At 44.2% G+C, this 110,569-nt stretch overlaps 3 protein-coding genes across 5 annotated transcripts; all 3 read left to right on the top strand.

Annotated features, from left to right (window-relative positions):
* Positions 1–6,705: 6,705 nt before the first annotated feature.
* Positions 6,706–45,597, top strand: pcsk6 (proprotein convertase subtilisin/kexin type 6). 2 transcript variants are annotated; one of them, XM_035418774.1, is made up of 22 exons: positions 6,706–6,935; positions 7,137–7,247; positions 9,344–9,448; positions 11,002–11,112; positions 13,397–13,540; positions 13,910–13,986; positions 15,900–15,988; positions 18,637–18,809; positions 19,298–19,510; positions 20,938–21,038; positions 25,047–25,150; positions 26,165–26,282; positions 31,723–31,911; positions 34,194–34,330; positions 35,420–35,593; positions 35,850–35,952; positions 36,408–36,604; positions 37,346–37,433; positions 38,656–38,759; positions 39,427–39,556; positions 42,948–43,060; positions 44,952–45,597. In XM_035418774.1, the coding sequence occupies exons 3-22, from the start codon at positions 9,437–9,439 to the stop codon at positions 45,047–45,049; spliced, it is 2,475 nt and encodes an 824-aa protein (XP_035274665.1). In that variant the 5' UTR covers positions 6,706–6,935; positions 7,137–7,247; positions 9,344–9,436; the 3' UTR covers positions 45,050–45,597. The 2 variants fall into 2 exon arrangements, with proteins under 2 accessions (XP_035274665.1, XP_035274664.1); XM_035418773.1 differs by having other exon boundaries at positions 6,706–7,247.
* Positions 45,598–54,225: 8,628 nt separating this feature from the next.
* Positions 54,226–58,719, top strand: snrpa1 (small nuclear ribonucleoprotein polypeptide A'). 2 transcript variants are annotated; one of them, XM_035419927.1, is made up of 9 exons: positions 54,228–54,434; positions 54,814–54,961; positions 55,140–55,218; positions 55,779–55,825; positions 56,017–56,119; positions 56,475–56,554; positions 56,895–56,970; positions 57,519–57,612; positions 58,307–58,719. In XM_035419927.1, the coding sequence occupies exons 1-9, from the start codon at positions 54,353–54,355 to the stop codon at positions 58,585–58,587; spliced, it is 990 nt and encodes a 329-aa protein (XP_035275818.1). In that variant the 5' UTR covers positions 54,228–54,352; the 3' UTR covers positions 58,588–58,719. The 2 variants fall into 2 exon arrangements, with proteins under 2 accessions (XP_035275819.1, XP_035275818.1); XM_035419928.1 differs by lacking the exons at positions 56,017–56,119; positions 56,475–56,554 and having other exon boundaries at positions 54,226–54,434.
* Positions 58,720–61,163: 2,444 nt separating this feature from the next.
* Positions 61,164–109,799, top strand: chsy1 (chondroitin sulfate synthase 1). The gene is made up of 3 exons (XM_035419471.1): positions 61,164–61,861; positions 64,457–64,952; positions 106,890–109,799. The coding sequence occupies exons 1-3, from the start codon at positions 61,551–61,553 to the stop codon at positions 108,483–108,485; spliced, it is 2,403 nt and encodes an 800-aa protein (XP_035275362.1). The 5' UTR covers positions 61,164–61,550; the 3' UTR covers positions 108,486–109,799.
* Positions 109,800–110,569: the final 770 nt, after the last annotated feature.

Genomic DNA, 110,569 nt, shown 5'->3' with positions numbered 1-110,569 from the left:
ATTATATTGAAATATGCATTTTTCATTAGCATATTAAATACATGTTTACACTATTTCCTAATTTATCGATTGGACATCCAGTTTTATATTAGCTAAGTAGTGTGAATTACTATCATAAATGTTCATAGACATCAGTGGTTCTGAACGCTGATCCTGGTGAGCTGCATTGTCTGCGGGTATTCATTGATACTCAGCACTTTATTGATTGTTTTGCAAAGCAGCAGGGTATGTCACAAAGCAGGAGTACCGAGTTAGCTGGATAACTGCGCTGAATAAAACCCAGAACAGCTTTTTCAAAAAAATGTTTTACTTCAGACCACATTCCAGACTTATGAGGGTTCCAGGTTTCACTCAGTACAGTTATTTAGTTAACTCTGTAATCCTGCCCCTGGGCTATTTCACAAAGCTGGATTATGTACAGTTAGCTGGATAACTGCAACCCTCCCAAAAAAAGTTAGAACCCTCCCAAAATCTGGAACATGGACCAAAGTAAGAGCTGTTCCAGGTTTTGCTCATTGGAGTTATCCAGCCAACTCAGTAATCCTGCTTCGTGAAATATCCCCCTGGAGACACTACAGTCCTCAAAGATCAGGAATACTAATACCTGCCTTGGGAACAATGGCCTGAATTTAATCAACATTTGATTACAAGTAAAAGCAAACTTTTCCTTCACAAACTCAATTTAGTTAGTGTTAGTGATTGTATTTACAAATGACATATGACACATACCCCTCCCCATTGTCAAGGTAAAAATCCTGCATAATATGCCTTTTTTGTATATTTGGATGCCTAGAACAATTGTTTGCTCCCTGTTATTTTAAAAATCACAGTTACGTATATTGAAGTAAGGGAGGATGGTAAATGGGTTTCTGGGTCATGATTGAAGATAAGGGGAAGCCCCTTTTGACAGAAAAGATCGCAAGTTCATTACTAAAAGCACCTTTTTCATTTTCATTACTGCCTCCAAAGTGTGGGAAAAAACTATAAGATTGCAGATGACAACTGGAATGAGTTGGGTTTGTACTCATTTATATTTCAGCCATTGCCCCAGATAAATGCTGTAGGTTAGAATCCAACATGGCAAGCTGAGGCAATTTTTCATTCCAAACAAGCAGCATACCCTAAGCAACAACCGAGATCAAGTCTTTCATGCTTGATGAAGTTCAGTTAAGAATGTTTCCCCCCAAGATCTTTCACACTTATCCAGTGCCAAGTGGTCTTAAAGCTAGGAGAAAATGTGTGATTATAATTGCTTTATAGTGTACCCACCCAGGTTAAATCTTCAGCTGTGCTATTAGAAGTTTAGCTGTTTTGGCACCATGGCACGTGCCTTGCATATCAAGTGCCTGGAGTGGGCAGGGTGAGGGGTCATTTATGCCTTTCCTAGGAGCCTCTATTTTTCTTTTAAATTACATTATTCCGATACACAAAGATTAATTCCTATGTAACACTAGTGTCTTGGGAATTAATGGCATGTAGCACACATTAACACCCCACATCTGTTATTGAGTTGACCAGGACTGACACATGGGACACATGTGAGAAGATTTTATCTGGTCTCAGACTGTGACAGGGTATGGTGTGACGTTTCTGCAGGTATGAAGGGAGGACGCTGGCCCCAGTGGTCAGGAAGACGCGTGGGTATGGAGGGTGCACGGCAGGACATGTGGACGCCCATCGGCCGCACACTGCGTGGTCTGTTCGTCACTGGGGCCGCAGGTTGCCTGTCCACCCTCTGAGGAGGCAGGAAAACGAAACCACTGTTTCTCCATGAAAGTGCCAATTCTTCCATTCGCTTTGCACGCAATCCATCTTAATCATTAGGCCAGCAGACCAGAGCCCCTAGCATTCACTGAACATTTCCAAATATTCAACAGCTTCCACATGGTTGGACATCACATAAATCCACATTTGCCAGCATGCATTTCCCTGAGGCCAGAGTCATAGCTCTAACGTAGATAAGAATGACCGCTCATAAACCTAAGGGCCATTTCTCCTCCTTATCTTTAAATCACCCATACCTTTCTTCCAAATGGCTATTTCTGTTTTCTATTTTGGGGAAATCGTATCTTTCTCAGTTACAAATCTTCAGACAAGTTCAAATAATTTCTCTGCTCTACAGTTCCATGGCATTATACCTCATTAAAATGATTGTCCTATCTTTTGTCCATCTAAAACTACATCAAGTCCTTATTATCATATTTCCCTATGCAAGACACTAGGGCCTAGGGACACATTTTGACATTTTCAATGTCACTGACTGGCTGCAGTAAATTACCTCTATCTATAGAAAACAAACAATAAGAAGCATGATTAATGTGTGAATCACAGGCTCATTTAAAGAGGTGTGAAAGGAAAGTGTTCAGAGCAATCAATTTCTAGAAGAGAACAGGAGCACAGATGGTATGGGGAAATGTCTATTTTCGGACAGAAAAATCTGTCTTTTACCTCAAGACAAATGCAGCCACAGAAATATAACATATTGTCAAACATGATTCTTTGCTGCCACTTTCTGCATATTAGCTCTGGAGGTGTATAAAATATCAATCCTTTTTCATACCTAAAGGAAAGACTAAATAAACCGAGGCAATTTCATGGCGAACAACTCTCTCACCTTGATGGAAAATGTTTTGAAAGGATGTGTAGGAATTTGCCCTTCAAGTATTGAAGCACAGAGTTTTCTTGAGCACAAACCTTCTGATGGTTTTGTTAAACAGATAATGATGGATGGGCCTATTATCAAAAGAAATCAAGCTATAACAACGCAGAATGCATGAGTGTGCTAGCATAAACTAGATTCTAGAAGTGAAAATGATAAGTGGAGCTTTGGATATGAAATGTTTTCTCTTTTATAAAAAGAAATATTGCTCACTGGAAAGACATACCACATAAAAGTCTCCAGAGATAATGGACAGCGCATGCGTATGAAAAGTCTTGGTATTAATCAATAATCATCACAATCTGACGATGTTTTGTTATTGTTTTTGAGTACATTCTAGATTATAGTTTTCAGATAGAAGGTCTGATTCTACTTTGGCCACAATCATTTTATGTGATGGTTAGTGAGTTCAGTATCTCAGCTGAATACATTGCATGAGAAGAAAAATTACCTTTTTTAAGACAACGCTTGTTGCACCATAACTGTCCTTGATTATACTGTAGCAGGCATAACTTAGAATAAAAATGTATGTATGTTGTTTATGGGTCATTTTAGAGATGCAGGAATTTTTAGTAATGTGTGAGTCTTTAATCATATAGGCTTTCAGGAATGTCATTTTATTAGCTTTAGTCAGAGATTGTAAATTGCATCTAATCTCTAGACAGCCATGACATATTAAAAATGGTTTACCTTGACTTTAGTATAAATATGCATTGTTTGTTACTTTTTCAAAGAAACAATGAAAATTATATATTACATTTTTTACCACTGTTTAGTGTTAACATATCTGTAAACTATATATTGCTTCTAAGCTCTCTCAGTCTGTTGATATTATTGTGTGGAATAATAATGTGTTGGTGAATAGAAATAGCCTGTGAAGTAAAAACAATGATCATGAAAGAGACTTTTAACCCTCCTATTATGTTCAAATTAACTAACAACTTTTATGTTTGGGGTCAATTCGACCCCAGCAATATAAACCTGCAGAAAATAATTGTAAAAGTGTTACCCAAGTTTCTCTCTCAGCTTTAGGCCTACTGACCATCTTAATAGCCCAGTAAATAAAACATGACTCCCCCATCCTCCTCTTATACATCAAGTATTGATTTTATATGATTATTGCAAAATATGAAAATGACTGTACAATCTCATTCATTGACCTAAAATGGAAAACAAAGTATGTTTTGGTGTCTGCAGGGCTTTATGTTGGTATTAAGTGCTCATTAAAAAAGAAAAATAACATTTGGAAAGAAACACACCTTTTATTATCAAGCATAGTAACATTTTATGTTCGGGGTCAATTTGACCCCAGGAAAAAATATTGAAAATGTCAAACATTTCAAATGTTTAGGTTCAGAAAACACTTCAGAACATCAATAAGTAACACATGACAGCTATTCAATAATGAAGAAACACCAATAAAAAGTAAAATAGTCACCATAATTGAGTTTTGATGAAAAATTAACATAACAGCTCAACTAGGTACCCGTGGGTATCAATTCTTCATTCAGATGAGATAGGTGCAAGTTTGTCACGCTCCTGTCGACCCTGCCTTGTTTCCCTGTCATCAAAGTGTATAATGTGGGAGAAAACATGAAATGTCTCCAGAGACATTGTGGCTGGAAAAATTTCCCTACCAGTGTCGGCATTCCAAAGGCTTGCTGTTGCTTCACCTTTTGACTTATACACTCCTGCCAAAATAAGCAACCCAATATAGCATTGCTAGTGGGTCACATCGAGCTCTTTCCAATTGTCACCATACACACGCCTCCCCTCTAAGTTTGTCATCTCAAGAATATCCTTTTGCATTGATGGTGTTATGAAGAGTTCAATGCAGACTTTATGTCTTGTACATGACTTCTAGCATATCTGGTGGGGCCTGGAACCATTTTGATGACATTAGCAGCACTAAGTCTAACCTGTCTTTCAACTGGGGATCCATACCGTAGTAGTTTTCCATTTTTGGAAGTGAACATGTCAGTTCTCAGTGGTTGAGAGATGACAAGGAAGTTTCTTAGGGGTTGAGAGATGACAGGAGTGTTTATTGGTGGTTGAGAGGGGACAGGAAGGTTTCTTGGTGGTTGAGAGATGACAGGGGAGTTTCCTGGGGGTTGAGAGGTGACAGGAAGGTTTATTGGTGGTTGAGAGATGACAGAGGGGTTTCTTGGGGGTTGAGAGATGACAGGAGGGTTTCTTGGTGGTTGAGAAACAACAGGAGGGTCAGAGTGTGGTATCTCAAAGGCTTCATTCTCATCATCAGAGGAGGAAGCCACATAATAAGGGTCCTCCTCAACATTATCCTCAGTCTCAGACATTTCCTCATCTAAATCACTTTCACCCTCCAAGATCTGTGACAGAACCTCAGTGGCAGAAAATATATGCCTCTGTCTGGTGGTCATTTTCAAAATCTTTAGTTGAGGCACAAATGTAAAGAGAAATGGTTTAGAGGGCTGTGTGTGCAGCCCTTATTATAAGTTTGCCCCTGCCCCCATGTTGCGAGAATGATCAGAGATCTTGTGGGAACTATGTTTTCTCCTCACACACACACACACACACATGCTCTCTCTCTCTCTCTCTCTCTCTCTCACACACACACACACAAATTAATGTGAAAGTGCACTCAGCCAACACAACAAAAACAAGATCAAAATGATGGTTTTATATAACAATAGAGCTTGTGGTCAAAATTACCCCAACAACACTGATGCGTACAGGACATCGAAAATAATTTTTTCAATTAATTTCATGTTTGCCATGTTTTCCCCATAAAGTTAGGAAAAGTCATGAAATATCTAGCTGAAAAAGTATGGTAACCATATTTTTAGAGAGAGTAAACATTGAATTGGGTCAAACTGACCCCAAACATAATAGGAGGGTTCAGAGAATATAACAGAAATGCTCTATCCCACCCTCAATTGTCTCAAAATCTAATTGCAGTCGTCTGTAGTGCCATCTTGTGCTAATTACAGGTACTACAGCTACTACCACAGAATTAACAGAAAGAAAATTCCCTTTGGGACCGTGGAACATGTTACAGGCAACACTTGACAATAAACACAATCTTAATTGTGTAAGCAATTGGTAATCCTTTCCATTTAAACATCAAGAACAGAACGGTCATGTTACTCCCATTCTATTCATAATTTCATAACACACTTATGAATGTACTGCAATACTGTTTCTGATGCCAGTCTACAAGCCCTACGCCAGCTGTTCAAATTCTACTAATTCCATGTGTTTAAAAGTGCTGCAACGGGTAAATTCTGTTCACATCATACCTTTTTTGGGCGATATGGGAAAAAGATGCCAGACTATATTAGTCGCCTTTTTGTTAAAATTCTGAGACTGAAACACACTTGAGTTGCACATATGGAATACCACTGTTTTGGGACTGAAACACACAAACGGTCCACTCTGAAGTTCAACATCACACAAAAGCCAAACGTGAACAAGTTGTTACAGTTAACAAACGTTTTTCGTAAGGTTTTCATAATGTGTTCTTCTTATATATGTGACGGCAATAAAGTAGTAGCCTAAATTCATTTGAACTGTGTTTACTGGAGTCCAACCAGTCAGCCAACAAAAGCTTTCAAGGTTATGGAGATTATGAAGCCTGTCTACGGGATATTTCGGCGAACAATAAATGTGACAATTTTATCCTATCACCGCCTCCCTGCAGATTCATTCAGATTTGCATTTCGCATGCGCTGAATGCTTAACAAAATACACCAGGCTCGATGCTTATTTGAACAGGAGAATTTTAAATCAGTGTCAGGTGCATAATGTAGGCTACAGTAAATTATATTCACCGTTAATAAATAAGCACATGCTTACCCTATCTTTATCAAACAGTGTATCAATAAATCGTTATGTAGCCTAGGCAATATCAAACGTGCCTCTGGTGCCGAGCAATCGTTTCAATCCGTATCGAGTTTTCACATCTGACTGTAGCCTGAGAGAACCGCACGTTCTGGATCGTACAGGGAGCTCCAAGATGTGCGACTGGCTTAGGATCAGTCTCTTTGATCATCGGCTTCTCTGTGAGCCTGACGCCAGCTACAGTTCTACCTTCTGCGTTCGGCTGCTATAGGCTGAGTTGTACTGCGGCTTGCGATTGGTTGCTGTAGTGACATATAGTGGAGCGTTAGCACGACTCTCATAGGCACTCTCCGTTGCAACTTTTTCTATACGTGCAAATGTATATCTATTCATCTGTGTACTTCGGTCGGATACTAGGAATGAATGATGCAATGTGATACAATAAGGAACGACCTAGGTCTGACATTGTTGTTTTAATGTAGATTCAAGTAGACTACACCATCTCGCACTTTATTATTACTATTTTTTTGAACTTTTTTTGTTGGCATTTTCAAAGTGTCATATCTTCATTAACTCTTGATATTACAGGACCATGAAACTCAGTGAAAACATGGATTTGTTTTTTATTTTTTTATCTTTAACTTTTGTTCTTTGCCAGACATTACCTTCTCAAAACGTTTATACAAATCACTGGGCTGTGCGAATTTCTGGGGGACGCGAGGAAGCTGACAAACTTGCTTCAAAATATGGCTATATTAATTTGGGGCAGGTAAGAGTAAATTTATTTCCAGAGGACTCATTCGCATTAGTATTTTGGACCGTCTGCTTGGATTCCCAAAATGATTTTGGGTATTGTAATGCATGTTTTGCGAATCCCGTATTTGATCGGCTTGTCGAGGAGATTAGGCTACTAGATGTTTGTTTGTTAGAAAGTAGCCCGCGCCCGTTATACTAACATAACTTAGATAAGATTAATTTTATCAACAAGGTGTTTAAAGTAACAACAGCAGTAGGTATGTTATAAATCCGAGAATGGATGTATTAATTAGTGAATTTATACACCTACGTCAGCAACTGTGAGTGCCCGTTGTATTCCATACAAGTGTACAAATTTAGCCCGAGTATCCAGTCTGAGTGCGCGTTGATTATGCGTTTACTTACACTTACGAATCTAACACGCTATTTAAGAAAATCTGTTCATAATTATTTATCAATGTTTGTGTTGCGATAGGTCGGAACAGTAGGTTACTCGTTTACGGTAGGAGCGTGCCCGCGTATTATTATATCGTGGGAAGATGGCTATGTTCTTTGTTTGCTTTGAACCTTGTGTTTGCTTGAAACCTTTTCGTTGCTAGTTAATAATTCAGACTTTGTTTTTAAGCTCAGAACAGTGATAGAAGTGTTCTTAAAACAGCCATTCCTGGCTGGATGACGTTGTGTTGACAAGCAGCCCTTGTTTGATGTTATTAATCAGATGAATCGTATTATCATTTGCTGACATGTTGACAATATTGTTAGGCTATATTTTGTAATTGCATGAATATGCCGGTTTTTATCACGACGTGAGAGATCGTGGGAAGACAAAAAAGTTTACTGTCGTCTGCGGACATAGGACTAGAATATTCAGGATTGGACAACCTCAGATATTATTAGGGTAATAGAACATATTTGGTCTGATTCAAGTGCGTTGTCAGGAGGATTTTCATGTGTCCACAGAGTTGTGTGTGGAGTTCATAAAAAAGTTCTGTCTGTGCGTGAGAATGAGTAAGAAAGCTGGAGAAAGATATTCTACAGATTATTCTACTAGATTTGTAGTTTTATTAATTAATTTTAGAAATACATTTATTTTTATCTCACAAATAAAGAACTCTTTGTTTTGGGGTAGGCAATTTTCTATAGAAATTACAAAAATGTGTAGATAAATTTGTCATGAAATTGTTATGGGCTTACATTTACATTTTATAAAAATGTTAATAATGAATGAAATACATACAGTATTTTGTATCCATGCACCTCTAAAGCTAATCCACTTATGTCTCTGGGAGCTCTGGGACTCTTGTCATGACAGATGTATGGCCCATTTTTGATGACTTCAAATGCAGTCTGTTGGTTTTTTGCATCTGAATTTAAACTGTTTATTTCCCTGTGATGGTATCAACAAATGAACCTTGAAGTTCTTTATGCATTCACTGACAAGCAATGAGGGATTAGGCAGGATAATGCAATTGTCTTCCTGGTAATGTTCATGTATGCCCACACACACACTAGTACACGTGTATGCAGACTGGCAGACATATGGACGCATGCACACACACACACACACACACACACATTCAAAAGCTGTTTTGGCTTCTAAAAGTCTCTGGAAGTGAGAAAAAGAGGGATTTGGAGACAGTAAATCTTTGTCCTGTGCCAAAACCACCTGTTCTCAGATCGTAGTGTACATTTGTCAAGGAAAATTTACAGGAGCATATTTATTAGTACACATTCTTTCACAATATGCATGCTATTTTGCAAGTCAGTTGTGGATTCTCAAACGGTTACCATTGAGCTTACCGAGGATGTACGTTTAAGTGTAGTTCACTCCCTCCTCACAAGATATGGAGGGGTGCTCACATAACACTTCCTGGAGAATCAATAGTCTTGGTTTTGGATCCATAATAGCTAATGTCTATGTTGCCATCAGTCGTTTTTGATTTCAGGCTTTTCACAGAAGAAAAGGCTGCTTATTCCATTTTGCTTCCTCGTAGCTGGTTAACATCCCTGTTCAAAGAACCATTACACCAGTTTTCACTTTTTAATTGTCCAAATGCTGCCCTAGTGGGTCTTTTTGTGTGACTTATGGTCTGTTTTTTTGTTACTCAGATTGGAAGCTTGGAGGATCACTACCATTTTCATCACAGCAAAGTTGTGAGAAGATCTGCCTTCTCTACGAGGGGAACTCACAGCTTCATCCACATGGATCCAAAGGTATTAGTCTGGCGCTCTGATTAGTTTACCACATGTAAATAATCATTTTATTCCTGCTTCATTGAGTGAAATACTTTGTTTGTCTGTCTGGTGAGGTATACCACATTGTGCAGGTTGCAAAATCACAATGAACTTCCATTGAATATTTTCAGCCCTCAGTTGGATGTTCTGCAATAAAACGATCAGATGAATCATCATTACTGGAAATATCTTGCGTGCATTTGGAAATTTATTCGAAAAGCAAGAGTGAGATTACAGATTTCTCCTTATCTCTCATGCATGTTGTGTGGTAGTGAGGACCAGTCTAGGTTCTAAAGGCAGAGCTTTGGTGCATTAATATTGCATGGGCTATTTCCATATAGTCTGAAGAAAGCAGCATGTTTAAGACCGTAAAGCTGCTTCCTTGGCCAGTAGCCTGGCCTTTTTATTAAGATTATCTGTGTCAGACAGCTTGGATATCAGTCCAAATAAAAAACAGGACCTGACCCCTCAGAGGGTTAGCCACACTGATTTTTATCGTGTCCCAAGGCGTGTACAAATGGTGGAGTGGGAAAATCCCTCAATAACATCCTTTATCGGTGTCATGACACTGTTGATTCACCTGCTGTGCTCGGCGTTATTTTCTGCTTTTGCCACAAAACTGATCAGCGCGGCACCAGCCTCTGTTTGGTTCCATACAATATGAGGAGCTTCCTTTTGTCCAAGCTTGACCATTCGTCACGTAGACAGAGTGTATGTGCTTTGGAACCATGCAATAGATTTTCAGAGGGTTTTGTCCCAAGTGCCTTGATACCTGTATGGCCTGTACGTGGAAGCCCAAATAAGAAAGGAAACCTACTGAAGAGAAATTAGGTTTATTTTGGGGTTTGGGGGAAAAAAACTTAAAAGACTGTAAAGAGGCTTTGAAAGCTAATGGCAGAGGAATTCATGTTGTCAATTATTAATCTGCTCTGGTACATCCACATCCCTTGAGCAATGCAAGATGAGTGTGGAACTGCACTCTGAGCACCTCCAGAATATATAGAAGGCTTCAGAATAGTAATTTGTAGTGATCTACAATTAAATTCTCTCCCTGGGCATTTTTTTACTTCCTTTTTATGCCTGGATAACTTTTACAGATAGGAAAATGAGCATTGTTCTTTATTTACAGGCACTGATAAATCCGTTTAATAGGACTTTTCAAATTGTATCTAACAAGGCAAGTGGGACATGGGGAATATGCGAATATATCAAATGGTGTCTGTTAAATGAGATGTCTTAGGCTGTTTTGTTCAATGTGCACCGTAAGATAAACCCCGTCTACTCACATAGTGTGTTATCTCTAAAGAATGGTGTAGGCATTGTTAAATGTCTGTTATCAAAGACATTTATGGTAATTTGAAGTAACGTCACATTACGTTTCTAACCAGTATCGCATCCATGCTTCTGGACTCCCACTTTCCAATTAAATAATTAAACCTTAAAGTAACTGACCTCTGCCAGCAGCGTGGTAAAAAGACCAGAAGGTAAGGGGGAATGTTTTGGGTCACCAGTTTTTTGTGAAAACCCTACAGGTTGACTGGGTTCAGCAGCAGGTGGTGAAAGCACGGGTGAAGAGACATACCAGGAATGACCTCAACTTTGTGCATTTCAATGATCCGAAGTGGTCGGGCATGTGGTACATTGTAAGTGAACGACTCTCTCTCTCTTTCTCAGGATTTGATTTATCTTTGCCATTTGGTCTCAGTCCGCCTTCACGAGTGCAGTTTCACTATGACATGCATTTAGATGCTGATTTGAAGTCCTTAATCGAAAATTGAAAATGCACAGGTGTTTAGCCCACTATCCAGACCCCCCCCCCCCCCCCCCCCCCCCCCCCCTCCGTTACAAGGATGGTTTGCCCCCAGAAATGCTGGAAAATGTGGTGCTGGTGCAGTGCAGTTACTGTAAGATGGACAAACAACTGTCTCTTCTTCTTTGCGATATGGACTCTATCTTTATCTGTCAGCTGAGTAAACGGAAGGTGTATGTGCAAAAGTCATGACTGCGTTGGCGGTCTGTTTGAAGCGCCTCAGCTGTCAGTGCGCACGTATTTAATAAAAGTTGCTCCTTTGCGAATATACCTGCTGACAGATTTTTAAATGAGTGTGTGATAAGATATTTTTTGAAAATATAATAACTCATGTGTGAAATTGTTCTCTCTGCATTGGTCTTTATGTGAGCGGTAAAAGCCCTAGAAATCCATGGCTGGGTGTATTAACATGCTAAGCCCCCTCCCCAAACACACACACACGCACACATGCGTGCACACACACAGACACACACACCACCCTTTGGGGGAGAAATTATTTACTAAAATAAAATGACAAATGACTTACTGGCTAAGGATTTATAGAAGGAATTGTGTGTTTTCCATTCTGGAGGAAACAGTTGTGTGTCACAATAATATGTACTTTATTAACATATATATTGTATTTTATGTATTATATATTTTATTCAGACCTTTATTCTTGCCCTGTTAATATAGTTATGTATACAGGTTGGGTTCTGGCAAGCTGCACTGTGTTGCAGAGACAGAAAATGGAGGAATGTGAGTGGTGAATGGGGGGGGAAAAAGTACTCCCGCAAGCATTTGAGAAATCTGGAGAAGTCTGCAAGTTTATTCAGTGCTATGGCGTGAATGAATTTCACCTGAGCAAGGCCTTATACTGCACTTAGAAAAGTAGTTCCTGGTTCAGAAGACCAGGATGTTTCCTGGATGCATGCTGCAGTGATGTAGATCAATGTCTCCTTGAGCTGTAAATCTCATCCTTAAATGTCTAAACTCATGAAGGGATGTAGATAACCACTTGTGCCAACATGCTGTTTAGTCACAGTTGTTGTTTTTGTTCAGAGATGGAAAGCAAGCCTCAAACTGTGGCCAGCAGCTGTAATCTTCTCTGTGTTTCCCCAGTGAGCATGTATCCCTAGTGACTGACACATACGTCCCCCTCCCCCTACCTAACATGTTCATAGTGCTTCATCCTCCAATCCCTGGCCTGCTTACTAACACCAACTGTGATCTTTGGCTGTGCAGCCATGTGCCTTCCAAGAAAATGAACTGAATTTTCATATTTTCTGTCAGTTCATTTGGCATTCCTAAAATTGGAGAAAGAAGCAGCGGAATACCTACGATTTCTCCAGTGGTTTTGGGAAGCTGCATATTTTATATTACATTACATTACAAACATTTAGCAGATGCTCTTATCCAGGGAGGCTTACACAGCTTTTACATTTTTACATAGTATTTATTTATTCGGCTGGATATGAACTGAATTAGTTCAGGTTAAGTACCTTGTTCAAGGGTACAATGTTCTACTCGGCAACTGAACCTGCAAACTGTTAGTCATAAGCCCAGTTCCCTAACCATTATAGCACACTTCATGTAACCCTGTTTATATAAGCAATTTTTACTGTTAGGAAAAAATGTATTTCCAGGAAGTTGACTCACATGGCTTTGTGCTGGTGACAACAAAAACAGAAGGCATGTGGTACTTCCTACCGGCTGTAGGCCACATGGAGTTTCTTAACTGTTTTAATGGGGGATGGGTAAATCATTTAATCCAAAGAGGGACTCCATCTATACACCCAAAACCTCCCAAAGCAATTCCACCTTCCTTTCACAGGTGAAAACAATTTAATTTCTTGGCAATCCAGTGAGAGCATTGGTTAGTTCGCAGCTGGCTTAGCTTTCCAAGATGCAGAAATGAGACACCCAAGGACATTCAGAGCACATAGCCACATGCCTTTGAATAAATAAGTTTTTTTTTTTTTTTTGTAAATGCACTTATCTTGTTTGACATGGTTTGGTTCACCAGTTCTGATTATGCTGTCTGGTTGCAGGGGCATGAACGAAAATATTCTGGAATATGCTTTGTGTATTTTTTATTTTTTTCCATGACACGGCTGCCCTTCTCCGTTATCCCCCAGCACTGTGGAGATAGAAGCAGCCGCTGCCGCTCAGAGATGAACATCCTGGCAGCCTGGCAGAGGGGTTACACGGGCAAGAACGTGGTGGTCACCATCCTGGATGACGGCATCGAGCGGAACCACCCTGACCTCGCACAGAACTACGTGAGTTTATTAAAGCCGCCTATTCAGGTTCCCCCGATGGCCTGAACTGACGATCACTGTCAGTGTAAAGCCAAACCAAGCCCCTGCTATGAGAGCTGACTCTGACAGCAAATATCGTAGGACACAACCTTGCAGTAAATAAATGTAATTTCTCCACGAGACAGTTTGGATTACAGGCTTAAGTTATGGCCAGGGGCAGCTTCTAATTTATTGCTTGTTTCCTAATAACACACAGCGGATGAGATATGACTGAAAGGTGAAGAAAGTTGAGGTCTGACTGTCTTTTTCAATTTACGGTGATGAATTGTTTTCTTTCTTCTTCTTCTTCTTCTTTTTTTTGCTATTTCTTTTTTTTTTTTCCATTCCTAGGATCAGCTTGCAAGCTATGATGTCAACGGGAATGACCACGATCCCACTCCACGATATGACTCCAGCAATGAAAACAAGTAAGGCTCCCCAAGATGGCGTTTAGCAGTTCACTTTTGTCACATCTTCAGCCCAAGCACCAAATGCTTCAGTGATTGGACAGGATGCTCTTGTTTTATACATTGCTTTAATTAAAGATCTGGGCTGCTTGCGTGTGGGGATAAGGGTGTGTGATCGTCTGGTCTCTGTGCTCCATTCCATATCCTTCCTTCCTCTCCAGGCCCATAAGCTTGTTTAATGAGAACTCTGAGGAACAGTGGAGGCTATGCAGTCCTTTTGTTGTGGATATTTAAGTTGTAACAAGAAAAAGACATCCATCTTTTACCACTCTATTCATTTGCTGCATTTTCTTAAAAGTGTGAGTGTAGCCTATTTAAATTTAGATTTTTTTTTTGTTTTTAATGTGAAATAAGCTTTCCTGTGGCTATTGTATTGTATTAAAACACTAAGTATGCTGGTTTACTTGCTTAACAAGTAAAATAAAATAAAAAAATGTGAATTGGTAGTCGTGTACATTACCTCAGATTGGAATACAAAGAGCCAATACAGAGCTTGTGTTTTATAGCACTACTTTACTGAAGAATGAAAACAGTTTCAAAGGCTGCAAGTGAGTTCGTATGGAGAAGTCTGTTCTGATGAATCACAGTAATCTTCAGTCACATTTACTGCATTGGATTCCTCCAATGTATTCAGGTTATGCCTACGGAGCACAATATTCAAAGCAGTATTTTTCTATTTCCCGTTTTGATTGTTTGAGCCGAACAATTATGCAAAAGGATCTAATTAATTTTTTTGAAGGTTGAAGTTGAAGCAGCATAATTTCCCTTTGGTGGAAAGGACAGGGCAGGAACTAGAGGGGAAAAAACCAAATCCATTAAAAAGGAAGTGCTCAATTTGAGTTTGTTAAACCAGCCCGGGGAGATGCACGGTGGCGAAGGGTTCCTTCTCATTCACCTGGCCTGGGGTTAGCAGAGTGAGCTTGATATTCAGTCCCATTCCCTGTCCCAATTCTGTTCATTAGCACAATGTTAATGGGACAGTTCTGCTGGAATGCTTTGTATTCTGTGGTGTGATTCGCATTTGGGGGCACATTCATTTTGAAAGGGATATGTTGTTGGTCCCTGTGTGGAGCTAGCTCTGAGGAGGGGGGTAGGAGGTGGTCTGGGGCCTTCTTGAAAACTGAGGCATGTTCACTGTAATCATCTTCGTCTACTGTTCATGCTTTCCTTCCACTTTTTTCCACTTAAAGCCCGTTTTACTTCTTTACAGTTGGCTTTCTATTTCTGTATTTCATATATTCATTGACCTTTCTGTGCTTGTTTTTCACTGATATGTTTAAAAATGCATTAGATTCATTACATAGTTGGATGAGCAGACCATTTAATGTGGCAGGTCCTGTGATTTATTGAATGGGGGGGTTGGGGGGTGTAATTCCTATTTTGTGTTATCCTCCAGTGCTGTCTCACCTCGTACCAAAACCCTTATCAGGTGAACTGCATATTGTGATAAAGGGAGACTCTTAAAACCTCCAAATACGGGTTCTGCATAATTATTGACTAATAGTGCCTCAGAGTAATGGAGAGCCTCTGCCTTTCGCCTAAGGAGATATTTGTTTCATTCTGTGGGGAGCAAAGGAATATGTCTCTGTCTATTGATATTAGCAGATACCAAATGCGATTGCCGTTATCTCGCGGCTTTGCCTGTACGGATGTTCTGCCTGTAAGTGTATCAGAGCCGTACAATCAAAGGCTACTGTTTTTTGTGACATTGTGAGTCAGGTGAGAGAATGAGCTTCATTCTTATGTGTGGATGCATTGGCGCTGACGGAGGAAGTGGCATCTGAGGTGGAGGGCTGCAGTGTGTGTTGTGTGTGTGTGTGTGTGTAAGAGAGATAGGGGGAGAGTGTGATGCTCCTTTCTTCCTCTCTCTGCAGACATGGGACCCGGTGTGCTGGTGAAGTCGCAGCTGTGGCCAATAATTCTCACTGCATCGTTGGCATTGCGTACAACGCCCGGATCGGAGGTAGGGTCTTCAGTTGGAGTTATTCTGCATGGATGCCCGGGATTAACCCTGTGGTGTGTTGGTGCTGTGGAAGGGCTCGCTTTTTTTCCCCTCGCTTATTAATCTAGTAGGCCATGAGTGGGTGTACATTCATGCGTTCACAAAACTATTAATTCCCTGGTAGGGTCTGCTATGTGTGTCAGGGCTCTTTTAATCAAAAAGGAGAATCCAAGCATATACTGCCTACCCTGTGTTTTTTCTCTCCGCCGTCTGCAGCTGTGCTTATTGAAACTCGGATGTGAAGTTCTTTTCCCCCCCCCCCCCCTTTCTCCATCCGAAAAATGGCGTCGGCTCCTCTGCCAAGGCTCTGCTTTACAGCACTAATGAAGTGCAGCATATATTATTCCTGAGGTGTGATGCAATCATAGGTAAATAATGATGGCCAGCTTTTTAAAAAATAAAAGGCTTGTTTCAGAAGGGCTTGGCGGCTTATTAGCATCCCAGGCGCGCCTGCATTGATCTGACTGAGAAGGGAGTTCTCTCTCCTTCCATTCCCTGACCTTCACCAACTCCCAGAATTCATAAGGTCACCCGTCACGCCAAGTTTTTACTAGCGGCTTTCTTTATTGCTAGCTGCTCTTGGCTCTCATAAATGTTACAGATGTATAGATGACACTCCTGTAACATGGCTTTTAAATGGCGATGAAACTTTGCTCTAGCTGGCCTTTGCAAAGCTGTTTTGGTTCCAATTATGGCTGTTAGGGTCCTGGGACACATAGTTGTCCTGTGAACCTGTAAGCTCAATCATTTTACTGTTTTTCAAATGGGAAATTAGCCTCACAAGGGAGGCAATTGATTCACAATTTGCACAGGCCCCTCGGAGCTATATATAGCTGTTTTTGGTCATATTTCCAGATACAAGTGTTTGTATTTCCATAAGAATTTCCAGACATGGTCAACTGTTTATGTGTATCTGCTAATCTGTCTGTATCTGTCTGTTTAATATCAGCATTAGTCACGTTGTTTCTTCAATGTTACATATCGTACATTAATTTTGAGCATAATAGAACTAAGGTAGAAATCCGCAGTCAATACCATCTGTTTAATCAGCTTATAGTATTAAATACTTCCAGCACAATCGTATTTAATCCACAGGCTCGAGGCTCTCAGTGACACGGGATGGTTAAATTGAACATTCATGCGTTTTAGCTATCTGTATTCCCAATAGTCTGTGTATCTGTTGCGTGACTTCTTTAATCCAGAGGCTGCCTCCTCTGTTGAAACAACATTTTCAAGGCATGAATCTGACTGGTTAAGCCTTGAATGTGCTCTTGCATAAAAAACCTGAATTCCTCATGGTCTCATTAGGTGCCTATGAAGTGCTTTGCAAATATTCGCATTTGTTTTTACACAATCTGCTATCGTTGATGGTATCAACTTTATTTGCACTGACGTGCACGTGGTGCGAAACTGATATTAGTGCGTATGGCTTGGAGTGTCAAATTCATAAGAATAATGAAAATCTGTTTTGTGGCCTGAAGTGGATGATTGAAGTGTCTGGGATGAGGGCCAAAGTAAACGTTGTTGAGGTCGATCCCCCCTGGTGACATCATTTACCATGCAGCGTCGAAACTTCTCTAAACAGACCTGGTTCAAAGCCACAAGTGGTTGGCAAGCTGAAACAGGGGAATGAGCATGTTTTTGTCGTACACTTCTTATGCTGAGATTTGGTGTTTGTTGTATGCATGCCACACTATTTTTGAGCCTGAAAGTCTATTTATAGTGAACCGAGGTTAGTCCGGCAAATATAGCCTGTAAAAACATGGTCCCTGTCCAAGGAGTCATACAAATGTCACATAAAATCAATTATGTTTGTAAGTTTTTGCTGTCAACACTATAGTAAAAGGTCAGATTAAACCCAACATGGGAGAAACAGAGTGTTTGGCTTTCCTTATTTTTCCAGTGTGAGAGATTAAAGCTGCTGTCTCAAAGATCACGTTAATGCAGTATGACTGCCATTGTCCCAAGCTGTGAGGCTGCAGGTGTGTATATCAATTTTTTTTTGGTAGCCTTGTCTCTCATTACCAGAAAAGCTTTTCGCTGTATGAAGAGATCAGATTAACAAGCAGATGGTATTTGCCAAAAATAGATTGGGAAGACTAAGCCACCTGCACAGTCCAAAATAAGTAATCAAATTCATTTGAACAGATTTTCAAGCCTGTAGCTGACTGTTGTGCAAAACGCATTGTGAGAGGAGATTTCAATTAGGCCGATACTGAGAACTTCATCCAGAATTTTTTGCCCCTCTATTCAGGGAACAGGCTCGTTAATTTTGAAACGAGCAGCAGAGGGTGATGAAAGGAAGAGAGGCTTTGTAGGGCCGTGTACTGCTCTGGTGCAGCAGCGGAGATCAGCCATTGGTCCATTTATCCTGTGTCGTCTGGTGGTGTTAAAATGTTTTAAACCATAACAAAAATGGCACCAAAAAACAGCAGTGGTCCTCTGTTCCCGGTGGTTTGTTAAACAAGTGCTTTTTTTTTTACGGTTTACAGCAAAGACTTATTTGCTCTCAGCAGTCGCTGTGGAACAAAGATCTTTGATTGCAATTAGAGTACATTTACAAGCACGGGGCAATGCACTCGCCGCTTTCAATATTTCTGTGCTCCCAGGCATTCGGATGTTGGACGGAGATGTAACAGATGTGGTGGAGGCAAAGTCTCTTGGCATACGGCCGGACTACATTGACATCTACAGTGCCAGCTGGGGACCGGACGACGACGGGAAGACCGTGGACGGGCCTGGCCCACTTGCCAAGCAGGCCTTTGAACAGGGCATTAAAAAGGTCCGGTAATTGGCGCGGAAAAGAACTTTTTTTTTTTTTTTTTTTTTGTTCTGAAAGCTGCCGCGGATGTTCCAGTAGCGCCTCTGATTGTTTGTCCGTACAGTAGTCCAACTGGAGAGCTGCGCTACGCTCAAACCGCAGTAATGGCACCAGAAGTTTTTCTGTCTGTGGCGTGCTCTCGGTGGGAGGTTTTAGGGAGGGGAAAAGACGTGGCAGGGAACGGACAGGGGAAGGGGAAACGTCACCGCTGCTGGATTAGCCGCCCGGGTGCGGTGACCCAAAGATGCAGGAAAGTAGGTTACAACGGGCGGGCGCAGCAGTGCAGAAAGGCACAAAGGACACGATTATGTCCCTCGCTTGGGCATCCGAGAGGTCGCCAGTCAGAAACAATGGGGGGTCTTGGAGGTCTGGCTGGAGCCTGGCCTCCTGCCTGGTTTCTAATGTGCCACTGCTGCCGTTGGCTGTCCTTTTCTCCCATGGAAATGCAGGGTCGAAAGGGCCTGGGCTCCATCTTCGTGTGGGCCTCGGGGAACGGCGGCCGGGAAGGCGACCACTGCTCCTGCGACGGCTACACCAACAGCATCTACACCATCTCCGTCAGCAGCACCACGGAGAACGGAAACAAGCCCTGGTACTTGGAGGTCTGCTCCTCCACCCTGGCCACCACCTACAGCAGCGGGGAGTTTTACGACAGGAAAATAGTTGAGTACTGATGTCAGTTCCCCTGAGGTTGTGTGAAGATCAACAGCGTACACGAATGTGCGCAGGCAGACACATGCTCTCTCACACAAACACACACTCACACACACAAAAGGAAGCCAGGAATGATCTGGTCGTGCCAAGGCACGTGCCTTTCCCATCCATCAATTCCAAGCATTGCTTTTGCTGGGAAATTTCCTTTCTTTTCTTCAATGCAATATTAATAACATGCATATGGGACAGATGATTAGTCTTTGTTTATATTAAGGAATGTTTATTTGAGAAATTGTGATTTTTAAAAAAGCATTTTGACTGGCTTACATTCTTGTAAACAAGTGATTGAATACAAGAGAATGAAGAGAAATGATTGGAGCATTTAGAGTAGAATAAAATGATTAAGACACCCTGGAACATGACACACAAGAAAATCAGTAGAGAATGATTTCTTTGCCTGGTTTACAGTGTCTCTCACTCTCTTGCTCTCTGGAGATCCTCTGGGGGTTAGTAGTGCTGGGCTGTGAAAGTACAACATTCATTGTATTCAAGATTATTTTTTAATAATCAATGAAAATTGACCAAATATTTTTTGCATACCTTTGTATGAAAGCGTATGAATATGACGTACTGTATATGTGTGTGTAAATAAAGAAGTAGCCCTCTTATAATATGCATAGCTATTACGTAGTATTCACCTGTGGATTGAATGTGACAAAGTACAAATGACTACATAGTCATAAATTTTGAAGAATCTGTTTTCTTTTCGTAGATTAAAGAGCAGAGAATGAATGTGGTGGGCTGCATTTGGCCGTAGGGTTGAAGAGCCCTGGGTCAGATGTAGCTCTAAAGGGTTTCCTCCTGTCTGTCTCCTGACAGCAGTATATAAGGGAGTGACGCAATGAGAAGCGTGTTCAGTTCACTTTCATGAATTCCGTGTTGCTGGGGTGTGTGTAGCGCCAGGGAAAAGGCCAGGGATCACACAGCGGTTTCTCCAGCCTCGCTTGCCCGTCTATCTCTCATTTCCAGGCGGGCCCAAATGCAGGGGCTCTCACACGCCACAGCGAATCCCATCTGTGTCTGATTTAAGGGGGCTGTTTAATTATTTACAGGCGGTGATCTTGCCTGCGCCGTCTGTGGATTCGTCCGACTCTGTGGGTGTCCTGTCTTGTTTGAGAGGGGCAAAAAGAAAATATTTACCGAGCGTTGTACAATACCAGAACTCTGCTTCACATTTCAGCGGGATGGGGGTTAACACGAGGGGGGTGAGCTTGTCCTAGCGAGTGTCCTTATTCTGCAGAACAACAAGTCCAGGACGTTCAGCTGTGTAATCAGTTCATCTGGACACTCTCGCGCTGTCATTGAGACCTCCGTCTGTTGATCGTGTCGTGTTGGTTGTGTCACGTCGATCCCTCTTCCTCTCTCCCCCGCTCAGGTCACCACGGACCTCCGGCAGCGCTGCACTGACGGTCACACGGGCACCTCTGTCTCCGCCCCCATGGTGGCTGGGGTCATCGCACTGGCCCTGGAGGCCAAGTGAGTTGTCCTCTGTCACTGCCTTGATTTAAAATAGCAGAAATGGTCTGCTTTCTAAGGAAGACTCTACTCTGTGATTGGTCTAAACTGGGAAGGGGAAAAGTATCAAAACATGAACATCAAAGGCAGTTTTTTTTTTTGTTGCATTTTATAGGCAACATTCTGTGTCACAGGGTGAGGTTCATTCCCAAAGGACTGATTAGCACTGGACAGAGTCACTTAGGCTAGTCATTGTTCCAGGCCTGCTGAGTTGTATGATGCCCAAGTTTTCATTTGTATCCAAACACTGGGGTCAATGACTTGTGATTTAATAACACGAAATGTGCCTGGAACATAAACGCAGGCACATGGAGCAATTCCTTTGATGTTCCAAATAAGAGTGAACGCTGCTTTCACATGCTGTCCCCATTGCCAGTTCAAAGATGTTAACTGTGGTTACACACATAGCTAAGCCATTGTTGTGTCATCTTTGAGAGAAACAACTGAGCAGGATCTGATATGGGAAAAAATCTAGAATGATGATTCAACCAATATTTTTTTATACTGATATCGATAATATTTTAATGCATTTACACAAAATTTACCGGACAATTTACTGGAGTCCTAATCGTGATAATATGAAACGTTGCATTTAATATGCATTTCAATTTCAACTTAATTTAGCCTGAAGTAAATTGCTGTAAAATGTCCCAGATGAAAACCAGTTATGTAGCAACTAGACTCAACCAGCAAAATGATAAAATGAGATGGCATTCATTTCAATTTAACTTCAATTTAATTTATAATAAAGAAATAAAATTTAATTAACTCTGTAATAGCCAATTTAAATAACCAATTTAGGCTATTTATTCAGTTTCATTCAAAAGGGGTCAGTGCTGTATTACATTGCGGAGTAGTACAGATCATATGCTGATCATAATCTTCCTTCAAAGACCCTTCATATGATACACAACAGTGGCGAAAACCTGCAATATCAGGGTCCTGAATTTCTCAGTGGATAAGATCCCAGTTGGTGACCAGTGGGCTCCGGTGTTTGCTCTGAATATAGAGTAGATTAAGGGCTGTGGCCTGGACAAGGCCTATTGCCCTTGAGTTTGGGCTGTGTCGTGTAGTACGGCTGCAGCAGCAGGACAAATCTAACCTTGTTCTATCTGAGCAGATTAGTGTGACGTCAGCAAGGGCTCCATGGATCGCTACTATGCTAGTGCTTATTAATAATGCTTTATTTATATAGCATCTTTCATACATAAAATGCAGCTCAAGGTGCTTCATGTAAAATGAAGTGACTCTATGATAGCTTGCATGTTTCTGCTGTAATTATTGACAATAAATGATCTCCTGTGGTATGTGGTTTAACTTGTACTCTGAAAAGTACCTGTTTTATCATGCATGGGTTTATTGGTGTAGCATATGTATAGGTAAAAATCTCCCTGCCCCAAGAAACCTCCGGTATCCACAGCTGGAAAGCCAGTAGCGAGAGTTGCAAAGAGTAAAATGGGAAAACATTTCACAAAATGTGAAAAAATACAAAAGGTGTGATGCTCTGTTCTTGGGTTAACTCAATCGCATGGGGGAAGATAAAATGGTGGGCAGTCTTTATTTTCATACACAGCAAGGTATACACATCGGTCACTTTCTTGCCTGTTTTATGATTCTGATAAGCTATGAGCCCATGTTTTCTTTAAGAAATGTGAGGATCTTTTCGTATTGTGTATTGAAACCATACCACTATATAGCTAGGCAGCGCTGGATATACTTTGATATAATTTTGGTGGGCCAGTAGGGGGACAGTGTTCTCTTTATACTCATTGCAATGTGTTATGATTTTGGCGGTGCATTCCAATTGCTTATTTATTTATTCATTTATTTATTTTACCTCCTTACGTCCTTTCCTTGTGTCCTTTCCTGGTATCCTAGTATTGCTCTTTCAAGTGTTGGACGTGGCAGGTGGGGAGAGGTGGACCCACAGGTCGATCATTTATACGACCCACGTTCTGAAACAGTACTTCCGCAAAGGATGCACTCATGTTTTCTTGCTCAAGAATCCTTTGGATGCCTCCTAGTTCCTAGCTCCTAGCTCCTTGAAGGAGCATTTAATGGGTGGATATGTCCTGAAAGATGGCGGACCTCAGTCGACTGCTGGGTCAGTCAAGGATCTAGGAGGCAAGGAGGAATAAAATGAGCATTTTGAATGAGCCCCAGATGTTAATTTCTGGTATTTTTGACTCATTTGACCTTCCATACTAGGAAAGGACACAATGAAAGGAGGCAAGGAGGTGGAAAAAAATAAGCAATTGGAATGCACCCCTGGTATGCTGGCTAAATTCCAATGTTGGTTTTCTTGGTCTTGCCTTCCAATCATCTGCCATTTTAATTGCCTAAAGAATGCATGCCTCTCTTTCCACATCAGCTGATGTGTAGCCAGCATTCTGCTTCAAAAACACTGCCATACATGACATAAGTGTTTCAAATTGGTAATAGTTCACCCCACCCCACCCATTCTCCCTTTGTGTTCAGTGTTTTGAGATCCTGTCATGAAAGGTGCAATCTGTCATTCAAAAAATAACCGTATACAAATAGCATTTGAATTCATTTCAATTTTTTCTCTTGGGCTTCATTGATTTTCTTACCATAATCATGTAGTTGGTGATTTTGTGCATCGGCATTCTGTCTGAAAGGGGCATAACTTTCCTGGAGGACAAAACCACAAAGGCAATCTGCTCCGGTGCAATGTCCAGATCGGGCTACAGCTGGCATTCGGATCAGCAGTCTAATTTATCTGCTGGTCCCTTGAAATTTAACAGAGAATTCAAGGTTTCTAGACTGTGATGTTTTACAATGCAACAGTTTAAGCCCATAGGAGCAGGTGAGCGATGATGCTTCTGCTGGCGTAGGGAAAATCTTGGGTCAAGCAGCCGAACGAGCAACAAGCTGAGCTGTCTGATGCCAACAATGTAGCCCATGGCAATCATGGTGCTGGCCAGCGAAAGACAGAAGGAGAGCAAGAACTGCCCCTGGCTGAGGGTGCATAGGCTGAAATTCTGTAGCAGAAAATATTCTTACATTTTTTGTGATATATATATTTAACAATCTACCGTGCTTTGGCGCATACAGTATTTGAATAATGTTGCATATTCCTTTTGAATCAATACTTTGATGTAAAATTTTGATGCAACTTTTTCCTCATGTATTATTCAAGACCTTTCACATGGAAATGGCTAAATCAATTGACGTTTCTGACTGCGGCTGACTCCGGTAGCCAGTTATGAATGAGCGGTTATTGACTGAGCAGTTATTGCAGCAATAATGATTTACCACAGGAGGCCCAGAGAGGCAGCCAGTGGAGTAATTGTGGTCAATATTACTAGTGTCTGTTCAGTTGTTTTTTTTGTCTTGAGTGTAATTTAATTAAAGCTTTCATATGTCTGATGTAAACAGTTCACCCTCCTGAGTAATGGAATTCATTAATAACAACACTGAATTGGACACAGTGTTCCTACAGTAGAGTGCCCTGACTGACCCGTGCTCCATGGCATGTAGGTCTGCGACACTAAGAACATTTTGCGTCATTGATAACCCAAATTTACTTGTTGTTTTTGAATTCTTTAGCTGTAGCCCTTTCCTGGTGGGACTTGGTGAAAGAAAATCTGAATAATTAGTTCAACAGATAACCAGTTCCTTCACAAAATATTTCAGCTTTGCAGTCACAGAACAAAAACATCACTATCTAATAAGGTCAATCCTCCCTCCCTCCCCCTTCCTCCACTTCCGTCGCCATCCCTGACTTCACATTCTTTAATGATGCCATTTTTTCATTCATTTTGAAATTGACTTTTTAAAGTCCATTCAAAAGGAAAATATCACAAATATGATTAAAAATTCTATAGAAATGGATGTCGGCAGTTTATCACCAAACCGTTGTCAGAGTATTATGGAATGGAGAGAGCTCTGTTGGGATCAGAGTTTTGGCGATAAGCAAATTCGTTTTTTTCTTTAATTTTTTCGCAGCCCACTGATAACCTGGAGAGACGTGCAGCACCTCTTGGTGAAGACTTCAAGGCCCGCCCATTTGAAGGCCAACGACTGGAAGACCAACGCCGCAGGACACAAAGGTCAGTGTGATTTGGTAGGTAGTGGCCTCTGATTTGTAGAGTGCTGCCCTGTCCGTGTGCTTCAGATGGATTTTCCATGGGACTGCAATACCATAAGTTGCATTATCACACATGTTCAGTGGCATGGCTCTCTCTCAAATTCAGGCTTGTGCATGTGTATTTTGTACATGATAAGAGCAGCTTACTGGTTTCATTATGTATGTTAATGCATAGCCTAATTTTTGCGTCTTGTTCCTGGGCAGATTTGAACAACACTGCATAAATTGCTATATTTCAAAAAACTATAACAACATCTTTTCACGCAACACAGCACAACAAATGCATCTTCATAAAACATTCATATGATACTCATATGTTGGATTATGTACATATAGTGCTATAGTATATGTGTACATATGGATCTATTATTGCATGCGCAACAGCTCATATGATGGAGTACATTGTTAAATATCTCTAAACTTCATATGGTTTAAGTAATGCACTGATGTTCTCATGCACTAAATTGAAATGAAGGCTGTAACATTCATTTCAGCAGGTCCATTGGAGGTCACACATTTTAATGTGGTGCCAGAGCACCATATTGGAAGTTGTGACCTCCTCAACTGAGCGCCACGTACAATACGTCGCTTCATATTTTGCCATCATTATTTTTGACATGCTCTGTGAACTGTGAAATAAAGCTTGATGAACACTTTGGCAATGATTCGATCAACATTTATCCTTCACTAACAACTAGTAAGAATGATTATATTTTCTTTACATACACTGTTTGGTGAGTTCAGCAGTCACGAAAAAAAGTGTCTATAGCTTGTAGGTTAAAGTTAACCAGTTGTCCTTGACCGATGTTCTAAACGATGGTCATGGGACTTCATTGATCGTAATTCGGGGGTGTACCTGGGTGCAGTGCAAGTGAAGGAAACAGTGCAACATTTAAGGGGAGCAATTGATTGTAGAGGTAAGGTTGAGCTGTGTGGCTCCTCGCTTTAGAGCTTGCCTGTGCTGGTGTCTCCTCAGTCAGCCACCTGTATGGGTTCGGCCTGGTGGATGCAGAGGCCATGGTGGTGGAGGCCAAGAAGTGGAGAAGCGTTCCTTCCCAGCACACCTGCACCAGGATCTCTGATCGCAGGACCAGGTGAGGACTTCCTGCTCCTCCATGCAGGGGGTGTGGGGGGTGGTGTGCGGTGGGGTGGCGGGGAGTGCCTTCACACTGCTGTTCAGGAGAATATCACAGCTGCTGTCGTAATCTTGGAAGCCTCAGTTTCTTAATGTGCCACTTTGCATCAGCCATTTCTATTTGAACACATAGATTTATTGTCTCCATGTGCCAAAGTACTTTAGTATTTCCAGAGTGTAATGTGGTACAAATTAAATTCTTCTTCGTAGTCTATGCCATCCTCTCATCTAAAACAAACAGCCTCCGAAAATGGCATAATGAAACATAATGAAGTATTCTGGAGTACTGTGATCAATCACTGGGTTAATTAATTCTCTTTGCTTCTACTGCATGGTGGCAACAGACATATTTGTGCTTCTAAGACACATATTACTTTATGCTGCCGTAGTTGTAATAAATCCTTTACTGTGTTTTGAAAGAGGTATCTGATGATAATGGTCTGTAATTAGACCCATCTATTTTCATCAGGAGAACATTGCGAATAATTGGAGCATATCTGAACACTATGAGTGCGTACCACCTGCTTAGCAGAACATCCATTTCCCCTCGGGCAGATGAATGAATAGCAGTGGAAGGTGGGGGTGTTCAGGTGCCCGTGGTGTGTGGAAGGGCACATTGCCTTCGGAGCCCCTGGGCTCGCAACAGTTGCAAGATTATTTTTACCTGCATCGCAAAGGACACAACTCCTCCCTTAGGTCTCAGCTTTATTGATGGACAGATCTGATTCACCAGTTCAATGACTTGGCCAGTGCTTTCTAAGCTTGTGAAAAATGTAGCTGGGTCATATGTGCCTATGTGACAATATGTGCGCTGTTTGTTCTCAGCTGTGAAAAATAAAATGTTATTTAAAAGTAAAATACCCAGAGAACTGGGGAAAAAGTGAAGGAAACTGTTCATGCTTGCCATATTGAATTCCTCATTTTGTCCATTTGTATTATCATTGTATTGTTTTTCCCCCCTCAGTGCTGACAGAAAGCATAATCATAAAATGTACCTTCTTGGCCCTGCATGGCTCTATTTAAATGCTGTGCTGCGGTTTGTGATGGTCTAACTGCGATCGTGTTGTCGCCGGGCGCTTTGTGATTGAGACGGACTCGCCGGCCCCCTCGCGAGCGCTGCGGGACGGCGTGTGAATCATCGTCCCCGCGCGGTGGGGGCCGAGGCGACGTCGGGCTGTGATTGCATTACAAAGGAGGCCAGTAAAACTCCTCCGCCGTGGCGGGACGGGGCCTTCTGAGGGACGGGAGATAACGGCAGAGCGGCGATTCGGTCTGGAGAAACGGGAGACGGGGAGGAGGGGCGTGTTCTCCCATGGCGAGCTCCGGCCCCCGGCCGGGACAGGGAGGAACGTCAGAGGTGCTTATCGCCGGTTTCCGCAGAAACGGGTGATGCAGGAGCAAGAGATGGCACGAGCGGCGTCTTTTTTTTTGGTGGTGATTTGTTTTGGAGCTTGGGGACCTCTGAAGGTGCTCGCATTGCAAACCGGCGAAACAAATTGAGTTGGGCATCGGGGGGGGAAACTACAGACACGGGAGCTTCTTTCTCCTCTCTGCGTCAGGAAGTTGAGTGCAGTGGCCTAGAATGGCAGAGCGTGGCGATGCATCAATTTAAAGGGGTCAACTGGGGATAACATCTTCTGCCGTTTTTATTTCAAACTATCTGAAAAACCACATGCACTAGTGCACCTATACACACGCTCATATTGAGAACACTGTGATGTGCTCTGTGTCGCTTATACCACTTGACTGGGGGTGGGGTGTTCTGCTGGATGTCCTAGTTTATGACATTGTCTTTGCTTTGTGGAAGTTTTGACAGGCACTGGCTTTTCCCTCTCGTGACCATTAAATTAAATTTAATGGGCAATTGTGAGCTGGATAATTGCCATTGCATAATGTTTTGGTATCGGGTAATGTGCCACCTTTATTTTTCATATTAATATTAATAAATGGTCAGCCTGCAGAGCTTTGGATCAATTAGTTAGAGTGCCCTGAGGGAACCCTATTATGAGGGTGATGGTGATAAACTGAGGGTTTGATAATTACCTGTTATAAACGCCCTTAATGAATCAGAAGCTACTCTATTGATCGCCAATATCTGACATTCATATTAAATGCATGCATCGTCTTGTCTCTTTTATTGTTCTGGCAAGTCTTTATGCAATCTGTAATTCAGTGTAATAATTCAAAGAAATAGCCATTTAACTGGCTTGTTGACCAAAATAATGTTGCCCTCCTATACATTTTCAGAAAAAGAAAAAAAAGTGTAGTTTGATGAATTTAAAATTTTAGGTTCTTAATTTCCCACTGGGTCCCTGGTCTTGACTGGCTAGAAAAAAAATCTTAAGATTCATTTAATGAATTGTGTGCACATATAAAGAAAGATGGGCCATCCCCTGGAAGGATTTACATGTTACCTCTCATTGATTAGCCCATAAATATTTAGCTATGCGTTTGTGAGGTGTTCCGTGGTAATAAAAAAAAGATTTAAAATGTCTCAAAGAAAGCTTGGCTCCGTTTCAGTACCTTGCTTTGCATAAGAAGCTGTGAATTCAGGTCAAGGGTGGGCAGTTCCAGTCGTCATATATTAGCATCATATCTGTTGGGTTTCGTTCTGCCTTGGGTTTTTATTGTTTAATTGACAGAAGGACGTCTCGCCCGTTGCTCCGTCTGTAAATCATTTGCTAATTGAATCGCGGCCCTTGCAAATCTGAATGACTCCTGCCTCCTCCTCGTTTCCGAGATTTAGGGAAGAACCTCTGGTGCTTGAAGTAGGCTTGTGATCTGCAGTGTGTATACATATTCGGCTCAGTCCCTCACTCCAAATTCTCAGCCTGCCATCCTAAAAGGTACCGAAACTCACATTCATGTGGCAGTAGAGGATACGAAGAAAGAAGGTCCGTGCCTTCCTGCTGTGAGTCAACCTTTCTTTTTCATCTGAGGTCCACAGATTTTCTCCTGCTGTCATTCAGAGTTCCTCGCTTTGCAAGCTTTAAAAGTAAATCCTTTTTCATCATGGAGCAGAGAAGAAGCAAAAAGATGAGGTTTGGGGGGGGGGGGGGCATTGCTAGGAGATGGTACTTTGAATCCTCTGCTTATTCCTGATGGCTGGAGAAAAAAAAAAAACATTGAACCCTTCTACATGGTGCAATGTTCAAAGTGGCTTTAAAATTCACCTCTGGTGCTTTCTGTTTTGAAGTATATGATCAATCGCACAAATGATGCAGTGAGAAGGATGAGTTTGGGAAAACCTTCCTGTCATTTATCCTGCGCTGTGGTTGCATTGTGTCAGAGGCGTTCAGGATGTGTGCAGTGGGTGATGTGTTGTGCGCTGGGCTCCGCGGGGAGTCGTTGCTCATTTACCTGGGGTAATGGTGTTTTGAATTGGCTCAGAGCCAGATGGGGCATTTACCTTCCTGTGAAAGAAACGCTGAGGGATTTTTTTCTGAAGTGTGCAGAAATGAAGTGTTGGGGGGTGGAGGGGACATGCCAAGTGGATTGAGCGTAACTTTGGGAACCCCAGAGGGAATTGGATTGCCTGCCCGCAGACACAATCAGATAAGCGCCCCGGCAAAATGGATGCCACTTGTATTTTGTGAACATTCGAAATGCCACGTTCGTGGTCAAACTTCACCTCATTCAAAAATGTTCTTAGAAAATAGAGAAACTAAGTTAATCACCATCCACAGCTTGTAGTGTAATCACAAATAGAGTAAATATTAAAATCTAAAAGCAAAAGCAGTAATGGAACTTCATAGCAAAGAGAAATCTTTCCCAGCTCCGCCTAATGCTTTGAGCCAAGCAATAAATACAGTATGAAATGACCATATTTTCACGCTGTGCACTTTGAACTCTTCTAAGTGCTTTGCTTCTTCTTTGAAAAGGTAATATGAGCTTCTGAGTGTTGCTGAATTTTTCTGTTCGTTTTTCAGTTTGTCGTCGGAGATGGCCTGATTGGTCCATCTTCTCTGAGGAGCCCTGGATGGCCAGCCTTCTTTAACCGATGCCTTAACAGGCTCTGTCAGCGCTGTTTGCAAAGTGACAGTCAAAATTTTGACTGACATCTGTGTGTCCCCCGGTGGAGCGGCGCGAGGGTTGAATTAGGCCAGCGAGACGATTCCAGCCCACAGTTTGGTTTTCATTAGCGAGGAGCCGACCAGGATGAATTGATTAACAATCTCAATCTCCTCCCCCTCAATATTGCATTGGGAAATGTAACGTCAAAATGTCAACCAAGAGAAGAAATGTTGTCATACCCACCCATCCCCGACCTAGTCCTCCTGAATGCATGCGCTTTGAGCTTATAACAGACATGTCTCCTGGGGTCGGCTCCACAGGCTAACATTGATCAGTGTTACACCACTGTTGATTGGATGTGAAGTCCATTGTTAGATGTTGTTTAGTACTTTTTTGCACTAGCTCTGACCACCTCTTGTCATTGCTGTGAAATGTGACATGAAGTAACATTTTGATTATAGAATCCAATTCCAGCCGAGGATGCCTGGCTGCACAAACTGAATCATTCATTGCCGTGGTGATCCTGGGTGCTCCTGTGTTTTAAAATGCAGCCCTGCACTTTCCATTCATGATCTTGCTGCTCTCCATTGCACATGTGCCTTTGCCAGTTAAGAGAATTTTACCACCAGTTTTTTTTGACACGCTGTCCTTTATTCTTTGTGATACAAATGCAATGGGGTGCCTATTTATTTGCAGACATAAAAATTATTCAAGCTAAAACAAATGAACAGAATGATATTTTCTCGTTCATCTCCTTTATTCTTTGTGATACAAATGCAATGGTATGCATATTTATTTGCAGACATAAAATTATTCATGCTAAAACAAATGAAAAGAATGATATTTTCTCAAAACTTCCTGTTCAGCCTACTGAACCTGTCTCCCATAATGCGATTTTTCATATCTTACCTGTAACAGTGCAAAACCCACGGATTGCAGTCTGGAAAATTGAGACAGTGGAGAAAGGGATGAATTGAATTTACTTTGTTGTATGAGATGATATTGTCCTCATTGGAATTTGGAGGTCTTAATACATCACAGGCAATCATGCACCCATATCACATGACCCCACATTGCAACTAATTCACTACCCTGACCGCTAACAACAAATAACTTTCCCAAATGACATAATTTGCAAGAAGCATGCTTTGTGGAACAAGATCTCTGTTGCCTTGGTAATGTGTGTAGTTTCTTTGTCATGTACAGACAAACAAAAGCTAGAATTTAGATTTTTTGAGTACAATTGGCATAGAGTACAGTGCCTGTGGGACTCTATTTTCTTGGCAGTTGTGTTTGTCACATAGCTGTGGCCATGGCTTTCGCTGTCTGGTTACTGAAGAAGCTCAAAATACCCTCTGCCCTCACGCTCTCTGTTGCCTTGACAGGTACATTCGTCCGGACCAGTACCTGAATGCCAGCATCAGTTCCTCGGGCTGTGCTGAGCAAGCCGACCAGAGTGTGGTGTACCTGGAGCATGTGGTGGTGAGGGTGCTTATTGTGCACCCCCGCCGTGGAGACCTGCAGATCAACCTCATCTCACCTTCTGGGACACGCTCCCAGCTCCTGGCCAAGAGGTGAGGATGCCACACCCACCAAGGGAACCCACTCCCTCCTCTTCCCCCATCCCCGCTCTAGCCCCCCCACAGCCCTGCTCCTCTTCCCCCTGCCCAATCCCACTCAACCCATCCCTGCTCTACCTCCCCCCAGCCCGGCTCCTCTCCCCCCAGTTCCAGTACAGAGGACGCTGAATAGATCCCCACACCATTAGACAGGAGTCTGCCATCTACAAGTTCTTTGCTCCAGCATGCGTCCTCATCTCAGAGGTCCCTGTGCTTTCCACGCTTGTATGCTAGCCTTGGATATCCCGTCTTTGGCAGAAAATCTCATTACCTCTAGTTTCAACAGTGGCAAAAACAGGAAATGAGTGGAGTATCTTTCCTGTAAATATAACATCTGTGATGGAGCATCATGCGAATTGGCTCCACATGAGCCCTGATGTGACTTCAGTTGTCTCTGTCAGTGTCAGGAGAGCTCTTTCATCACAATGAAAGGCATTCTATCATCCATTGAGGACAAAACTAATATTTGTATTCTCTTCTATCTTTGGTTAGCTATTCTAGTTTTCTCCCCTGTACACACACAGATACACACTGGTGCGTGCACATGACTTCTCATTGCTGACATCCTTCCAGTGCTATCTGGACTGCTGATATCGGCATCGTAGGGATAAATGATTATTATTCTCGGATCCTCATGAATAAAACAAGAAAGGGTTTATAGATAAACCTTCATTTGATTTTTATCATGGGAGATCTCTGTCCCTGACATCAAATGTAAATTTTAAAAAAGATAGCTGGCTATGCTCTTTTCATGTCAGTGTGCCCTTAATGATGTTAGTCAGTGCTGAGTAGCAGTTTCAACTGCTGTGCTCTCATGTTTCCTTTTTCCTCTGCATTCTTTATGGCATTTTTGGGCAAGGCTTTGGTCTATGTTTTTAGCATTGAAACGGCAGCCTCGTTTAAAAATTCCCTTTTTTCTTGACTTTGTTTAAATGCTTTCTGTTCCTGCTGAGTGTATGTTGCCTGACATATGAGACTCCCCATATTAAGACCATATTGTTGCTTTTTTTGTATATTGCTTTGAACTGGGTGGATTGCTATGCTATGTCTTAAAATTCCAGTCTCTCTCTGAACAGGAAGAACATTTGAGCTGATACAATGCCATTGTCATAATGTGATAGATGTTGCCAGAGAAGACATTTGCTTTGAATTAGTGTTGAGGGGAGGCTATGGCCCGAACCCCATAGCCACATCCATTAAACCGTTTAACCACTACTGCAATGGACAGCTAGATTTACAACTTAATTTTCTCCCAATGACCAGGAATGGTTCAATTTTTCGAAGTAAAAATATACAGAGCGTATTTACTGTTATACATATGATGTAATGAGGAGTTCACTGAGCTAATTTGCAGCAGGGTCTAGTGGTGAAATTAGCACAGGAGCTGATTATCCTTTGTGGCACTGGGGAAGAGAAGTTCCCTCTAATCAAGCTCAGGAGTTCATAGGAAATCCTCAATCACTCACACTGGAGTACAGAAGGAAACCCTGCTTTCTCTACTAATGTAGCACACATTACTGAAGACTGAAAAACTACAAAAACTACTGTTTTCTAAATACAGTACTGGGTCAGCTACTGGATGGCTTTTTATCCTGGGTAGTATGGTTTGTACAATGATGACGCCGTGCTTTTAGAAGGACTTTGCCTTTTTGGCTTTTTACCAATTTTCTGGCATTGCAGAAACTATACACTATAGGATGTTTGTGGCTGTCAATTGACCTTACATCCTGATCCATTTACACTGACATCTGAAGAGGAGTATTAATTAATATGTGAATATTTAGCCATCTCTAACTAATTGATGTTGCTGTTCCTTTCAGACATTTTAACTGAGAGGATGAGGATTGAGATAAACAAACAACAGTTTTAGAATTGAATTGATTGCCCTCTGCATTATAATGCAGTGGTTTATTTTTTCAGTTTGATGACTGGAATTTTATCTTATCAAATCTCTTATATTGATAAATTCAAGCTGGTTTGTTATTTGGAAGACATCACAAAAACAAATAACATTGAACATTTCTAAATAAGTTTTTCTTTTGCAGACACTTGAAGTTCAATGTAGATGGAGTTTGTGTTGGTTTGCAGAACTGGGTAATTGCTTCAGCATTGGAACACCAGTTGATAGAAGATGGAACTGTTCCCAGAGAATGTCTTCAAATGAACTCTCCCTGCTTTTCTGTTTTATAAGCATTTTTTGTTTTTTTTTTCAATCTCTGAATCGCACTGTCTTGCAGATTGCTTGATAACTCAAATGAGGGCTTCAGGAATTGGGAGTTCATGACCGTACACTGTTGGGGGGAGAAGGCTGAGGGACAGTGGACTCTGGAGATCTTTGACTCGCCCTCACAACACCGTAACCCTGAGGTACTCGGTAAGGGATTGTTGCCTTGGCCCTTTCAGGAGTCCCCTCCTCCTGCTCCACATGGGCCTGTCCAAATGTCATCTCTCCTGGGCTGTGTGAAGTTTTCAAAGTAGTGATGTGCCAAAATACCAGGTACCAGGATGCTGGTCTCAGATTCTGACAGTACCAGATCTAACTTTTGCCAGTAGCCCTGCAGAATAAAAATACCAGTACCCCTCCATCACAACAATCATGGAAAACAATAGATAGCTGGCAGCATGTGGCAGTGATGAGATGAAATATGAGGAATAATAATTTTAAAAAACCTTTTTTAAAAGTCACCTGGAGTTGTAAGATAAATACTTGCTGTTTGCTTTGGTACACCTAATTAAATACTTTGCCTAGGGTTTGTTTTTAAATGGTCATGGACCTTGTTCATAAAGGATAACGTTCATTTCAGTTTCCAAATGGATGTAAATGTCTAATTATAATTTTAGGTATTTAGGATTTTCGATAAATTTAAAAATCATAACAAACTAATCGTTTTTGGGTAAACATCCCCTGCTGCTTGTTGAGATGGTGGGTTCGTCTTCGTGAGGCCAGTTATCACAACTGATACCCTTTCATGGTTTTGTAATGCGCTTATGAAATGTTTTGAAATGGTGCAATGGCGTGTTCTGGGTCCAGATATATCCGGAGCGTGCCAGAGCTGAGTCCCATGAGGCACGTCGTAATCAAGCACAGAGTCACCCAGGGGTGGGGGGAGCGGGGGCGTCCGCCCATCACCTCATCGCTCATCAGTCATTTCTGTTCAGTCCCGTGCCTGTAGCCCAAATACACCAGCTGTAGCTGCAGCAGCTCAGCTGGCAGATTGGGGAAGAAAGAAAAAAAACCCGCAATTGTTATCAGGGTGAAAAACTGAAGTAAAAAATGGCTTTGTCAGTTATTTTTAATAGCATTATTGATGAATGCAATGCGGTGCCCCTGAAATCCTGCAGTGAGAACATGAGAAGTGCGCATTCTTGTTCTTGAGCTGTTGGAATGCAGCCTACTGTATGTGCATCATACATTTTTACTGAGTATGATGCGGCACTGAAAGTGCATCCTCTCGCCCTCCAGGTAAGCTGAAGGAGTGGACCCTCATCCTGCACGGCACCGCGGTGCACCCCTACCACTCCCACACCTCTCACCATTCGCGCTCCAGGATGCTGGAGATCCCCAGTCCGAGCCGCGATCCCAAGGCCCACGAGCCGCAACAGGAGATCACAGAGGAAGAGGAGGAAGAGTATGACGGTAAGAGGTTGTGAAAGGAGCGCCTTTGTGCATTTGTGATGTACCCACTGAGAGGCATATGTCTACATTTTTGCTGCACTTTTAGTGTAACGTGCACTTTTTGCATAACCCTGTATCTGTTGGTTGGATTTGGCAGTTGTTTCTGGGGCCTATATTTTTGCTATTTAGTAAACATTTGCTTGATCTGTGGGTCAGATTCCTTTTTGGAAGGATGTTTAACTGGAATCTGAATGTGACCTGTCCAAATAACTCGCAGGGCCGTGCCGCACTGAATGTGGAGACCAGGGCTGTGATGGTCCTAATGCTGACCATTGTCTGAATTGCGTCCACTTCAGCCTGCGCAGCGCCAAGACAGGCAGGTAAAGGAGTTTATGGGCTGGCTGCGATATAGTACTGGTGCCATTATGATGCCTACCCACTTAACATAGTGCCAGTTACTGTTTGCTGCCTCTCTCCTCAGACCTCCCTGCCTTTATCCTTTTATCCTTTTTATTGTCATATTGTATTATGTTATCTTGAATACTAATTATGCTCCATAAATCCACTCTGTAGAAAGATGCAGTGGATAAAAACAAGCCTTTGAACTGCAGCCCAATGTCCCTCTTGAGATCTGTGGACAGTTATTTTTTATTTTTTTGGTTCCTCATTATTTTAGGGGATGCTTTTGTGAAAACAGTCTGAACGCTCTTAGGTAAAGGGACCCGAATTATTTGACAAACTTGCTTTAGGATTTTTTCAGTATTCACAAGTCATTTGAAGAAATGTCGATCAGAACCTTTTGAACCCATCTGACGTGCCCTCCCTCCCCCTGCAGGACCTGTGTCAGCCAGTGCCCCTTGGGCTACTATGGGGATGTGGAGGCCCGGCGTTGTAGGCGATGCTTCAGAGGCTGTGAAACCTGCGTGGGCCGGGCATCCAATCAGTGCCTGTCCTGCCGCAGAGGGCTCTACCTCCATGCCGACCACAGCTCCTGTGTGAACGAGTGTGCCACGGGCTACTTCGCTGACGACGGTAAGGGAAGGCAGAGCCACAACGTGGATCCGTCTCTGTAAGCCAGACAAACGTGAGGAGGGTTTCATTGTCTTAATCATCCTCTCCACTGGGAAAAATGCAGGAATTTGAAGGCTGCTGAAAGCATGCTGCTTCCCTGGATAGGAATTCATTTATTGGGGTGCTTCGGGAGGTTGTATTTCTGTTCTGGCCAGATAGTGATTAAAATACGGATGTTTGAAATGTGCACAAGGTTGCTATTAACTGAAATGGCTGCTGGAGAGTAAAATCTGCAAGAACATCTGGCTCATTTAAATTTCTTTCTTTTTTTTATTATAAAATAACTTATTAGTGATTGTGCCTAAGAATGTGTGAAATGGAAAGTGTTGATGGCACTAGAAAGCCATTAAGCTGTTTTCTGCAGGCGGACAGAATACTATAGTGCCATCAGTCAGCACATGCTATATATCCTCCCATCTCTTTGTCCATATTGCCATTAGATGGAACCTTGCTCTGTTGCCTTCATAGAAAAAAATATGAAAGTGTGGAAAGCTATTAACATTTAATTTGTTGTTTCATCTTTGTGTGTTTTGGCTCCTTGGATAGGGGGAAGGGGTGCGGCTTGCTATTCCTAGGAGTAGGAATGGGGGGGAGGGGGTGCTAGCTATTCCTAGGTGTAGGAGGGTGGTCTTTGAGGTCCACTGCTTGTACCTGAACAGGCTTCACACTTGGCTGATGGTGTTTTTTCCCCACCTCCAACAGTTCAGAGGCAGTGTGCGAAATGCCATGAGAACTGTCTGAAGTGTGTGCGCGATTCTGACCGATGCACCGCCTGCAACGACGGCTACAGGTAAATGGTTCCCATTATCTATAAACAACATAATTCAAATGAGGCAGTCAGACAAGTTGTTGTAAAGAGGATTGGACAGCATTGTGGGGTCAGGGTTCAAAATTGGATTTAAATGTCTGGTGGGGCTCTTCTATTATATTGAGCCGTAGACCTTTCTTCAATGTTCTGCTGTCCTCGGGTAATGAAATTTGCTAGCTAAATGAAAAACAAATAAATAGTAAGCATATTTGTCTGTATTTGTTTGTCATGTATAGGCATACACTGTGTAGCTATATAGTATATATATATATTTGTTTTTTTTTTTTTTTTTTTTGCTCCTATGTGAGTATGTGTACAGATGTGTATGTACCATGCCTAAATTAACATATGCGATTCACAAATGCATGACTACAATCATCATGTGACATTATTTTACGATATTGTGACCTTAACATCCATGAGGCAGTCTGCCAGGGAGAAGCATTTGAGTTCGGGTTTGTTTTTACGGTTGTGTGGGTCTTGGTGTAGCCACTATAATTTGTTTATCCCTGGATGCAACTTTCAGGGCCAACAGCTCTTTGGAGCTGAATTAATTGATAAGCTAAACACGAAAGGAGGGATCTGAGGTTTTTTGGCCCTTTTCCCATTGTCAGATTGAGATTTGGGAGTTCTCTGGCCCCTTCTGTGCATTCAGAGCACACGCCTGTCTTTTCAATGGTATTTGGCATTGCTGTCCTTTCTTTTTAGCCACTCTATAAAGAGAAAATTATAAAGAAAGACCTAAAACAGATTGAGGGGTACATTCACTACTCCACATGGGGCAGAGGGACAGATATGTTGTTCAGTGAGTCTTCTTTTTCAAATCTGGCTTTGAGTGTTTGACCACCCCCTTGAACAACTTCAGATATATGGCGCTTTCTAAAATACACACTGCTGTGACTATCGAAATGCCTAGAACCTTACGTGCCTCATTTGCGTGTACCATTGTATTTTTTTCAAAGGTTAGCATAGCTGTGTGGGAGCTGCTTTGATAATATAATGGATTACAGTGACACATGGGCTTAATTTGTATGTGGTTGCTAATAGTTCATTTTTCTGTCGATTTGAGGTAGAGATTTTACGAGTCACGAGTTTACTTCTGTTTAATGCTTGAATGTCTGTGCGTGTCTGTGCGTGTCTGTGCGTGTCCTTGCGTGTCTGTGCGTGTCTGTGCGTGTCTGTGTCTGTGTGTGTGTGTGTTTAGTTTGGCAGGTATGACCTGTGTGCCGGAGTGTGCTGATGGAACATTTTTTAACCTGGAAGAAATGAAATGCATCATCTGCCATCACTCCTGTGCCACCTGTACAGGTCAGTACTGGGGTCTCTTTCCCACAATGCATTCCTAATCTGGTCAGCACAGCCACAGATGATCTATAAGGAAACAGATAGTCAGCTTCTGAGTGGTAACAGTAGGCTTTGTTTCTCCTGCCATGTACTTGCGCTGAGCTGTGTCAACTCAGCTGTGGATAAAAGACTACTGTTGAATGATGAGATATCCAATTCTGTATGAACTAGCGCACTCCTATTTAGGAAACGTCTGACGATATTGCTGACATTTGATCCTCATATTAATACAAACCTTTGGAGAAATTGCACTGGCTTATTATACAATCACTGTTAGCCTGGTATCATAAGACAAGATAACCAAATTATTTGCAGAGGATCTTAGGCTTGTGATTTGCATGAAATCATGTGCAGTTGACATTTACTGGAAAGTCTCCTGTTTGAGATTTTGTGGGGGTTATTACACAGATCAGCCCACTTGAGTGCTTGAGGGCTTGGGAGGAATGATACAAAACCATGCCTGAAAAGGGTCATGCACAATATCAGCACTCTTGAGATGGCTGTTTATAACTATGGCTTAATTAGTCCGTGTACTGCAGGGGTCTGCGTCAGATTTAATGAGAGGCCTGGTTATTGGCAGGGCAGGCATCTGACTCTGTAAGTAGTCTTGATGGTGCTGTCCCTTGCTCAGGCCCAGGGAAGGAGGAATGTATCCAGTGTGCCAAGGACTTTCTGCAGCAGGAGTGGAAATGTGTCCCAGCATGCACCGAGGGTTATTACCCAGGGGAGGCCGCTGGGCTCCCGCAGAAGATGTGTCGCAAGTGAGTACCCGCTGCGTCTCTGTGCACCACTGCTTTACATGCCGTAGTTCCCGCCTTGTTGATTCCTTTTATCTGCAGTACTGGTGAAGTCACTGTATTACCTGTGCAGCTGTTCAGCATGGATTCTGATGTGCTGCCAGTATGTGCTCTTTGGATTATGCCATCGAGTTTAGCAAAGCCTTATAAAGCCACTACAGGTAATGAACATGAACAAAATGAACAAATCCTGGGTTTATGTATTTAAAGGTAGGAACCAGAACACTGTAGTTGTGTTTCAGCATTCTCATCGCTTGCCGGTGTAGTGTTTCTGCTGAAGAAGGTTTTTGTATGGTGGTGGGTGTGGAGCAGACTTCTAGGGACAGATTGGCTCTGATGTGATAATCCCCTCTATCGCCATGTTGAGGCTGATCTCATGCCACCTTCTGCTGTCCTCCCCTGTTTTCACAGCACATCTCACCCTCTCTTTCCCTCCTCTTCTGTCTCCCTCGCTCCTGTCCTTCTGATAAGTCAGTCCGCATCTCATAAGCATTCGGTATCTGCTGGATGTATGTAGTGATGAGCTTGTGAAGATGTCGTTCACCTGGGACAGTTGTGGCAGCCCCGCCTATTACTGAATGCAAGGCCTTCTGAAGAGCCACTCTGCAGAGTTTCCTAAGCTCTATGGCATTAGACAGGGGCTGCGGTATTAAGTCATGGCGGCTCACAGAATTCATGTGTACACTGATGAGTCGGGGTGCCTTGGTAACCTTTTCACATGGGAGTGCCTGGTGTCTTTTTTTTTTTTTTTTTTACTCCTCGTTTTATTCTTCTTTTGTTTATTTAGTCTGTTTTTTTTTCCATGTCCATAATTGGCTATAAATCACAGCCGCCCCGCAATTTAAGAGGAACCGCGGGGATGACGGTGGCATAAATCTCTCACCTGCGCCACAACTGAAAATTTACGGTCACATCAGAGCACTTTAGATCACTGTAATGGGCGCAACTGAGGCCTGTGCAGAATGGAAGGGTTGCTCTTTTTTTCCCCCCCATGTTTGCGTTTTTATAAATTGGCCTGTTGGTTTATGGAGGCCCTCAGCACAAAACAGAAGCTTTTTTTAAAGGAGGTCGTGGTTTCCCGACTGTGGTCTGAATGAGTCTAGGACTCGCTTGGGAAGCGATGGGAGGGGATTTCTGGGAGGTTACATGTGCTTTTTGGTGGCTGGAGGCAAGATCCTCAATTAAAGGGCAGGGAAGGCCATGACCTCTCTGGCGATGGCGTCGATGACGGTAGCAAAGCAGGAAGCAGAAATTCATCAGTTACAGGAAAACCTTGTTCCTCTCACACCATCCTCCATTTGGCCCTCTGTTTGACTCTGAGGTTCAGTGGGTTGTCTCTAATGAGCATCTTACGTAATCCTTCCGCTAACTCTGTCAGTCTGTGGAGCAACTGATACTTCTTTTTTTTTTGCAGTATCCTAGTTTAGATGACATTCAGAGTCCGTGAACAGAAGAGGAAATGAGTTGTACCTTTGGAGTGCACTCGCATAATCACTCTGACACCTTGTCCTAAACTTTGCATAATGACTTTAAGCAGGATGTCTTACTCATTCCAGTTCTTAAATGGTTTTCCATTAATAACAGCGACTGCCAAATTTGAGATGAGGGGTAATAACCGGAGAAGAAATGTCATGCCTTAATTTGTTGCTCGTACGTACTGTAGCACCACCTTGAATAGATCGCATGCCCCCTCCTACTTGTGAGAGTTAATTGGGTATTTGAACCATGCTCCTGTGCCCCTTCAGGGTTTATAAACTGAGAGGCAGTGGTGGGGGGGGGGGGTAGTGTGTTCTGCGGGCAGGAACCACCTCCATATATAGAGGCGGTGATTAATGGAATGTGGGGATAGTGTGTGCGTGTGTGTGTGGGCAGAGACAGACTGAGATCTGGAGTTGCTGCAGCTGTCACTCTTTCCTTCCAGCTAAGGTGACAAGCATTTAATCATTTAGTCTTTTATTTTGGCTCTTAATGAATCAATTGCATCTTAATGGGTTTGGGGGAGGGGGGTCGTTAGAGATGGAAGAAATGCCGCCATGTTTTTGCTTTCTTTTGTTTGCGTGTGATCTTTGTTTAAGAGGAGAGTTTAGCTGATCACTCGGTGTCACATCGATTTCCCCAATTCCCTGTATGGCACAGATGGCCACTTTATTGCCGCAGTTAATTATGCTCTGGAAGATGATATTTGGTTCCACGTCTCAATATGCATTTCCTAGTCTGTCCATTTAAAAACCCATGAATACAGACTGTTCATTTCAGGACCAGCTCCACTAGTTCTCCATCAACTCGAGCTCTAATGCGGGAGTAAGCACATCGCTTGCTGAAGCCAGTTGGCAGCGTCTGAGGACAATTAACAGAACGTCAATGAATCCTTTTGTAAATGCTGACAGTCAAGGTGAAGTCAGCACGTTCATGCAGCCTCCTTATTCGGTTTATGTCGACAAATGAGAAGGCATGAGTGGAGGTGCACCGAGACAAGTCTGATGTGTTGACATGCAGTTAGAAACTATCCTGTGGCTTGACAGTGGTTGTCCGTCAGATTAGAAGCCAGTATCTTTGAGGCCCGTCACTCCAAATGAAGATTTGCTCTGATTTTATTATCATTTCATTAGCAAGGTATTCATTCTGCTTGAAATCCTGGAGTTGCAGGTGAAGATGTTGTATTTTCATCTTCAGAGACAAAACAAAAAACATTTTTGAACACAGGGCTGTTGATTTAGGACATTGTAGACTCATGCCATAGTTTCCTGCTGTTGTATTTCTGTCACATCTAGGGTGTGAAATGTTCATAGCCAAAAGCGTTGAATGATTTATGTGCCTTTGATCTGTGTTCGTCTGAACTCCCTGTTCTAATTGTTTATGGCATCATTTTACCCCCGTGCCACTTGTATGAGTAAATCACAATGTTTATTGATTGGCATTGCTTAATCTAACTGTAACTGAATTTGTTTTCATTTCAATACTCACAGTAAAATGAACAGATTTGTTTTCTACTGAAACAACTTTTACTTTTGGAAGTGGAATACATTTTGCACCTGTATTCCATCTGCATTTAATTCAAGCTTAACTCTGTATTTTTATGTTTTTGGAGATTTTCCTGTAGCTCTTCCTTTTTTAGCACCTTTGTTTCAGTATTTCTGGGGAATAAAAAGTTAAACTGCACAGCATGCAAAATGCCACATGGTGCGATCGGCAGACGTGCCTCAGTTGAATCAGTTTGCTTTGATTTGACAGGGGAATACCATCTTATCGCAAATCGTCTCTTTGCCTTCAAGTCTGTGGATGTTGAAAATGCATATTGACTCTTCCCCCCTTTCCCCCCCCCTCTTTCTTCATCATTTATGTTTGTGGCTTGCAGGTGTGAAGAGAATTGTCTGAGCTGTCAGGGCCCTGGGGTAACCTGTAGCCGATGTCGAGAAGGATACAATCTAGTGAGCAGGACGTGCATCGCAAACGCCACCTGCAACAACGGTAGGTTGGTCTGCCGGTGCAGGGGCTGCGTGTGCCAGACGTGGATATCCACAGTGGGCACAGCCAGGTGAATCCGGTCAGCTTTGAGAAGAGGAGGCTGTGAGAGCTGAGGATAGGCGACTGTGACTGTGTCGCAGCCAAGATTCCCATTACGCTGTTCCTCCTTCTCCCTCCGTTGAGGACAGTGTGAAAGTGCTGCAGATAAAGCCTGATTGTTCTTGAGGAGCTCTTTCAGTCGTAGAATGGGTATTGTGGCATAGCCAGACTGCAAATGGTGAATCTGTTCTCACTCAGGGGATTTGGAGGTTTTTTTGAGGGGTGGGGGGTGGGGGGGGGGGGGTTTGAGGCAGTACTCATGAAAACCCATAATGAATATAAAGTGGTTGTTAACACTAGCCATCTTTTGTGGCTATATAAGGCTGCATCATTTTGAAAAAAAACTTTATTTTTTTTATGGTGGCTGTGCTGGGTTCCTTTGCATTTATATGCAGTGAGGGGTATGTCAAGTAGCGCACTTGGGACATTGGTCACTTCATGTGGCTCTACATCATCTATTCTTCCCATCTTGAAAATAACTGCTGTCGGTGTGTGAAGTTATTAGAATGAAGGATGTAAAGGTGAGGATATTTTTTTTCTTTTATGGTTTTGTTTACAGCCAAAGCAAAAAGCTTAATCTGTCTTCTGATGGTATTGTCCTGATCCTGCTGATCCCTGGAAATAAGTCCTGTGTTTATGAGGGGGGCGGTTGCTTTCTGGTCATCATCAAGTGAGCAGGCCCGCTGTGAGAGAAGTCGGTGCGTGCCGTGTAGAAGATGGTGTTTTTTTTGTTGTTGTTGTTTTTTAATAGGCTGCATCCACGCTCCACAAAACAGAGGACAGTCCAGTCAACTGTAACTGCTACTGCAGAAGCCACATTCGTCATCCCTCTCCCACACATACAGTATGTGTGTGGGCTTTAGAGACACAGTGTGTCGGGTGCTCTCTTTGTTTCCCATCTTTAGTGGACAGTTCTATCTTAAATTAGGGTAGAAATATGGGAGGCATTTTTTTTGCCTTTATTTACTGTAACAAGGTAAATATTATTCGAGATTGAAAGCACAACATTAAAATTTAAATCTCCATAGAATTGGTTACAATCTATGGTTTATCAAAACAGCGATTATGCATAAAACGTTTGTTTAATGTTCAGAGCATTAATTACATAACGGCAATAACTGTGGCTGTTGGCGTAGTATGACATAATGGAAATGCATTTGCTGGATTGTGATGTTTATAGGAACTTTCACATACACCAACTCTCTGCAATTCAAGTGTGTGTCCCTTGACTGAGGCCCACATGTGCATTGCTATCCTATGATGCATTGCAGTGTTTGTTTGAAAGATGCAATGTGTTATGGCCCTGAAGTGGGCCATAACACATGTTGTAGTTTCAGGGAATTGCAGAAAGGCGTGATTGGCTGGGAAATAGAACAGTGTTGCCAAGACTAAACATTGCCCTGCACGCCTTCAATATGCCCTCACCCAATTACGTAAGGCCTACGAGGCCTGGTTTCCAAGGCGATCGATGGTGTGGCCTCAATCCAGAGGAATTCTGCTGCACAAAAGAGCTGCAGGCATGAAGCAAATGAGTGCAAGATGGGAGGCTGGAGTACCCTTTGTGTTGACAAACAAATGCTGATCAAACAAATGTGTTTCACTTTGGTGTACCTCGGTCAAAACCAGTATCTGTCCCGCAAGAGGGAACAAATGTGTGACTAGTAAACTGTGTTTATATTGGGATCTAGATTAGCTCCAGAACAGAATCTTTCCACGGTGTGATGGCTCTCGAATTAGGAGCTGGGTCTCACAGCTGAAATGTCCCTGTCTCTTTGCATGGGCTCCCCCTGTCCAGCGGATGAAGTATTCTGCGAGATGGTCAAGTCCAACCGGCTGTGCGAGAAGAAGCTCTTCCGGCAGTTCTGCTGCAGGACGTGTCTCATGACAGGGTGAAAAAGGAACTGGAAAGTACTTTGGGCACTGGCATCTTATTCTGTTGTACATTTTTAAACTAGTTTACACCTCAGAGTCACTTAATTTTAATGACCCCTTTAAGGTGCATATTTGATTTTTAGTAAGATGTATTAAGGTTGTATGTTTTTATAAACTGCATACACAACATGTAAAAAGTGTTTATTTTTTATTCAAAAACCACATTATTACAAAAATATGGTGCTTTGTATGAATGTATATGGCAGCATATGAATATCTGGACCACTGTTTCAGACAAAGGTCAGTAAAACGATACAGCAGTATGAACAGGTTTGTTAATATGAAGTGTTGCTTGTAATGTAATCCTTTTCATACTTGATCATTGAATTTCCTTAACAACAACTTTGTGAAAGGATTATAGTTTTTGTAAGAAAAAATAACAGTAGAAAGCAATTGAATAGAGAATGTAGGTTCATGCCATTGTAAATTTTAGAAATTCTATTTGCCATTTTTATCCTGTTTCTGTAAAATGTTAATACGCTGAAATAAAAACATGCCATTTAGGAAAATGTTGTCATTTTTGGAGGGCCTCTGATGGCTTATGAAGCTCTTTAAAACTCTTGCTTATGGAATACTGTATGTGTAGTGCAATCTAGGTTGGGAACCATATTCATAGATTAAATATTATTTTGACTTCTGTCCTCATGGTAATAATAGGTAATTTGAGATTCATCATGTAGAATACAGGCCTGCGCAGTGGTGCAGTTGCAGATGCTCTGTTCTCCCAACCAAAAGCTTGAAATGTGCTTGCTTGCCTGTAACATTCTTTCCCCATGTCAGCCCTTGTGTGTTCTCCTTCCTCTATTGCGGTTTCCTCCCACAGTGCGGTTGTATCTAGCATCACGGAATTGTTCCTGCATGCATTTATGTATGCAATCTGCAATGATCCAGCATCCCATCTGGGACGAGGCCCTGCATTTAACCCTGCACCTGTCTGGTTTGGCTCCATGTCATCCTGATGCTCAACAGCTGGAGTTCTCATACTCTGCCCCCCCCCCCCCCCACTCTGGTTTTTGTTACAACCAATCTCTTGATTCTTCGCGACGTGCATACTGTTGTTATTTCTGATGCAATGTGGCCTACAGATGGTAGAACCTCCCTCAATAGACCTGTCTAATTAAGAGCAGTGAACAACTTGTCACAATTCAGGATGGCATTTCTGGTTGGAACAAAAAGTAGCATACACAGGAGACCTCCAAAACTGAATTTTAAAAATCTTGCTCTAAGGGATGAAAAGGTTACTGGGAATAGATGAGGAGGTTATCCATATAAATAATAGGTTATATATTTTGGTTAGCACCATTATTAACTTTCAGCCATATACATAGTTTATACGTGTGTGTGTGTGTGTGCGTGTGTGTATTTAAATGATTTTTCTTTTGACCTTTTTTAAGCTCCTCTGCAGTGAGATATTTTTTTTTCCAATGTCATGGTACAAAAAACCTACCTCTACCACCACAACCCTGTGTGATCATAACATGTCAGGCTGACATCTTTCAGGGCTTTCAAGATTTAAAAATGACTTTGCGTTACTGAAAATCTGGGTTATTTTTGGTGCTTGTTAGTGTGACACTGAGCCGGCCCTAGGGTTTTGGTGGCCGTAAACAAGAATGTTGTTGCACAATTAAAATTTATTTTTTATTTTTATTTTTTTTTTTAAACATGAATTATGTGGCCCAGGGATAGTTGTGGCTCTGAATGAGTGTTCATGCCAGCGGCTGGTGTGACAGGTGTTCATCTCAGAAACAGGGTGGCAGCTTACCAGTGTAAGTGTATGGTCTAGTCTTCAAAGATGTCCAGAGACAGTGTTGCTTTGCCTCCAGTGTGAGGAAATAAACGTAATTTCTCTTTGTGATGATGAATGGGTGCGTCATTTACCTTTTTTTCCATATATCTGTGCAAGATGAACTGCACTTTGGAGTCAGTTAACCCCTTCCATTTGTGATTGTTTTACTTTTTTCAATTATATTCACCATCATTCACCTGAAACTTTAGAATACTTATACAGTTATGTACACTTATGCTTTTGAGTTGTTAAACCAATTTCTCTTCTTTAATGGGTGACAAATGTGACTGGACTTTTCCCCTGCTGGTATTCTGTTTGCTTTAATATTACACAGGCCTAGGCCACAATATGAATAATCATATTTCACTATATTCAAATAGTCAGAATAATGTGTTTGAACAATACTATCTCACTGTACCCATGTTTACATAGCCAAAAGGTCTGCCAATGGTTAAACTATGGGGCTATATATATATATATATATATATATATATATAGCCTAAAATGATTTTATTTATTTTTTTAAATATAAAATCCCACTGAAAAGTGCTCAGTGACAATAAGATAGTAAAGATTGCTTTACCAAATAAAGCTTTGCCAAATTGAGAAAGGAACAACACGATTCCATTTAAATCTGGTCCCAGGAGGAACCTGTTCAATGCTTTCTCTTTGAATCAATGGGCTTCCCTCTTTGTAAAAAGTTGTCATCTTCATTGTCGTGTGACACACTACATGCATTTCATGTTGACACAAGTGCTTGCCTTGTTTAGAAACTATACCCCCCCCCATTCCCTTGTAAAAGGCATCATCATCATCTTGTTTTTAAAGTATTTTCTGTGACCTTTTGTTCTGAGATTGTGGCTGCGTATTCCCAGTAGTAATCCATCTCTTCTTGGCCTCCATTACTCAAGGTCTGGTGCTGCCAAATGCTATGAACATGAACTTTACTTGAGGGGCTGAAATTCTAGTTCAGCTCATTGCTCTTGAAAAGATTGCTGGCTTCTCATCGCTGGGCTTTGCAGACATGGCAATGAAACACCGTGCATAGCTTCTTGCTATTTGTTAATACTGAAGTGTTTGCATGGTTTTGGCTGTTTTGGCTGTTAACAGTCACAGCAGAGAATATGTTCAAATACAACTTCTGGTAAATTTCAGGATTGATTTACACATTCTTGAGATGCCCTATTAATTTTGACTTAATATTAATTTCTTAAATAATCTCAGCTTGTTAAAACATGTATCTCTAAAAGAGAGTCATTAAAACATTAACCCCCTTTTAGGGGGATGGTGGTCTGGTGTATATACTTTTTCAATCACATCTATGCTGTAAGTCAGGGTTCTTTCATTATAACCCAGAACTACACTATTGCATGTCTTGTGAAATCAATAAATTGACTGAATTTTAAAGCTTTGATATGGCTGATATCAAGGACATGAATCTGAAGTTATAAAACAATGTGGAAGTCTTGAACTGTCAAAAATGTAAATTACGTCCAAATATTTTGCTTAGGGAATATTTTGTTTATTCCCTGATTGAAAGTTGTACTGTCAGCATTTTCTTTATGCTCAGCTGGCGCTCAAGCATTTCATTAAGGTCTCTACACCAAAGACGATTCAGAGACTCCCTTAAAATGATTTTCTCTTCTGTTTTATTTTATTGAGCTAATTCAGTTATCACCACCACAAGGCTCAATGATCTTTTAAATCCTTGTCAATGTGCGCCTCCCCTTGGTTACAAACGGAAAAGCATTTTTGAGAGCTGCAAAAGTTAAGCAAATGGGCACATTATGGAGACAAGCTGGGTTCCCAAAATGCTCCAGTTGGATCTATGAGAATTCTGAAAATCTTAAAATAGATGAGAAAAGGAGAAAGCAGGAACCTGTTTTAATTGCGTAAATTAAGTATTAATGTTTTAAGTGGATGAATAACAGGAAGAGCAACACAAGTAACAACAACAACTGTGGTTCTTAATTATCAATGGTCTGGCTTGGAGTTAGTGTTGCTTATCTTTCCAACAACTTGTTGAATACAAATAAAACAACAGATTTCCAGAAGATACACCTTGTAGTTACAATACAAAGAATGTCACATGAGAGTTACTGTCACACACTGCCTCACTTTAGGTTGCCCAATTTCTGTTGCAACTGAGTAGTTGGTAAAAATTCAACACAGGCAGAAGGTGGAGAAGGTTGTTTCTTCACACACTGCGATAGCATTCAAGGTGACGTTAGGGTCATTAAATTTGTGTTTGGTCATATACCCAGTGATTTCTGCCATCTGCTATCAATAGCAGAGATTTATTTATGGCTTGACTTTGTTTGAGGGTAAAAGGCAAACTCTCAAACTAATTCCACAGTCCCAATCCCTTTGTGAACTCTCAGTCACAGGCAGATAAGCTGGTGAAAGGAACCTGTGGTAAGGAAACACGCCGCTCTGAATGCTAAGATCCCCTTTGCAGTAAACGTCAAGAGGAATTAGCTTGCCTCATCTCCGTTGAGAATCTGTGGAAGTCTAAGGTTATCTTTTCAGCACGGCTATCTCACACGGGCAGCTGAAAGGAACTTCACTGATCACTCTCAAGGGGCACATGACTCAGCTGCAGGGACAGCGCAAAGCAAGCGCTGGTGCTACCGTGGCACAAGATACACGCCGAGCAGACAGAGCTTGCAATGTGGAATTTACAATAACATGGCTAATGAGTGAATTGGAAGTAACTTCAGCTCTTATTATGCCCTTCGATGAATCTATCTGGACAGTACTTCTACCATCAACTCATGTACGGTCAGCACATAGGGACTGAGGCCAGGCTTAGTCCCTTTGTAAGTGTACTCACCCAATGTGAAATCCCAGTGCGCTGAGTCAGTTTTTTGGGGTTGCCTAAGGGGCCTCCGGCTCTTCGGTTCTCTCGGTTCCAGTGTGGGAGAAGACACCTGCTTCTGAAAGCAAGTCTTACTGTGAAGTCGGTGCAATAAAAAACAATATTGCTGGAGGGTAAATACTGCTGTACTGTGAGCAGAAACCACGTCACAAATCTCCTCTGACTTCAGCATGAGGCCATTATGGAAAGTGCATTTCGATAGTCAGGATGCCAAGTTATACATATTAAGAAAAGCTGTGGTTCAGTGCAATCTACACCATGTAAATGATAGCTATTACTGAGATAGCAAGGTAGCATTATACACTCCACAAATTATAATTTGGGGAATGACACCACAATGACACCAGTCTTCACACCACTCCAAGGTGTAAAGTTATGTTAATTTTTTTTTCTTTTTGACAGAAAGCCTGTTGGTTTTGGCTGGAACTATGGCTTCAATATTCTACTTGAGAACATATTCTCCTGTCCATTTTGTATAAGCTACCCTTGATTTCTGACCATTATGGTACTGCTAAATGCTTTTGACTTTTAGTCATTTGCAACCTTCATTGCGAGACTTAAAGCTTGAAAACAACATCTGCCATCGCTATTATTAACCTGTCAGTTTCAGAATAATGGTAGCTTATAAAATGCCCAGGCATTTCTCTACATCAGGATAAGGCTCCTGAGGTATTGTCTCATACGCAGAATTTTTTTTACATCAATCAGTTATGACTTGAGAAAGCAGCAACAGATACCACAACTTTCCATTGTTGACTATTTTTTTAAAAGATATTAAAGAGATGCGCTGGGTCGCTGAATCCAAGAAATAATGAACTTCTAAATCACAATGTGCACGAAAAACTTTTTACATTGAATTGTCCTTTGAATGTTTTACGATGCTATTTGATCCTGCAGCTGGCGTCTTCATTGTTTATTTATGATCTATCAACATCTCCACCACCTCCACTGTTTGTGAACACAGCAAAGGAACATTTTTCAGCATCATTTCTGTCTATCTCTTACTGTCGCTAATTATAATGTTCTTCATTCTACTGACAGTGGTGTAAAAATGAGTCTCTCTGTTTGTTTGTGGGTCCCAGTGTAGGTGCTGGGAAGAATGAGTCCAGAAAATCAGCCTGGCTGTGGTGGCTGAGCAGAATGAATGCAGATGGGCAATACACTGCTCCCCTGGTGAGGAAGCATTGTTTTCTGCCTGTTCGTTCTTGCCAGTGCCACGGCTCATTAAAATAATCCAGTGATTCAGGAAGACGCATCAGTGTGTGGCGATGAAGAATAACATCTCACTATGCACATTTCAGATCTAATAACTAATGGGAGGATTTGTTTATGATTTATTCCCTTCTGTTGAATGGTTTGGCTATTTGCTTTTGCAACAATTTTCTTTCAAGCAGGGGTGAGATGAGAGGGGCTGGATATAAAGACAGGAAAAGAGAGGGAAAAGCAACAGAGAGCGGTGAAAGTGAAGTAGAGGGTGCAATTTGGGCAGGTGGGAGCTCCTGCAGCAAAGAGGACTAGGCAGGTGGGTGTGTTATCTAGTTTGTTGGAGGTCCGGGATTCAACCAAAGGGAAGAGACGCAGCTTCATTTGGTTGCACAAGCCATCTTCTGTAAGAGACTGACAGAAAGAATCCATCATCTAGACATGTTAATCTGCACCAAGATAGGTTAAAACCTCCCGAGAGTTCAGACAACAGCAGCGGCACTTTGGAAAATCAGCGTGGGAAAAGAATACGGGCATTAGTAACATTTCCCCATTGAATATTAATGATACTGTTGGCTGGATAAAAGAGAAAATTCTAATTATCGAGGATGGTGGTTGTTAAATACAAAATTTATACATCAATTGAAATGTGTCCACTGTGATTTCCTTACATGACTTATAATTAATTCATATTCTCATCTCCCCTAAGATGGAGGAAACACAAAGCTTCTTCAATCTGTTGCTGGATAAGAAGCAATTCTGCCTGTAACATGTCCAGATGCAAGAAAGCCAGCTATAGCGAGATCCACAGACCAAGAATGTCCTGAAGTCACACAGTGTCAGTAGGCCTCCTAAAAACACATCCCATTCCCTTCTTTCCTGCCCCCTGCACAAAAGAATCAACTGGAGCAGAATGTGAATAAATCCCCATTTCTACTGCCATCGACTGAGTCTTAAAAACTCTTTTTCAATTTATTTTCTGTATTCATACATTTTAACTTGCAGTTGCAGACACTGGGGAAGATGCTGAAATTGAATGGGTAGATCCCCTGATGTATACACATTCTGAATTTCAAACAGCACCTTATGCAAAGAAATTCAACTTTTTGCATATACTATACATATACTGTATGTGGATGGTACAAAAAGTATGTATTTTCTCCATTGAGGGAATTGAGGTTTTTGGTTCGGTTATGATTGTAGCTTGACATTAAATATTAAAATGAGCGTAGGCCAGCTCCCACTGCAATGTTCAGGTCTAATTTTGCCCGTGTAATATTGTAGGTCTGCAGGGGGTTGCCCTTGCTGTCCACAGGCAGAGATACAATTAAATCTCTAAGTTGAAGGTCCCCAGCTAAGGGAACTAATCAAACCCTTATTCTGGCTCTGGGAGGGATTATACCTAATGTAGCAATGGTTCACGTGCTCAATTATGCTACTGATCTCTGCTATACTTGCTAAAGGTTATCATGAGAGCAGTGTCCTTTTTTTACCAATAAAATTTTATTATATCTATTTGCATAGCAACCCTAAACTCTGACTGCATATTCCTCAAAGATGTTTGAAATTCTCGGTCTTCAGAGGACGCTTAAACAGCTAAACAGTGCTTTAGCTGCCAATATTTTTGATGACTTGTGTTACACTCAACCTGGCAAATAAAAAAAGTCACACTCAGCACCTCCCATCCACCCCAGTTCTTCTGAATCACTTCTCTAGGGCTGTTGAGTAGCATATCAAGCTCAGGCTTCAGCAATATGCTCCAAGTTTCAGAATCTAATCATGACCCTGCTAGTGCTGACTGTGGCAGGCAGAGCTGCAGGATGGCTTATAATTTGGCTACAGCATCTACCTTGCTGCACACCAGCAACTGCTCTGGTTGATTGGATGTCTGTAGTTTACCCAAAGTTTATTCCTCCAGTACAATGCAGTGCAGTCAGTGGACTGTAGCATGAAAAAAGCTGGAGCTGGCTGCATGAGCTGCAGAAATATATGTAAATCTGCTCTCTCTCAAATTGGGTGTTGTAGCATTTGGATGGCCTTGCCATTGTGATTAAGGATTCCAGGTTTGAAGAAAATGCAAAAGAGAAATGGAAATTTAAAATACATTTTAAAAATGTTTTAGACAGACATTTCTCAATGTAATCAGCAAAAAGTAGTATACTTTTCTGTGATGATGTTTAAGATGCAACTTCCCATGCCACCTTTGCACCTAATTCTTTAAAGAGACTAGGACAGCTAGTCAATTGGCAAACACTAAATTGTGCATGGCATGATACTCAAATATAAACGAAAGAGAGCCATTTATAGCCGGAGAGTTTAAAGAGATAATCAATACTTATCTTTTTGCAATGTACTATTCTTGTAGCAAAAACTAAAAAAAGGAACTCCACTCTGCACCTTCTCTGTCATCCTTTGGGCCCCTCTAAAGCACCTGACACAGCAGAACACCGAATGCTCTTTGAAACCTCACACTCCTAGGTTTCCACATATAGTAGAAATCTCTACCTAGATAATGAATCTTCATCTTAAACTCTATCTCGATATGACAGACATGGTCCACTTACTGGCCAATCCCTGACCCTCAATTCTCTATATCAGCAGCTAAATTAATGGTTCTTCACTGTTCCCCTCCCAAGCTGTAAAGTGCTGTTAAAAAACGTTCTTTTTGATGACAAGCTCTCCTTCAGAGAATATTGCTTTTGTGGCCCAATCTGTGAGGTTCATCCTCAGCAGCACAAAAAGAATTTCTTTCAGTCTATCTCCACCTGCTCTTCCTGGAATGGATCCTAGTCTAGGATTTGATTATCTGGAATGGACCACTGTAACTCAAACAATATGTATGATGTACCTTCAGATGTGATCTGTAATAAGTGAAACATTATTATTATTATCATCATCATCCATCTATTATCTGTACCTGATTTCCTGGTTAGGGTCGCAGCACTCATACCTACTCATTTAGACTCTCCAATTAACCTAACCTGCATGTCTTTTTACTATGCGAGAAAACCGTATCCATATACCGTACCGGAGTATCCAGAGGAAACTTAACTTATTCTAACCATTGACCTTCTTGCTGTGAGGAAACGGTGCTATTATAATTAGTATTCGTATTAGTATTACTATTGGTATTATAAGACGAGCAATACACTTAAGTAGTCAGAGTGCCTATTTACATTACCATGAATATGTATAGTCGCAGGTCACACCGCACCGATATGGCATTTGCTTGGCGGGATAGTAGCAAGCCGCTAGAGGGCACACGATTCTTCCAAAATGCATGCTGGGAAGCACGCGTGTTTCCGGGCGGCAGCGTGTGAAATACATTGCGTTGGTAGAGACAGGATACATTCTGGCTGAACTTTATCTGCGTTTGTTTAAATAACCAGCTATCGATATGGTGAAATTATCTGCCGAGCTAATTGAGCAAGCGGCTCAGTATACAAACCCTGTTCGAGACAGAGAACTGGATCTACGAGGTAAGTTAGAACATAAATTATGCTGGGTTTAAAATAAGGCCTGCTTCGTTAGCTCTCCGTGCATCTAGCTAGCTAGGTAACTTAGCCTGGAACGCCAACAAAGCTGTTGCAAGTACAATCATTGCAATGCAGCTAGTCGCGCCATACTGCATTATAATACATGAGTAGAATAATAATATGACTAAGTAGTTAGTAGTTATCCAACTAATTATCGTGGGAAGCATTGCCACTGTAACAGTAATTTTAGTTGTTAACGATTTGTGGGTATTAGTTAGCATTGAGCTTGCTAGCAAGTTGACTCCCGAGTACCGGTTATTATGTGAATACTGGTAACTAACTAACTAGCTAGCTGACTATGTCTGTTTTGTATACGTTTAAGGTTATAAAATACCCGTTCTTGAAAATCTCGGTGCAACGCTGGACCAGTTTGATACTATCGACTTTTCTGACAATGAAATCCGAAAACTGGACGGCTTCCCCTTGCTGAAGAGACTGAAAACGCTCCTGATGAATAATAATAGAATATGGTAAGTAGCTTGGAAGTTACATGGGAAGTTGGTTACCTAGTTGTTATTTTAGCACATGTAACGTAAGTGTATTTCGGTTTTGCGCCTATGAATTTATAGCCAACACCGCTGCTTGAGAAGATTCTGAATGCTGCTAAGTAACATTGCAGGTAACTGATCTTATGCCTTTGCCCGAAAGTCGGATAGGTGAAGGCCTTGAGCACACACTCCCCAGCTTGAAGGAGTTGGTACTCACAAACAACAACATCCAGGAGCTGGTAAGCACCGGAGTTCAGTTACATTTTCTGAATAAACTGAGTTACATTTGCACAATTCGTCTTGGGGGGCTTGTTCACGTTTGTATGCCTGGTCTTTTTAAATGTAGTAGTAGTAATAATAATAATAATAATAATAAAACTGCCCGTACGTGCTATTTATTTAACCATTTTACCAGGGTGTTATCTTGATGACGAATTCTGATACCTGGTTTTTGTTTATCTTTTCTTTGGTTATTTGACATGGAAAACTGGAATGGAGTGTGCATTTCTGCTTCTCCTAGAGATTCTATTAGCTACATTAGCTTGCAGTTTAGTGTAATGGTACCCTAAGGGTGCAGGTTTGATTCCCAGAACCAGAGGGACTGTCGTCATACCATTGAGCGAGGTACTTAGCCTGCTGTTGGATACTTCGTAAAAATAATTTGTTGCTTTGGATAATAGTGTCTACTAAATAGCTGTAATGTAAATGTACATTGTGAGTTGCTAGGTTAACAACATGAATTGGTGTGATTATCTGTGCTGGACCTATTCGCTGCAAATTGTCTTTCTTTGTCCTTCAGGGAGACTTGGATCCTCTTGCTTCAATAAAGACCTTAACCCTACTCAGGTATTTCCTCTTGTTCAAAATGATTTTCCCCACTCTTGCTGAAACAAGTTTTAAATAATGATAATGGATGTTGAGGCTTCTTTTTAAGTCCCAATTTTAAAATAAATCTGAGCTTAAATGTTTTAGCTTTTATTCTGCTCCAGTTTTTTCCCCAAAATGTTAATCGGTCTTATTTCCCCCCCCCCCCCCAGCCTTTTAAGGAACCCCGTGACTAACAAGAGACATTACAGACTTTATGTGATCAACAAAATTCCTCAGATACGTGTGCTAGATTTCCAGAAGGTGAAACTGAAGGTAAACACGGACCCCTGTAAAAATTATTCTGGGAAGAAAATGCAGGGGAATATTAATTTGGTAGTTGCCTATTTTTAAAGCCAAGAATTGCTTTTCAATGTAATTTAGGAGGTGACAGCATATGAAGTATGTTTGATTTTAAAGTACACTTTCATTAATCTAACATTTTCAATTGATGTAGTTTTAGAATTTTTTAAAATGCACATCATGCATATTTAATATTCTTTCAACATGCAATATGATTTAAGTCAGCTCATGCTCTTTGACAAGCACAACATGCTCCTGTGGGGGTCTCGGCTGAAAGTCCTGCTGATTTGGAAACGTTTGGCTTTAACTGTGTGATGTATCGCCATAGGAGCGTCAGGAGGCGGAGAGAATGTTCAAAGGCAAGCGAGGTGCACAGCTTGCAAAGGATATTGCCAAGCGAACAAAAACGTAAGATGAAAGCACTTGATCAAGCACAGGCCTTCAGAAACACTGCGATCTGGCCTATGGGGATCGAAATCGGCTGACTGTCCAAAAAGTGGAGTGACCCTTTGGACAGACACAATGCACTGAATTGGATTTGAGTTCTAAGCCCCTTTGGTCAAACTAAATTATATTTTTAAAAAGTCCTGCCAGTGTTTCTAAGGACAGCTGTTTCAAGGAATTTCTTACTGTGTATCAGTTTATTGACAAAGATGAGATACTACACTGATGGTTTAAACTTGGTCAAAGGCTTGGAGAAGTGAATCTGTCAGCTGCCAAGTGTGTGACCTTCGTATCTGCGTTTCAGGTTCACCCCTGGTGCAGCGCTCCAAGCTGAGAAGAAGAAGGCTGGTCCATCCCCAGCAGACGTTGAAGCCATCAAGGTGCCTGATTTTTATCAAGTGTTATCACAAGCTGGCAGTTTGCATTTCCTGCTCTGTTATTGTTTGTTTATAGTAGCTGTCCTTGCTTGTCTGTTTCTTTACGTGTAGTCATTTGTAAAATCAGATTATCTGTTTGTCATTCTGATCTGAGGATACTCTACGGGAAATCCTGCAACTACTTTCGCCCTCAAATTTTCTATATATTGTGTTCTTTTATTGAAGTATTTTTTGTACACACTTTTCTTAATTTCTCAATTTAGAACTCCCAGTAGACATTGTAATTGTGTAATTGCTGCAACATCCTCCAATTCAGGAGAGCTCATGCTAGCATTCACAGTTTGAACTGCATGGGTTGGAACTCTTTTTTTTCTTTCTTCCACTACAGAGTACACCAGTTAAATGTGTGGTTTGAGCTCCAGGACTGTGCAACTTGAACAGGCATAGTTGCTGATGTAGATGGATCACTGGGTCACTTAGGGACTCACTCCAATCTTATTATTTCCATGTGTGTTGATCTTTATTTGCACAACCTTGGTTTTTCTCATCAGAACGCCATTGCTAACGCAACATCACTGGCCGAAGTCGAGAGGCTGAAAGGCCTACTGCAGTCTGGCCAAATACCAGGGAGGGACGTGAAGCCTGGTATGTGCAAGAGATGTCTTGGTGAAGATCATACAGTACCTTTAGAAAGTACTCACCCCCTTGAACTTCTCAATTTGTTTCACCCACTCCTTAAAGTATTGAATTTAAATGTTCCCCCTCCCCTTTCTAACACAATAAATTGAGCACATGATGCAGAAATTCAGTTCAAAATCTTTTCCCCAAGAACAAAATACTTTCGTTTCTCAATTTCTGAAGTATTTACACAACTTCATCTGGTAGTTCCACGGCCAGATCTTTGGTCTTCAGGACAGCGTTACTGATCTGATCCGTTGCAGTTGACCTCACTAACGGATCTATTTGGCAGTCAGACTGTTGAACACCAGTGGATTCAAAATCAACATCGCTGGCCCTTTCTTAACACATTTGGTATGATCTCAAAAAAAGGAATACGCCTCGCTCGATTTAGCTGAATACAAAGGGGCTGAATACTTAAGTCATTTTCCGGTGTTTATTTTGAATGTAACTAATGACTTTTAAAATATCAGTTCATTTTGATGTGTTATTTCTTTTAGTGTTGAAAAAAAAAATTCATTTAAATACTCTGTGTGCCATTCATAATTGGCGTAATCTCTGCTTGGACAGGACTAAGTGTGCACTAAGGAAACTGCCAAATTCAGTAGTGTACAACAGTGCAGCTTGGCCAGGGGCTGGCTAATGCTATATTTGTGCTTAGGCCCTTCAGGTATGGAAGAGGAGGAGGAGGAGGAAGAGGAAGAGGAAGAAAATGAAAATGAAAATGAAAATGAAGAGGAAGTTGTGCAGATGGAGACGGTGGTCCAAATGGAAGAGGAAGCTGCTGGTGGTGAGGTAGAAGATGGAGGAGAGGATGAAGAAGACGGGGGAGGAGAACACGAAGAAGAGGAAGATGAGGAAGACGATGATGAGGAGGAGGAGGAGGAAGAGGAGGAGGAAGAGGAAATGGAAGAAGGCGTTCCAGTTAATGGATCTGCATAGCTGTGTACAAAGGTTATTGGTCTATGATTGGGAAATTTAAATTTGTTTTTGTAACCATTATGTCTGGTATGTGGCATGTTTTTGTTTAATTGTAAAATAAATTAACCTGCATTAAACAGTTTTGTATATAAACAGGGGTTTTAATCTTTTTTACAACAAAGGCATTGTGTAAAGTGCCCATCTGGCTAACGCTATAATTTTCCATGACCTTATTGAATTATCTTAATATTCCTTTATATTGTTCAGGGGCAGTTCAACTATTTGAAGTATCTTGCCACATCGTTTATTAGAAGTGGTTGATGTTCATTACTTCCTGATTTGATATTTGAGAATACGACTTGAACAGTGTATTCTCAGTGTGAGCACTGTTGTCATTTAAACACTTTTTTAAAAAAACTTCTGGACACAAGGCTATCTATTAAAGACTTTAATAGACTACACAATCCTGAATGGTATTCATATAGTTTAATAGATATTAACAAACATTTTAGTGTTAATTTGTAGGCCAGTTTTTGATTAGCCAGTTCCTGGCCATTCTCGCACATAACTATGGGTGCATTTACACCTTGAATTAAAAACTGATATCTGTATCCAAACGGCTGTGTTCGGATTGTCGTCTGTTCACCAGCAGTGTGTTAACACCTGACGTTAAAATGTCTCGCATGCGTTCCCCTTGTCTGCATTTTGATCGAATTTCACTTTCTCTCGCGTTAAGTAAAGTTGGCTGTAGTACTTCAGTGGTTGGGCTTAGCTAGTGGACTTCCTGGGGTTATTCTAGCAACGTCAGGCCCAAAAGTTGCACTCCTCTACGCAACTTTATTTCTGTGCAACCAAGGCAGAGACTGTCTTTGAAGTTCAATGCACAACACAGTGGCACACTCGGGACTGATCTCCAAATGGGCAGCTTCTGAGGAAATCCATTTCCCCCCCAAATTTACTATTACCCTATTAATATGCTCCTGTATGTTAAGGTTTATTTTATGACAAGTGTTCCTCAAATTATGTAATTAAGTTTATTTCAAAGAGGCTGGTTTTTGATTATGCCATTTACTGAGTAATCAAGATCAAAATGTTATGTTGTCAAGGTCTGTAGTACAAGGTGTCAACAGAATTCTCTACCTTTTTGTATTGCAGTTTTTAGTTTCTTGTCCTGCTGAAATTTGATGAGATTACTCAACTTGATTTGTAATCACGCTGATTAGTATAATTATATTATGTAACATTTATGCAGTCGTGACAGAAACCTAAAATTAAGGCTTTAAGTTTTGAAATGGGAAATCATCTTTTTAAGCTGGGTTATCTTTCTAGTACTTTAAGTTACAATAAAAACTAACCTTAAGCAAATGGTCTTGTGATACCAATGATGTTCCCTTCCCTGCGACCGCCCCCCCCCCCCCCCCCCCCCCCCCCCCCAAGTGCCTTAAGTTGTTCACTTTTATTCTATCGACCCTTGTAAAGGAATTATTACGGAATTTGTGTTTAATTGCTCCTTTTCCGTGTCCATAAGGGAATGGGATGGTATGAAAAGTTTTAATTTATGATGAAAAAATGTTGCTGTATTTTTACAGGTTGATGTTATGCTTTAAAAATATTAAACACTGTAGGTTTATATGTTTGAAGTACTGTACTACGAAGTGGGTTTTCAAACAAACCTGAATTTGTATCTGACATTAGAAAACATGGTCACAGTGCATTCGATACAGTAAAATCGTTTTTGAAAAGTTGGCCTAGACTTCAGTAATACAAATTCTAAAAATACCAATTAATTGCTATTTACTCTATAAAATGATTTTCACCTCTTTCAGTATTTGGTGTTCAGCCACGTTGACATTGCGGTTTTTCCGTCCATTTGTATTTTTTATTGAGTGATTCTATCGCAATACTTGATTTTTCACCACCATCCTCCTACTAAGGCCATTTCGATATATGGGTGAATGGGATTATAATAATATAATATAATAATGAATGGGATAATTTTATTATTCAAGACACACACTGAAAGCAAGAAGTATTTTTCAGCTAATCCACGAGATGGCGACAGTGTGTTAAAAATGTACATGGTTTGCTCATCGGTCTTTTCTACGGATTTCCAACATTTGAAAATTGGCCAGTGTTGCCCACCCAACGCCAAGAGGAGGCTTAACTTTTTTTGTCTGATGAAGCGTGTCGTTTTATCACTGCTTCAAAAGTATCAGCCATCTGGCAACGACCTTTCCCGAATCCTGTTAACGTCGCGACGACGTCGTAGCTCACACAATTCAAATTGAGTTCAACAGAAAGCATTTGTATTTCACAAAACATAAAAAAGCTATCAGAACAGTCAAAAACAAAAATGAAACCACATATTGCTATTATTGGCTGTTATTCGTTGTTTCAGTCTTCATTAAAAAGGTGCATATAAATATTGCTATGTGTCCTACGTGGGATGTGACTCTACACCGTTATCTGCGGCACAAATTGATACGTTTATAGCCTTGGAGAAAAAACTGTCCACAAATACGTAATCATATTCAGCCGCCAATCAGAGCTGGGCTACGGTGACTGAATTAGGTCAAACTATACAGCTTAAGCGTTGGTGTGAGGCTTTTGGGCATTCATACAGCGGCGCGGCAGACGAGAGAATGGAGTACCTTCTCTTGGCGCAAAGAAGTAATCACGGAATCAGATAAAGCCGGTTTATCTTTTAATTTGGTTGAAACAACTGTGTTGCTGAATGATTAGAGGGGTAACATGAAGAGGATGGTTTAGCTTGGTGGAGGGTTTATGGAGACGACTCTGTTGCTACGTATGCAGCAGACCCTTGGTGGGACTAACGGCAGCAGGAGAAAGCAGCTTTTCTATCATGAAAGAGAGTGAGCCGAGCCTTCTGGAGGGTGCCACAATTTAGCAAAAGAGAAGGTCTGCCGAAAGACGCTGCAATAATACGAGGTGGAAAGGAACAGAGTTGGTTAAGTTTAAGGGGAATGGCAGGTAGAAGCCGAAGAGCATGGTTAAGTGTTCTGTTGGGACTGGTCGTCGGGTTCACTCTGGCTTCCAGACTTATTTTGCCCAGGGCCACGGAGTTGAAGAAAGCTGGTCAGAAACGCAAGGCGAGCACCGGCGGCTGCGGGTTGCAAGGGACTTTGAGAAAAGACGGCGGTGCGCTGGTGTGGCAACCGCAAGAAGACCGATTGTCGTCAACTGTGAAGCCGGTCCCCAGGTCCAGCAGTTTTCTTTTCGTTGGCGTAATGACTGCTCAGAAGTATCTGAACAACCGTGCTGTAGCTGCTCACAGGTACGTCTAGGGGTAATGTCCTCGTTGTCTCATTGACTGGGCATTATTAGTCTTCATTTCACGTCTAACCTAAGTTGGAACCCCATGGTTTCGAATTTCTCGCATAACGTTACGTATTTGGGTTGACTGTAATTCGGGGTTGGATAGCTAGCTATCTAGCTTACGTGGGCGATACTTATTCCTTAAACCAGATGTCTAGCTATTGAATTGCATTAGCTTGCTACACCTAGCACTGCTAGGTATTGGCATATGTAACAAAGAAGTCGGGCGAATTCATATTCACGTGTGCTTTGTTTCATGGTTACCAGCAGGCTATGATGAATTAAATAGTTGGACAGTAGGCCTAACTGCTACACTTAACAACTTGTCTTGCTCAGAGCAAATTCTTTACTCTTAAATTCCGACACACTTTAAATGATGAGTTTTTAACAGCTAGGCATACTAAATGCGTGTCCTATAGATGATTCTTTTAAAACTCTTGTTTTCAGAGGCAACCATGCAAGTTGGCTAGCTGAAGATAAGATATAGCGAGATGTACCTAACTGCTGTGTGATACATTTGGCAATTTAATGATTAAATATTTTCATAATTGTCCTCGAAGGGCACGGGTCAGCCTCACACTTTGCTCACATTATAGATATCAAACCAAATTAAACAGCAGCTGTCAGTACCGCTATATAGCTGGCTAACACTGTGTTGACACTGTGAGATTATTCAGCTTCTATGATTTAATATGCTTTCTCAAAAAAAGAAAAAACAAACATGTAAACAAAAGAAAATTACTATTTGAGGGAGAAAGTGTTATTTAGTACATTCTTTGTATGGTATTGACTTGCCACCACCTGTCAGGCAAATTCTAACTTTTTCATAGTTTCCAGAGTTTAGCTTCTGTTCTGCAAGCGGTAAACCGCAAGAAAGTTACCTTTAAAGTTCTTTTAATGTTTGATAGAGGTATCGGTATTAGGAATTGCATTTAGTCCAGCGCTTGCATTTGTATTACTTGTCTCTTTGGCCCTGTAATTTTCGAATGTCCAGTGGTTTCATATTTCATCTGCATCACAGTTAATCACATGGGCAGTCTTCGTCAGCATTTTATCAGCTGTAAAGCATCTCCAAGACATGTTGTTTTCATTCGGGGTCTTTGGCATTCAAATCATCGTCCCCGTTTCAAAAGTGAATATAAGGAATGTAAACAATAGGGACTTTCAATCTCACTTGCCCTTCAATAGATGGAATACTGTTTTAGTGTTGCATTCACTAGAGTATTCTAGAAAAATGCCACATCTCTTTAGGCAGCCAGCTGTCTTTCAGCCTGAACCACCATTCCAAGGGCAACCTGGAGTGTGACCTTTACCACCAAAATAGAACTTGTTCTTCTCTGTCTTGAAGAAGATAAATATTTGCCCACACTATTTCCAGATATAATGTATCTTCCCATTATAAAATGTCTGTCATTCAGCCAATCAGGAATAAAGTCAGAGGACAACTTTCATGTTCTAGGTTTTTGTGCCAGTATGGAGACACTATGCCATTGCGGTACAGGAGTATTATTTGTAAGTGTTTTGTGCTTATCCTGAGAAAACCTACTAAATTTTTCTTGCTGATTATCCATGAAATATCATGTTTACCTGTGGATAAGTTGTGTTTATTCATTTATTTTGCGTTGGTGTTATTTGGAGGTTTATTGAAATTATAAAGCTTTTAGCCTACTGGTCACCTCATTCTAATTTGGTTGTCAGTCATTAACCTGACTGAATCCTTGGCCAAAGCTTAAGAAGCTGTCATCGGTTTGAGGTTCAGAGTTTCTTAGAGTAGGCTATCTGATGAAATTAGAGCATAGACTGAACCATGGAAGATGTGCTGACTGACCCATGCTGGCATCTGAACACCTTTGTACGGTCATGTGTGAGGTTTGATATCAATGAGGAAAGAAAAAAAAAACTGTATCATACAGGGACTATAGTATTTTAAATCATTCAAGAAATCTGTGGTGTGGTTAAAAATCGAACTGGATTTTGTTACCCCTCCCCCACCTTCGATTTGAGATTAAATTATGCAAGGGTAAAAAGGAGGAAATGTATTGATTTTGTTGTACCCTAGACCACCCCACCCCCACCCTCCAAGATTGTTTCGATTTCATTTTACCTTTGTTTATAACACAAAAATGGACATTGCAAATAGGATCTTTCATAAACCATTACATGTTCTAAAATACTCTGCAGTATGGAGTGCTCAGCTTAGTTTTTGTGTTTAGTTATGTTTGTTTGTGTGGACCTGGAGAAAAGGATGCCACCCACAAGCTCTCATGGTATAATTGTATGTTAACATCAGCCCCAACTTCTTATCGAGGGCATTTAAAAAACATTTTTTTATTTTATTTTTTTTACTATTCTTAGCAGTCCCTCCTTATTTATGTAAACTAGGGGAATGTATGTTTAATGCCTGTATTTGATGCATGTATTTATTTATGGATTTGTATATTTAAATGCCTTGCTCAAGAGTACAATGCCTAGACCCAGGGAGTCAATTACAAGCAGCCAAAACACCATGCTGCCAACCCTTAACTAGTTTTCTCTTTTTCTTGTGTCAATGCAGGACTTGGGCTCAGACCATCCCAGGCAGGGTGGAGTTCTTCTCCAGCGAGGGCTCGGACACCTCCATCCCCATCCCCGTAGTGCCCCTGAAGAACGTGGACGACTCGTACCCGCCGCAGAAGAAGTCCTTCATGATGCTCAAGTACATGCACGACCACTACCTGGACCACTACGAGTGGTTCATGCGGGCCGACGACGACGTCTACATCAAGAGCGAGCGGCTGGAGGGCTTCCTGCGCAGCCTCAACAGCAGCGAGGCCATCTTCCTGGGCCAGACGGGCATGGGCGCCCGCGACGAACTGGGCAAGCTGGCGCTGGAGCCCGGCGAGAACTTCTGCATGGGGGGCCCCGGGGTGATCATGAGCCGGGAGGTGCTGCGGCGAATGGTGCCGCACATCCGCCAGTGCCTGCAGGAGATGTACACCACGCACGAGGACGTGGAGGTGGGCCGCTGCGTGCGCAGGTTCGCCGGTGTGCAGTGCGTCTGGTCCTATGAGGTAAGATTTACCATTTACCATTTACCAAGAGAAATCGCAGAGAGCCCTTCATCAACTTATTTATTCCTTTCTGCTAGGCAAAGTCAGGGCCCATTTCAGCACTGTCGCCTTGCCATGGAGAAAGCCTATTTCAGGCTAATTGTGACTCCTCTAAATTGACCTTACACGCCCTGTAACCATGGAAAAATATTACAACTTGTATGTTAAGAAGTGCGTCCACTGAGAAGCAAAGTTAATTATTCTCTGCTGAAATTTTGGATCTGAAGCTGTTGCTGGAGTTTGAATAGTCCATCAATGAAACACTGACTTTCAAAAAACATGGACTACTCATTTGAGGTCACATAAAGCAGTTAAAGTGAATAGTTAACCCTTATGAATAGAAACATTAGATTTCTAGTTTTTCTACTGAAGTTTAGTTTTCCAGACTGATGCTTTCTAATGTATTCTATAAAAAGCAGGCCCTTCAAGTTGTGGAGGTGTAATTTGTAACACTGAAAATTTAAGCTTTTAAATTGCAGTTAGAATTGTCTAGGCCTATTTGTTAGAGCAAAAAAAAAGCGATAGCCTTTTCATCTGTATCCTTGTTTGGTGCTGTCCTCTGAATTGCCTGCAGGCTTTGTGTTGTGTTAACTTCATACCATGAAATTTGAGTTTTAAATGTCCATCAGTTAAGGGCTTTCTGTCTGAAGTGCTACAACCTCTTTAAATTAGCTTTCAAAAATATAAGCTCTTGGGCTTTCTGTCTCCTGGCACCACACACAGTAAAGTGCAAGGCAGCAAATCATAAGCAGGTCCTTCAGCTTTAGGCCTTGTTCTCTGAATCTTGATGGTTGGTTATGCTGGCCTCTGGACTGCCTGTTTGATTTAACATTCAAGCTTCTCTAGAACAAACTGACACAGAAGCAGTGGGGCTCTGTAGGGGCATCGGAGTGTAGCAGCAGGTAACTTTCTTTCAAGCATGGACTATTTGTAACTTTCAGATAGCATATTAACAGCAAGTCAATGGCTAACGGCCTATTTCCAAACTTTGCTGTCTTGAAGGCACGTGGTTATAGTTAAACTTGAGAAAACACTGCCAGTTTCTGTGTTCAGTTCATAATTAATTAAACTGATATAAAGGCATTTTATTTTATGGCCTTGTTCTGGGAGCATTACAGTGTTCCCATCACTGTGTGTAGAAGCAATAACTTAACTTCAGGAATTTGAATGCCACATTTGTTTTTGTGTTTATTAATGATATAAATTAAGAGAAAAGGAAGGGAATTAAAATGTACTTTTGTGTGGAGAGCTGACCAGAAGTGGTGTTCCTACTTTTTATTGTGTGGTACTTCTTACTTCTTAACCACCCTTCTTACTAAAGCCTCTGGGAACTTTAATTAGCACTGATGCAAATTTTAATCACAGTATTATCATTCATCTCGAAGAGCACCATTAAATCCAGGAGGACCTGTCTCCTGAACCTATAAAAATTGCATGTCTTACTGTAATTTTGCCATGAAAAGAATTGCTGTTCAATACAGCCAGATGCAGTGAAACAGAACTGGACATAAGTCATGGGTCAAAATTAAATGGGACCTCCTGTACGGTCCTGCGATAACATTCAGGAATCGCTCCACATTGTCTGTGTGGTTAAACTGGGGGGTGAAATAAGGTCCAGGACTTCAAAATGTTTGCATATGTGAAAGGACACCATGCTTAGCCTTGAAAAGCAGGTGATAAACTGCATCGTTCTGAAATACCATTGTAAATCCGTCTGGATGATTTGAGAGGCCAGGGCAAATGGCCATGATGACTGGTGGCTGATGCCTCTCCGCTCCCTTATAAATTGTATATATGCAGTCCAGCAGTCTTGGTCTTCCTCTCAAGGACACTGCACAACACTGCTGTGATTGCTGGCTCTAAGAATAAGCACCATCTTATCTGAGTGATTCAGCTGGAAAATACGGATACGCATCTCCATCCAAGGAGTAAAGAAGTGTCCTCACCTACTGTCTGTCCTTCAGGTGACATGCCAAGAAGCAGCATGAGCATTGCATACAGCAGTGAGCCCATGGAATGCTGCATCTTTGGAACACGAGACATTTCAGAATCTGCCTTTCGCAGTAATTCACTTGCATTCTGATAAAAACAACAAGTTTTGCCATAATATGCCAACTCGTAATAACACAATAAATGTATAGTCTTTCATAATTTTATTTTGACACTTGTAACAGAAATGGGATGAAATAACAGGATTAGTGGAATGAAATGTCCTACAAATAATGTTTTTGTGTTCTGATCAAAACACATTTTTGCCACATCGGCTAATAATTTTTTTTTTTAACCCTAGAAGCGATTTTTGCTTTACTTTGCTCATGTTGAGCAAGCTAACCTGAGAGTGGCGTCTCATTTTTCACTTTTCATTCAAATTAAGCGCTTTCACTCTGAATCCTGCAGTGCTGTGTAAATATGATCAATAACACTAATATAAGACACCGAAAGACAATGGGCTCAAAGAAACGGAAGTCATTTTCTTGTAGTTCAAGTCTGGGTCATGCAAATAAATTTTGCGTACATTTTGTCTCTTTTTATCTGCGTAAAGACGTAGAATTCTGAATTAACATGACCACTGATACAAGGATGCTTAGTGCACACATTTCCTAATCTTGACACCACACTGCTGCCGTTATGCATGTTGCAATTAAACTGTCAACGTTATGTTGACAATTGCAGGAAATAGATTGTATTTCCTTGCTCCATTGCCTAACTGACGTATTGTGTTGAATGGGTACAGAGCACTTATGTAGTTCATTGGTATAGACAGAACCCAAGTGGACAGAGTTTTGCGTCGTTTCAGATAAAACTGGGCATGATGTACACCAAAGCTTCGGTTTTCCTCGATTAGACGTTAAATGCATGATTGGAAGTCATTTGTCGTGCGGTTTTGGAAATGTAACTAAATATTTGAACTGTTCTTGGTACGTCACGTAGCCTAGATCTTAATGTTGAATTTAAAAAAGCACGTTGCTTTGTGGCAGAGCTGTCCAGTCTTATCAGAAAAGGGCCGGTTTGGGTGCTGAGCTGCCACATATGGAGAAACCACGACAACTATTGTTAGGTTCACATTAGAGTATTCTTTCTATTGAAAACTGTTTTTTACCGAAGTTCTGTTCCGAATCGAGGGGCGAAGTACAACTATGTTAATTTCTTCTCAGACTGCTTACACGAAATGGCTCACCGCCCAGCAGTTCAGTTTGAGTAAGTTTCCCATTCAAAGGGAAACAATCTGGAGTTTTTGTTCTTATCAGTTGTGCACATTCACACTCAAGATGACAGTGCATTTCTTGTGGATGCAACTTCTGAGCTTTATAGCTCCCACGTTTTATGTGTGATCATGGTTCGGTGCATCCAAATGCGTGACGTGATTAAATGTGTATAGCTCAGGCGAAAAACAAGAGCTCAGTTGATTAAAGAACTTTCCAAAGTCACAGCATGCAGATTTGTTTGGAGACACAATGGGGTTTCTTGCTGCTCCACTGAGTCTGAAGTCACGCAACTGTCTTTTCTAACTTTTTCAGCACATTCTGGGTTATTTTCTGGCTTTTGATATATTTTGCGGTGCCGCCTCCATTGCATCGGTGGAAAAAGCAGGGGCGGCGTCAGGCCATCGAGTGCAGGGCTATTTATTTATTTTTCTCTGTCGATATGCCTGTTTTATGTGGAATTTCCCACGGCTGGTCGCAAACACATTCTGATGAGATGAAGTTTGTGTTTCTTATCCCCAGGAAGTGTTCAGCCCCCACAGGTTCATGCAATCTATGCCTGCTATCAGGCTCAGACCTGTCTGCTCACCACATTGCCATGGTACATACGGTGACTCACACAGCGAGAAATGGTGTAGGTGTTTCATTATAGTACTGGAAATGATGTGTGTTGGTTGTATAGATTCTTGCTGCCTTTACTACTTTGTGGGTATTTACTAGAAGGAGGTTTTGATAGCTGTAGAGAGATGTGAGATTTTTCTACATTCCCCCGGTATATAAAATGATTATGTAAAAAAAAAAAAAGAATAGTGCAATGCTGATATTACACACACACACACACACACACACACACACACACACACACACCACACTGTATATTTAACATGAGTCATGTGAAGGCCTTTTATTCCAAAGCACAAACCTCACTGTTGGAGAAACTAAGTAAGTCATTTGTGGTATTTGTGGTATCTGTGGAAAATGTATAGCATATAGTTTTTTTAGATTAATGACAACTCCAGGATGGAAATAAGATGAGTCATATGATTTGCATGTCTGTCTAGTTGTTTTCGGAAGTTGATTTAAATCACAGGCATGGTTACCTGGTAGCTTCATGCCGACTGGCCATTCAGAAAAGCCAGCTGTCCCTCATTTTGTGGTGGCGGAGGTGTCAGCATTTTCTTTAAAGCCATCCTTTCTTCTCCAACGTATTGTTTTTTTAAAAGTCGTAAGGAGGATTGAATGTCAACTTAACTGATGTGCCAGGTGTTAATAAGGTGCTGATTAGATAGAAATCTCTACCAATGATTATTTTTGTGGTGGAATTGTCTGTATATGAGGTGGAGCATGTGTAGTAATTCTTAATAATTCAAGACCTTCCTGCAGGGGTGGGTCTATTGATCTGATTGTTGACATTTATTTTCCCACAAATGTAAATGGACACTGCAGGTTGCAAGTTTGTCGGTTGACATAATCATTTGCCATTTGTGTGGGATGTTTGATCCTGGAGCTCACTGTGTCTCTTGCCAGCTGAACCCTAAATTCAGCACGTGAAATTGAGATTGTCCAGAGATCGCCCGCGTGTCACTCCCCTCACCAGCCGTCTTTCATTCGCTTGTTCTGTAAAAAGAGAGAATTTTTGGCCAGGTTTGTAGGGAAGATGAGAAGGAGAAAAGATAATTAAGCATGAGATTTCCCTGTATTTCGGGCATTCGTATGTGTGGCTAACCTCATGTATTCTGAGACATCCTGTGGCCTCTGGTCAAATGTATGTGTTCTACCGTCCCCCCCCCCCCCCCTTTGGCTTCTCTTGGGAGCACACTAAATTTAGACCAAAAACACGCAAATAAATGTTTTCAACTTCCATTTTAAATAAATACAAACTGAGGGCATAGAGCTGACTTGTGGATGAATTCCTCCTTTGACATCAAATGTCCTCTCAGTTTATGCAAAATAAAGGAAGTGGGGCGGTAGGCCTAGCTGTTGGGAGACGCACGCTCAAGCTCCTCTCAAACCCCAGCCAGGTTCCCACTGGGTGGGCAGCCCAGTTTAGACCGCTTGGAAGCCCCTGAGGGACGCATCTCTAATGTGTAATAAAGTCGGTAGCCTATATTCTCCCTGAAGGATGTATCACAATACGGGCGCCCAGTCATAGGGAGCAGCAGCGTCGTCTGGCTCTGGATTAGGCTGCCTGTTGTATACTCCACTGTATGCAACCGCTTTTTCCTCTTTCACTTCCCTCTTCCTGGCCTTGCGTGTAGAACACGGTTTGCTGTAAACCGCTCCCTGTTGACCTTATTCATAACCTCGTTCCCCGCAGACGGCCACGCGTTACACGGTTTGAGGGCGCTGCGATCGAGCGGGCGGCCCGTCGTTTGGTCACAGACTGTGACTGTGGCGGCGGTAGCGTTCGGATGCGCCTCCGTTCCCCTCCGCGAACGGGAGTGAGAAGGAGGCAGCGGCGGCGCGGGTCTGATTTCTGCCGCTCGTCTCGGAGACGCCGCGCGCTGGGGAAAGCGCGCTCTGATGGAACGGGGCGCGTGGGGCTCCCCGTCGGACACGGCGGGTCGTCTTCGCGCCGGTAAACAGGCATGCCAGGACGGGGCTAATCAAAACCGCTAGCATCTGTCCTATCCTCCCACGAACCCGCGGCTCCATCCCGATGTCTTCAGAGAGCGGGCTGCACGCCGGCCAGATCTCAGGCGAGGTTAGAGTTTCAGTCCACGCTCCGAGCCTTTCGACCCGGGACAAGACGTCCTTTGTGTTAGAAGCAGCGGTAACCCTTTCCTGTCCCTCGCCTCGCCCCATCTCGCCGCTCCACCTAACCGAACGCCAGCGGCCCTCCCTTGACATTTCCTCCCCCCTGGTCAGACACGGTTTGCGTTTAATGGTGCAGATTCGGTGGTCGGCGTGCGTGTGGCGCAGGAAGCGCAGGAATGCGTGTGGCGCAGGAGCGCAGGAATGCGTGTGGCGCAGGAGCGCAGGAATGCGTGTGGCGCAGGAGTGCTCAGCCACGCACAGGCCCTTTTTTTGCTGGATGACTGGGTGACAGGCCTCTTCTTTCCAGAAGGCCGCTCATCCGAGGCCTTTCTCACCGTGCCATTAGGGATGGCGGCCATGCTAACAGGAATGTTTTCTCACCTGGGGGGTACGCACCGCTCATAATGAGAGGAACATCTGATTGCGGTGGTGTGTGTGTGTGTGTGTGTGTGTGTGTGTGAGCCTGTAGAGATTCCTTTTCTGGGGGCTTTCAGTCTTTCAAAGCCTCTCCATCAAAAAAAGAGAGGGATCAGCTACCTTTTTCCAACAGTGGGGACACGAGGACTGTGATTGGTTACCGCATGACTGATGCATAAATATGCAGGTGGGCTGCCGTATTTGCAGGATGTGCTGCAGTTGTGTCCATATCTGATTGAAGGCTCTCATCGAGTGCGCAGCTTCAAAGGCCCTCCCTCTCCCCCTCAGCAGGGATCTGACCTGGGCCGTAAAGACAAACGGTGTAATTATCCCTCTGGCCCACCTGCTCTGCAGTCAAGCATTCATTTGACAACAAGATGGCACATTTTTTCTACAGTGCTTTTTTTTGTCCTCTCAGCCTGCCTGTCTGTGCCTCGAGAGGAGTTGTTTTGGAGGGAAGAAATGGCAAGGGGTGGGGGGGGCAGGGGTGGATGGTGTTTAGTATTCTTGTCTCGGCTCACGAGAAGCGAAGAAACGATATAACAGCGTATCTGCACCTTCACCTCAGTGTGTTCTGTAAATGACGGCAAACCCTGCTGCTCCGCTGGACTGCAGCGTTTGGTATCGTGGGGGAGGAATGAAAAGCATTTTTGGTTACTTTTTCCCGCCCCCCATACAACACTTTGTGCTGTTCTGTTACTTCCTGTTCACCCCCACTCACCACTGTAATGACTTCACTTCCCCCCCCCGTCTGTAATTTGCTGTGCAGAAAACAAACACATGAACATTCTTAACGGCCGTCTCAAGTGATTCTTCCTTTGTTTTTATTTCAGTCCTGCTGCGTGTCTTTCTCACTTTTGATTCTCGTATATCTATGTCTTTGTCTCTCTTTGCTTTCTGTTATGGGTTGTTTGGATATTCTCTTGAGCTGTCGGCCTGTGGTCATTTAGTTAGGCCTAAATGGCGACTTATTAAATTAGCTGAATTCTTTTTCAATTGCCATGATTTTTGTTTTATAAAGGTAACGTGTAGCCTGACAGTTGCTGACAATGTCCTGATGAAGAAAAGGTTAAGCCTTGTCATTTATTGTTTGCTGACTGGAGGTTGCAGGCTTTAATTGGGGTGTAAGATTTTTTTTGTTTGTTTTTTAATTAATATTGGAGAAAGTATTGGATTCAAGAGTGTCGATCTGAAATCGTTCCTGACATACTGACACAGCGAGCAGTGCTCTGTGGAATATTTCCGCGTCTGTTTGCATGCACAGAGAGTGTTGCTAATATTCTTGCTTTCTCAACTGCGGTTGTGTGAGGCGTTGCGCGCACGTCCCTGTGTCAGCAGTTCGACTCGAGTGTTTTTAGAGGAAAGTGATTAACGGGCCTTTGAAAATGTTCATTTCCAGCCGCCAGCTCATTAAGTGCCATTCAGTCCTCAGGAAAGCAATTGAGGAACATCAGTTTCCTGTTTTGATTTATGAGGATGTCGTAGTTTTTTTTCCCCCTGCACTTTCCTGCGTGGAATGTCCGTCACGTGGAACGGCCCGCCCCTTTTCTTAACTGAGCCGTGCAGAGATTGCTCTTCTGCGACCTTTGTGTTTGCATCACGCAAAAAATTTTTTTCTCTCTATTATCTTCACGTCCCATGTGCTTTAGCCGAGACTTATTTCAGGCTGCGCGCCAAGCGCAGTGTATTTTCAGCTTTGTCATAATTTGGTGCGCGGCGTCAGTCTGGAAATGCCAGTGAGCGACGAGGCGTACGGTCACGTGACTTTCCCAACTCGGTCTTTCCGGAATAAAAAGGGCGAGGGTGGGGTCGTGTGTAATGCTCCCCTTCACGGTTTTGGGGTCCTCTTTCAGGATCCAGTCAGGGCCGTTGTTCACGCAGCCTGTATAGCCGGGGGCGGTTTCTAGCTGTCCGCGCTGCAGAGGACAGGCGGGCTTGCTGGTGCACGGCGCTGCCTGTGGCCACTGCGCTGCAGCGGGTGCGAAGGCCCCTCCCCTGCCCTCCCCTCCCCTGCCCACGCTCTCCCTCGGGGTGCCCGTGATGCGAGCGCCAGCGCGTGCACGCACTGGGCACACGGCTCCCTGCAGAAGCCACGCGCTACGCGCCGCCGACGCCGCGCCCTCCCTCCGCACAGTCCCGCTTGGACCCGGCGCAGTAATGGGGAAAATCAAGTCTAGCCGGTCGCCATTGTGCTCCTCTCTGAAGGCTTCGTGCCTTTAATTGAAAATGCGATTAGTCACTGTAAGTGGCAGCTTCCTCTTCCGTGCCAAAACATGTTTTTTTTTTTTTTTAATGTAAGCGGTTGTGCTTTTAAAGGCTGCAGTACAGCTGGTGTCGTCTGGTTAACTGAATGCGGGCTTAATGTAACGTGTGCAGCTGTCGGCGGCCGGGTGCTTTCCAGCTCTGAGGCGAAGGCGCACTGCTTTAGTATCGAGAGGTGGCCAGGAGGGGAATGAAGGGTCTCTCAATTAACTCAGAATGAGCTAATCGTAAAAAAAAAAAAAAAAGAACGCAAGAAAGCGACCTATTCAACAGCATGAAATTCTGCAGACCGTTTAATTAAATTGGACTTGGCCCTCATGCATTAAAGCGTTGGAGCCAGCTGCTTTTTAATGTGGTGGGTGATTTAAAGAATCCACTTCTTTAATGCAGCACTCCTGCTTTTGGGTCGTCGGTGGTGGTGGTGGCTTCGCTGGAAGGAGAAATTTATTATTTTATTTTTTTTTGCATTCCCTGAAAGTATGAAGTATTATGCCGTGAATGCATTAAAGTCTGCACCCTGTGCACGGGTTCTGATCTTCTTTAAAACTGCGAGCTCTGGATTTATTGTAAAATGTTTTAGTCTAATTTGATGAAGTGAAACTTAAAGGGCCTGGCTGTAAATAACTTTTCTGCAACAAGCGCTTGCCTTTTTGTAAGTTCTCCAAATCTCGTAATTTCTCTTAATACCATACCATTAGTGCACGTAAAAAATTAAAACATGTCACTATAGTCATCTGAAAGGTTGTAAATTTTACAGCTTGTTGCAATTTACAATGATGGTTGCACAACCATTTCTTTCCTATTTCTTATATCATTGTCAATTCAAAATGGGATTAGTGAATGGAAATTGATTGATTGAATCCAGACTGGCCCTTTTCCCTCCCTCTGAAGTGAGTTACTGGATCGGCCGCTCTGCAGTGCTGCGTTTCACTCTCGCTGGCCTGGCGTCCTGTTCTGGGAGTATCGGATGTGCCCTGTGTGTGCGCCGCGGACAGGAAAACGAGACCGCCGCTTCCCGGGAGCTTTGTGTCACCCATCGGCTCGGATCGCGCCCGGGGGTTGGGCGGGCGGGCGGGCGGGCCGTGCCAAAGCTGCTGCCATAGCAACCGGGGAGTTGCCAACCCGAATCCCCCCCCCCCGTCAGACCACTCCTCAGACAGACCACTCGAAGGCGACCCTGTTCGCCGGTCAAGGGGCGCTCGGGTGAGCTCTCTTGTTTTCGGGCATGAATAGCGAACGCTGAAGGACCACCCAGCTTGAATGTCGCGTTCCCCTGCGGCCCAGCAGGTGGGCCGTCGGGCCCTGAGCTCTGGCTCCAGAGACTGGGCTTCGGCTGCCGACCCCGTGCCGTCACCGGGCCAGCGCCGGCTAGCAGCCGAAGCTGACGGGATGTGGGCTGTGGAGACAGCAACTCGCGATTCCCCAGAGCTTCTCTGTGAACTGTGGGCGGGGTCCGGGGATTTAAAGTACCCCTGCGGGCCTGGTGACGGACAGGTTAATGAAACGGCGGCTTTAGCCTCCTGCTGATTCCGAGGACCATGAGGAGGTCAGCAGTAATGTGTGGCCAGCATGTGGCTGGAACTGACACAACACTGGGCTCAGGACCTTTGGGCCAGGGGTCTGAAAGCCAGCTGGGACGCTGCTGTGGTGCCCAGTCTGTGAGGGACCTAAGCACAGTCACATCTCTGAGTAAGGTGTTCTGCTCCGGAGATGAATAATGTAATAACGCACTTTAGTGCCAGACAACCAAAATATGCCCATTCACTGCTCTAGGGATCACGCTGAACTGACTAATATTTACTGACTGTGTAGAAAGTCTTCATTTCTGTGTCTACTGCCAGACTACCCATCTGGCTCTCAGCAGCAGTATTTCTGTCATGTGTTCTCTGGTTTAGACTGCAATTCATGAAACCTTTCCATTCCATTTATAAGGGGGGGGGGGGGGGGGGGGGGGCTCAAAGCTTCAAATTACCGACTTGCATTAGGGTAAGAATGAGAAGGCGTTTTCCGAGAGCACACATCTAGGAGATGTAGGAATTCTGCTGTGCTTTCTGTCCTCTCGTCTTTTTTCTCTCTCTCTCTCTCTCTCTCTTTCCCTCTCGTTTTTATTGGCATGTCTATTGCATCACTTTGCCGCATGGCGATATTGGACCGGAGCGGCTGGAAAATGGTGTGGTTTCTTATTCATAGAGCCGGCCCCCCCCCCCCCCAAAACCTCAGGGCTGCAGCCCGTCCAGCCGCTGCAGCGAGGGCCCGGCTGCCAGGCCTGCCAGGCCCTGGGTCTCTGGGTTTCCTTTTTTTTAACGTCCTCCTTCCCCTTTAACGGTCTCCTGCAGCCGAGGCCGGCCCGGCGCTGCCAGTGATCGTTCGGCAGACTGCTCCGCAGCTCCGCGCTGCCCGCGGCCCGTCGCGCCCGTCGGGCACCGCGCCACGGCAACCAGCGTATCCCTGGCACCTCTCTGCCAGCCCCCTTTTCTTTTCTTTTTCTGTTTAAATCCCTTTTCCTCGCTCTCTCTCTCTCTCTCCCTTCCTCCTACAGGCAGTGTGCCTTTTGCTCTGTTGTGTCTCCTGCCGTCTCCCCCTCCTGCAGCTGATTCGTGGCTTGGCCGAGGTTTCGGAGCTCCTCTGCCTCCCGGGGGTGGCAGGTCTGTCTGGGCAAAGCTCGACACCCCTCACGAGACCCCAAAATGCCATTTGCATCCTATATCCTAAGCCAGGAAGCGTGAAGACATTGCCAAATGAGTTTTTTCCCCCCTCTCTCTCTCTTCACTGGAGTCTGGGATTATAATGGCTGGGTGGGTGGCATTCTTCCAGGGATCTGCACAGGCTCTTTTCTGTTTCACTATTGCTTGGATGTAGGGAAATTGAAATTGCCGTCCCTGAAGGACAACACTGCCAGAGCTCATAAAACATTTGTTTGGTAGTGAATGTGCTGCTTATCCTGAATGGTTTGCATTTTGTTGAATCATTTTTCTTTCCCCTCTGTCATGTCCAAATTAGTTTTTAAAAAGCCACCTCAGTTTCCAGTGGTGTGCTGCATGCCTTTTCCTCCTGAGGCAAGTGTGAAGACGCATAGCTGATGAAGAGGAGCCCATAAATGGAGCCTTTCACAGCATGCTGACTGCAGCACTGCACCGGAGGGGGGCTCGTCCGGCGTCCCAGCTGATGTCTGTTGATATCGGCGCTCAGCTTTTCACTTGTGTATGGGCACGTTTGCATTGGTGCTTTTCACTTGTGTGTGCACGTTTGCATTGGTGCTTTTCACTTGTGTGTGCACGTTTGCATTGGTGCTTTTCACTTGTGTGTGCTCGTTTGCATTGGTGCTTTTCACTTGTGTGTGCACGTTTGCATTGGTGCTTTTCACTTGTGTGTGCACGTTTGCATTGGTGCTTTTCACTTGTGTGTGCACGTTTGCATTGGTGCTTTTCACTTGTGTATGGGCATGTTTGCATTGGTGCTTTTCCCTTGTGTGTGCACGTTTGCATTGGTGCTTTTCCCTTGTGTGTGCTCACGTTTGCATTGGTGCTTTTCCCTTGTGTGTGCTCACGTTTGCATTGGTGCTTTTCCCTTGTGTGTGTGCACGTTTGCATTGGTGCTTTTCCCTTGTGTATGGGCATGTTTGCATTGGCTGCAAAGCATGCTTTGCAATCATTTACAACATAAGCCTGTTAAAGTTGATTCTGATGGTTTTCACCAGACAACTATCTTTCTGAAGCATTGCAGGTTTTATGAACCTTAAAAATGAGCTACAAACAGTGTTTTAAGATTGCCTGTGGGTTGACAGACAAATTTTAGTTTCTCAGGATAGCATGCTCATCCTCCACATATTAATATTTTCTCCTGCAGCTCATTACAAATTGGACTCCTGTGTTTTTATACGCTGCTGAATGTTAAAAAGGTTGAGGAACCATACATAGACATCTCTTGCCGTGCTGTTAGATCCTGATCTTTAACCTTTAGAATCTGAACAATAAAAAGAAATGAAAACAAATTCTCAATGTGCAGCACTTGAAATATTTATAGTTTGAACATTGACATTTTGTCAATACCTTTAAACACCTCTGCATTATTTGCATGCTCTTTGCTTTATGACAGCTGCAATGTGGCTGTGTGGAGAGAGGAGACATTATTGTACATCGGCCTGCAGGCAATTAGGCCTCGAAGCATCCCCATTGGAAGCAGTGCACCGCTGCCTCCACCTGCTTAATTAATTAATTCATTAATTTACTAGGCCCTGTTTAATTATTCAGAGGCAGGCTGTGCCGGAGCTGTGCTGTGCGGTCCAGAGGAAGGGCTGCTGGCCTGGAGAGCGCGGGCAGCCGGCTGACCGTGCATTTAATCAGCAGCTGGGAGCGCGCGGTCATTTAAGGGGAAGGGCAGTGGGAGGAGGACGCGTGGGTGCTGGAGACAGACTGAAAGCCTGGCCCTGGCATTAATCCACCTCCCCCTGTCTGGGCGTGCGCCGCCGGTAGAGTTCCGTCGGCGATACGGGGGTGCGGTGGGGTCGGGGTGAGGGGGAGGGGCCCTTTTAAACCCCTCCCCTTCTGTTTGGGACTCCCGTGGCGCTCCTGCACAGTCGGCTGAGCCGGGAGTGACGTGGCAAGGCTGAGAGGTTATTTACCCCCTCGGGCAGTGTTTAGGAAGGTAGCGCACCTCTGCACGGTCCAATCAGTGTGTGGGCGGGGGAGGGAGGGGGGGTGCTGGAGCAAGTCTGGACAGCTGCCTGAAGGGGGTGGGGGTTAGCTTGACTCCTTAATAGAGCCCTGCAAGGCTTTGTTTTCCCTCCCTGCTACTCTTTACTGCTCCTGGAATGACAAAGTAGAGTTTGGATACCAAACTGAGTTTGCTATCCGGTCTCATGGAGGCAGTGGGGAGGTTGTGTATTATAGCAGTGTAATGGTTAAGGAACCAGACTTTCTACTTGCAGGTTTAAATCCCACACGCTGTAACCTTCAGCAAACTGCTTTGTCCTTGAATCTGAATGTGATTCTCCAGGGAATATCCAGCTGCAAAATTGTATAGTGTGCGTAATGTGTTGGTTGCTCTGGATAATCTGTCCACTAAGCAAGTGCATAAATGACATCTGGGATTTGGGAATTACCTGAAGCATCTGCTTCAAGATGACCTGAATTCACACCAGGAACTGGTGTATTTTTTTATAGACAAACTAACTCTACCTCTTCAGGTTTGCGAGTCGTATCCATTCGTACCCCAGCTTCTTGTGGTTTCTGTTTCGGGGGAATGAAGTGGCCTGACTTGCGTGTGAACCGGCCATATGTTTTCCCCCGGGAGCGGGCTTCTCCTCCGAGGATGAGGGCCTCCATCAGTCAAGCTGATCCAATTAGGACCGGTTCCGTAATCCTGGATAAACCGTCCACGCCGCTGGTGGGGATCTTCACTTCTCAGGGCCCGGCAGGGCTTGCTGGGCATTGCGCTGCCTCATCTCGTAATTGTTTAACTGCGGCCGTTCAGAGGGGAAGTCACCCCGGCTGGTGTTCCGGGTGGTGATTGTTGGCTAATTGAAAGGTAAATCTGATATCCGAAGGCCGGGGCTCTCGGGGGACCGGGATTGGCCGCCTTTGGCCCGCGCGCAGCTGCAGCGTGATTGTCTGAGGGGGACGGCCGCGCCTTCCTGTTCCCTCATTGCCCTTCACGCCCGTCGCCATTGTGTGACCGCGCAGCTGTCCTGTTCCATGCTTTTGTGCAGGCAGTAGACCCCCCCCCCCCCCCCCTTCCCTGCTGTCTCCATGCATTGGGGGAGGAGTTTTGCCTTTTTGGGGTTTGAGTGGCAGCGGGCTGAGAAAGGAGCAGCTTTGGCGCACCTCCCCGCCCTTCTCCAGGGCTTCTGAAGGAGACCTGAGCTGCCGGTGGGGGGGTGGAGGGTTAGGGTGACGACGCAGGAGGATGAGTCAGAAGCTGCGGTGGCTTTATAAAGCGCAGTCCGGCAGATGGCCTATCGCACAGATCCTCCTGAGGAGACGCGGGGTTTTGTCACGCCGCCGATGGGCTTCTCCGCAGGTCGGTTCGTGAGGGATCGTTGTCCGGGGCGATGTGGACGAAGGAGGGACCGTCTCCGAAAAAGCGGCCTGCCTGCGTACATGGGGGAAAATGGCCAGATTCATCAGCAAGGCTTATCCTGCAATCCAGTTGTGGAACTATTTGTCGATGAGATTGGCATCCCTTAAAGAATGCAAACCATGATGGGAATGCAGTTTTTCTACCACATCGTCAAGGGTTTCGTTTTTCCTGCCATGTTCTTGGCAGGCCTTTTGAGCAGTGGGGAGAGAAGCCCTTGACAGTCTGGTCAGCCCTTGTTCTGCATCGTCCCGGCCTTGCAGCATGTCTGCATGCCAAAGGAATGCCTGCGCTGCTCATTGTGCGGCCTGATAAAGCCAGTCCTTGGGAGGCGGTGAGCGGGGGGGGGGGGGTCTGCATTCCTTTAAAGCTGCACGGCCGCACGGCGGTCTGCAGCCTCCCCGCACACGTCTCTCTCTCTCTCTCTCTCTCTCTCTCTCTCACTGGGGTGTGACCCCACCCCCCACCGCGGGGGAAACGGAAGGACGGGCCGCCCCACGGCCCGCGACGCCCCGGCCCGGCTCTGCATTGTTCCACCTCGATGCCGAATGTCCCACATTCTCACACGTTTGTCTGGATTCTCTGCCCTGTGTTGGCAGAAAGGGCTCTTCCTGTCTTTCACCACCAGCCTTCTTTCTGAAAAGAATCTGACAGTTGGAACAGGTTATTCCTTAAATGATGAACGATGACATTGGGTTATTTCTTTTTTTTTTTTTTTTTTTAAAGCTGACTTGCAAGTCTTGTAACTCGTGTCTTGTAACTTGTACGCTATTAAACGTGTTAAATAAAACTCGCGTGACTCCCGCCAATGAATTGAATCGCTCCGTTTATTTTTGGACGCGTTTGTCGTTTCCTCTGCCGGAGGCTGCCCAGGTTACGGGCCTGCTCCTGCCGTGACTCCGCGTTCGGAACGGACTGCGGTCTCGGGCCTGAACAGCCGATCCCGGACGGGGCCGTTGGAATCCCCGGTTGTCGGTGAACTCGTCCAGTTCCCGTTCGGCACTGTGAGTAGGAGAGACGAGGCTCTGACCCCTGCTCGCTGTGCCCTGCTCTGTGGCTACCCTTTGGCCTCTGCTCATCCTGCTCTGCGGGATCCTCCATCTCGCCAATTACTCCCTCGTTATTATTCCCCTTCTTGCCTTACGCTATATTGGATTTCCCTCCCGCTGACTCCAGATACACTGGGGCTGTGGCACAGTGTGCACCTGGGAGCCTGGCCTGATGAAAGCCTTTGTGACCGTGGGAGTGGTGCTCATTGTACTGGAGTGAGAAATGTCAGGAACACGCTGTACCGTTTGAATGGGTTATCTTTCAGCAAGCCATTTGCCATATAACACGCTTCCCCCCCCATGATGATTTTAAGCCCTGGCAATCTCAGAGTGAAGACTTAAGTCCTTCCATCTTGTTAAGAGATTGGTCACTAAGAAACTTACGCATACAGTGCTACCTCCCGCCCTGCACAGTTCCATTGTATAATGTTCCGTCTCACATTTAGGCTTGTTTTATTTTGGAACACATGTCCTCAGAATATATGCCTTATGTATGACCCCCCCCCCCCCCCCCCGGCTTGGATACTAGTCTGCAATCATTAAATGCCTAATTGCTGGGACTGACTTTTCAAATGGAGGAGAAAGCTGTTATCCAAGGTTTTCAAACACACTGGCAAGTAAACAAACATTGCTTATCCCTGTCATGGTGAAGTACTGGGGGGTATTTCACAAAGCAGGATTACTGAGTTTGCTGGATAACTGCATGGAGTAAAACCTGGAGCAGCTCTTTTTACTTCAGTCCATGTTCCAGGTTTCACTCAGTGCGGTTATCCAGCTAACTCAGTAGCCCTGGTCTGTGAAACAGGGCACAGGTTTATGCAGCCCGGCTGCTGTTTTCATCTGTTTCACTGAATTTACAAGCTACACCAGCAGTATTCAAGGACTCGTATGAAAACGTAGTGACCTCCTGTACCAATTCAAATTTTATGTCAACTTCCACTAAATTAATGAAGTTAAGTCCTTAACCTGGAATTTCATGTCTTTAACCTAGCCTCTCTGAGCAATGTTGATTTTGTTGCCTTTCTGTCTAAATTTAACAGCCATCTAATCAAATATTGTTCTCTGCTTTCACACTGCGGTAGATATTTTGGTCTAATGCAGTTTGAATGTGGAAATTCTTTTCAGTTTTGCATTGTAGAAATGTAGCTATATGTGGACTGTGAATGTGGGGAGGGAGGCTGTATGACTGACAGTCTGCACTCTGTCAGTGGATTGAGTGGTTGCTTGGCCCCCTAAATATTCTGGATGCTGAATGAAGACGTCTGTGACCTTTGTGAGTTAGTGACGGCAGGTATGAAACTGAGCTCAACACGTACCGGTGCAGCAAGCAAACAGCCCCTCCATTTCCCAGTGTTCTTTGTGTGAGCCGACCCGCCCTCTGGTCAAACACGAGACCACACGTCCCTCCAGTGCGTGGCCAGCAAGCATGTGGGTAATAGAGTTCTGCCTTTCACCCATGAGCTTCAATCTCCATCACTGCTGCTTCTCTGTGCACCAGTACCTTAGAGTAGTATACTCATAATACGTCCAGGTATATGTGCTTCGTAAATGGACGAGGCTTCTGTGCCGATTCCTAACATAAACAAACAGAGCGCTCCCCTAATGGAAATATGCAATGCTTTTGCGCTCGGTGACCAGCTCTGAATCTCATTACGAAAAACCCAGCAAATACCTTGTGGATTTGGGATTATGTGGGCAGGGAGAAAATGCCTTTGTGCACCGTGGAGCAGTCCAGAAAAAAAAGAACGGGCCTTCGTTTTAAGGCATCGCCTGGAAGCGCAAAGCATCCTGTCATCTGAGAGAGAGTCTTAGAATACTCTAAAAATAGACCGCGTTGATCATCTCTGCCTGCGAAACGGAAGACAAAGACAAGCGAGCGAGCCACATGATGTTAGGGAGGACGCAGCGGGTCCACGCTTTGCTTTGGCTTCTGAACAACGGCCACGGTATCTCTGAGAGGGTGCGAGGTTTACTCGGGGTCTGGAGAAGTCCCCCCCCCCCCCCCCCCCCCCCACAACCTGTTGTTGGATCAACCGTACATAGCGGGGGCTTAGCCTTAAATTCCGCCTTAGATTAGCTGGAGCCTCAGGGGGCGTGATGGACAGATAACCTTGTCTGGCTCGGGAGATGAGTGGCGCTCAGGTTGTTGACGGGGAAGGCCGCCCCCGTGCTCCCTCCGCCGCCGCTCGTCGGGGTGACTCATACGGCTGTCATTAGGAGGATGGCGTGCTGCTGGTCAGATGTGGCTCGGTGATTTTCTGGAGTCTGTCGGGGGCGGGCTCCGGGGTGCAGACGGACTGAGGGAGACCAGCGGAGGGACGGAGGTGCGTCTTCGCGGCCCCCGCCCTACAGCGCCCCCCTCTGGCCCCGCCACGGCGGGTTCGAGCGTCCGGGCCACGTGGGTCGCGGGCGCTTCGTGGCGGCCGGGGAGCCGTCGGAATGTGGGCGGTCAGGGCCGCCGGCGGGCCGCCGCCACACAAGGGTACCCAAACGGAGAGCGCTGGGCCAGGAGAGGCCAGCTGTATGCCCTCCTTTATACACCATACCTCACGAGATTATCTTTCACTGCAGTTAAGAGCTGTTGTTTACTGTTAACTTTGAGGGGTGATTTTAGAATGGGGCCAACATAGATTTCTCACTGCTGAGCTGCAGTGCAAGTGCAGTATGGAATTGTGCTCCTTAATATGACCTGTATGTCTGTTCAGCAAATATGGGGCTATTATTGTCTCAAATCATTATATAAATAATATGAACCTTGCACAAATAAAAGGAGATTTTTTTTGTTGTATCTTACAAACAAAATAATTGGTTCGCAAATCCAACAGGTGGTTCAAAAATATATGAACCAATTATTTTTATTTGTGAACCAATTATATTTGGGTGAGATTTGTTTGTGCAAAAATCTTATTTAAAAAAAAAAAAAAAAAAAAAAACTATTGTTTTGTTTGTAAGCTAAGAAAAATATTTGTGAATCTCACTCTATGCAAGGTTCATTTATTTGATTTGAGACAACAATAACCTCGTAGCAAACGCCTTTATCCCGAACGACTTTGACGTTTTTGCGTGTTGTCATTGGTACGGTTGGATGTTTCTCTAAGCAGCTCAATTCAGCTTCACCGTGCTCATATGGCTCGATGTCCCGCCCCCCCCCCCCCCCCCCCGCCACGCTCTTGTGCCGCAGATTGAGTCACAACACGCGGTAATTAAGAAAATGGCTTCTGTCGGGGTGAGAGACGGAGGCTCGTTGGCACCGGTGCAGGCGCGCGCGCGCTCGCATGCAAATGCTGCGGTCGCTGCTTCCTCTGCCGCTGTCCTCCCGGCTCCCACCAGAAAACCACAGAACATCAGAGGGATGTGAAATCACGAGCAGACGATCGCTTTGCCGCCGAGCGCTGGGCTCAATTAGCAGCGCTGCTTGGCCTTTCCAGCAGCCGGCCGCCTCAGTCCTGGAGAATATAGCGGGAACCGCGCGGGTTTCACTGAGCGAGTTCGGCTCGGCGTCCCGTGCCCCCCTCCCCCGCTTACGCCGAGGCCGTTTGTCATCGTTCTTTGTCTTCCTTGGCAAGAGTGCGGCGCACATTTAGCAATGCGTAGAGTGGGACTACTGTGCTAGCATGTGCGAGATTCTGCTGACGCTTGGAATGTGCTGGCGAGCTTCTGAATCGCGCGGATTTTTTGACACGGTTCTCCTCAGAGCGTCTGTGAGTCACGTGGCAAGCCGTCACAGAGAGGTCACTTCTGATTACCGCGCTGTGGAGTTTCACCTCGCTTCTCGGGCTGCCTTCAGCGTACCTTTAAGCTGTCACTATTACGAGTTTGCCAGCTAGCTTAGTTTGTTCACTTCATGCCACAGTGAGCTCAGAGCAGAAAGGAGGATTGGCGGTAATCTTATATGCCGGCGCAAAGCCAGTCCGTCTCATTTGCCCATGGTGGAAAACTACTTTCCTGTGTCCACCCGCATCGAGCATGTTGAAATATTAACGTGTTTCAATGGCTCCGCTATTAAATTATTAAGACTATTATAGCCTAAGCTGCCAGCATGGCATCTGCCTTGGTAACTGGAGAAGCCGCCGCTTCTGCCCGTCTGATGGATGACTGCTCTGAAGTTTCCAGTCCCTTCCGTCCGAGCCAGCCCTCTGCGAGCTGGATGCACCGCGCTTTTTCCACCCTCTCCCCGCGCACCGTCTCACCGAATCCCAGGATGTGAGCGCGTGCCGCTACCGCCCGACACTCGAAACCGCCCAGGAACGCCTGGCATCCCGTATTTCCTGTCCCCTCCCATTAGCGTCACTTTCCGCTCTCCCGCGGATAAATTGGATAAACAGAAATGGCAGGAATGGACATTTAAGGAGGCGATGGGAATTATGAGCAAAGTGACAATATCCCTTTGAGCCGCCGGGGCGTCGCGTTTCAGCGAAATTATTCTTAATTTCGACTGTCCGTCACTGAAATACGGCGGATGGTAATTGACTGGAATGGAGTGACACATTTCATTTAGCCAGATGGAATTTAACGTTGAGATTGCATTTAAACCCGGCTCCCGGCTCCTCATGGGCTCCTGTAGTCCCTCTATTGCTCTCTCAGCGTCGGCCTGTTTGCTTCCGTGAAAAAAACCCGCTGCTACTGTGCGGCCCCTGTGCAGCAGTTTCTGAGAAATGCTTTCGTTTCGGTTTTCCTCGTTTTAGATAATGAATAGTATCTGATTTTCTTCCTCTATTTTCATCCTGTTGACTTGCACAGGTTACATTTTACTTCTTAAACGTGTATAGGCTTTAGCTAGGCTATATTTAATGAAGAAGTTTGGCTTTTAATCAAAGGAAGAACTGTGCTGCTTCACCCTGCAACACGGTTGGCATCTGCCCATTGCCACTGTGCGGTTTAGGGAGCTGTGTGCGTCAGCCATATTGTATGTTTAAGTTTATCAAATTGGTTTTATTTAGTGAAAAACTATTTTAAATGTACCGAGTCTAAACATGGATCTGACTACATCAAAAGGAGTAACTACTTTCCCTGTAATTAATGTGCGATTTCACAAGCAACATCTATGTACAACTGTATATTTTCAAGACAAGGGATGCAGTTTGGAAACTCGGGCAGCTTATAATCTTCTTGAATCTCGCAGAAGCAAAGCTTTTGATGCTAAAATGTGATTTATATGTCTGTTATGTTTCAATTACTGTACTGAAACAGTGTATTTTATGCTCTCCCACCCAGTTTGCCCCTTTTTAGACCTTAAACTTCACATCCTTTTGAAATGCCAAAGAACTGTCATAAATCCATGTGTAGATACAGTAAATCACCGTGGTAAGTGTAGCCTGATGGCTTTGACTGCATGTGAGCGCAGAGTTTGTTGAGGGCAGGGGTTGAGGCCCTATAGGTTACAGTGTTAACGGTCCGCTGTTTGTTCTTCTACCTCATTTTGACGTGGTCAACTCCTCCTGGTCTCAAACGTGCTCATTAAAGTTTCCGTCAGTCCAGCGACTAACAGTCTCAACCCGGTCCTTATCCCGTGAGTCACCGGCCAGCATAAAGATGAAATGTGTTTGAGGTGCGTGCGTTCATCTCAAAGCCATCTTTCATGTGACTCTGACCTGCGGTTCAGCGAAAAGCATCTATGTAAATCAGCACTTTTCTTTATCTACTTCCTTCAATCTTTAAAAACCGTAAGTGGAGATGGGGGGAGGGGTGATATGTGTCATGTGTAGTACATTTACTCAAAGGCCAAATCAGGAAAATGGTCGTGTTTGATACTGGGTGGACATTAATGACTGTGGGACAGCATTGTCAGATTGAAAGAGTAAAGACATGCAATAATTATTATTGATAGCATATTTTCTCTTGGTCCCGTATCTGAATGGCAAGGCCTTTGGCGTCTGGGAGTCTGGTTCAGTGGCCGGGCTGGTGGAACTTGTTGAGTGAGTGATGGGGATCCCCTGCTGAATGAGTGAGATGCGATAAGCCTGCGGTCGCCTCTGACGGACTGGCTTTGGGGCTGGGGCTGCTCGCACTCGGCAGGCCACTAGCCCCCGTGAGGAGAAGCGCCTCTGGATGACTGACCAGGGGACAGCGAGCCGCGTGCCCTTGTACAGAAACATCCTCCGAACGCATCTTCATTCCGCTCGCATAGCCTCACGAACGATGTCCTCGGTGTATTAAGTCGGACAGCCTAGTAAAAATGACTGAGCATCAGTAGTGAGAACCAGAAAGGCCGTTTTTATCTGGCCGTAAACATGGGGAAATAAGTACCATAAATCACTGGAGTCGACAGATGGCCTTTCTGTAGTGGAAGTGTTCTTTCAATGGAATTTTGTTCATTTTCATTTGTGTCATTGATAGTGGGGAGCAAATAAGCAGTGAGAACGGATCCTTGTGATTTCACCCCAGTGTATTTCAGTGTCTTATGAAAAGTGTCTGGGTTATGACAGAGATTCACTCCTGCCCAGAGTTCTGTCAAAACAACTATTTCTAAGGATGCTGGGGAATTGTTTTGGACGTAAGCCAGACCGAAAGAGGGAATGAGATTTCTGTCACCTTAAATGTCAGAACTAACTGAGGATTTCGGCAAAGATAGTGACCGAAAGTGTCTTTCTATCTGTCTGTCCTCATAATGTACTGTGTTAATATGGTCTCTGTCATGAACAGGAAGTGCAGTCTGTAAATATGGCTTTACTGGTAAGAATTGTCATGTAAACTTGGAATCATCTAGGTGTTAAATGTGCCTGCAGGGCAGTTGCCTCCCAAGTTAAAAATAACAACAGCCAGCAGGCCTTTGGAGCTGAATGATTGCTTTGGAGTTTGTGTATTGTATTGCGGGTGTATTGAATGCTCTGGTGATGTGTATCGGTGTCCCTGTCATTTCCCAGTACTAATGAGGCTTATAAGTATTCCTTTGTTTACACAGCGCTCAGACATAACAGAGGTCGCGTTTTTTTTTTCTTCTTTTTCACCAATGAACCCCTTGCGCATTATCACATTTTCTAGGTGCCTCTAGAAAAAAACTTTGTTGGTAACCTTTTGAGAGGTTGGTAAGGCGGTGAAAAATATAAGGGTTCCCTAAGGTGAGCGCTACTGCCAGTCGCCACTCATTTACCAGGCGCAGCATGAGGAGTATTGTTCATCCCTGTGCTGCTCTGCCTTGACCTGAGGAGGATAAACAACTAATTAGACTTCAGTGGTGATGCTGAGCTCCCATAGCTTTCAGTCAACTCCTCCAGCAGCCGGATAACTCATTACTGTGAACACAAGATCTTGTTAATGGATGAAAAATCATCTTTTGAAATCATTTCTTGTGACATGAGCATCAGCTGTGCTGACGGATGCCGGGGCTGGAGTGGCACCTTAATTGCCAGCTTTACGGCCGCTAATAATGGTTATTATTGATGCTTTTCCTTTTGTGCGTGTAGCCATGCGTGCTTTTCTATCTCAAGCTTGTGGTGAAAGTCTTTGTAGCTGAATCCTGATTCGGCAGGCTGTAGGCTACACACTGCCTGCCTTGTCGCTCCGAACGTTTTACAAACCGCTGCGCTCCGCATGCAGTGGGAGGATGCACTCGGTGCACCAGACAAATGCTCCCGCCTCGCAGAAGACTGCAGCGACCAGAACCCCACGCTGCCTGCAGTCACCATCAAAATCTGAGCAGAGGGGGCTGGGAGATGCAGTCTTAAGACTGAGGGAAATCTGTTCCTACGCCTGCTGCGCCTAGCCACGACATCTGCACTTTGTTGTGGGGCCGGCGGCTGTTTGTGTACCTGCTTCGCCTCTCAATTTTAGACGGCAGGATCAAACAGGCAGGGTTGTGATTAGGTCGCCCCCCCCAACCCGAGCCATGTCACAGCACATTCTGTGCACAAAACCCGCTGTTTAAAGAGGGAGAACTTCTAAATAACCACAAGCTTCCACCCTCTCTCTCTCTCTCTCTCTCTCTCTCTCTCTCTCTCACACACACTCATACGCATCCGCACACACTCACTCGCTCTCTGTTTGTGTTTTTAAATTATCTGGAAGAATAAGGTGACAAACTGTCAAACGGCTGGTAATCGACTCCGTGGGTTTGAGGTAAAAGGTGAAGGAAGTTTTACAGCTCATGACAAATGCATGCTGCGAGCCTTGCCAAGGAGCCACATCTCTCCTTCCTTGTACAGGAACAATGGGCAATTGTAGAAGTGCTGTCAGTACGGCCTTAGGATCACTTTTTATGGGGTAAAATACAAAAGAGATGGATCCCTGTGTTGTGTTTGGCATCTTCCAAATTTAAATCAATATAAATATACTAAAAAATATAATAAATATAAATAAAATATAATGTATATAAAATAAAAAACCTTTAAAGTTCTTCTCTTGGAATTATATTTCATTAATTCAAGACCATAGCTGACCTACATAAGTGAGAAGTGCTTGAAATTGCATAGAAGGGAAGCTTTCCCCCCACAGAATAAATATTATATATCTTTTCTAGTCATGTAAGAGAGTATAAGCTTTATGATACAGAGCTAATGTGGGATCAACAGAAGCCTGTGGTGAAGAAGTTGTCCTCTTTCAGGCTCAGTATTGCCCATGACAGAGGACCATAATTTACACTCCTGGCCTGGAGCCAGGTAGTGGGTCATTGAAAACATGCATAGGCACGTGATTGGTGTGGTTTCCAGCAGTCTCCCATGTTCCTGTGCAGATGGGGCCTTCTCTGAGATGCCATAACAAGGAACTTGTGTTTAACTGCCAGTGAAGTCAGAAACAAAACAAATGTAAAAATGTAACATTAGTATAATAGAAATGTATTCTGAGAATTGACACAATTATGGGTAAGAGTGTGCCATAGTAGTTGGAAAACTTTATTTCTAACTAGGTTACAGGATTAAATCTCTGTTGGAGAACTGCTTTTGGACCCTTTAACCAGGTAATTACACAGAGTTGCTTTAGTGATCGTTCATCTGCTTAAATGAGTATCCTGGTGTGTGAAAATATCTAATTTGCCTGGATAAGAGTGTCTTCTGTGTAGTCCAGCGAAGTGTCCTCCTTAAGTGTCTTCAAAAAAAAGAAAAGATTTCACTATTTGGTCTAGGTAAATGCATTTAGGCTACATGTTGGATTTACATGTCCCTACAGCTTGAAGTGGGCCAGAACAGACTTGTTTTTTGACTTACATGTTATGCTTTTATGAGTTCCGGCACAATTTTTGGCATTTTCGTAAGCTCTGTTAATGCAGTGCTTGTGCGCCAAGGAGATAATCTTTCTCTCATTCCCACAACAGTCACTGTATTGTAGTACATGTCATACAAACTGACTCCATTTATCATTACCTTGTTACCTTGCGTAGTTCCAGATGTACAGTAGGTTCTGGTGTCTCGTTTGCTGCTGCCCTATCGTTTCCTGCTATCCTACACCCAACATTACTACATTCTTGCCTCAAAGGTATTTTTGTAAATGTTTGCAGCTGCAACGGAACCTGTCTTTTGAGCTTGGCTCAAAAATTGGGGAAACCTTGGAAGTTCCGGGACTTTCATGTTTGGCTTTTTTCCCCCCATCAAATACTGCATGCCCTTTTATCAACGGCCATTTGTATGCCTTTGTGCACATTCCGTGTGGTCTGAACTTTAGATGCAACTACAGCGAATGTACAGAAAGGCATACAAATGGCCATTTGATAAAGGGGCATGAGGCCTAACTTTCCCTTAGCAAATCCAATCCAAATCCAAAGCCCCTAATATTTGGCCGTTCTGCATAGCTCAGTAGAAAAGGCTCACGCCACCAATGCAGGCTGCGTGGATTTAAGCCCAGGCTACGTCATTGTCTTACAGTGACTTCAAGCCTGCAGTTGTGGGGCCCTTTTTGGTTTGGCCTGCCAGAAGCACAGCGAAAACCTCAGAGTGTTTTAAAGCTGCTGCTACTTTAGCCTCCACTGTCCCCAGTTAAGCTCTCGCAGACATAAGATTGGGGTCAGATGTAGACTATCCTGGAAAACTACAGCTGCCTAGGGACTATCGGCCCTAAGGGACTATTGGGGCACGCTGAGACACGGACATCCTGGCACCCAAAATTCCTCCTATCCCGGTCAATGTTGTGGGCAGATATATGGCACCCCGCAACGCTGCCAGCCACAGCTCCCGCTGGCACTGGCACGGTCCATATTCAGTACCAGACCTTAATGGCTTGTCCTCCCACTGGAACGGTGCCGTAACAGAATTAGCCATTCAGCAGTCCCTCTAATATACTGTTTTAATATGAGGATACCACTTGGTTTGATGTTTCAGCCAAGGTGCTAGATAGGCTAAATGTACATGGGGTAAAAATAAGTTCAAACCTTTTTGAAAGAAGTTGCGAAGGCAGATCAGGGTCCTAGAGTTGAGATTGTGTCTGTTGTTTTTCCTCATGGACACAGAGGCCTTTTGACCTCCCCCAGGTCGTTGGATTTTGCAAGAGGAAAATGCACTGACCCCAGGTCAGCACTTCAGGGGGTGAGCTTATTTTTCCTGTCTACTTCACTGCACTCCGTCTTGCTGCCGTTTCCAGGTCCATGTCGGGGACCTCGAAGTCGGTAGGGAAGGTTTTGACATTCACATGGATTTGTGTGTTTAGAGAACCGTGTTCAGTAATCGAGAGCTGTATCCCCCTCCCTTCTGGCTGCGGAGAGGTCTCTCCCTGTAGAGACGCTTGCCACAAACGTGTCGTTTGCGTCTCCCAATGTTCCCCCTCGCCTCATGGAAATGCCAGAAAGCATGTAGTTCTCGGTCTCTGGCCCCCATTCTTGTGGAAATGTCCGGATGCAAGGAAAGCCCTCGCCTTTGCTTTGTTCGTGAGCTTCAGGGCAGCCCAGTTCAGGATTACAAGGTGAGAAATAGCAACAGCTGCACCTTCTGTTTCAGAAGTGCGCCCTTCCCACACCTCTGTAATTAAGACGTCTTTCTTTCTTTGGGAGGAAAGGCCGTTCGGAACCATAAAGTCAAGTCGAGGGTGTAGGTATCAGATGTAGCATTGTTTAGGCCTGGGCTACTGAAGTGATTATAGGCCGCATACATAATGGGTCCTGTGTTTCTTTCACTTTCAGTAATCTTAGTTAAGTATAAACTGTTGCCGAGATCAGCGTACCCACATTTGTCTTCATCGTCCTCCACCTCCTCAAAGTTCCTTGGGCGGAACTCCCTAATTCTAGTGCTTGGGACCACCAGGGCTCCGCAAGTATGTCGTTCCCTACCACAAGAGCATAATTACCATTGTCAATGGAAAATAAAAGCGATATCGGGGAGTTTACTTGTGTTTAGAGGTTTGCAGTCCCTGACCTGAAGTAGGGCCCATTTTATTTATGGGTTACACCCTTTTCCCAAAGCCAGCCAGATGTTAGTAACATTTCAGTTATTACCTTCTAGTTCATAGTGGAAATAATTTCGGGGTAGAAGCTGACAATCTGTCCCTTTCTTCTAATCACACTTGATCAAATAGCATCACTTATTTGATTTGTGCTGTGGTTTACCGGAGGTCTATAAGTACACAGTTGTTCACGCTTTCCGATAGCGCTGTGTTGACATTGCGTGTGGACAGGGTCAGATAAACGTTGTCGTTTTGTGTACACAGCTCGTGGGACCTGTTCGTTTATTCAAGCGCGCAGATAAGCTTTGCGAATGCGTGGACGGCGCGCAGGCGTGCGCAGGGGAAGCCTCGCACCTGAACGCCCTCCGAGTGGCCGCTCGCCACGGGCGTGGCGGCTGGCGTGGCGCTGGCAGCGCCAGCGCTCCATCTGCAGCGGAAAGCTCCGGGTAGAACCCGCTCGTTTCGGTGCGTCCTCCTCCTCCTCCTCTCCGCGCCTGGACGAACCCTTCTGTCCCGGGGTGTATTTTTAGAGACGGGTGGAGCGGGGGAGCCAGCCGACGATCTCTCTGTTCTAGCGCCAGGCTGCTCTGGCAGGGCCGTAAGAAGGCAGACTCTTCCTCGGAGTCGCTGGCCGTGCGATGCTCTGCGCTCCGTCGCAGTCGGGGAGCGGCCTCCAGAGCTTTGCCCCCTTTCTCCGCTCGGGGACAATGAGGCTGTGTGAAAGCCCGCAGCCCCGAGCCCTGGGAGAGGCATTCTCAGAGGACCCCAGCTGCTCCTGCGCTCGTCCCCTTCTGCACGCGCTCACGAAGAGGAGCTGGAGCTCGCTTTCGTCTGATGCTGTGACTGTGAAAGCACGTGTGCGGCTCCCCCCTTCCCCCCCCCCAGCACAGCCCAAAGCTGTCACCCTGCGTACGACACCAGCCCACATGATGGGGTCACGCGGGCGACTGTGTACGTGCATGATGATAAATTGAGGTCAGTTTTGTTTTTTTCTCTCGGCTCTAACTGGAAGGAAGTGCTGTGCACAGGCGCTCTGCACGCACGCACGCATGCAGGTGATCAGGCAGGTCGGTTTGGATGCTCTCCCTCGTCCTCTCCCGGATAAGAGGACCAGTTCGTGCCAGTCGTTCCCGGCTCTGTCCCGCATGACGCGCGCGCGCCGGACCGTGGCGTGGCGTGGCGAGCGGCGTCTGACGGAGCGGCTGGTCCGTGGTGGCGCGGAGCGCCGGCTCGCTGCCACCTCTCTCGGCAGCCTCAGACATCTGCTTCCTGAGTCAGGAGGGAGCGTTTATTTACCGTCGTCTGGCCTTCTCGCTGCCGCCCCGTTCTGCTGGCTCAAAAAGTCTGAGAAAAAGACTTTTTTTATTTAAAAAAAAAAAAAAAAAAAAGTTAAAAAAAAAAAAAATCCACTTATCTTGCTCTCTCTCTCACTGTTTGCTTTATCGGCATGACAACCGTACAGTCGCGCTCAGCCTCGTGTCTGGTCTCCTCTTTCTATCCTCTCCTTCACTCTCGCTCACTCTTTCCATTTGCTCTCTCTCTCCGGTTCTTGCCCCAGTTCTCTGGTACGCTGTCAGAGGTGTATTATTTCCTGGTTGTGTAACTAAAAGCCTACCAATTTTGCTCTTTCTTTGACTTTCTGATGTCCATAGGAACTGTTCGACTGCTCTGTCAGGAGCGGCTTTTCCATGGACAATCAGACAAATCTCTATCACCTTAATGAGTCCTGAGTTCCATTTTTAAATGCGGCCTTTGCTTGCGAGCTTTTTGGGAATTGTTGATGGAATCATATTTGCACAATGATTTCAAATCCGCTGCAGATGTGATGGCTTTGTCTCCTGAGCCACAATGGGTACGGAGAAGCACACAATGTACCCTTTTTCGCTTTCATAACCAGATCTTGATTCAATCACTTTGTTTAGCCTTTTGTTGCTGTTGTGAATTTAATATCTGCCTTTGAGTGTATGCTATTCAGAAATCTGGACTTTTTCTGTCTTCTTATACTGTAAGAGTATCATAACTCACAATGGTCAGATAGCAGGGTTGGTGTTGTATTTTCAAAGTCAATACCTGAGGCAAGATGCATTTAATTTTTTGTGTCTTTCTTATGCATTATAGCCCTAGCATGCTGTAATACCAATGTTTGGCCCATTTATATAAACCTATATGAGCTTGTCTGCTGACAACCTGTGCACTTGCCATGCTGGCGTGTGGCCAAATAGCTATGTGTGTACGTGGAATGTGTTGATCGTACTGCCTTCCTGTCCCTATCTCAGTTTCAGTCTCTCTTTCTTTTGCACGCAGACACGTGCGAACACGTGCGCACTCATATTTAAGAGACTGAGAGGCAGCACCTCAGCTAGGTACCTAATGATACAAGTGTTTAAAATGTTACATGGGGAAATGGGAAGCATCAACCTATGAACCATATATGCAAGCTGAGTTACCTAGCTAGCTAGCTAGCTAACATTACCAGCGCATCAAATGACTTGGCTACTTGTTAGAAAGCCATGTGACTTGCTGCCCTCCTAGTTAGCTGGAGAATTTTTCTTCGTGGCTAAATGGTGGGGTTTGTTCAGCAGTCATAACCCCAGTGACCTTTTTCAGGGCAGGGCTCCTAAAGCAATCAGGAGACGCTGTCTGAGTCGAGCTAGCCTATAGGGTGACACACAGGCCCTGCAATTGCTAACTTTTCAATGTGGAATGGGAAAAGATTGAGCCTGACGGAGGAATACATCAACAGGTTGTGATTAGAGTGAGGTTTGCGTGTATTAATCTCTATGAAATGTACACGCCGTCGCGGTTTCCAGGTTCCTGTTCCTCTGGGGAAAGCGCGCGCAGGAGGTCCGTGCCTCGCCGTCTCCGACGCCGTCGCTCCGGCCGCCAAAACGGACGCTGAGCTAAGCGGAATATCCAGCGGGGTTTTCACATTTTCCTAAACGGCGGTCTTTGGCCCGTCGAGCGCGCCGTCCCCGTCTTTGGCGTCCGGCGGCGGAGCGGCTCCGCCTGCAGCCGCCGTGCCAAGGTCAGAAACCCGACGCTCGGCTTCCAGACGGCTCCTTTCAGCGCCGCCGCTTATTCCCCGTTTATTAAGGGCTGAATGGTCATTTTGAGGTGATTGCGCGAAGACAAAAAGCCCCTTCAGAAACGGCGTGGTCAGAAACGGCGTGGTCAGAAACGGCGTAGTCTCTCGGTGGCAAGGAAGCGCACGCTCGGTTTAACCCTGAAATGAAAACACGGATCTTCCCGTAATGCCGAGAACATCCGTGCCGTTGCGGCTGCAGGGACTTATCTGAGAAACTCACACGGCGCCCGTTCCATAGGCAGCGTTTGCGGGAAAAGTAATAATGCGGGTGAGCAGATAAGGACAGCAGCTGAGAGTAGTATGCAAGCAGACCTGCGCAACGGGAGAAAGCATTTTAGATGGTAATCCATTTGAACATTTTGTCCCTGTCCAACAGGCCAGACTGGATTATGAGTTTTGATAGTGCTGATCTGGTTCCTGTTACTGGTTGTTTTGTAATGCGACACCTCTGGCCTTGCCATGCATTATGAGTGCATGGCACTGTGAGTGTTACAGAGGCCTATCGTCTCCGGCGAATGGAGTCTGTGAGAGTGGACCACTGAGACTGTGAGAGTGGACCACTGAGACTGTGAGGCTGTGAGAGTGGACCACTCAGACTGTGAGGCTGTGAGAGTGGACCACTCAGACTGTGAGACTGTGAGAGTGGGCCACTGAGACTGTGAGACTGTGAGAGTGGACCACTGAGACTGTGAGACTGTGAGAGTGGACCTGTGAGACTGTGAGAGTGGACCACTGAGACTGTGAGAGTGGACCACTGAGACTGTGAGACTGTGAGAGTGGACCACTGAGACTGTGAGAGTGTGAGAGTGGACCTCTGAGACTGTGAGGCTGTGAGAGTGGACCACTGAGGCTGTGAGACTGTGAGAGTGGACCTCTGAGACTGTGAGAGTGGACAACTGAGACTGTGAGAGTGGACCACTGAGACTGTGAGAGTGAGAGTGGACCTCTGAGAGTGAGAGTGGACCACTGAGACTGTGAGACTGTGAGAGTGGACCACTGAGACTGTGAGAGTGTGAGAGTGGACCTCTGAGACTGTGAGGCTGTGAGAGTGGACCACTGAGGCTGTGAGACTGTGAGAGTGGACCTCTGAGACTGTGAGAGTGGACAACTGAGACTGTGAGAGTGGACCACTGAGACTGTGAGAGTGAGAGTGGACCTCTGAGAGTGAGAGTGGACCACTGAGAATGTGAGTGTGAGTGACGCAGGCCATAGCATCACTGGCGTAGTGGCGGTGGCTCGTCTGCAGCTGACTGGAGCTGGGGGACCCGCTCGCGGCCCCGGCTCCTGCAGACGGTCCTTATCTCTCCCGACAGCTGCTGGCTGCTGAAGAGAACTCCACCATTGTGTACAGCCACTTCTGTCATTTCATACCAGTTGCGATTTAATGCGAATGTGTATGTACGAAGCCCGTTTCTTGCAGTCATTTGACGGTGAACTACGGCAGTAACACCCGTGGAGTCGGCGAACGTAATCGGATTTCTTTGTGCTGAGAAGGAAATGATTTAAATTTCCAATGGACGTAGACTTCCGGTAATGCATGTAGAGTGATCATAAAGTGGTGCGCCAGCACTTTTTCCCACGTACACAGAATGACTTTATAGCTTACATACATTATAAAAGTAAATATGGATTTTTATTTCCCTTTTCATGCAAATGAGAATGCATGAGGTCATGGAACTGCATTTGTATTGATTTATTAATATTCACACGCCATGTAACAGGGGTGGTGGGAAGAGAGAAACTTCAGCTTTACTGTCGTTTAAATGTAACAAATGGTGTGCAATAATGTTGTATGCGCATGTACAGTAAAGACAAATAAGTATAAATGGTCTTCTACAAAATAGTCCAACAATTCAGTGACCAAACTTCATTGTACCTTCGGAGTGGGGAGTGGGGAGTGGGGAGTGGGGAGTGGGGAGTGGGGAGTGGGGAGTGGGGAGTGGGGAGTGGGGAGTGGGGAGTGGGGAGTGGGGAGTGGGGAGTGGGGAGTGGGGAGTGGGGAGTCGGGGGGCCAGCGTAGAAGACAGAAATAAAGAATAAAAGCAGTCTTTCTGAATATAATTGATAGTGTTCTGGTATGTTTCTTTTCAGTGGATATGGACTGGATATTGATTGGAGTAGGTGAGCAACAACAGTTTTTGCCATTGCTTGTAAATGGATTTCATCAGGAAAAGCGGTGTTACGGCTTCTTAGCTGCTGATTAATTAGTTTACCAGGCCTGTCTGCGCAACGTACCAAAAAGGAGTTGCGGTGCGAGGTGGAAGATTTGAACGTTACATCAGTTATTTTTTCCCCTCTGTTGGATGACCAAGGTCCCTGCGTTTGCCAAATGTGGCCGGCCCGGGAAATTGCTTCGCGGCTGAGGCCTGGAATTACCGAGGTGGCGCCATGACCAAGCCGGGCGGGGCAGAACGGTTGCCCTGGTCTTTGAAGCGTCGCGCCCTGCGGCTGTGCGGGCGTGGCCAGAAAAAGGAAAGTCCTCGGGATCGGCCCCGCTCCGCCCGCTCCCTGGCGATTGTTCTCGGCTGCGGTTCTCACACCCCGTACAACGGGGACCCGGCCTGCTGCCACACGCTGGCGGTGGCGTACGATCGCGACGCCTTTCGTAACGGCGAGGCCGTCGCGGGCCCATAAATTCAGTGGGTGCTCCCTAATAACGGTTTGGCCAGAGGACCGAAGGCGTTCTAAAACAGCCCGTTAATCATCTCCGCTTCTTAGCATTGAGAGAAATATCATTTTGAAGGGATGAGTCATAAAGGGTTTCGTTTAAGTTCTCCTGCGGTTGCAATCAATAACCTCGTTTGATATGTTGACTGTCAACCACCGGCTCTGTCCCTCTGATATTTCCTGGAATCGAGTGTGCCATCTGGTGCTGCAAACAAACATCTTTGCTGCCCTCGTCCATCCTTCCAGTAGCGCTTTCTTTCCTCCTTTCTTTAGCCATCGGGGTCTGGTAATTGAACTGATTTCATACTTGAACAACAATGGCTGACTGACCCTGTCGTTAGCCTCGACTTATCGTCTCCGCTGCGGCGCCGGGTTTCGTTTAGCGCCGGCCGCGTCGTTTGTCCTCCCGGGACCGGGGGACGAGCAGCCTCTTTCCGCTTCCTTCAGATTCCGCCACCTCTCCGACCCGTCTCTCTCTCTCTCTCTCCCTGCTGAGGCCGTCTGAGCTGAGCCGTCGCCGCTTATCAGATCGCGGCTCCGTCGGGTTCCGCCGCCGTTAGCCGCGCTCGCTCGCGCGGCATTATTAAATGCAGCAGGTCCCCTGTAATAAAAAAAATAAGCCCCCTGAACTCGCCGTGTGGATATTGGTGTCTAACACCGTGCCTTGTCTGCTGTAGCTCTGGGCCGTGTGCTGAACACGGTGCTCCTGTTTAATGTTTGGTTTTCTTTGCTTTTAATTGGCACGTGCATGTAAGATTACAGACCAGAAAAGGGCTCATTAATTTATTTTCACACCAGGTATTTATTTAGTGTTTTATGGTGAGGTTCAGGGGGAGAGCTTTGAAAGGGACGGGCTTGCTCGTATTACCGCTTACTGCTTTGCTTTCTTGACCACTTCAAGAAGAGAAGGAGTGATGGCGAGGAACACGTGTTTGTTTAAAAGGCCAGGTGGTCAGGTGAATGTCACCATCAACGGCAGCCAGCGATTGGCCGTCTGGTCTTTGGCTTTTGATTTGAAAGTTGCTCTTCTCTCCTGGCTCTGCAGCCTTGACTTGATTATAAGGTAACCGAACCTGGAGGGGTGACGTGGCCCAACTCGGGGACAAGGGACGGGCTGAAAGATTAGCCTCGGCGATAAAGAATCGGAGTAGCCCAATTAAAAAGGAGTCTCTGCCAGCTAAATCCTTTTTGACTGTCCAGCCAATTAACCCACAGCCCGAGCCTGACAATCCCAGTGAATTTCAGTGAACAGGCAGGAGCCTCAGACAATGGCGGCCGTGTCCACTTCACTTCAGCCGCTACGAGCCACGAGTGAGCATGCTCTGTGGGAATGGCCTCCTCCTGGCTTTTAATTTCACCACTGCGCCCCCTCCCATGTGCCCACCCCTGAGGTATGAGCCTGGAATTGCCCGTGGCATAGCAGTAAATGAACTTGATCTATTACTAGATGTTTCAAGGAAACCAACTGAAATATGAACTGTTTTTGCCTGAATTTATTTTGCAAATACGTAACCGCATAATCGGACAACAGTTAAAATGTAAGTCCGCTAGCTAATAAATAATGACAAATGGGCTGGAAGCGGCTGGCCGTAGCTTATGTTTAATCTCCTGTTTGCCTGGGTCCAGGGTCCATGCAGAGGGGACTGCTGTTACTATGTGGAATAGATGAATGGCGCGTGTTGGGAAAAGCTCTGATTTATGGAACATGGGCTGTTTTACACCGCGGTTTCAGTTCCAGGGAGTTGAGCTGAACGGGCCCAGGCAAGCCCAGAGCTCTTTAATTCTGCCAACATGGTATAGTCCTCTGACTGGAGCTGTCAACCACCCATTTATTTACCTCCTTTGCAAATCACCTGGAAAGATGTTATACGCCCGAAGAGAAAGCGACTTGGAACGCGCGGATAAACGTGTTCTCTTGGAACGTGCGCACAGTAGGCCTAAACCTCAGCACACATTTTTTTTTCTGCCTTGTCATTTTCGAGGGCTTTGACTTATTGGATCCATTTCAAAGACTCTTGACACGCTGACAAAATATAATTACGATCCTTGGGGAAGTGTTTGTTGGACTAAGCATTTATGAACCTGCCATGTATGGGCAGATTTGTGTGGTGTGCCCTTGGTACCTCCATCTAAACAGCTGTGGGCTTCATTTACCAGTGTGTTTTAAATTATTTACCCCCCAACAAGTAATATAGTCCAAGGGTGGTTTAGATGGAGGTACCAAGGAGGTCCAAGTAGTATAGATAATCAGGTATGACAGTGAAATGATATTTGAAATGTTGAATCATTTCAAAGTACAATCATGAGCTACTAAGCAAGAAAAGAAAGCCTGGATGTAAGACCCTCATGTAGTCAAAAGCAAACCAATTTTCAAAAAATAAAAATAAATAAATACTTATACTGTGAATACTTTGCATTGGCCTGAGTTTACCGTGCACACAACCCTGAGATTCGGGTCATTTATTTTATGCCAAGTGCATGTTTAGATAACGTCTTACATTTGAAAGCACCCACACGGATGAATTTCATCATATCTTAGAGGGAAGTATAAAAAGTAAATAAACTGATAAAGTAACATGGTGTGACTTATGAGGTGGTTAACGCTATAGATGTAATCTGATCATGAGGCATACTGACTATGTAGAGCTGGCTGAACAGTGTGGAGGGATGGGTTTGAAAATAGGGCTGCTGTTGTGGGTAGACGTGTAAAGGGACTCCACGTTATACTGGTAACTCTAAGCTTGTAGGTAATGGCAAGAGAAGTGCACTTTAGGCTTGTATGTTGATTAGAACTTGGACAGTGTGAATGAACTCAATCGTTATAACAAATTTGTGGACACATGTTTGTTTTTCACACCGGGATTTAGTTGAGTTAGCTATAATTGCCATTTTTTTGCCTCCTCGACTTGTCTCAGTGCAAAAAAGCAGGAGTTGGGCTTCCCCTTACTCTCGAGAGGTGCGACGCAGCAGAACACCAAAGAAGCAGCAGCATTTTGTTGAACACCAGGAACGCTCCAGTTTCCAAACCAAACTGGGAGGCAAATTATTTCCAGCTGAAGCCCGTGTCTTGCCACGAATGAAGAAACCTAGCGGGCGACGCCATATGTTCCTTCGCCGTCTGACTTGTGTATGTGGGAAAACGTGTCATAGCTGTCTCCTGTGATCTTACCAAAAGCCAGCCGGCCCTTCACTCCAGTCTGTCATTCCCTGCACAGGAAGTCTTTTACTCTCCGCAGGTTTGTTTCCCGAAATAAGCGAAATGCAGTCAGCGTTTCGTTCCGTGGACACGGCTCCACGGCCTGCGTAATTTAATTGGACAACCTGATATTGTTCGAAAGCGCATGAATGGCTGTCTCCCTGCCCGAGACCGTGAAAATAATGAAGTCATATGGAATATCTCAACAGTCAATTCAGGCAAAAGATTTTCCACAGAATCAACAAAAAACAGACGGGGTGTCCCCCCCCCCTCCCCCTTTTACTCCGAAGGAGCAGTTCCATCGACTGCTGCCATTTCGGGAACCGTCGCCAGGTGGATGGATTCGCATGAGGAGAGGGTAGAAAATCAATTTTGACGGACCAAATTCGGCTACAAAAGAGCCAATTAGATCAGCATAATAGCATTTCCAATTGGCTTTGCGTGGAGCGCATCGCTGCAGGTTCTGAGCGGTGTGTGCTGATTAAAACCAGATATTGGCTTCCTTAGGGACAGAGCCGCTCTCCTTCCCCTACCAGGTATTCCTCACCAATGTCACCCCATATTCCTCCTCCTCTCCTCACTCTTCCTCCGCTCTCTCTCCTGCTTCTCTCCTGTACACTTGTCTGTGGTCTCCCTTATTCCACTCAGTCTGGTGATAGATGGCAGAGTCTGTGGTGGAGCTGCTGTTGACTCAGCAGTGGGTAATGGCATAGCTCCCACAAACACACACACGGACGCACGCGTTCAAACGCACGCACGCGCACACACACGCACACACACGCACACATTCAACCCACATGTACGCGCAACACACACACGCTGCCTTTTTCCTCTCGCTTACAAAAGCTGAAAGAACCAAAATCCTGTCATTGAGGCAGAACCCGTGTGCAGAGTAATCTCCACTTCCACGTATTATTATGATTATCATTACATTATTACTCCAAAGCGGGAGCGGGATTATCCAGCCCCAGCACACGTACCCTCACAGCAGCCACACAGCGGGAGCCGGCCCAATCCGACACAGGCAAGAGGCGAGACGGTCCCTGTAACAGGATTAGCTCCAGTGAATGCAGCATTACAACAGAATGGGGTTTCAGTGCAACAGAGGCGGTTGGGTCAGAGCGAGAGTCGATCTCACACACTGGGGCTGTGTCCTTTTAATTAGCCTTTATAAATAAGTGGTCGGACAGTAAGAGTCCGGCACAATGACCCCTCAGTGCAGAGAGGAGCTGGCACACCCGGGTGTACACTGCATGAAGCCAAGCAAAGCCACCAGACAGCCACAGAGCTGCTGATGTAACCTGGCTTCTCCTTGAGTGGAGCATCTTGGCATCCTCATTGATCATTGGCTTCCTGTTATGGGGAGTAAAGCCATTTCAAGCATGACCAGTGTATTAAAAGCCTACTAATATCTATTGAGGAATATTCATGTGCAACTGAAAAGATCCAAAATGGAACAGACCATTTAAGTTCCATTTATTGTGAAATAAATTTGATATAAAATGCATTTGCTCAGATCTTTTTTTTCTTTTGTCATTTGGTCATTTTACATGTAGTTACAACCAGCAGTGTGTCTCTCCCAATCTCTGCACGCACGTCGGGGTGCCCGGGCTTCTTAAACTGGATCTCCGGTGTGGTGGTTGGAGATCTCATGGATGAGTTCCAGAATTCCTGCTCCGACTCGTGTCCTCGGTTCCCTCCCCTTTCATCGTTCCTGCTAGCGTACATTTTCACGTGCTCGATTTCACACCCTGCGCAGCGCTGAAGTAAATCCTCAGGTGCTGATTGCTAAGCAGGATTTGTCCGTGACGCTCGCGCGCATCACGACTGTAAGGTCATTCCCATGGTTCCCCCCCCCGCGCCTGGTGAGTAGCTGCCGTGTGTATCCCTGTGCGAACTGACCGTAACAGCACAGTCTCATGTAAACAGCCTCGGGCTTGCACCTTACTGCAGCTCATAAAATGTAAACACGCGCTCTGAGATTACGAAGGGGCGCTGCTGCATTGTTTCCCTTTGGTCGGACTGTGAGTTTTATCACAGATTTTCCTTCCCAGACAACTTGTAGAAGGCCTCATTAGAGCTGACATTAAACAGAAGGGACTGGTTGTTTACCCGAGTCAACTGCTCAATCTGTTATCCTCTTACTATAAATCTTTTGGTTGTGTCGTTATTTGTTTAGGCTGTGGGGCTCTGGAAGGACAGCCTTATCAGAAGCACTAATGGGAAAGCTGCAGTTCTCTGGCTCGGTGTGATTTGGGGAAAGTTTGAGTTCTTTGTCTGTATTTGTCATTGTAAATGTGTAATTGTAAATGATTGGGAGAGAGAATGCTGGAGCATTCAATGAGAACTGTCACTGCAAACCTAACGCAAACAAACCAAAGACTTTGGAAGTCAATTTTCTTTCTGTGAATACAAGGCTATTGTCATGACCATGTTGTCATGTGGTTGCTTTTGTTTCTGGAACAAATTCTTATTGGCTCTTTTTTGAAAAGCACATACCAATGGGCCCTGCCCTGAAGGCAGACAAACATCTCTTAGAAATGTAATTTCCATTTTTGTTTTTGGTTTTGTAACACCTCATCAGTGTGCACTCATAAGAATGTATGGTATTGTACACATTTCTGCTTAGATGTTTCATAGTTTTCATCCCATCACACATCAGTAGGTCACTCAGTTAGCCTACATGAAATGTTTATTTCAGTGTTGTGGGGGGTCTGCCATGTTCTGTTAGTTTACACTGAAACAGTCTCTTACTCTTACTCATCACAGAACAGGTGTTTTTGTGGAATACAGCCAGCATGCGAATCATTACCGTCAAAGCGAAAGACATAAATTCATTGTTCTGCCGCTTAAGCCTTTTTTAATAAGGCTCCCTGGGGGGTCATGAGATCAAAGTGAAACGAACATTGTGAGCAGGTTAATGGCTGTAAAAAAAATTGTTATAATGAGTTATAACTGGCAGTTAAGTAGGGTATTCAAAGGTCAGGCAATTACTGGAGCTCTAATGAAGGAGCGGCCATTGGAAAGCTCAGCAAACATCCGGACCGCTGTCCGCTCACAGCTGGATGAGACCTAGCAGACGGCGTGACCCCGTGCTCTGGCATTGTGCTTCGAGCAGCAGTGTTCTACTTGGCTATCAGAACCAGACCGAGCATTCTGTAGCCAGCATCGTCCATCTCATTCTCCTTACTGGTTATGGCAGTTTTATGATAACCTGAAAGTACAGCAGTAATAGTTACAGTTGTGGGAGTAGGGGAGCCTCCGTTCGGAGCTACATTACATTACATTACATTACAGGCATTTAGCAGACGCTCTTATCCAGAGCGACTTACACAACTTTTTACATAGCATTTTTACATTGTATCCATTTATACAGCTGGATATATACTGAAGCAATTTCGGTTAAGTACCTTGCTCAAGGGTACAACGGCAATGTCCTACCCGGGAATCGAACCTGCGACCTTTTGGTTACAAGCCCAGTTCCTTACCCACTGTGCTACACTCCGTCCTCCGTTTCACCACCACACTGCCCTTTACTTACAGTCCAGCGGAAAAAATGTCTAGCATTTACACAGGCAAACGAGTAACACTCGGTAACATTTACACAGGCACTGGGGTAGGAACAGCCTTCCTGCGGAGGGCCACCCGCGTGCTCATCAGGGCCGGCGCCCGTGTTCTGTTGAGAGCGGACTGCGCGAGTCGGAGGATTTGTCAGTTAAACGCGTAGGTTACGGTGTCAGTTTGAATTGCAGGTCTCTGTCTGTGTTTGTGTCTCAATCACACTTTTGGCACAAACATTAAAAAGCCCAAGAAGCTGGGCTTGAAGGAAAATTGCCCATTCAGAAAAGTGGTCCCTTGTGTGTCTAGTTAAAACCCATTATGAATTTGTGCCTATTCTTTAATTGCAGCCCCCTACGGTTTTGTTTTCTGCGTCAGTTTTGTATTACAAGGGGGAGTTCAGCACCTCTGCAAATGCATGGTTATCCAGAGTAACGGCTCTGACTAAGCACACTGTACTGCATTAGACAGTAGACAGTGTTGGAATGGGGATATATCCAGGCTTTCTGCATTGTGTCTGTGAAGGGCTTCTGGTTGTGCTCAGTCCATAAAGACGCTGACCATTATCACAGGCCTGTCGTCACAGATTTAAGATCGCACTGGCAGACCTTATCCTCATCCCCCAGGGTCAGGATGGGTTTATGTCAGTCAGTCTCCTGGGTTACTGTAGTACTGCGTGAGTGTTAAGTAGGGAGTGTGTACATCTTCAGCTGCATTGCTTCTTGTGTGGGTGTGGCTGGTACAGCAGTGGCTGTTTTTGGCTGGACCGCAACAGCGGGGCCAGCCCTACAAACGCGAATGTCTGTGACTGACCGACTGAGTGAGTGATGAAGTTACACCATTGGTCGGCCGGATCACGTGTGTTAGGTCCAGCCACATACTAGGTTTTGACCTGGTCTTGTTCTATGTGTGTCTATCCTTCATTTTGGCATATTGTATTTTCATACCTTAATATTTCACACCATGTTACGGAAGGCTGGGAGGTTTTTTTCTTCTTTTTATTAAACTCTGCTGGTTTTTATTTTTTGTTTAGACTGTAGATCAGTTTTGTTTGTAATGTAGATAGTCCCCTGTGAATAGCCCTGAGTTTGTATATTTATATGGGAGCAATGTGAAGCACAGTCAAGCTAAAACAAGCTAATTGCTGCCAAGGCATCATTCTGTAAATTATCTTGCTGTTACACCCGAGAGATCTTTTTTATTTTTTTTTTACTTTCCCAAAAAGTATTTCCTTGCAAGCCTTTTACATTATCAGGAGACCATTTTGTGTTGTTCAAGGAAACCAAATTAGTTGTATATGATTAGCTGTTTTGAATTAGAAGTGACGTACAACTACACCATAAATAACAAATGCCAGTAACATTAGTTGTGCCAGTGCCTCTGAATGTGATGTAATGACACAGTGGCCTTGGCCACAGAGCACAACTTTGACTGAAGCCTACCATTGTTTAGAGCTTGGCTCTCGCATCTGTTGATAGCTTGCCTGCTTGTACATGTGGAGTTGTGTATCCAGTGACGGAAAAAGAGTTGCTCAATTCCTGTGACTGGACACATTTGTGTTTTGCTTTCCAGTCTCATTTCTTCCCTCCTGCCGTCCATTTCTGTGTATGGCTTTTCCCAAGGGGACTGATCAGTGGCCACATTCCAAAAACTATCCTCTCACATTGGCCTTTTTTTTAACATAACCATCTTTTGCAAATAGACTCCTGGCTCTCTAATAAGTTCTTCATTAGAAGTCAACAGCACAAAACTTTCCTTCTTGGCCACGGCTGAATTGCTGCCAGTGGAGACCGTAACAGCTGTACCACAGTTTAAACATTTGGTCCCCCTTGATTTGAGTAACATTAGGTTTTTAAAGCTTCAACAGGTTTTGAGTAAACATTCCCCACCAAAGACTTGCTCCTCGTCAATATTTGGTCTTTCACGGCACTCCCAACAGTGTGTCCCTTGAACCCATTATAATTAACACTAGGGAGAATTTTCATGGCTTCTGATAAACAGCATCTCTGTTGAGTGTTTTGATACTCCTGATCCACAGGAAATGGCTAGCCTGGTACTGCACAGCACTGTTGAACTTGCAGGATGCTGGCAACGGGGCAGTAACCCAGCTTAAGGGAACGGAATAATTTCATGCAAGGAATTAGTGCAGTTAGTGTTTGGCTAGGTCAGTTGGTATTTTAATGGTGAGGGTTTTATTATTCTTTACCGGCAGATGCTAGAGGCATTTGTATCTTAGGGATAACGTCATAATTTGATAGTAATTTTCATGACCGAATTTTATCACCACAGTGCCAACAAATGACAACATTTCTTCCTCTTCATTTCCAGATGCAGCAGCTGTTCTACGAGAACTATGAGCCCAACAAGAAGGGGTACATCCGCGACCTCCACAACAGCAAGATCCACCGCGCCATCACCCTGCACCCCAACAAGAACCCGCCCTACCAGTACCGCCTGCACAGCTACATGCTGAGCCGCAAGATCGCCGAGCTGCGGCACCGCACCGTGCAGCTGCACCGCGAGATCGTGCAGGTCAGCCGCTACAGCAGCTCCGAGGTGCGCAAGGAGGACCTGCAGCTGGGCGTGGCGCCCTCCTTCATGAGGTTCCACCCTCACCAGCGCGACGACGTCCTGGAGTGGGAGTTCCTGACGGGGAAGTACCTCTTCTCCTCGGCCGACGGGCAGCCCCCGCGCCGCACCATGGACACGTCGCAGAGGATGGCGCTGGACGACATCATAATGCAGGTGATGGAGATGATCAACGCCAACGCCAAGACCAGGGGCCGCGTCATCGACTTCAAGGAGATCCAGTACGGCTACCGCCGGGTCAACCCCATGTACGGGGCCGAGTACGTGCTGGACCTGCTGCTGCTCTACAAGAAGCACAAGGGGAAGACCATGACCGTGCCCGTGAGGAGGCACGCCTACCTCCAGCAGACCTTCAGCAGGATCCAGTTCCGGGAGGAGGAGGAGATGGACGCGGCGGCGCTGGCCAGCAGGATCAACCAGGACTCGGACTCGCTGTCCTTCCTGTCCAACTCCCTGAAGATGCTGGTGCCCTTCAAGCTCGGGAGCTCGGGCTCTGACCCCAAGGAGCCCAAGGAGAAGAAGATCAACATCCTGGTCCCGCTCTCGGGACGCTACGATATATTTGTGCGCTTCATGGCAAATTTCGAGAAGGTGTGCCTGGTGCCCAACCAGAACGTCAAGCTCCTGATCCTGCTGTTCAGCACGGACAACAACACGGAGCGGGTGAAGCAGACGGAGCTGATGAGGGAGTACCACATGAAGTACCCCCGGGCCGAGATGGAGATCAGGCCCGTGTCGGGCCCCTTCTCCCGGGCCCTGGCCCTGGAAGTAGGCTCCTCCCACTTCTCCAACGACTCCTTGCTTTTCTACTGTGATGTCGATTTGCTGTTTACAGCCGATTTCTTGAAGAGGTGTAGGGGCAACACGGTACTGGGAGGGCAGACGTACTTCCCGATCATCTTCAGCCAGTACGACCCCAAGGTTGTCTACGCGGGGAAGGTTCCCAGCGACAACCACTATGTGTTCACCTCCAAAACCGGGCTGTGGAGACACTATGGCTACGGCATAGTCTGTGTATGTAAAGGCGACCTGGTTCGAGCCGGGGGCTTTGACGTCTCCATCCAGGGCTGGGGCCTAGAGGACGTGGACCTTTTTAACAAATTTGTCCAATCAGGAATTAGACAATTCAGAAGCACAGACACTGGTATAGTGCACGTTCATCACCCTGTGATATGTGACCCCAACCTTGACCCCAAACAGTATAAAATGTGCGTGGGGTCCAAGGCCTCGTCACACGGGTCAACACAGCAGCTGGCTGAACTGTGGCTCGAAAAGAACGACCACGGCTTCCGAAAACTCAGCAGTAGTAATAACCAATCAATGAGGACAGCATGAACAAAATGGGGATGGACCAAGCTGGCTGAATATCGATATTTTTAACTACCTAATTTATTTTCTACATTCACACACTCGTGCAGACAACTCAGATATTTTGGAAATACTTTTTATAAGACACAAGCATTCATGGGACTTCAAATTCAAAGTTTTAAAACAATAATGTTAAAAAAAAGAACATCATTCTTTTGTGTGAACTTAAGAATGGAAACGGTAAAGTTTAAGGAAGTAAAACTTTTGAAGTCTTTCTCACAAACAGAGTTCTGACTGTTCTGTATTATTGTAGAGACTGGGGTATGGTGGGTACTCTAGGTAATACTGTGGAACTTGATGAAGTCCTAGAAAATTCAGCTTCTCATAAAAGGAAAAGCATAGTATCATTCATGTGAGCCTTGGATTTTCACCAGTGGTATTGGGGTAAATGTATTTTTACTTGTGAATGTTTACAGATGGGAGCATAAATTTGCAACATCAGCAGGAAAGGTTGATGTCTGAAGTGACAACAATCTTAACTATCATCGTGGGCCATAGATTTACATGATTTGTCATGTATTTGTTTTTTTAAATATATTTTTTTATAATGCAGAACAACACTGTTTTTGGTTTGTGTGAGTATGTGTTTTTTTTGTTTGTTTTTTTTTTTTTTTAAACATTTGGTAGAAATTCATCTCTCTACTTCTTCGAACAAAACCTGCTGCATCTGATATCTGCAATTCATTTCAGCTGTCTAATTTATTGAATATAATTTCACTTTTCTTTTTTTTCCTGTTATCTGATTTTTTAAGAAATTGTTTATTTAGAAGGATTGTATAACCATCTCACAGTTGTGGATAGTATTTTCTTTTCATTTCTTGGCAAAGTGTTTGGATTACCAAAGAGTTTTTTTTTTTTGCACAATTGCGAGGTGTTTGTTGTGTCTGAGGACTTGCAGGCAGGACACAACATGTACTGTAGAAAAGGCTCGGTGAGCCCTGTGAGAGCACATGTGGGAAAGCTTATAAATACCTGGTGTTTTAGAGCTGCGAACAGTCCAGTCCTCAGCTTTTCTGACGACCCCCCCCCCCCCCCCCCCCCTTTGCGTTCGGACGCCTAGCAGCACGCCCTAGGGTGTGGAGTAAATGGCCCTTTCACCATCGCGAAATCACTAAAATTCCTGGAGAAGGTTTTTTAGCCGAGTTGTCATTTTCTAACACTGGGACGGGACGGCTCTCCTGCAATAGTCTTATCTTCTTGACATTTCTGTCCTGTCTTGGCCCTGGCCGACTGGGGAAAAAGGTTTTATATTTAAGAAATAAATGGAAAATGTTTATTAAACACAGTGTGCTGGTCTATTCATTGGACGTTGATTCGGGCAACTTTTTAAACGTTTGTAATTAACCCCTAAATGACCTGTTGTAGTGTAGAGTGTTTACATCACACACTGTCCAAAAGCACCTGCAAAGGCCGCCATTGTTTTTTTTTTACTTTTAATAAGGTTCCACAAAAGAATCAACCTATTTTATATTAGTCCTTCAGAAATACGTGTATCCCCTAAAAAAATCTATAATTGTAATTGTTTTCAGCACAGGACATGAGTTGCAATTCTGTGACGACCAGGCTGTTAAAGTAGTGCTATAATGAAAGAATCTGGGAAATGCCTCAATATTCTGTGGCCATTCTCTTAAATCTTGTACTGTACATTTCCCATTATCAGTCCAGTGGGCACAGAATGGAAAGAAATGGATCTTTCCGTGAATGCCACAATGTTTATTAGCTTTATTTGGATCCCCGATCAAAGAAGGCCCCCGGCGTGCTGACGTTAGCATGCTATCTGCGTTTTATAGTTTCTACTGTAAATTCCTTGAATTGTAACATATGAAGTACATAGCATTCATGTTCGTAGGGAATTCATTGCAATATTTTAAAGCTTCGGGCAAATCGGCTCCGCGGTGGAAAAAGCCAAGTCTGCTATGTAACCCTGTACTGTTTATTTAAAATGCAATAAAACCGTGGGTGCAGGGTTCCTGGCACGTTCCAAGGAAGGCTCATAAAGGGAGGAAATGGGACTACTGTTTTGCCCCGCTTATGGCGCTTTAAGGGAACTA

This window comes from Anguilla anguilla, chromosome 5, assembly GCF_013347855.1.
Source record: "Anguilla anguilla isolate fAngAng1 chromosome 5, fAngAng1.pri, whole genome shotgun sequence".
NCBI lineage: Eukaryota > Metazoa > Chordata > Actinopteri > Anguilliformes > Anguillidae > Anguilla > Anguilla anguilla.
The sequence above is the reverse complement of the archived record's forward strand: the minus strand, read 5'-3'. Positions and strand labels throughout refer to the sequence as shown.

Excerpts from the sequence above, each read along its gene's own strand:
- chsy1 (XM_035419471.1), top strand. The coding sequence starts at position 61,551 with ATGGCAGGTAGAAGCCGAAGAGCATGGTTAAGTGTTCTGTTGGGACTG. Across the intron at positions 61,862-64,456 it reads CGTGCTGTAGCTGCTCACAG|GACTTGGGCTCAGACCATCC; the intron begins GTACGTCTAGGG and ends GTGTCAATGCAG. Across the intron at positions 64,953-106,889 it reads AGTGCGTCTGGTCCTATGAG|ATGCAGCAGCTGTTCTACGA; the intron begins GTAAGATTTACC and ends CTTCATTTCCAG.
- snrpa1 (XM_035419927.1), top strand. The coding sequence starts at position 54,353 with ATGGTGAAATTATCTGCCGAGCTAATTGAGCAAGCGGCTCAGTATACA. Across the intron at positions 55,826-56,016 it reads AAGACCTTAACCCTACTCAG|CCTTTTAAGGAACCCCGTGA; the intron begins GTATTTCCTCTT and ends CCCCCCCCCCAG. Across the intron at positions 57,613-58,306 it reads AGGGAGGGACGTGAAGCCTG|GCCCTTCAGGTATGGAAGAG; the intron begins GTATGTGCAAGA and ends ATTTGTGCTTAG.
- pcsk6 (XM_035418773.1), top strand. The coding sequence starts at position 7,071 with ATGAAACTCAGTGAAAACATGGATTTGTTTTTTATTTTTTTATCTTTA. Across the intron at positions 15,989-18,636 it reads GTACAACGCCCGGATCGGAG|GCATTCGGATGTTGGACGGA; the intron begins GTAGGGTCTTCA and ends CTGTGCTCCCAG. Across the intron at positions 34,331-35,419 it reads CCGTAACCCTGAGGTACTCG|GTAAGCTGAAGGAGTGGACC; the intron begins GTAAGGGATTGT and ends CTCGCCCTCCAG.